The sequence below is a fragment of the Rousettus aegyptiacus genome, unplaced genomic scaffold (genome assembly GCF_014176215.1).
Source record: "Rousettus aegyptiacus isolate mRouAeg1 unplaced genomic scaffold, mRouAeg1.p scaffold_m13_p_16, whole genome shotgun sequence".
Lineage (NCBI taxonomy): Eukaryota > Metazoa > Chordata > Mammalia > Chiroptera > Pteropodidae > Rousettus > Rousettus aegyptiacus.
Genome location: NW_023416291.1, coordinates 30,633,498 through 30,777,676, shown reverse-complemented (window position 1 = coordinate 30,777,676; position 144,179 = coordinate 30,633,498). Strand labels below are relative to the sequence as shown.

The 144,179-nt window shown below is 35.9% G+C and overlaps 2 protein-coding genes and 1 pseudogene across 6 annotated transcripts; all 3 read right to left on the bottom strand.

The window, feature by feature from the left end:
* Window positions 1-18,595: 18,595 nt before the first annotated feature.
* GUCY1B1 (guanylate cyclase 1 soluble subunit beta 1) lies at window positions 18,596-59,775 on the bottom strand. 2 transcript variants are annotated; one of them, XM_016138664.2, is made up of 15 exons: window positions 59,626-59,733; window positions 59,236-59,329; window positions 58,900-58,973; window positions 44,076-44,176; window positions 42,449-42,567; window positions 34,367-34,564; window positions 31,142-31,372; window positions 29,793-29,909; window positions 28,703-28,836; window positions 26,001-26,198; window positions 23,376-23,613; window positions 22,226-22,366; window positions 21,570-21,724; window positions 20,917-21,043; window positions 18,596-19,789 (listed from the first exon to the last, which is right to left on the bottom strand). In XM_016138664.2, exons 5-15 carry the CDS (start codon window positions 42,539-42,541, stop codon window positions 19,766-19,768), a joined length of 1,656 nt encoding a protein of 551 aa, XP_015994150.1. In that variant the 5' UTR covers window positions 42,542-42,567; window positions 44,076-44,176; window positions 58,900-58,973; window positions 59,236-59,329; window positions 59,626-59,733; the 3' UTR covers window positions 18,596-19,765. The 2 variants fall into 2 exon arrangements, with proteins under 2 accessions (XP_015994150.1, XP_015994149.1); XM_016138663.2 differs by lacking the exon at window positions 59,236-59,329 and having other exon boundaries at window positions 59,626-59,775.
* Window positions 59,776-68,574: 8,799 nt separating this feature from the next.
* GUCY1A1 (guanylate cyclase 1 soluble subunit alpha 1) lies at window positions 68,575-120,284 on the bottom strand. 4 transcript variants are annotated; one of them, XM_016138657.2, is made up of 9 exons: window positions 120,055-120,284; window positions 95,649-96,016; window positions 89,463-89,524; window positions 86,059-86,117; window positions 84,133-84,842; window positions 82,166-82,651; window positions 79,196-79,339; window positions 74,763-74,917; window positions 68,575-71,495 (listed from the first exon to the last, which is right to left on the bottom strand). In XM_016138657.2, exons 2-9 carry the CDS (start codon window positions 95,901-95,903, stop codon window positions 71,294-71,296), a joined length of 2,073 nt encoding a protein of 690 aa, XP_015994143.2. In that variant the 5' UTR covers window positions 95,904-96,016; window positions 120,055-120,284; the 3' UTR covers window positions 68,575-71,293. The 4 variants fall into 4 exon arrangements, with proteins under 4 accessions (XP_015994143.2, XP_015994146.2, XP_015994145.2 ...); XM_016138660.2 differs by lacking the exon at window positions 120,055-120,284 and adding an exon at window positions 119,824-120,037; XM_016138659.2 differs by lacking the exon at window positions 120,055-120,284 and adding an exon at window positions 119,618-119,817.
* Window positions 120,285-121,544: 1,260 nt separating this feature from the next.
* On the bottom strand, window positions 121,545-121,662 carry LOC118612589 (annotated as a pseudogene).
* Between the last annotated feature and the right edge of the window lie 22,517 nt (window positions 121,663-144,179).

Genomic DNA, 144,179 nt, shown 5'->3' with positions numbered 1-144,179 from the left:
TAATAAAAAACCATGTACCTACCACTTATATATTTAACTAATATTATATTTTGCCATATTTTCCTCAGATTTTACATGCTGTGTCTTGTATCATATAATCCAAAACCTGCTTTTTCATTTTATATGTATATTATGTATTCATACTAACATATGAAGATCTAGTTCATTTGAATGTTACACAAAACAATGAATATACCATGAGTTCTTTATTTGTTTTCCCCCAATAATTCGTATTTACATAGTTTCGATACTTTATAACAAAGTTAAACTCTGTGCATATTTCCTTTTGGTTATGCTCCTAGAAGTGAAACTATTGGAATTTTTTGGTATATGCATCTTTACTTTGACTACATGTTGCTAAATATATAACTGTATTGATTTATACAGTCAACAGTAGCACATGAGATTTCATATTTCCCCATTATGTTATATTTCCCATTGATTATAATGTGAGACTTTTAAGTTTTGTTGCCCCCCCCCCCCAATCTGATGTGCATGAATAGGTATCTTGTTTTTGCTCTAAGGATTTAGTGGACATTAAAGGGCAGGACTGAAGGTGAAATGCTCTAGAGAACACAAAATTATAGAAAAGTAGGGAGAAGCTACAGCAGAATTCTGACCAGGTATCTGTATGGCTGTGATTGGACTCAGAAAATAGTAAAGCTGCTAGAGAGAAAGTGATATCAAAAGAGTCAATGGGTGGGTGAGGGGAAGGGGAGAGTGGGGAAAGGGGGAAGGAGGGCAGAGGTGGGCAGGGATTTCTTAAACTATCCCTTTTAACATAATAAAGTTTTTGTTTATGTGGCTCTTAGGTAGATGAGAGTAAATATAGGTATCGGCGAATTTCTTGGGTTGTTTCACAGTGGTGTGAGAGGAGTTATTAAAGTGAGTGTGATATTGGGGGAAAAAGTGTTCTAAGAGAATTTACTTCAGAAAATTTGTCTGTCAATGTACTATGTTCTGAGCATTCTTCTATGAGTAGTCATCCTCCAAGACTTATTACAATTTTTCTTGTCATGATGAAAGAAGAATGAGAAACTGTTCAGAAAATGAAACAGCTATTTAAAATCATCCAGAAAACTATAAATTTACTTAGTCAGTGAGAAATGAAGAGTTGGCTTTGGAAAAGATATCTAATGTGGGGACTGTTCCACCTTCTTTGTTACTAAGTCATCTCATTACTAAGATTTTGAAAGCTTGCCGGAGTTTCACTTTTCATCTGAAGACATGGTGAATGTTGACATCTGAGTACTTATTTTTAGATTTAAGGTGATAGAATTTTTTTTTCTAAAACTTAACAAGAATAGAAATGATCTCATTGGAATGCCTGCCTATATGCAAAATCAAAATAAAGGTTGAGGAATGGCAGAAACACAAGTCAGACGAAAAGGGATTTAAATCTCCAAGTGTGATTAAATCAGTTGAGACAGATTTTCCCAGAGTTAGGGGTCATGAGCAAAAAGAAAGATTAAGTGCTGAAAAAGTTGTTCAACAATTTCCACAACACCATCAGTTATTATTCCCACAATAGTATCTGGCAGCTTTTGTGTAAATCCATTATTCCATCAGGTCTTAACACATCTGCATTAAGTAAATACCTGCAGAAAGAAGACTGTCAGTAAGCAAAGCATTAGCTCAAATGATTCAAAAGTCGAAGTTAAATGACGTTCAAAATTTCCATATGCTCATAAAGCACAGTACACTATTCAACTAAATATTACTTCTATTAGTGACCATTCAAATGTCCTGAATATATTTATATATCATTTTACTGCACTAGTAAATTTCTGTACTACTAAGAGAAAATAAAAAATCACCTTTAGGCTATTATCATTATCTTCTGGAGCCCAAATAGAGATTTCATAAAACAATGCACTAATTATTTCTGTGTGTGTGTGTGTGTGTGTGTGTGTGCGCGCGTGTGTGTGTGTGAGAGAGAGAGAGAGACAGAGACAGAGACAGAGACAGACGGATTAGAAAGCCAACATGTAACTAAGATTCAGAATGCTTATTAAAAAAAAAAATGCAAGTTCAGAGAAGGTGAAGAGAAATAACTCCTCATGCTTTTTGGGACAAAGTTGAATTTTGCAGACCAGATTGAGAGAATTTGAATAAACAGAAGAAGGCTAGGCCTTCAGCGCAGAAGAAGCTTGGAACAGTCTTACAGGCGCTGATTTGTGAAGCATGTTTGCAAAACAGCAAGCAGATTATTGGAATGGAAGGAAGATCAGTTTGAGTTGGAAATCCTTTAGGATTAAAAGTGGCTGCTCAAATTATAGAAATCTTTGAATTCTTATCAAAGTTAATTGATCTTCACTCTACAGAAAATTGAGAAAGAGCTAACTAATATAGTGCCCTGAATGGGCTGGCTAGATTATGGTTGGAGACAGAAAAAATAAGCTGAATGGTGCCAACTGTTGGCACAGAATATGGGAATAATCATGAACTGGCAATAATGTTGACAGGTACAACTATTCTAGAGATCACTATGCAAGTAGTTAAGCAAATTAAATAATTAGGAACTAGTGATTTTACCCCTGAAGACATAAATATGTATGATGTATATAATTTATATTTACTATTATGTAGTATCTTATATATTTATATTATATAGTGTATATGATGTAATATACATAAAATCTTCAGAAGTAAAGATATATGTGTATATATATTGATTTTAATTTAAAAGCAGTTGTTTGGATTTTATAAGTTCAATTCTTATCATAACCAACATAAACTCAATATTAATTAAGATGAATGCAAGAGCAATAACCATAAAATATAAAAGACAATGTAAATAAATATGTAAACAGCCTTCAAATGGTTAAAAGTTTCCTACATATAAAGGCAAAGAAAAATTGCAGATGTAAAAATGGTATATTTAGAAAAATAGAAATTCTATATGTCAAAAATATGATAAAAAGAATCAGAACAACCAAGAAGTTGGGAAAATATTTGCCACAAATATGACAGGCTAATAATTGGTAAGCAAAAATGCAATTGTAGCATTATTTATAATTATAGAAAATTAAAGTTAATCCAACTGTCCAATAAGAGAATTATGACAAAATTATAAATCAGCTATATAATGAAATAATAATTACTCATTAAAAACCATGTCCAAGAGATAGGGAACAGGCAGTTGCAAAAAGCAAAGTTTCCATGCTCGAAGGTAGCAATGCATGCTGGGTATTTTAAATATCTGTCTATTACATTAGGTTAAGGGATAATTATGAACTGTCTCAGTTTTCCTGGGGCATACTATTTTTTCTCATAGCTAAAGAAACTAGACAGTGCTAGAAGTACTGGTTGTTCCTAGTACACCACACTTTAGGTTTCTGAAACACATGTCACTTGAACCTGCAATATGTCCACGTACTGTCAGTGATCTCTAGGGACGGCTCTTCCTTCAAATACTTGCACAATTTCCTCACATCATTCAAGTACCATTTTCTCATTCATCTCTCTTTGAAGTCAATCTCAACTCTTCATTTTCAAATTGCAAGCAGCCCCATCCCCAATCTTGCACTCCTGATCGCCCTAATTCTGTTCTTTATCTTTTTCCCATAGAATGCATTACCCGCTATCATTTAATTTACTTCTATATTAAATTTATGGTTTATTTTCTCTCCCTCTGCTACTAAAATGTAGGCTCCCAGGGGGCAAGGAACTTTGCCTGCTTTTTATTGCTTGAACCTATGCTCTCAGACCAGAGTCTGGCACATTGTAGGAGCTCAATTAATATGTGCTGAATGAACAGTTAGGTCCCACTTCATTGTAGTAGAGGCTTTTTCGGGTAGGTAACTGACATACACCAAAAAAATGAACTGGACCTTACTATTTAATGCATCCAGCTTCTAACTGAGCTCTGATGCCTGGCTATGTTAATCTGGTTGAGAAAATCATGGTCTGTCCACAAGATGAAATTTTATGCAAACAGTATATAGCCACTCTATGAAAAAAATTAAAGATATGGAAAAATGTTTACGTATGTATTTTTAATAAAAATATATAAACAGAAAATACTATAAATACATGTATATTGTTCCCTGAATATATTTGTAAAATGAGAAAATTTTCTATTACACTAAGTATAGAGTAACACAGTGAGTTATTTTTAAGCATTCAAACTATATTGTATACTGAAGAGAATCTCTTAGCTAAACATACAGGACAGTTTAATTCCAAGTACGTGTTAGTAATTTGACTTAACTTTAGATCCATTGCTCAGACTCTTCATATTGTTTCCTTCTCTCCCCAAGGAGTTGATCCATTCATAATTATTTCTATTTAAATTATTCTAAAAAGAAAAATTGTTCCTATGATTTCATTTATTTAATTTTTTCAGTCATTTATATCAATAGTCAGGAAGTTTTTTTTATACTTCCAGTTACAATACAATATTATCATTATTTTGCTGCTTATATCAGATTCATGATATGAATCACTGAAGAAATCAGGTCCCATCTTCTCTTGGAACCTGATAAAATACTGGAGGAGTGAATAAAGATTTTATATTTCAGTGTCATGGAGATACTCTTTTCAGTCAAGTTTGGCAACATAAATAACTTAAAATCCTTGGGAAAATGATACTTTTTTGTTATAAAAATAATATTCAACATAATGTTAAACTTTGATCATTTTATTTTTGTTGTTATCTAACTTAACCTGTGCTTTACTTTAAAAAGAAGCAAAACTTTTAAAATGATTTTTAATGATAATACAGTATAATAATTTAAAAATCAATTTAAATTCAGTCGTTAAGATGCAAATAAAGATATATAATCCCAGGAAAATTATGTGTAATTTCTAAATTACCGAGTGAGAACCAGAGGACAATGTGCTTTATCTTTTTACTTCTAGTGGTGGTTGCTTATGGTAAATGTCTGGAAAAATCATTAAGAAAAGAAAAAGTAAATTGATAAACTCAGTTCATCATGTTTCTATTCAATTACCATTGAAAAAGACAATGGTAATTAAAATTTTGAGATAGTTTAATATATATTTCAGTTTTAGAATGATGGTCGGCATAATATTTCTTTCTTTTGGACAAAAAGAAAAGGATTAATAAAAATAAAATATTTTTATATACAAAATACTAATTAAAGTGCTAATCAGTTAGCAAACTATTGGGATTTTATATTTTTTAAGGTAGTGAAGTGTTAGAAAGTAGTTAAACCTTTGCCTTTTTTGTCCCATACTTTCTATGTTAAGTATAGATTTATGCTATAATACAAAATTTATGTAATTTTGTTAAGGGTGGAAAATTTTCAAATGAGCCAACTTCTGCTTCTGTAATTGTTGTGGTGCTATCAAATTTAAGCCCCATGGAACCAATTGAGATTAATTATGAGCCTTTATTGGCTGGCTGGCGACTAAATCTCCCCACTAGAGAATCAGCCCCAAGCTTTCAGAGGAGGTAGCTTATACAGCCTATAATTACATTAAACAAGCAAGCAGGTTTACAGTAGCAGAAGTTAACATTAGCATATCTTTGCACAGGATAACTACACCCTTAACATTAAACAATGGAAGCAGAAGTTAGCCATTAGAAAATTTTCCACCCTTAACATAATATGCTTGCTTGTTCCAGGGTGTAGTTCTAGGCTTTATAAACTGCCTCTTTTGGGAGCTCCGGACTGATCTCCTCTAACCCTGTGTGGTAGACAGTCAGTCGCCAGCCAGCTAATAAAGGCTCACAATTCATCTCAATTGGCTCCGTGGGTCTTAGATTTGATCGCACCACAACAATTTAAAATATCTTTAAAACAAAGGGGGGAAAATATAAGCCTTTTAATCAGCATAATCTCAGATGCTCAGCAGCTAGGGTTTTGTATTCATTTCCCTGAGGCATTCTATAGAGTATCACTGATTAATTCTATTACTGAAAGCAAAAGCACCTGGGCTGCTGGGCGTGCCAGAGCTGCCTGATTGTTTTTCTCTTATTTAAATGCCAGAGAGCGTGAAATTTTGACATCTCTTTTCCACCTGTCCTCTTATAATTGTTATGGGTGGATGATTTTTCAGTAAGCCAGTATTAAGTATTTACTTCTGATTCTGTTAACCAGGGTGTGATAATCTGATCAAGGAGATGCTGCTAACCAGGGTAATCTGATCAAGGGGATGCTGTTAGCAAGGGTAATCTGATCAAGGATATGCTAACCGCCAACTGTTAACCAGGGTGTGGTGATCTGCTCAGGGATGTGCTGGTGGCTATATAAACTGCCTCTTCTGGGAGCTCGGGGCTGATCTCTCCTAACCCTGCATGGTGGACAATCAGTCGCCGGCCAGCTAATAAAGGCTCACAATTCATCTCAATTGGCTCTGTGGGTCTTGGATTTGATCGCATCACAACATAATCACATGAAAAAGCAAAGTAAGTCTATATTATTTTGGAGTTCAGAAACAAGTAAACAAATAGAATGTTAATTTTAGCTCTGTTTAAGGAAAAATAAAAAGTAAAGAAAAATCCAGTTTTTGAACCTCCTTTAATTTTCAAGACTTTAAAATTCAGATCTAAATCTAAGTATGATCCAAGTTTCTTTAGGTACATACAAGTACCATTTTAAATCTTGTTAATATCTCAAATTCTCTAAAATTCATACTCATGCACACACATGTGCTATTGGTGAAAGCAGAAGCTATGGGGAAATCTAGGTAGATTTAAATGAATAACAGTAAAAGCATTATGTTCTAAAAATAGCACTTTATCTCAGAAGTCAAATTAAGTACCTATATTGAAATTATATTTTAAAAACCCACAACGTATATATTGTTGCTAATTATGTCCTCTTTGGATGGTACCACTTAGAAGAAAGTATACACACACACACACACATACGTACATACATATGTGTATGTGTATATACACCATTAAATACTGAGATCCATTCATATATATTAACAATATTTTATCTGATAGTAATAATTGCTAACAATTTGAAAACTCTTCCCTTAAATTAATGATACATTGTCATTTTTTCTAGAGATCATTAATAAAAAGAAATAGATCATTCCTCTAGGTGAGCCAAGAGAGATTTGGGGACACTGGGTCTTGGTGAAGAGAAAAGATAGAAGAGACCGAGCTGAGGAGTACTTTGGCTGGTACTGGACTTGTTGTAATTCAGTATAGCCAGTGAAATGCAGAAATTTGAAAATAATAATCTTAAATGTTTCATATTTTGTGTAGCTATTCCTCTCTAATATTCTTCAAAGCTTTAGTGAGGCTTTATTAAAAATACAATTTGGTATTAGCCATGCAGGTGCATGTGTACGTGAAGGGAAGGCTCTTACAGTAAATAAATCTACAGTCAGAACAAAGAAGAAGTTGCTAAGTAGAAAGCACAGATGCTTTACAAGCTGGGCGACTATCATATTCCCTCCCCACCAGATTCTCCAGTATTTGAAAATCCTGTATGACAAAGCTCTGGCCTGACTGTGGGGACTAATGAGTCAACACGTGGTCTCTGGCATGAGTTCTTCTGCAGTCAACTTGACAAAAAGTCAAGTCATCAAAATGATAGCAGAAGAGTGGTAACTAGTTGTAAACAGGTACAGTGGAAGCACGGACCTAACGTAGGTTGAGAAATCAGAGACATTTCTTCCATATTTCTGGGAGACCTTGTTAAAAGTCTTAGAAAAAAAATTAAGTTCCCTTGGTCAGCAACTCTTATAAATAAAATGATAATGCTAGTCAATGGAGGCGGGGTGCAGGAGAGTGAGGCTGAGCATCTTTATAGAGGATTCTCTCCATATCCAGTGAGCCAGCCCTTTTAGCTGATGCCTTAACAGAAGGTACAGTCAATGATGTTCTATCCACATTTATGGTCTATCAGAGCTCACTACTGGAATAAATCAATTTCACAACCTGCAAACTCTAGGGCCAATCTGTTTGTCAGGCAGTATATAAGGTTTATATACTTAGAGGGGCCAATTATGATGTTTCTCCTATGAAAATCATATAGGTTCTCTTGATCTCCCCTCACAATTGTAGCTGTGATCCACGTGAAGTTTTATAATGTTCCTCTAGACACCTTTTGGCCCCTTCCTGTGCTCTAGGCCTTTAAATCCTGTTTTTCAGTATTTGTCATAAGACTCATATCTGTCATATCCCCTTTACACTTCTTGACCATCTGTTTAACTTGAATTTTATTACGTAGCACACAATTATCTAACAAAACACTCACCAAAAGCTCACCACTCATCAGCTGCTTTGTTTACCTATAATTTGAGAGATCAGAATATGCTGATTGGAAACATAGGGTCTGGATCTAGTTATGTCGTTACTGGCTCTTCCACTCAATTTCTGACTTTCGGCCAGTCACCAAACTTTGTGTGTTGCAGTTTACCTTTTATGTAAAATGGAGGTGAGAGCAAGAGTATTTACCCAATAGGTTGCTACAAGGATTAAATACATGTAAAATGTATTTAATGAAGGCCCTAGGTGACTTTAGCATTGTTCCCCAATTGCCAGCTGGTGGCACAGGTTTTGCTGGGGGTCTAAGGGGCAGCAGGGGTTCCGATCACCCTTTATCTTAAAATTTTCAGGCTTATTAAGTTCGATTAGCAATTACAATACAGTACAAATGTACAGTTTAGAAAGTTTTGTAATTTATAGTGTTAATTGTTGTGGTTCACTCAAATCTAAGACCCACGGAGCCAATTGAGATGAATTGCAAGCCTTTATTAGCTGGCTGGCTACTGACTCTCTACCACGCAGGGTTAGAGGAGATCAGTCCGGAGCTCCCAAAAGAGGCAGTTTATAAAGCCTAGAACTACACCCTGGTTAACAAGTAAGCAGATTACCACACCCTGGTTAACATCAAAACAAGTAAGCAGAGTACAGAATCAGAAGTTGGCCCTTGGCATATCTTTGAGCAGATTACCACACCCTGGTTAACAGAATCAAAAGTAAATCCTTAATGCTGGCTTACTGGAAAATTTTCCACCCTAAACATTAATAAATTTTTAAAAGTCTTTTAAAAGTATTTTTAATATTTTATTTTATTAGTAGTTTCAAGTATACATTACATCGGTTAGACAATGATCAGCCCAATTACTCTATCACCCCTCTGGTTTTTTAAAATGGCCTTCACATATTAACATGCAAAGAGCTATATTAAACAGTTTCAAATATCAAATGTTCATAAGTTAGAAACAATGTTTGGTAAACTCACAGAAAAGGCAGGAACATTTCCTACACTAAAATCTGAAGAATTTGTACAATTCTGGGACATTCTGTTAAGTGTGAATAGAGTAAAATTGTTCATATGCACACAAGTGTGCAAAACTTCTATTAGTCATCTTGCATAATTCTTTTTTAGTTAATACTTTGATAATATTCCTGTCAAGTGCAAAAATAGTAGGTTGGGTCGACAGGAAGAACAGCCTTTAACAGGAATACAAATGAAAAGGAGAAATGGAATGTGGGTGGTGACTGAATGATGAATTAGATCTTTATAAAGAGATTTAGCTTTTTCGAAGATAATAGATCTTGTTTAAAGCATTATAATTGCTTCTTATGCAAAAATTGCAAAAGAATTGTCAGATGAAAATTTAAGATCCTTTATCCTCTCAAAACATTAAGTTGCTAATGCTAGTAACTTATAAAATGAGGTCAATTTTTTTCTTAAATATTTTTCTAAAAATTTATGAGTAAGTCATTTTCCTTTATTTTTCTTCTTATTACCATCTATGTTGTTTTATTACATGGTATTTAAGTTCAAAAGAAATACTCTTTAAAATTATACATTGTAAATTAAATGTATAAGCACACATACTTTTCATTTCTTTATCCAATGCCTGCTTTCACTTTCAAATATTTTGATACTATTTTCATTTTGTTTTTAGACATAACAAGGTGTGGTTCCATGTACTAACAATAAGGAAACAAAACAATCAAAAATCTGAGATGACAATTCATATTTTATGCAAGATGCAAAATCAAATTGGTTTCCTGTATATCTAGACCTGGACTAGCTTCATGTGATCATTGAACACTAGAAGAATGAATGTCGATTAAACAAGGAAGCCGTTAGACCGATGTGGGTCTAATGCTGTGGTGATCTACATAAACAACCCAAAATCTAAAAGTGTAAATGCCTCAAGGTTATGATAGTGAAACTTAAGGATAAACAATCACAAACAGCCGACTGAGCTTTAAATCATAGCCAATTAATAATTTCTTTACTCTCTAAAGGTCTCTGTCCCAGCTCCTGTTAGTGGAACCACTTCTAGCATGGTGCTGCTGGATTGGGATGGATTTGCACTCAAATAGACTCAAAAAATGTTAATATACCTCAGTTTATCTTTTAACAGTAGTCTGAATTGAGATGTCCTGCAAGTGTAAAATACACACTGGATTTCAAAGTCTTAGAATGAAATAGAGAATATAAAATGATTCATTAATAACTTTTTGTAGATTACATGTTGAAATTATACTATTTCAGATATATTGGGTTAAATGAAATATATTATTCAAATAAATTTCACCTGTTTCTTTCTATTTTTTGAAGTGTGGCTATTAGAAATTTTAAATTTTTCCTCTTATATGACTCATATTTTTGTCTGACATATTTATATTCAACCATGCTCGTAGTCTACCCTTACAATTTTCTAGACTTAAAAATATTGTGCTTTAGAGGATAAAATAGTTACCCTAATACATCAAGGAATTATAACCACCCCGTTATTTAATATCTTGTTCTAAGCTTAAAATTGAGGATATAAAATCACTGAGCAGGTATTCTCCAAACATATCAGGGCACACACGAACTGGCACCCTGCAAAAGGCTTTAGACTCCGACATGCTAACCTCACAAATCTTTTCTGCCTCCAACTTTCTAAGTCACTTGCTTCTCTTGACAGAGCACTAGACTTTCTTGTCAGATCCAAATTTTAGTTCTACCTACTTCCTGAGGTTGATACTGTCTTCAGACCCTGCCTTTACCTTGTGTGATCCCAGGATATAAACTCCCGTGGACCACCCTGCCCAGTGGCTCGGCCTGTGCCTTACAATGTAATGATTTTTTTCTCTCTCTCTTTTTACCCATTTATTCAATATCGTGAAGAATCCTATTTATCCAGGCACAATCTTAATTTCTGATTTATTGGTATCATTATTGTGTCTGCAAATAGAAGCATTCTTCCCTTTAGAACTAAGACATCTAGACCAGCAGAGCCTAAAGTCATAAAGACAAGAAACAAATACTTTGCTACTGTTTCTTCAGTGTATGAGGGAGAGAAGCAGTTTCTATTTCCAGAGCCATAATTTCAGGCTACAAGAAAAATAACACTGTGCATTGGATGCTAATTTAGAGCATATATCGCACTTAGCAGAAATGCCTCAGCCTAGCAAGATTCTGCCACCTGGCTGGTACTGTAACTGGATATTCAAAAGACGATTCCTCCATTCCATTAAGCTAACCACTTAAAGATGATGGGGTGCAGGGCAATCCCTGTGATCTCCAAGAGTGTGGGCCCATTGCCACACTTCATTTGCTGTCAAATGAGTTCTATACTGTAATGACGTTTACACAAAAACATCCAAAATCCCTTTGGAGATATTAGTTGTACTAACACATTAAAAACTGTGTGCAATCACAATGTCAAGTTTTGGTGCTGCAATTACCCAGAACTTTATGATTGTATTATATTGTTGTAGCCGCCAGCCCCCGAAAGACACACAGACTACCAGAACTCAGTGAGTGAGTTATAGGAAACACTCTTTATTCAGCCAGCTGAGTCTGCCAGGGGTATGCAGACCCCAAATTAAGCAGCCCCAAAATGTAGAGGAACACAGTTTTTAAGCCCCAAATCTCATTCTTCATTCTGTCTAAACACAAAGGTCTATTTTTCTTCTATTCACTACCTGTCAACTTTATAGGTCAGGTGCATAAGTGGGATTACAGAAGCAGAAAGCTTGTTTAGAATGTTATGTTCCTATAATCAAAGGCCTATGTGCCCATAGCAATAGTCAAACAGTAATTTCCAGAAAGAGTCAATTTTTCAGCCACCATATTCCCCACTGGCCTTAGCAGACAATCAAATCTTTGATTCTTCATACAGAATTTGCTTATAGCCTCTATTCTGTAATACTAAAAGACTTATAGAATTAACTCTTTTTTAAATATATGTAAACGAGAAATTAAGGAAACATGGGCCAAAAGTTAACAAGAGGAGGAGGATGATTAAGGGTCCAGCTACAGCAGATAAAAAGGGTTGCTAGCCATGGTGACCAATTGAACATCTTATGAAACCAGTTATTTGATTCCTGTCTCTGTCTTTCTCTGGCATCTAAATTTCTCTGTACTAGTCGTAAGCTTTCTCTAATTACTCTAGAGTTATTGGCATAGAAGCAACAGGTTCTACCTAGAGCCATACATAATCCATCTTGTTCTAAGAATAAATCTCTTATTTTGAAGGACTACTTCTGCTAGTGAATCGACCCAAAATTCTGGCGTGGTGAGGTCAGTTAAGTTTAGGGGAGTTGCTACCCCAACATAGTAAGGGGGTTTTGGGTTTAGACACAACCAGCAATCTTGTCCTATGTCTGGGGTGGTCTTATTTAAGACCTTGTGTATTATTGTTAGCAAAGTTATTAATATTCTTTGTGGTTCTTGTTGTGGCTGGTCGAATGCCTGGGCTAAAGAGGAAAAAAAGGAAGAAACAGAGGGTTATACTTATGTACGCTTGAGTCTTAGTCTTAAGGGCCCGTCTTCTTGAGCTGTCCTCTCTCGTGCTGCCTTCACATAGGAGTGATAAATCCATGATGGGATGTCATCTACTTTAACTGCAGTGGGTGTCGTCAAGTAGACAGTGAAGGGTCCTTTCTACTTGGGTTCAAGTCCCTTGGAAGTGAACTTCCGGATCCACATGGACTCCCCAGGCTGAAACTGGTGGGGAAGTCCGTCCTCTGGAGCAGAGTGGGCAGCACGAACCTGGGACCAAATCTCCTTCTGACACTTTGAAGGGCCTGTAAGGACTTAAGAAAAACAAGGTTATGCATTTCTGCCTTTTTCTCATCTTCCATTCTAGGTATTAAAGGTGGGAGTTTTCCAAAGAAAATTTCAAATGGGATGAACCCATTAAATATGGAGTACACCTGGCTTGGAGAAGAGCAAAGGGGTCCCACCAGTTTCTAATCCTAATTTGACTAGTCTCTTTTAGGATCCGATTCATTTGCTCTGCTTGGCCTGAACTTTGGGGCCGGTAGGCGCAGTGGAGTTTCCATCACAAATTTAAATAGCTAGCCAATTGCTGTGATACCTTTGCTACGAAGGCTGGCCCATTATCTGACCCTAAAGTTCCAGGGAGGCCACGAGGGAGGATTTCTTGTAGTAGTTTCTTAGTGACTACTAAGGCAGTTTCTTTCCTGGTGGGGAAGGCCTCTACCCATCCTGAAAAGGTGTCTATAAAAACAAGTAAATATCTGTAGCTCCCCATAGTCGGGGTTACCTCAGTGAAATTGACTTCCCAGTAGTCCCCTGGATAAGTTCCTCTTTCCCTATGTCTAGGTTCTTCTATCTGCCCTTATAGAGGACAGGTAATTAAGATAGTTGATGGGGCAGATATGGACATCTGAGGTGTACTATCTCTAAATGTGATAGTAGCCTTTAACTTTTGGAGTAAATCTCTACCAAGGAGTGGGGCCGGACATTCTGGAATAAATAGGAAAGAGTGGGTCACAACTCCTCGCCCCAGATCTACAGTCCTTTCAGTGGTCCATGGATATTCTCGTATTTTGCCAGTGGCCCTTCGAACGGCTATCTTTCATTCAGAGATTGGTCCCCCGGGATTGAGTAACACTGAGTGGGTAGCCCCTGTGTCCACCAGGAAGTTAACAGTTTTGCTCCCCGAATTTTAAGGATACCCTGAGTTCCCGGGGCCTTAGTGTGTAGGAGCCCCAGCCCCGTCAATCCTCTTCTTCAGTAACAAGGATTTTAGTCTTGCGGTTTCCCTGGTCTTTCACGTTTCTCTCAGGAGATTCATTCTTCCAATGGCCTTCCTTTTTGCAGTAGGCACATTGATTTTTTTCTAAGGGTGCCTAACCCTTACGTGGGCCTCTTTCTGATCTCCCTTGTCGTTTCCTAGTCTTCCCTGATCTCTCCTCCTGGATAGCAGCTACCATTATTTTAGCCATGTGTTTGGGGTCATCTGGTGCCTCCCTATTGTTAAACACTTTCTGGGCTATCTCAACAAGTTGGGACAGATTCATCCCTGCAAAACCTTCTAACTTCTGCAACTTAACACCGGATGTCAGGGGCTGCCTGTGTAGCAAAGGCTACATTAAGTGCCCATTGGTTCTCAGGGGCCTCAGGATCAATGGGGGTGTATACGAGTATGGCTCCTGTAGTCGATCAAGAAATGCCCCGGGGGATTCCTGAGGTCCCTGTATAAGTTCAGTTACCTGAGAAAGGTTAGTTGGCTGGCAAGCAGCCATCTGAATTCCCCCAATTAGAATCTGGTGGTACCAATCTGACGCCATTCTCCCTGCCTGAGAATTGTGTCTCCAGTCTGGGTGGGTGGAGGAAAATTCCTCCTCAATCTGTTCCCCTGCTTCCTTAACTCTCCTCCCTCCCACAGCTATCTTTTGTATTTCAGTCCAAATGCGTGGAGTTCTTCTGAGGTCAAGGGGTAATTAAAAACTGTTGGCAATCATCCTAGGTGGGGCAGTGAGTCCGAAAGACACTTTCTAAGAGTCCTATTAATTAAATGCCTGGGGTTTCTCAGAGAAAGGTGGATTTTGTGCCTTCCAGTTGTACAGGTCACTAGTCGAGAAAGGCATGTAAACCATAAAGGGCTTGTCAGTGTGCTGCCCCTGCGCTGGTCCTTCTCCCAAGGGGAGGATGGCCAGGGTGGTAGTATTGGCTGGTGCCCCACCCGGAGTGGGAGCAGGAGGCCCATAGGGGTTATCTGCCCGCATCTGAGGAGGTGAGGCAGTGCTATTTGGCCTCTGTTGTCCTGAATTATAGGGTGGGGGAAGGTCACTGTCCAGTGGAGATTGGAGGACTGAGGGATTGGGCTGTTTTGGAGATTCAGTTGCTACCTGTCTTGGGGTGCCCACAACTAAAACCTGTGCCCCTAGAGAGAGAGCACACTGGCGGAGCCAAGGAGGGGATTCTGAACAAGGTTTAACCATTGATCGATGTAGGGAAACTGATCAGGATGTCTCGGGTCTCCCATGTCAACCTTCTAAACATTCCTCACCAAACCCTTGTCAAAAGAGCCCTCTGGAGGAAAGCCAGTTTACATTAAAAGACAGCTACTCAACTTCACACAATATTTTTAGTCTGCCTGGAGAAAACTTTATGCCATAGTCAGCCCCCTCTACAAACCCTTCTTTGAAATGTCGCGGGAGACATCCCAAGGGTTCTTCTGTGAACTCGGGCTTCCCACCATTGCTTGTGCAGAAAACACAAAATAGAAAACACAAAACACACACTCAGACAAGAACAATCACTGAGGTGTAGGTGGACCCAGAGAAGTCCGCCACCTACAACCTAGACAGGACCAGAGACAATTAAAAGAACCCGACAACAGGGCACAGGAGGCGGCGTCCCGCGGCCTGGCCACAGTCCGGGAGATATGACTGCATCCAGTCTCTCCACGGACCCACAATGATAGGTCAACAGAACCAGGAAGGTACCTTTTATCCAGATGCCGAGGCCTCGGAGATTCCAGATTCCCGGAGATTCCAGATTCCTGTTGGAACCAGGAATAAAGAGTGTGTCCTGAAAGTTGTGTCCTTAATGATTGCATTTAACCCTGTCACAGCATTCAAGAGCCCTAGAATGTCTCAGGTTGGCCACCCCTTTGATTCTGTAACAGGGACAGCAATTGCTTTGGAGGCCAGTCCGGTCTTAGATCTCAGGGCCACTCCCTGAGATCTTGCTGGGACCTCCAAATGTTATAGCTGCCAGCCCCCAAAAGACACATGGACCACCAGAACTCAGTGAGTGAGTTATAGGAAACACTCTTTATTCAGCCAGCTGAGTCTGCCAGGGGTACGCAGACCCCAAATTAAGCAGCCCCAAAACATGGAGGTACAGGGTTTTTAAGCCCTAAATCTCATTCTTCATTCTGTTTAAATACAAAAGTCTATTTTTCTTCTATTCACTACCTGTCCACTTTACAGGTCAGGTGTGTAAGCGAGGTTACAGAAGCAGAAAGCTTGTTTATTATGTTATGTTCCTATAATCATAGGCCTACGTTCCCATAGCAATAGTCAAACAGTAATTTCCAGAAAGAGTTAATTTTTCAGCCACCACAATATTTGTGGGTATGTATAAATTATATTGAAGTTTTTAAAATTTTTTATCAAAATTATTTTCCCCAGCTTTATTGAAGTATAATGACAAATAAAAGTTGCATATATTTAAGGTGTGTAATGTGATGTTTTGACATAGATGTATATTGTTGCCACAATCAAGCTAATCAGCATATGTATCACTTCACATATTTACTTTTATTTTGTGTGTGATAGGAACACTTGGGTCTACCTTTTTAAGAAATCTCAAGTATATACTATATCACTATTATTAGCTACAGTCATTTGGCTATACATTAGGTCTCAGAACTCACTCATCTTATAATTTAAAGTTTGAACCTTTCAACTAACCTCTCCCCATTTCCTCCAACCCCTGTCCCTCAGGAACCACCTTTCTACTCTATTTCTACATGTTCAACTGTCTTAGATTCTGCACATAAACGAGATCATCTAGTATTTGTCTTTCTGTGTCTGACTTATTTCACTTAATGCAACGCTCACAAAGTCTATTCATGTTGTAACTAGCACAATTTCTTTTTAAAGGTTGACCAATATTCCATTTTTGTGTGTATGTATGTACCACATTTTCTTTATCCATTTATCTATTGATGGACACTTAGATTGTGCCCATGTCTTGGCTATGGATTTCTCTTTTTAAAGGGCAATGATTTGTAAGTTATTACAAAATGGGCAATAAATTTCATTAGTAATTTAAATATTCCCTATGTAAGTCACTGACACTTCTTGTCTTTAAGAGAGTATTTTTTATGCAAAAGGATGACCACTCGAACTAGTGGCACATTTTATCCTGTTACTTTAAGGAATCATAAACACAATCCTTTATTAAGGAATTTGAACTTACAAAACATAATTAGGTAAATATAATAGAACCAATTTTTAATAGGAACACATATTTTAATACTTTTATACAATAATTCGGATTAGTCATCCTGGTTTTAGCATGAAGTTAGGTTTAAAATTCCTCAGTTGATCTACTCAATGTTCCTGGACTATTAAAGAGATTACATACACATGGCCTCTATTGCAAGTTGCCTGATTTGAAAAATTTACACAGCTTCCTAGAGAATTTGCAGGAAATTTTTGGGTGAAATTCTGAATGTGGTATATGTGAATAAATGTAATGTTACACAAATGATTATAACACTGCACAAATAATTATTTTTATGAGATTTCCTTGAACCTAAGGGCTGGTGGAAGAGATAAATTCAAGGTTGCACACAGGGAAGTGATAGTCAGTTGGGAACCAAGATGGTGAAATGCACTTCTGTGAGAGACACTGTGTCCTTCCCTGTCCTTTTTCAGACTTGGATCCTCAAGAGCATCTTCTGGCACCCTTCAGAGGTTCCAAGAGCCATTAGTGAGGGCAGCAAAGAGAAACATACTTAGGGGTAAGCAAATAAGTAATTATTTTTCCCCTTTAAAAATTCTGCACCTATTTATAATATGTTCCCTCCCCCTGCCCCGGCCCCCACACCACCACACAATTCTCAGGACACAAGCCGAGTGTCCTACAATTCAACTCAATTCTGACACTATCCACCAGAAGATAGTATCAGATCCCACAGGTTTAGGGCTCGGTCCTACAAAACTGTGCCCACATCAGAGGCCAATCACAAAGCCCAAGTTGTCACCTGTGCTTCTGACCAACTATCTATAGATTCGAGGTTGCCACAACCCCCTCTTTAGATTCCCTTAATTTGCTAGAGTGGTACACAAAGAGAAACATTTTACTTACTAGATTACTGGTTTATTATGAAAGGATATAACTCAGAAACAGCTATATGGAAGAGCTGTATGGCACAGGGTTTGGGGAAAGGGTGCAGAGCGCCCGTGCCCCCTCCACGAGCCCTACTCTCTCTGCATCCGCACGCTCACCAACCTGGATGCTCTCTAGCCGGTCCTTTCAGGTTCTGATAACCTGTCCTATCCTCTCTCATTCTTTAAGTATTCTTTCTGTATCTTGAATATATTTTATCACTATGAATATCACTTATTTTTTATTATTTGTATATGTGTCTTTCACCCTTAAAAAATTGTGAGCACTTCAAAAGCTGATGTCATTGTATATTTATCTGTCTATTCCCCTGCAGGTCTAGTCTTGTTTTGGTCATTTTGTTTGTACTAACGAAAAATAGCATTTGAGAATATCCTTGTGTAAGAGGAGCCATTAAACTTTGTAACAAGGGAATTGAAATTAACTCAAAGTTTATAACAGGTAAAATCATAAAATATATTTACAAAAATAGCATTAGTAAAATGGAGTATAATAACATGAGTATCATTTCATTTAAATAAAAATTGTCTAGAGACAAGTGGAAAAAATAATTTATTGCAGATTCTTTTGCACATTAACATGGAACATTTATACATATATTGATATGTTGATATGAAATACTAAATTTAAAGACAAATGTTTTCACACAAAAGTAGTTGTACTATATTTTATAAAGAGAGATGTTAATAAATTATCAGAGACATTAAAGAACAACAGGCCAATTATTCCAATAAGAATGTATTTTGTGTCAAAATTAAACTAAGTTTTCTGAACATGATGTCTCGGATATAAGTATATTCTTCTAAGCTAAGAAAAAAAAGCTCATTTCTGGGAAAAAAAGGCCAGGAAGGGCATTGGTGCACAGAGTGTCTCCACGGTGATTCCAGCTTTATTCCTGGATGTGGTTAGAGTCCAAAACCTGGATCCCAAGCCAATGTAACAGCTCAGGGGGAAACTGTAGCTCTCTACAGCAGCTACATGTAGTTAATGAGTTTTAATACAAGAGATAAACTACAAATGAAAGCATTTTAGAGGCATTATAATTACCACTTGATTTGAATGAGCGACTAAATATTTTTAATAACAAAAATGCACATTTTCTATTTCTGAAGGAAAATTAGCATAATTCAAAATAGTCACTATTTTCTTAACATGGTATATTAATTCTTACTTTGGGAGTCTGAAAATAAATTGTACTTTCCCCCTAAAACTTAGAATTCACTCCTTTAGAAAATGATTTCTATAATGATATACACCAACACAATATAAAGTTCGTTATGTTATAGTCATTAAAATATACATATACATATATATGGAGCATGGAACTGATTTGGTAAACCACGGTCTGCACACACATGGCCAAATACTATTCAGTTTCATTTAATTAAATTTAACAAATATTTATTGGGTGCCTACTACCTGCAAATTACCAAGTTAGGCAAAACTCATAGTAGATTTTAAGACACCTGAAACACATGTCACCCACATGTAAAGCCAAACTTTAGATAACATATTAACCCTTGAAAAGAATCAAAAGCAGAGCTAAAGTTGAATAGTGAAAGATATACCTAGGAGAAAGGCTTGGGATAATTGAAAAGGACAAAGCAAAAATCTGTATCCATAGTTGATCATCGCTCCTAAGCATCCCACATATTAGGGGATAAGTGGAATCTAATCACAGTCTTCTTCCTACAGCCCGAGATTCAGTTATCATCCTGCTCTGATTCCTTAAAAAAGTAGAAGAAACAAGATATTAATTTTCAGTGATAATAAAGCTTATAATATCCCTCAAATTTTTATGTTCTATAAGATTGTGATCTGCATTCATATCTACAGTTTTTCTGTCATCCCCATCATAACTCTGGGTGGAACAGAGCCACTCAACTGAAATACCCAATGCTTGATGTACAGTTTAATTTATCAGAACAACATCAGTAAGCATGCCAACCTAGTAAGTAAATTATTGAAAGTAAAAACAGCTGAAAGAGGATAAAGATAAATATTTTAAAACTTGGCATTCCATTCCTTTTAGGATTTGTTATAGTCTGAAAGCATTTTTAGGGAATGGTATGCACACAGGAAAAGAAACATAATCAAGTAGTCAAGCCCCTGCTAAAGAACCAATACATCAACAGGGGAACAAAGTGTCAAATCGTTTCGGATGTGACACCCTCAATGGGGAAAGGCTGGGCATGACCTCCCTGTGTACAGGTCTACCGGCAGTGACAGGGTTCTGATCTGGTTGCTAATGTTCTGAGATCCACTTCAGCACACAGCTTCTGTCTGGAGTACAACCATGGTACCAGCACGAACCTAAAGCTTCCGACGGAATCGCTTAGATTCTGAAAAATTACCAATCACTCTCCTCTCTAGGAAGAACACACAGGGACTAGGATTTCCAAAGATCCCCAAATACTCCACAGGAAGACAGCTTGGTCCTTACAAGGACCAAGGGCCAAGAAATGCTGATGGGGATCTTGGAACAGCTCAGGGAGTTGAAGGAAGAAGGCCAGGAGGATCCCCTCGCAGCCCACTGACCTCAGTCGTGTTTCAGCCATATTAGGAAGGAAGAACAACAACGACAACAAAAACAGATTTTCTCTATTCAGTATGTTTGGTTTTAATTTCATTAGAGGACAAAAACTGGCAACCATAAAGTATCCCCTAAGAAGTATTTATTGTTCTAACTGGACTGTTAACTGTGCAGCATTTCTCCTGCTTTACTGAAGAATTCATTTCTGTGAGTAAGAATTCTTTTAAATTGAAACATTTTCAGTGGTTATGATTTAGCTCCCCATATTTATAGATTGTCTTGAAAAAAAGAAAAAAAGAATTAGTCTCTGATTAGTCATACCTCTGTTCCTGTATTTTTTCTGGATAGAAACCAAACTTGCATTGGTTCTTTTTTGCCCTTCATGGACACTGGGCCTCTGTGCTCCAAATGGAACTGTGGATCTGAATTTTCTGGTGTCATAAGACATCTGAAAGTCAGGTGACAGGGAGTAGGGAGAGAGGTAAGGAAAACGGTTGCATAGAGAAAGTGACATGTACCAAAGTTATATATCAAGACACTAAGGAGAGACGCTAAAGTTGTATTTAAAGGTAACTCAAGGTATTAGGAACAATGGTCAAATCAGGAACTCCTAAGATGATATAAAATCTTTTAAACTGGAAATAATGACACAATCTTTTCCAATAAAAAATAAACAAAACTGGAGATGGGAAGCACGGCACAGAGGACGCAGTTAGCATTAATGTAATAGTTAGGTGGAGACCCAGAGGAGAGAAAGAGCAATCAGGGGGAACGTTTTATAAACTGTATACATGTCTAACCAATGTACTGTATACTTGAAACTAATACAATAAAATTTAAAAAGTAAATAAATAAACAATCTTAAGAGCGAAGATGATGATAGCTTCAAGGTAACAAAAATCACTCAGAGAGTTAAACCACATACAAAGGCATTTTCCTTGCAAATCAATAAATACTAAGATGTATTCTCTTACCTGTATGTATATTCAGACACATTTATTTTTCCTTTTTCTCCAGTGGTTTCTGTTCTGCTTGTGAGGTTGACCGTATTTCCAAAAAGACAATACCGAGGCATCCTCTGTCCTATGACACCTGTAACCACCTCTCCAGTGTGTATCCCTATCGTTATCTGTAGAAATCAAAGCTTTGCTTCAATAACTTCAATCACTAATACACTAATATCTGCTTATTTTATATTACAGAATAATGTCGATTCAACACATAAAAATCATAAGAATTCTCTAGAAGAACTTTTAAGTGTATTACAGACAAAATGAAAACTCTCAAAAAATCTTCCAAGAGAATTCTTTTTCTAAAGTCTGAGAGATTCAAATGTGAATCAGGCAACTTATATGAGACTCAAAAAAAGAAACCTCAAAATAAGGGATAGGAGATTTCATCTCATCCTAATGGCATTCAGCACATGGGACAGACCAGGTAATTCCAGACAGGTGGAGACATTTGCCATCTCCATGAAAGAATGTGATACAATGGGCTCAATAAAGTATTTCAGTCTTTGTTGTGAAGATGCTTTACCTTATACATAATTAATGATTACCCAGCTAGGAATATGATCAGTTGTCCACAGAGGTCTACTACCACTATTACAATATCTATTTTATTTACTAACCTGTACAGATTCACCATCAACTTGAACCTGGCCAGCAATCTCCATCATGTCCAGGGCCAGGTGGCAAATGGATCGTGCATGGTGGATACATGGCTCTGGTAAACCACTCACTGTCATATACTTGTCACCGACAGTCTCCACCTAACATAGCACACATATTTAGAAGTTTATTGGTTAGCATAAACAAGATTATTTCATTTGCTAACCTTATTCAAAAAACATTTGTCCAAGACTATCAGTAACTTTATACTCTTCTCCCACTTTGTTTTATAAACATTCTAATGCATTCAATACCAAGATGAAACCTTGTAATTATTTGAAATTTATACACATGGCACTTTGATTACAGGCAAGTACAGACACGGCATTATTTTTCCTCTTGTAAATTCTGGGTTCTTACCTCAGATGCCCTTATAATTCAGCAGAACAATGTTATTGCCTTATTTCACCATAAAACAGTGATATTCTGATGTCACAAAAGCCACTGCCTGAAGTTCAATGATTTTTCATGGTCATCGACCATTCATTTTTATGACGTGCTCATGAATTGTTACATTATACCCCAGAAAATGACTGTAAAATAAATAGTTCTTGTGGCACTTACATTACTCCAGATGCCTGGGGATGGTTTAGTTAACATTCTTTCCCTTAACAAACAAATGACTTCATTTTTCCAATATTAAATTTGTTTCTCATTGAAACCACAGGTAGAAATGCCTTATAAATGTTTATCTTCAAGTTACATTATCTAAAATTTCAGCACCTTTTTCATGCTCCATGATTTATTTACCATGCAAAACATTTTATGTATTTCAGTAAGAATTTCTCATGTAGAGCACAAAAACGAATGCTATGCTTATATTATGTATGATAAAACAACCTGCTCAGATTTATTAATGTAAGTACAAAAAAAGCCATTTTATTTTATTACATTTCATTTTAACTAAGGAATCATCTGCTCCATTCATTCTGGTTACAAGGAAGAGAACTTTTTAAAGCAAGAGGTGATTATTTAGGATAATGACAAATATTGACTGTGTAGAGGATTAGTTAATATATCAAAGCTACCATCAGAGAACTATGCAGTGCCTTTGGAGCTTTGGAGGGAAGGGTCTGAACAGCACTGCTTTACGAAATGGTCAGGACTTGCCTTATAAACAAAAGGATTTTTCCGGGAATCAGTCAATGTGTCAAATCTGGTGTAAAGGTCGTTGAGAAGGTTTACAATCTTCATGGCCCCTTCTCCAGATGCATGCTTACTGCAGAAAGCATTGAAGCCCACAATGCCACTGAAGAGGATGGTCACATTGTCATATCTTTTAGCAGGCACTGGACGCTTGTGTCTCAGCTCATTAGCAACAGACGGAGGAAGGACAGAGTATAGCAACCTATTCAGTGGGATTAGAAAAAGGCCATGGTAAGAAATGCTGGGAATAGTTTTAGTGCTTCTACTGGCCATTTCATTGAACATCAATGTCATTTGCACTATAAAGGCCATTTAGGACACCTCTAATATTAGTATAAAATATTAGCCATATTAATAAGTATAAACAGGACATATACACAATATATCAATTCAAACCAAATCAAAACAAGCCAAACTCATAGACAAAGAACTGGCAATAAGAAGTCAAAGTATTCATTGCTGGTCTTGTATTCTGACCTTGGTATTATGATATTCACAGTATAAAAGTTGTCACCAGCAGCACTTAAAACACTGTGTAAGTATCACAATACCGGGAACATGTTTATCTCCTAGGAATAAAAAATTCATCTCAATTGTTGTAAAGTAATATTGAAAGAAGCAGATTTCTCTTCAGACTCATTCACACCTCACTCTTCTGCAGAAGAAACTGGTAAGATGGGTGGAAATTGGTCAGGGCAAGAAAAGATTTGTTTCTATTGGCAACACTGACACTACTACAGTGACATCAGGGATCATGCCGAGGGGACAAGTGCGGTAAACACAACAGGGGAAGGATGACTATGATGGATTTATAGCGAGATCTAAGGGCTCTTGGCATGAGAGCTCAAGAGAACAAATGATGCCTCCTCCCTTTCTCATCTCTGTTGCCAGAGAAGTTTAATGTGCAAATGGAGCCGAGCTCTTATTATTCTTTCTAGCTTTAGTGAAATTTCCCCATACTTTAATATTTAACTTTTAAACATTTATAAAATATCTAAAAACTGTATTTGAATATTAAATGTGAACAGAACTCCTGAGCTTTAAAGAAAAGTAAAACTAAATAGTTAATTAAATCACCTTGATAAACAAATATCTACAAACAAAGCATAACCTAGGTGGTTTCCTAAGATAAAAAGCCAGAGCAAGACACTGAGTAACTCGAATTTACAAACCCATATGACTTTGAACTTTAGTCTCTAAGCACTGTTTTACAAGGTCCGCAAAATGTGATATTTTTCATGGATGAAGTTGTACCAGATAATAATAAAACATACGGTTTGAGTTGTTTTTAAGCAGTGGGAAAAATTTGGGCTGCCTCCCCGTGTATTTTCTGAAATTTGCAAAATACCTGGATAGATTAAGGGAGTCAGTTTCAGACCATGAGGAAAGTGAAGTTGTCTCAGAAAAACTAAACACAGCTTCCAGCTTCATTATACAAAGGCCAAGACAAGTGAACTAAGATGCTATGGATTCTTTCGGCAGCTGTGAAGCTAGAGCTATCTTGGCGGCCCAGCAGAGGACATCAGATCTCCTCTTCCCAGCACTTCCACCCTCCCCTGAAGGCCCTCAGTAAAACGGTTTAATTTGAAAAAAAAATTTAAAAGCTATGGATAAAGACAGGTATTTAAATGGCATTCTCTATTTCATATATGCTATTAATTAATAGTTAACTTATGTTTTTCTGTTTGGGCACAACATCCCTCCATGGGCAACTAAGCATGTATCATGCAAGAACAGTATAGAAAGTGGTACTATTACCAATATTCTGACCATTTAGTAGAGTGAAATAGTTCTTATGGAAGTAAGGCAGATCAGTTCAATTCTCTAACAAGACTGCTTTCTATTACGTAAATGTTAAGAATTAAAACAGAGACCCTGGGAAAAATATCTTGTAAATCTCGGTGGCTTAGTTTTTAATTATACATGAAAGAGTTCAAGTAGTATGCACAATATGCACTTGTTCAAATGAATTACTTGAAAAATGAAGTATTACCTTAAGGGTACATGCTCAATATTTCATAATTTAATCTTCCATTAACAGAAAAATAGTAGTTCTGTATTTTTATTTTTTTGCTAATCTTTGTATTTATAGATATAATTGTTGTCATTAGAGATGACATTATAATCTGTCAGATTCATATCAGCCAAATCTTAAAATAATGCAGAGTCCAAGAAAAAAAAAAACTTTTAAAATATAATGGCCAACTCTAAGTTCAGTGTAACCCTCAGCACTTGGCCAGCTGCTGGCACATAGAGGATGCTCAGTACATATTCCTTCCATTAGAGAATGAATGAAGAGAATAGTCAGACCTTACAAATTTTGACTTATTCTAATGATTTTCAGAGAGATGTTTTATTCCATATTTTTTCAGCTTGGTTCATAAAAATAGAAAACATCTCCACTACCATTAGGACTGATTTATTTCTGTACTCATACTTCTGTTTTAAGTGATCGGAAGAGTTTATTTGCTACTCTGGAGCTTCAATGGCTTCCATGCCTTTTTAGTCTGATTACTAATCTTTGCTATAGTAGTCAAAATATACGATGCCAAACCACCATGTCCTTCAAGCACAAGGTGACATACTTACGTGTCTGTCTTTTTCTTTTCATCTTCCAGGGCTCTTAAAGTGAGCTGCAGCCTGTCTGTCAGGATTTCCAGTTCTTGAGTCAGTTTGTATTCCTCTCTGAATTGTTCTCCCAAAAGAACGAGATCACGCGTGGCATCGTGCAAAGGGATGTCACTTAGATACAGACCTCTCCTTGTCAAATCGTCCAGATTCATCACACTGTTATACAGAGAAATGAGGCGAAATCAGTGCAACCTATTCACATGACAATCCCAACCTTGATTACTGTCAGGAAGTATAATCCTGACATCTCCTACCATTCTAAAGCTTCTCAGACTAAAGGAAAAAAATTTGGACAATTGGTCAAAGAATGTTACTCCATTCTTTTAGAGACTTAAAAATCTATCAAAGAGCAGTGAACCTAAAATGCATTTTTGCCAAACTGTACTTTTTGATGCCATCAGCCTAAATTGAAAGATAATATAGAAAGCTGCCCTATGGAAACTGCTCAGGCATTTAACACAAGGCTGTGATTTATTACCATATTTTTTCCTCATTATCAAGAGAAATTAAAATTTACCTTTACTCACTTTAACAAGAACAATTGTGTGTCTTTTGAGACACTAGTTCATTTCTTTCTTATGGATTCTGTGACTACCATAACTGGCTGTTTTTCCTTCTAAGCGTGATGATTGAAAGTTTACAACTGGACTTATGACCCATCTTCAACAAGTATTTTACATATTTACGACTTTCTGACATGTAGTTTTATATACTACTCTTACTTCTTGTTCTAATTTCTTCTATTACTCTGTTCTTTGACTAATCTTTCTCATATTTGAAACAGTATTTAAACATGCTAAATTTTATGTATCTGTGCAACTTAAGTCATTTTTAGAACAACATAATAATGTTTATTGATTCAGTGAAGATCTGGTATGTAAAAGGTTGCTTGTTAAAAATTTATTCTTTGGTTAAAATGTCTTACAGTTATATTATTGGCTTGAATTTTTTAAATGCAAAGTAATTACTTCTGGGCATTCATAATAAGAATTTTTCTAAAATGGCATAATTAAGTTGAAATTTTACTGAGCAATTTTGGTTTAATAAAATGACTCCCTATAATATATTCTCAGCAGAAATGTCCATAAATCAAAGCAAAAGCTAGTGTGCCAAGATAGAAAAATAAAATAATCAAAGAGTTTACTAATGAAGCATATTGTCCCTTTAGATTTTGTTAAAATGGATGTGTAAGTTATAGCTCACTTGCAGAGATAGATCCCTCTGGAAAGAGGCCAGATCATCTGGCAAATGAGTAGAGAAAAAAAGATTATAAGCTTATAATAAAATTAATCATTAAAAATGCTCATATTGAGTTAGAAAACAATCAAATTGTTTCATTTTTCTAAAATGTTTTTATTTGATAAACTATTAACACGTTCCTAAATTTAAACTGATCACCTTGAAATTATTTATTTTGCAAGTAAAATTGTTTTTAGTTAATCTTTTTATTTGATTTGAGTACAAATCTTTCTATACGCATAGACTGGTACCATATGACAATTGGCAAATGTGTCACTATGTGACCAATTTCTTCATATTGTAATTAATAGGTAGACTCCAAATTTTCTCCTTCCATTTTCAAAGGAAACTTTATCTCCAGGACTAGAAATTATCCCTATCGAGAAACTGTCATTCTACTGAAGCCCTACTTGGAAAGAGGCTAAGAAAAAACACTTATTGATAGCAAATGAAGAAGTAATTAGATCAATGGGGGTTATTAATAAAAATATGTATATTTCTTAATTTTTTATCTTTTGTTTTCATATATATGCTCAGGGAAAATCATCATTAGCTTTAGATAGTCTTTAAAGCTATATTAACAATATCAAAGGAGGTTGTTACAAAGATTTCACAGAAATTTTGACAATATCTTTAAATGTAAAGTGATCATGGTAGATTATATATTAAATTTCAAGCCAATAGACTACTAAAACATGCTTTCTAGAGTATGTTACTAAATACTGTGCACATATTTTGGATATATAAAGTTATAAACACACAAAATATCACCTAATGGCAAATTCCACAGTTATCTTTTTCTATTGTTCTAAAGTAAATTTTGGTATATTTATTTGTATTTTGAATTCCCATACAACTTTACGTAAAATACTTTATCAGATTGAGGCAACATCAACCTACACTTATACTTCCTTCTAATGTTTATTACAAATAACATAAACTTCAACTTCATACTGTATTTTAAATAGTGTATACTAATTAAAGTAGCTAAACATTTTTAATATAAAATAGTTCAAACCCACAAATAATTTGAAAAGTCATTTCATGGTGCCAACTCTATTCATGCATTTATGCCACCAAATTAGATGCTTTCAGAATCGCTTTTCTACGTGATGTCTGTTGGGAAGGTACAAAGCTATAGAATTAGCTAACTGAAGATGAGGTACTGTGTGATCTAATGGCACAAAACACTTAACAGATTGTTTAGGACATGGCAAGTAAAATAGAATATATGATTTCTCCTGAGTTTATTACAAATGTTAAATGACATTAACCTTGTTATAGAGAGGTGTACAACAAAAGTTGTAAAATCTAATTACACTTCAGAATATGTAAACATGATTGAACAAAATGTTATTGAGTTCCTATGTTAGCTAAAGGTGGATACTTTTATCTATTACAACGAATCTAAAAATGATTACCTTGGTGAACACAGAAAAAGTATGCTATCTGCTTCCGGTAAGTAGATCATTTGACCCTTGAGACGTAAGCAGCTGATCTCAGTCCCAGTCAGTTCATCCTCGCATTCTAATTTCTCTACATCCAACAATCCTTCCTTGAAAAAGCAAGACATAACCATTAACCAGTGCCTTTCTCTCTAACAATTTAGAAAAAAGAAGGGCACATCTAATTCATTTCCCACCAAACCATGTGGAAGAATAAGTGTACCAGTTAGAACAGAGGAGGGCATTTCACCAGAGTTCTGCCAGGGCACAAGCTTAGAGGCTCTCTTACAAACACTGTAGAAAAGTGACTTGACTACCTCCTTTGAACCTAGAAAGACAGTAGCTGTACTGTTGTTCACATATTTATGTAAACCTTCTATGAATCTTTTTTCTGATTTTTCAATTTGGCTGGTAAATTACAATGTAAATTACCAGGCTTCATCAAAAAATAAAACGAGCCTCTCCACTATCCACCCCTGCATTCACAGAGCAGCTGGATGTACTTAGTACCAAATATATAAAGTACGTGTATGAAAGACCTTTGGGAGGGCTGCAGGAAGGAGGAAGTGTGTCCTCTAGGACACCTTTGCTGCATCAGTCCCAGAGATAGAAACTGTGAGATCGGCATACTACGAACATTATCAACTCAATGACTATTTTATCGCTTTTGTTTTCCAGAAAAAATGGCACCAAGAATAATAGACACTTTAGGAAAATGGGTAAAGTTTTTTTTAAAAGACCTTTTTATCAGTTCTTCTGATTTCTAAAATAGGACACTGTAGCTGTAAAAGGTGTTGGTTTAATATGTGAAACTGGGCCGTCTTGGCAAAGTGTTCTCAACAATTAAATTTTGTTAATCCTGATAAGGGAACAGAGTTCCATTGTCCTTCAAGCAAACCAAAAAAAGTAACAGTGCCTTTGAAATAGAAGTGCCTTTGAGGTTTGGTTCTGATTTCGCTACACCTTCAGTCATAGGATGTCAGAATCGCTGCTTTTCCCTTCAGAACACTTCTAATATGTAACATACCTTATGTAGTCACATTTAGTAAAATAGTGTCTTAATTACCTTGCTTCTCAATACAAAAACTGTATTGATGTGCGAAAGGATCCCATGGAAACTAATATCAATATGAGGACGGACCAGAGAGAAGACAGACAAAAGGCTGCAATTGCCAGGCTGGAGCTTAAATGTAGATAAAAAGAACAGAACATTTAATTATTCAAAACAATTTTTATAATTTGATGTTATTTTATTAAATCATCTCAATTATATGTAAATACAGAAATACATTATTTCATAGGAAAAATACCTCAACTATGGGCTCATACCTTGACCTGTAGCAACTCAGTGATTAAATGGACATCAGATAGTTTCATGAACATAAACCCTAATATTGATTCAGATGACTAATATTCAAATATAAGCTAAGAAATAAGAAAAGCATTTTCAAAGAAGAAAGAATGGAAATTTATCTTTTTAAAATGTAGCAGGAGGTGTAAAATACCTATAGCTTAAAATGAAATCTAAATATCAAAACTACCAGCAAACACTCACAGTTTATCAAAAGACAGTTAATAATCATAGGTAACAGTTATTTATTGCTTATAATGAACAAGGGGCTAGATTAAATGTTCTTCTGGTGCTTTCTATCCTCATGCTATAACAAAGGGAAAATAAGCAGAGAGAGGAGAAGTAACATGCTTCAGGTCAAACAATGGTAGAGAGGCAGAGCCAGCATAAGATCCCACACAGCACCCCATTTTGCTTCCAGACTTATATAGGTTTATGCCTGATATCATTGGGGGTAATCCTGAATAATCAAGTCTCTTTCATTACAAGCAAAAAGTATCTCTAGACACATGTCATGTACAACTCCAAAACTTAGTAGATAAGTGGAAAGAAAGGATTTTACAAATGGGTCTGAATAATGCAAATCAAACATAGACCCTCATCATCACCCCAACTGTTGTCCTTTGATGCGTTTGTTACTAAATCTCATGATAATTTCTATCATTTTCCTTTTTAGTGTTTTTTAAATTCTTTTCTCTAAAAATATCAAAGATTGATTTTAAAAGCTATTTTCTGACAGTAGATATCCAATGACTATTTATTCAATGAATGAATAAATAAGAGAAAGTTGATTGTTGGTAGAAAGTTACCCACTGTCTCATTCCCACTATCCTTGTGTTTAAAACAGAAAAAAAAAAAAAAAAAAAAAAAAAGTAGTTGTCCTAGGGAAAGTCACAGTATGCTCAAATAGCACTTGGCTCACATTTTAAAAATATGTAATATACAGTGTGCTGCACACCAAATAATACACAGTCAAAGGGTTAAATGAATGAATGGCCACACCTAACAATAGCCTGTTTATGGCCTTTTGTCTCAGACCCCAAGAAAGTGTGATGTTGACTTACCTGGGGAAGCACTCTGTATATGGCGTTACCACATTGAGTGACCACTAGGTCTCGGTCAAATATTATGTGGAAAGGAAAAGCTTTGCAGAAGGTATATGGGCTGATGCGTGATTCCTGGGTGCCATTTTCTTCAAACCTGTCAAGATCTTCATAAAAATCCTCTTCTTTAGATTCTTTTTCTTCAATTAAAAATTGAGTATGATCACATTCTTCATTTCTTTGCTGAATAACCTGGACGTCAAAGAGGAAAATGGTGTTGTCTGCATTTCAATTTACTTAAAATATCTAAATACCTAGGAAACTAGTTATGGGAATTGCATTTAGAGGGCTAAATTTAAATTTTTAAAAGATGCAAATACTATATATGCCTAAAATAGAAAACTATGCCTGGACATTTATTTACGAAATTTGAAGACTGAATAATTATTCACAGTAAAATTGCAAATCCGGTATCGGTCTCCTAGCAGCCCATACAGGTTCTGGTAGAATTGGAAGAAAAGCACCCTCCTTTCTTGGTAGGCTTAGCCCTTAGTCAGACGTACTTCTACAGTGAATGATCTATAAGCCATATAAAGCAGCACTATTTAACGTGCTAAAAATAATATTTACAAATGGAGGGTCATGAAACGATAAACATTTAAAAATACATGCAATGTAATTTCTTTTTTTATCCATCGCTTGCGATGTATATAAAATTACAATACTAAATTAGGTAGGATACAGAAAAACTCATCTCAAATACCACTAGTGGGAGGGTATTTTGATTAATCTTTCTGAAAAATAGACTAATAATATGCATAAAAATTCCTTAAAAATGTATATTCTTTGATTTAATTCTAAATCTAGGAATTCATTCTAAGGAAGTAATCATAACTGTGAGCAAAGCTCTATAATTTAAAGAAATAGCACTGTTTCTAAGTTTCTGCTAAGTAACTACATTTCTAAATGACCACGTCTATAGTTTAAAGATAACTACATTTATAAAATATTATTCACAAGCCAATGCATTATTAAGGTATAGAAAAGGATTTTTTCTTTTGAGTGTAAGATATTGTAAGCAACACATCTTCCTACAAAGGGAAAAACTATTTTAACTGAAACCAGATCCAAATGGAAAACATTTGCGGTGATATTTTTTTAGTTACAGATAAATGAAGGTAAAATGTTGCCCATTTTCACTTTTTTATTCAGAAGTTCACTGCAGCATAATCTGAGACCTAAGAGTAAATCACGATTAACATGGACATATTTGTATATATGCTTTCAGATATACTTTCCTGGCGAAATCAGAATATTACTACTATAACTGTCACACTAACTTACTATACTGTTTAAACATTAGTAGTCTTATTTAAGATTTAAAAATTTGCCCCATTAAGGTTGATTTCCCTAATGTCTCATAAACCAAACATAACAAAGTTAATCTTAAAATTCAGGTTTAATCTTGATGTTCTGCTCTATTTCCATTTTAGCTACAGGAACTGAATTATATGCAACCTAAATTTACTAATTAATTCTTCAATTCTACTTTTTTGCTTTGTTTAAATGGGCATAAAAAAGTGCTTTTCTAATCATATTTTTAATCTACTCTTATTATAACCCTTCATGACACAGTATACTATTTCAAAAGTAGTTAAATTGTCTGGTAGCTCTAGACCTGTTAAACATAAGAATACTTGAGGAAATTAAAAGAATGCCTTTGAAAAAATTAAATATACAAAATATAATTATCAAATGCCAATATTTCAAAAGCCTATTTGGGGTACTTGAAAAAATGAAGGCCACAAGACAACCCAAATATTGTCTAAAGTAAACCCCATAATTAAGTAAAAACTTGAATTTTGGAAGGTTCCTATACCAAAGGCTCTAAAAATTATAGTAACTGATATTTCCAAGTATACCCAAACTTATGTTTCTTTCCTGTAGTTTCAATGTACCTGCTCCTTGCTCAGCTTGGTTAAGTAAAAAACAAAACTTAGAGTAGACACAGTATGCAAAAAGCCCTTCATACGGGCTCACTTGGTATAGATGTAGTGTTTGTTGACAGGATCAAAGACTGTAAATAAAAAACATGTAAGATTTTGATTGAATTCCAGCAAGGTTCCCAATTTTGAAGGAATTTTGATCTTTTACCTAAAGTTTTAATTTGTAAATGTCTCTGCATTTGATAATGTCATTTTACGCATAGTCCCACTTTCTAGTTGTAGGAAAACCAAGGATACACTTGAGAATCACCAGCCAGTGTCATGTAAGAACTGACACCAACTCTTGAAAGAAAGCAAACCATGACACCTAATGTGACATTACTAAATTAAATGTATGGGATACTTTTTCAGTATAACCAATTTAAATGTTATAATTTTTATTTGTATAGTACTGTACTTCAAGTTTAGCCTTCCCATATGTTAGAATATAAGTGTGAGTTCTAAGAAAGGACTGCTATAAAGAAAGAACGCCGAAAGAGGGTATCTCTTTTCCCCATTTTCTCAAACTTGGGGCCGCTGAAAATGGATTTTGGAGCTAAATATGCTGAACACACAAAAAGCAGCTGACTAGGAGACACTATCTGGGTCAGAAATGTAAAAAAATGATGGTTCTCTTTATTGAGCAATTGTATCAGTACCTTGAACTTATCACTCAAAACAGACTATGTATCATCAATAGCAATACATTTTTAAAGTATGAGACCTGGTTTCTTTCACCAAGTAATCTAATTTATTCTTTTAAAAAAAAAAAAAAGCAAAACTTTTGTTCATGAAATGAAATATTCCAACTACATTTCAGGGACAGACAAAAAAGTCATGAAAAACAATGAACGAACGGTAAGATAATATCTAATTATATGTTGTCTTAGAATTTGACTATTCACATTATTATTATGATGATTTTGTTTTTTGAAAGCCTCACCTCAGCCTGTCATATATTCTGCCTCCCAGCTAATGTGTGCTCACAGGGACTGCAAACCACATTTCATGTGGTTTTAAGCAATATATAATTAGAAAGGAAAATCTGCCGCCACAAGAAAAAAAAAAATCTTGTATTCTTGCATATCTTCGCATTCCAAGGCCAAATATAGAAGACTACTGGTGTTGCTACTGTTACGGTTTATATATCGCTCTGGTGAGGTCCACTAACAGCAATAACTAAAGATAAATCCACAGAGTATCATTTTTAATGTTCTACATATCATTTGTGTTCAGAAGCACGTGAGTTACTAATCATTACCTTCATGTCTATCTCAGTGCCATGGATTTGTTGAGCTACTGTTTTGATGATTCCAATGACAATATCCTGAAGTCCTTCTCTCTCTGAGTAGTAGTGCAGAATAAGTCCTTTGCCCTTATCTGCATCAGTGCATCTGAAGGAAGGTGCACGCATACCTGGGTAGATAGTAGCAAGGTGGTCATGCAGAGCATCAAGGTTCTGCAATAAAGAGGAAATAATGATGAATAAATACTGCTTCCACAATGGCAGTTGCCTTCTGGAAGCAAAGTAAAGAAAGAAGACGGATTGGCCAGCGAACATTCACATAGCGCACCCTTCCCTTGCCGAACTGACACATCTGTAAGGCAAGAACCATAGAGAGCTTGGAACTAAAGTTAAGAAAAACATCTGTGGCTATTAATAGCTAATATATTTTAAAGAAAAATAAATAAGTGAGATATAAAAAGAATCTCTGAAGCAGAAGAAAGAAACATAGTTATTGGCTAAAACAAAGAAATGCATATTAACAGATATTTAGGGCGATTGTATATGCATGGCACTGTCATTTCATGGTAATGTAACTTTTCTAAGATTTGATTTCTTCTGATAAAATGGACATAACTCAAATAGCACATTTAGGATAAATAGCACATCTACCTTGGGTAGAGTAGGCAAAGTAAATAGCACCCCCAAAATTTCCACATCCTAATTCCTTTGAATACTTCTTTATACATGGCAAGAGATTTTGCAGATGGGATTAAGGTTATGCATCTTTAATTGGGAAGATTATCCCGGATAAACCTGGTGGACCCAGCCTAACCACATGAGTGACTGAGTCCTTAAAGAGCCAAGAACAATTCCTGGTTATAGAGGGGAAGAGGTGCAATGAAAGAAGGTCAGAGAGATAGCAGCATGAAAAGGAAACAGCCCCTTGTTGCAGGTTTTGAGATGTAGGAGACTATACACAAGGAAGGAGAGGGCCTCTGGGACCCTAGAGAAGCCTCTAGCTGATGGCCAGCAAGGAAACTGGGTCCTCAGCCCGAAAGACAACACTTGGAGCTGAACTGTCAACACACCAGAATAAGCAGGGAAACGACAGTCCCCCAGCGCCTATATAAAGGAACAGAGCCCTGCTGGCATCTTGACCATAATCCAGTGAGACCTGCTGCGACTTCCAACCTAAAAAAACTGTAAGCTATTAAATTTGCATTGCTTTAAGCACTTACGTTTGTGATAATTTGTTATGGTAACAATAATTTTTAAAAAATCTAATACATCAAGCAAATAGTAATCTATCGATAACTGGTGCTTATTACTAAAGAGAATGGGAGAGGTAAAACAATCTGAGAATACCATGAGCCTAAAAGACTGCATCTGAAAAGAAGGTGCTGGAGATGAGTCAAAATTAAACTACAGTTCTTGTTCCAAATGTCTCTAAGAAGTTAATTTAGGGAAATAGAAGTATCCAATAAGATATCAGGAAGAAACTAGAATGAGTATGAAGCAATTTCATGGGAGCCCAAATCTGAGAAATTCTCCATCAGGACACCTATGGAACTGTGGTTTAATTTTCTATCCCCTCCATTCCTTCACTTATTCTGCAAAGTTACCGCATGTGCATTACATATCATGCACTTAGGTGGTGGTGGCTGGAGGCAGGGAAAGGGTTGGACACAAATCTGCACGGCATGGACCCTGACTTTAAACAGTTCATGGTTTGTACCGCAAACAAATGTGCGGAGTGGCTTTTGATGCTTAAATAAAGGACTCAACAATTCGACCTGAAAGAATGGGGTCCAAAGATTTCAAAGTGAAGATGAGATCTGAGTAGGTCATAAAGGTTGCCATTCTGATTTGAATAAACGTTTTGATAGTGTCCTCAATTGGGTGAATCTAGTTTCTTTTTAAAATGCTTTTATGCATAGTGCTTCCCCCCCACCCCCCCAAAAAATTACGTTATAATCACGTCAGGCCATTTCTTAACAAAAGCATCAATTCACCGTGATTGCCTCTAGAGGCTGCTATTGCCATGTAAAAGGAACCCAATATGGCAGACTGAGTATTGAGAGTTTATATAAACTGCAAGGAGCTGATGCTGACACTATTTTACTTGGTTGAGTAGTACAGGGAATCTTTCTGTGACAATTTCTTCTCATAGGAACATTTTCCTGAGAAGGGAAGACATCAACTTATCTTCACAATCCTTGCAGATCCCTTACACTTTGTCTGATGCTACAAAAAATGTGAGGAAAAATCTGGTGAGAAATCACCAAAAGAGTTCTCTATTTATCTCCATTTCCCACAAAGTCAAAATTGAGCTCGTTGTTGCATTTAATAAACGTCCTAGTGTACTTAGGCCCAGGTACCGTGTTGTGGCTCATTTTAAAGGGAAAAAACATGAGTCAACCAATAACTTGAAACATGTATTTTAATATTTTTTCAATTTTTCCATAAATCGACATGCCTATACCACTTTCATACTCACCTATTTTCATCTTGTGTCATTATATTATTAGGACATTTGTACATGCAGCTACATCATGAGTCACGGAAAGATAAGCATTTCATCCTAAATGCTGAGCTATTTTAATTTAAATAAAGATATTAATATAGATAATAAAATGTCACTTAAATTTATCACTTCGGAGCAAGTGGGAAAGCAAAACATGCGAAGTCAGAATGTTCATCTTTTATGTCTTTGCGGTAACCAACTCTCTAGAGATGTATTGTTTTACTGAATTTACTATTAATTAAATGGACAAGTAAAGTGCTTCCTCACAGCATGACAGCTTTGACACCACTTAATGTAATATTGATTTTCTTCAGATAGCATCTAACATAAAAATACTCTTGGGATTTCTTTAGTTACAGCTTTCCTTACTTGGTTTTACTCTCTTAAAATTAAAGTGATTACCACAGCCTGTTTATTATGAGAAATGGAATTTGTGTTTAGAAATTAAATTATTTTTATTTGAGTGCATTTATATTGCTAAAAAAATGTGCCTTCTTTGTTGTTAGACTATAATCATTTGCAGTAATATCAAAGGCCATAAAAAGATTCTCAAAATAGCCAAGAGAAAATCTCGGCTGCATTTTATAATACTATCTATAGAAAGTTAACTATTCACCCATAAGGCTGCAATGTATTCTGGAGGACAAGAGTTCTATATTAAAACTGATATTCTGTTTTATTTCTGAATATACCCAGTGAAAGAAGATATATAAAGAAAAGCACTGAATGGCCAATTACAAAGAAACATATACATTAAAGCAAACAGAAAAAATGTAAATATACCAGAGGGTAGGGGGTGGGGGAGGAGGTGGGAGGTAGACAGGGAAAAGGGAGTCAAATATAGGGGGGTAGTGGGAGAGTGAAGTGGATAAACGGGATCAAATATGTGGTAGTTGAAAGAAACTGGACTTTGGGTGGTATCACACAATAGAATATACAGATGTCAAATTATAATGTACAACTGAAATTAACCAATGTTGCCCCTATAAACATAATGAAAGAAGAAAGAAAGAAAGAAAGAAAGAAAGAAAGAAAGAAAGAAAGAAAGAAAGAAAGAAAGAAAGAAAAAATGTAAACACATATATTCCATCACACAGCACAAGTAGGTTCCCAGGAAACAATAAAGCAAATCTCATATATGCTTTTTCTTCTTCCTTCTTAGATTTATGAATTTACAAAACATGAAAGGGAGAGAGAGCAAGTACACTCAACTATTTTGCCTCAAGATGCCAAAGGGTTACTCTGAGGTTTTCATTTCATTTCTTAATGTTCTCATACCATTTTACTGGTTTTACTACAAACAAAAGGAATGTACTTTTTCTCAGGAGTTCTGCTATTCGTAGTCCAGGTAATCTTTTTACCTATCATATATCATTTACAGAAGAAAAACTAGCACCGGCATCCTGGGGAACTGTATTGGAATTCTAGATTTAGGACATGCTACAGATTTAGGAAACAAAAGAGAATTTATAATTCCTTTGAGAAATACTTTGAAGTTCAATATTTTTAAGGATCTTGGAATGTTTCAAAATAAATGCAAATTTTCTCTTTGTAATATGCATGGCAAAAGTAAGCTCATAGGTAATTACAGAAGCAAAATATCCAGAAGTTAACTATTCGTTTTTCTGCTTTTAAGGTATCTAATTAAAAATCCCTAAATGACCCACATAATGGGGCGAGTGAACCTTTGCCTTGAAAGTTTTGAGAGAGATGTTGCAGTTTCTGAGAATCCTTATCCTAGTGGATGGGGAGAAGGGAATTGTCTATGTTATTTGAGAACATTATTGAAGTTTAGATCTGGAAAAAATCTTAAAAATCGGTCATTGCAAACCTCTTTCTTTTTAAGGAAAGAGGATGAGGCACAGCATTTCCTTTCTTTTTATTCCTCACGCTTCTGGAAAACATGATCTACACCAGCACTGATTTATGAGAGTCATGTAATTTGAAAAATAGTTTGAGTTTTATGAGAAAGAAGTCATTTTAGAATTTAAACATGAAAAATTTAAATAAGCAAGCCCTAAATAAAGTGGAAAACCCAACCCCATATAATGGGAAGCACCATGGTCAGGGTGCGGGCAGCATGTCAGAGCAAGGAAGAAATTCATGCTTTAATGGTGTGTCTGCCTTTTCTCCTTGGAGCTGCTCTTTGAGAAATAGCCCTCCAAAAGAAAAAACATAGAAAACTTTTTCTATATTTAAATATATCCTATATTTAAAAAGAAAAATGTAAGGCCTTATTAAAAATAAATTGGATCAGTCACTAAAATTATTTAAATGCTAAAACTTTTAAAATTATATACAGTTATCATTACCACCCTGTCAAGAGAAACATTTAATTAAAGAAAAAAGGCATAGAATTAGTTGCGTAAAATATTTCACTTATTCCATAATTTTTAAATTCATGTTTAAAAATCCAACTTTTATAATACTATATTTGGCAATCAACATTTTGTAAAAATATACCAATTATTCAAAGAGAAAACAGTCTTACAATTCTAAAATACTTATCTTCCTTTAAAAGTCCTCACTTGTCAATTTTAAAACTACAGTTTACAGAAATTGTCATGTTGGATATTGAGAAAGCCATTCCTTTTGAAATTCAAAAGTTAAAAATAAAATGAATGGTGCATTTTTTTCTCAGAAATATTATAAACAATTTAGGGAAGTATTAGACTTTTACAGCTGTTCAGGAAAATCCTCATATTTCTCAAAATAACACTTTGCACAAACATTTAAGGATTTTAGATGGGTCATCAATCCCAGTTTGCTCCTGGCAGACTGTCTAAATCACAATGTTGTGTTTTTGAAGCCAAAACCTGGAGCCATCGTGAATTTAAGGAAACCCCATTGAAGACTGAAAAAACACACAGTCAGAGGACTCTCATGTATACAAATTGAGGGAGTGGGTGAAACGGTCACCACTCTGAAATTAGTCAAAGGAGCCAGTGTTTCCAGCAAACTATGACAGAATATTTGTTTGATTATTCAACTGAGATTCCTATGCATTTTTAAACTCGCCCATAATTTAAATCCTGACTGGTCTCTAAGATCACATATTGCACATTTATTTTTCAATAGTCAACATAGCAGCCTTGAGTGCTCATTTTCATTTCCTTTAATATCTGTAAAATTATTGGGGAGGTAAAGAATATATAATGTCATGATAAGGTAATACCATTGAAAATGAATTGGTGGCCCTTCTGTGGATTGATTTGGGTTTCGATTCTCAGAGGCCATATACTAGCTCAACAAATATGGCATACTTAAAGCTTCTGACTCAAGGAAATTGGTCTAGTTTGTGGTTATCTATTCTTCCACATTTCAATCTCCTAAATAAAGTTATATAATCTCACCTGAAATTGGTTTTCGTTATTCTTAATAAATCAATTATTCTTGAGCTAGCTTCCTATTTTCATACAGACCACAAACCTTCATTTAAAAAAAAAAAAAAAAAAGACATGCATTCAGCTCCAGATAAAGAGATTATATCTGTGGAGGCACCAACATTGAGAGATGATACTGGTCTCCAGCTTCATGAAGTTTACATTCTAGCCCAACAAACAGGAAATGATAATACAGTGTGAGAATGACTATGGCTGGGGAGATTGATGTACTTTGAAAACATGAGAAACATCAATTACCCCTAGTCAAAGAGGGTAGCGATTGGAGACAGGAATAAACTCTTCCTGGAAGGAGTAATTTGACCAGCAGGATAAACAGGACTTGTCTAGGTGAAAAGGAACATGAACAGTGCTCCAGACAAAGGGAAGAGCAGGTGCAGAATCTCAGAGGATAGAAAGAGCAAATTTAAAAAAAAAAGAAAGAAAGAAAGAAAAGAAAGAGAAGTTCTATTGACTGGGCTAAGGGAGAGGAAGAGGGAGAATGAACAGGGGATGTAAGCAGTTTCAATCATTTAAATTATTTTTGCCATTTTCCAATGAGCGGTGGAGAATCACTGATGGGCTTAAGCGAGAAAATATGATGGGATATGCTGCATTTTGGAAAGATTATTAGTTATAGAACAAACAAGAAATAGGAGGAGTCATGAAGAGAGGAAAGGAAACCACTCAATCTCTAGATAATGGTAGACTTTCCTACGGAAGTGTAGGGGAAATGAAGAAAAGAGGTAGAATTCTCAAAATTCAGCCACATTTGGCTAGTGAGTTATCCTGCTGGATAGCACAGCTCTAGAATATGGAGAAACACGCCAAGTGGTTGCTTGTTTTCTTATTGTGCCATTACAAATTTAGCAGATGGTCATAATAAGTCAACGTAAAACAAAAACAATTTGTAAAAGTATTTGAATTATTTGTTTTATTATGTAAAGGCGGTCATTGAAAAAGTTTAACACAGAGGAACTACTAGTTGAAACTTTGTTGATAAAGTGACAGGCATTTATAAAAGTATTAAAAAATGGAATATGTATTCAAAAATCCAAAATCTCAAAATACTTTTAAATATCAAACTTTAATCCATTTAAAATAATTAATTTAAATACAGCCCGTTAACGTTTAATTTATATATTTCCTGGCAGCTGCTTCATTTGGAAGTGGCAGCTTTTTTTGACATCAGTAGTTTGGTAAATCCATGGCAGGGAATTGCAAACCAGTTTCCTTCTTAATTTAATGCTGTTTTAAGTTTATAAGAAAAATGTCACTGTGTAAACAACAGACATTTTGATTAAACACTAAAGTTCTTATTTTGGCTGTTAAATCAATAATGCAGCTGGATTGAAAGTCGTTTACATTCCCTCAAAACTGGGCTTCGGTTCAGCTAGTATTGCACTGACATCATTTTCCAGCAAGATCTGGCTGCTCTCAGCAGCCAGTTTAGAAATATCCTTTACAAACTACTGCATCATTTTCAAAGTTAACATGTTTCAAGGAGAGGGTCTTGCAAATGCCTTCGCTTAAAATAGGACAGATAATCCAAAAATAGTTTCTCATCTAATGTATACTTTACTACTACGAAGCTTTTAAGGTGATTTTAACAAGAATAAAAAACGAAGGCCTCTGGCGACATTATCTTTTACTCCACCTGAAACTGACTTTGGGAGTCTCTTATTTTCCCCTCTGTAGTAGATTAATTAATGTGTAATGTGGAGTAATGGTCCTCAAATTTGTTTTGATGTCAGAGCACTTGAAAGCCAAGGTGCTTTCTCCTAAACAAGCTCTGTCAACATCATAGATGATGACACACTATTTAATTACTCAAACGAGGTACACCTAAAATAAGACCTTGTTATGGATCCAAAATATAAAATCACAACTAGTAGCATAAACAATCATTTTTTAAAAGGCAGATAAACAGATCACAATAGGCCATGATGAGTCTTTTGGAGAATATTAATTTACAACTTGCATATTTATTGTCGGCAACCAGAAGTTAAAGAAAAAATATGAAGCAAAAATGCTAAGATGTATTCAAGTCCATCTAATAACTATTAGTGTATGTGACTTAAGAAAGATGTCACTATGATTCCATTTTGGTAGCAGGACACTCCTCTAGGTGGCTGAACACAAATACTCTAGGGCCTATGTTTAAGAATCACAAATTCAGAACTTTTAACTACAAAACCTCAATTTGCTTACCTGTAGAAATTCTCTGACATTAGATCCCAGGACACGCAAGATTGTATCATAACCAGATTCTTGACAAAAGACAAAAAACATCTTCCCGAACATTTGGAGGATTTCTCCAGCATTGAGATCTATTCCATAGGTTAGAAAGGACAACAAAAGGAAAACAATATAAAAGTGGAATACTGTTGATTGGGAGAAGGAAGATAAAGTGCATAATAAAGACGTTTTAAATATTCTCAAATTTTGTGCATAGTAAACACGGATCATATAAAAATTTTCTGGCTAGGACACTACAATAAAATCTGAGAAGACAGCATACAAACATGTTAACAGTGTAAATTTGTATTTATAGCAAAGCAACCAGTTTTTCAGCTTCCGTGAAAAACTACTTAATTAATTTTGAGCTTTTAAAAACATATATTTAATGTATGTTCTTAAATATATTATTTCAGGACAAAATAATGTATTTATTTGTCCTGAAAAAATACAAGAAAATCTTGAAAGTCATCAAGAATGCACATGATAATATTTTGGTGCGAAATGTTTTTCTTTATCTAAATATACATATTTAATAAGTTGCTTGAAAATGGTATGTGCTCTAGTAGACTGCATTTTGTTAATATCCAATTACTAATATTTTCTTAAACTTCAAGATTTTTTTTTTCTGAAACATCAATTTTAATCAAAGTCCTATTCAACATAAGGATGCAATAATTTATTTAATAAATCCCCTCTTATTCAAAATGTAGCTTTTCCAACTTTTTATAATATAAGTAACTCTGAAATGAAAGCATATATAAATCTTAATGCAAATTGAATAATTTCCTTAGGAAAAGTTCCTAAAGGTTTTGAGCATTTTTTAAAAGGCTTTGACTGATGATGCAAAATTATTTTCCAAAAAAGCTGTCTTAAACCCATCAGATTTAAAATGTGTATAATTTCAACTCTATCTTTGATTATATTAGATATTTTTAAAATTCCATATCTATATGAAAAATTATTTCATATTTGTGTCAATTTTGATTTCTAATGAAGCTGGATATTTTTCTTCTTATTAACAATTTGCCATCTGTTTTTGTAATTCTTGTATTCTGTAATAGATAGTATTTGATCTTTTAGTTATAGTTAGAAAGCTAAAAAACTTCTTTGTATTCTATCCCAACTTAGCCTAGTTTAAAATTAACAACTATTAGAATAAAAGACACCACTTTGAGAACAACTTTTTTTATATGAAACATTTTTTTGAACTTTGCCTGTTTCTTTTACCATTAGCTAACAAGACTTGTGATTGCAAAAGAGATCTGGTAATAATATTTTCTGCATACTACACTGTGTAATTGCTGTGCTGTTGACACTATAACACTATTACTATTACATTATTAACTTATTACATTAAGTATCAATATTTTTTTCCTTCTCCAACACATAGCTTTTTGTGGGAAAAGGCAGAGAGCTCTATTCCCTAAAGAGCTTGTAAAAGGAAAAGTAGGACTCAGCATGGCTTGAGCCTAACATTGTATGTAAATATCCTCCCCACCAGGGCTTTGCATAACTATTCCATGTGATCTTGGACCATGAATTTCTTTGGATTTCAATGTGTAACTTAACCAAAGAAGGAAAGTCACATTCAACTTACTGAGGACTTTGCTTGCAGCAGCAACCAAATCATAAGTTTTAGAATCATCATATATTATTCTGACAAGAAACTGTCCTTCTTCATCTAATTGTGCTTCTTTTCTGGAAAACAAAAACGATAGAGAGAAGAAGAAAAGCTGAAAAAAAGAATACATACTATAGCTACAATGAATGAATGTATAAACAATGGTTTTATACCTGAAACAGGATTTATTTTGGGCAAATTTGTTTAAATTGATGTCATGTACCTAAAGGTCAGTGATTAAGAAGAAATTATTTTACATCTCCTCCAAATTAAAATAATATAGTAAAGCATAGTTTAGCAAGACCAACGTTTATATGGTATTCTAACACTGAATACAATACTCAATATTAAATATAATCAAGAAACAACTTTAGATTTAATAGTTAGCAAATATTTGCTGAGTCCCTATATATGCCAGGTATTGTTCTAGGTACTGGGAACACAATGTTTAGTAAAATAAACAAAACACCTGACCTCTTGGGACATCAGTATTCTAGGAGGGGAGACAGGTGGAGCATAAAACTAATAAGTAACATATATGATGACTAGTAGTTTGGAGAAAATCGAGGCCAGGTAGGGAGGTCAGGAGCTCAAGTGGCCAGCAATTGAGTAAAGCCTGGGAGTCATGAGCAATCTGAGGAAGTGTGTTCTGGGCAGAGGGAAGAGCACATGCAAAGGGCTGGGCAGGAGCAGCCTGGGGTGTTGCAGGAACCGCAGAGGCTATTGTGCCTGGAACAGAGGCAGGGCAGAGTAGCTATAAGGGGCTGGATCAGAGAGATAACATGGGATTGGACATTGGGATGACCCTGACTTTTACTTGAATGAGATGGAGGGTCCTGGCACTTGTGACAGGAGCCCTGAGATGAACTGACCTGGTGAAAGGGATCAATACTGCTACTGCATTGAGAATGGACCTAAGGGGTCTAGGACATAGCAAGGAGACAGTGAGGAGACTACCGCCAACATTCAGGGGAGAAAGGTTGATAACTTGATTCAGAAGTGGTCTAAATTCAGATATATTCAGAAGGCAAATCCAACATGACTTGCTGATGGATTGGACACAGGGTGTGAGAGAAGGAAAGGACACAAGGACGACACTGAGGTTTTGGCCTGAGCAACTGGCTCGATGTCACCAGTAGCTGAATTGAGAAAGAGTGTTGGAGGTATACTGGGGATATGATCAAGATTTATGTTTTAAACATATTAAAGTTTGAGGTGCCAAGTAGACTGATGAAATCTTCTAACATATCCTTAGTTTATAAAATACAGTAGCTCAAAACAGACACAGTATTAATGAAAGAACATAATAGTTATCTCTAATAGTTGTCACGATTACATAAATATATTTATTTAATAAGATTTAGATTATTTTTTTCTCAAAGAAGTGTCCAAAGATATGGGAAAAGCCACCGTTCAAAACATTGCCAGCTGTAGAAGAGAAGCAACAAGTTCCCAGATATCTTTTCTAAAGTTAAATTCAGAAAAATACATGGAGCTTGGATATCACACTCTGACTCAGTCTAATTCATATAAATCCTTGTACGCTGCCAGGAGAATACAAGCCACTATCAATAGGTAAACTTTCAACACAATAGCTCAAATAGCTCCTTAAATGCTGCCACGCCAGGCACAATCACTTTTTCTCCCTCAGATGCTACGCTATCACAGCTGCTCCCCATGGCTATGAAACCAGTGTCCTCTCAAGGAACGAATCCAAATAGTGGCCTGTCTTAGGTCCAGGCGAGATGGAGAGAGCCTTTAGAAACCTTATGTCCTTCACAGCATACAGTTATTTGCCTTCAGTGATGCGTAACAGTGCATGTAAAAAAAAAAAAAGAGTATGATTTGATAGACACAGAAATCTGAATTTCAGATCTCATAATTTACTAGCCGAATAAACTGGGACAAATCACATTAAGCACACGAGCGTTAAAATTCCTTCCTTCTAAAATAGGAACAAAAATATAACCCTTTTTCCACAACCGTAAAGAGGTTAAGTGTGCAAAAGTATGTTCTAAGCTGTTAAAGCATATATATATATATACTACTAATGACTATGGTACTTCACATGTTTACATATTCAAAAATTTAAAGAGCTATATATAAGATGTAAAATTCTTCTCTCTTCTGCCAAACATACACTGCTATTAAATGAAAGGAACGCATAATCAAAACCTCATCTTTTGAATACCAAAAGTCAGCGAAATATCCCCAAATTAGGACAACATAACGTACAAATGCTGACTTATCTTTCAATAAATGCTATTATATATCTTATACATTCTAACTTCTAATTGTATAAAAATTAAAGTACGGATGCTCCTTCACTTATGATGGGGTTATGTCCCAATAACCCCATCATAAGTTGAAAATATTGTAAGTTGAAAATGTGTTTAATACACCTAACCTAGCCTACCTTAAATGTGGTCAGAATACTTACATTAGCTTACATTACATTTAGTGGACAAAATCTTCTACCACAAAGCTGATTTTATAATAAAGTGTTGAATATCTCATAGAATTTATTGAGTACAGTATCCAAAAAGTGCTGTGACATAGTACACTGCGGAATACTGGTTGTTTACCCTCATGTTGCGTGGCACTTTGGGGCCGTGCTCGCTGCCATTGCCCAGCATCACGAGAGATACTGTCACTAGCCACATGTCATTAGCCCGGGAAAAGATCAAAATCCAAAATCGAAAATTCAAAAAGTATGGTTCCTACTGAATGTATATCGCTTTCAAACCATCCTAAAGTTGAAAAATCTTGAGTTAAACCATCATAAATTAGGGATCATTTGTATAGGAATGAAAAAAAAAACTTTTAAACATCCTCTACTATCTGGAGATCACTACTGCTCATATTATATTCAAGTTATTCATGCTTGAATATATTCGTATAAGTAACACACACCAGATCACACTGCTTTAAAACCTCCTTTTTTGACTTCTATTTGATGGACATCTTTTCATGTTAATAATATATTTCTATATCTTGACAGCATAAAGTTGCATTGTATAGACCTTAAAGTTGTAGTAGATATTTAGATTGCTTTTATTTTTTCACAAGTATAAACAACGTTCTTATGAATATCTTTGTTACTCATATAATTGAATATTTCACATAATTACATATTTCTGTGTAAAAACAGAATAAATTCCTGGAGATGAAATTGCTGATTCAAAGGGTATAGATAGCGTAATTTTTCTCATTTTGTCGCTAACAGTTTGTGATGAAATAGCATTGGTCTACAGATTGTACTTTTAAAGTTTCTGATTTAAGGCATTTTAATAAAATACAAATGAATTTTAATTAAGTATATAATAAAGTATAAATTAATGTACGCTCTCACTGTGCTCTATTTTATTTTTTCCAATTAGGATAAATCAAATGACACAAATTTTGGTAATAAACTCAGTTTCTCAGAAACACTCACCAGTCCACAACAACTGTTAAATGAATGAGATACAAATAGAACACGAAGTCCCTCTAAATTAAATAGAGGAATAACCATTTCCCTAGAATTCCATAACCATGAATCAACAACACATTCCTTCTTTTCTGTCTCGTTTTATTGAAATAAGCTTCTTATCTTTTAAGCTTCACTTCCTAAACTGATCAGCCCAATATGCAGCCCGAAGGGAATATAAATTTAACAGCCAGTACATGGAAGGAAATAATCACCTTCCCTTCAAAATTTCACCCCGACTTCCAATGAATTATTCAAAATACTTAACATTCCTTATTTACATTTATCTTAGAACTCTCTGGGAACTTCGGGTCACCCTTTATTTATTTTTTCCCACTGCCCCTCTCCCCTACCCTGTGGGCAAGAGTTTTGCCACAAATATTTGAGCACCTATTATGCCCCAGGCACTTCTCTAAACACCAATAAACAAAACAGGTAAATTTCCCTGCCCTCATAGAGCATATATTTTAGCAGGCAGAAACAAGAAATAAGAAATAAACATAATATATGCTCGAATTTTTAAATCTATTATCAAGTGATAAATGCTACAAAAGAAAGTAGGTCAGAATAAAAGGATGAATATAGCGATGAGTGTAAGAGGCAGGATGCAATATTAAATATAATCATCAGGAAGCCTTTCCTGAAAAAGTTCACATCTGTGCAGACTTCAGAAGGCAAAATTTATCTCTTTGACCGAATCTTTCTGGACCTGTTACCCTTCTTTCTGTAGCCTGTTCTTAATCTTCTTCCTTTATCAGGAGAAAAGCTAATTGGCGATATTATGAAAACTTTAGTGAGAATTGGTTTAATATATTAAACTGAGCAGAAGAATTTACTGTGCAAAAGAAGTAATATTCAAAAGACTATTGAAGGTAGTAAAAATTTTAAGTTAATAAAGCTTCTCATTATCTTTCAATCCTCAATACTACTTTTTTTCTAAATGCCAGGTAAACACATATTTGTTCAGCCTTTATGTTGTCAAATGTTTTTGCCTCCAGAGAGCACGGAGATGTGGTAATAACAATCTCTGACATATCTCCATGATGTACCTGCCACTGCTCTTTGCGGAAAGTTTTAATGGCCTCCCTTCTGACATTACACTCTAACTTTGGAGATGTTTTTTCACCTGAAATCACAGAATGTGATCAGCAAATGTAATAAAATTTGAGAAGTAAACTAATACTCAGATTACATAAACAATTTACATAATTCAGGTAATATTATTTCTCTACCCCTACTCTGTCATCCCATAACTTTAAATTTTTTCCTAAAAGCAAAGTAAAAGATGAATCAAATATAGAGATATAACTTTTCTAATAATAATTATCCAAATTCAAGTACATTTACCTAACCAAATTTTCAGAAAAAATATGTATTGTTTCAGAGAAAAATATGTATCAAAGTTTGTTTAAATTGTTGCATTACACAAAGCAATTATGTAATTTTCAATTATTAAAAATCTATCTAGTTTATGTGCAAGGGAAATCACAGGTTTCTCTGAGAAACTAGCTTAAAGCTTTCCCTTAAATGAAAGATTTGGACATATGTTTTTTTCAATAATTTTAGGTGACAATAAGTATCATATGAAGCTATAGGAAAAATGGATTAAAATGAATTCAATAGTTCTCATCTATCATTTGACAACCATTAGGACTTCTGTCATCATATGACCTAGTTTGTGTCATTACATCCTGTTGCTTACTACTATTTTAAAAATCCCTTGAATAACTCCAAAGAATATAATCTCCCACTATTTCCATAGAGTATGGCTTGCAATCCTTCCTGTTATCTTTATCTACATACTCAATAACTCTCCTTGGATTAAGCATTTAATTTTTTCTATTTGGTGAATTATGCAATAAAAGAAATCAGCAGACAATAATAAACATTTAGAGAGAGTTTATTTTTTAATTGGCCGAAGTGAAGCTGGTTGAGGTACTTTCTTTGACTAACAAGTAAACCTAGGTAGAGAGAAACTCATGTGGTTTCACCATGTCATAAGACAGTGTACAAAAGAAGCAGCTACACTAATCCCAAACGTAGTGGCACCAAGCTTGGAAATTCACCTCTCCATGTTTGAGTTCCCTCATCTTTAAAAGAGAGGAACAGCAGTTCTCACCTGGAGCCATGCTGGTGAGCAGAACTGATCTATGTAAGAGTTTAGAATAGAGCTTACACACCCTTAATGCCCAGTACATTTAACTGGCAACAACCTCGTGACTGAAGAAGATGAAGGAACAGGGAAAAGAGGAGAAAGAGGAAATGGCAAGTGGGGAGAGAAATGGCAATGCAATCGTGGGAATTTTTATTCAGCATCAAAGTAAGTGAACTAAAGGTGGACTTAGTTTGTTGATTAGCTGGTAGAATCCATTAATTCAAATAGCCAAAAACAAACAAGTTCGATCTCCCTTAAGAGAATTAAAAATAAAGACAAACTCTCATATGGGGACAAAATGAGAAATAATCATATTCAATGTATTTGTAGCCAAAATATGTTGTTAAAAATTAAATATGTATAAATAAAAAATTTCCCCAGTAACAATTAATTTCATACTTTTTTTAGAGACAGTTATTTATTGGAATTTAAATTTGTTATTTACACTAATTACTCTTTCTACAAAAGGTAGTAGGTATTTTTTATTATGGTGATGTTTTGTAGTTTTGTGGTTTTGGTTTTGGATTTCTGGCTTTTTAATCACTTGTGTCTAACCTAAGTGCCTGGAGCAGAGCATGAGCTCAATAAATGTGTGCACATTTTAATGGAAGTGAAGGAATTATTAAGTATATTTCCACCATGTATTTCCAAGGTCTCTACTAAAAATCAAACAATCAAATATTACTTGCAAAAGTCCATAGTTTGTTTTCAAACTTGGGAATTGTTTTATTTCAAAAACAAAACAAAACAAAACAAAAACTAGGTATACTATTTGTCAGAAATATCCAGGCAGCATTTCCTATAACTATTCATGAGGAGATAATCCTTACCTGCAAAATGTGAAGGTGTGAAATTCTGACTCTGAGCTCTTGCTATTATATACTGTTCAAGTCAGTTTAGTATACTACAAGGACCGTTGGTTTTTAGACAATGAAGAAGTTTTCCACAGAGGTATGAAAAGGGTGTTCCGAAACGGGAGAGAATCCAAAGACAACTCTCTTGAAAATAAAGTCTCAAAAAGAGGTCTGGCCTCAGGCCGAGAAGCTCAGCACACATCAATCAGCCTGACCGAGAACAGCTCAGAAGGAGGGTGCTGATCCTTTAAAAACCATCATCACAGCATATACTGTACAAGAGACAGTACGTAGCTGTCATCTTGATAGTAAATCTTAGGATGATCCATTTAAGTGACGCTGGGTTGTGTCTCACCATTATTAAAATTAAAATTAAAATCACCTACTATAAAACACAAATGAGAACTATATATATAACATCTAAAAAACTGAAACTGGGTATGACTTTTTTTCTGAGTGAGTGTGAAGCATTAATAGCCTCTCAATTTTCAACAGTCCAATTCAATGATGCCTACTAAGTCTGAATCCCCCGAGGGCTCTAATTTGAGGGAGCTGCCAAAGATGGTCCTTTAAATGCAGCAGCAGACAGCTTCCTGCTTGGACCTTCTTTAGGTTGGTAAAGGTCAGTCCTTTCAAATTAAAGCATTCACTCATCCATAGACTGCAAACAGCAACAGTAAATGCTCTCATGACACAGATTTAGGTAAAGTAACATTACTCTTGATATATAATTGTTTTTCTTTTCCTGACTGTGCCTGGCTTGCCACGTGAGAGGTTCATTCGTAATGGCCCATATTTTAAAAACACATCCACAAACATTTCAAATGAGACCTTTTTAATAGCTGCATCAGAAAAATGAATTTGCTTAGACCCTTGCGTGTGTGCTTAATCATTAACTCACCTCGTGAGCACGATGAGTCACAGCTCTTCTAAAAATAAACGAATTGCTCAAAATCTCTGAGGCTCTGATTTTCTATAATAGATGTGCTGGTTGGTGAATAGAAACACCTTTAAAAATGTGAGAGGGCCAAAATCACCTATACAAGTACTTGAAAGTCCAGGGGAAAAAATGGGTAATACCAACAATATATGTTATCCATCACCTGCTAAATTGGTTGTCTTTGGAAAGGAGAAGGTCACAGGTCCTTCTCTTTTGGGAGAAAGCACATTGGGAGAAAGCGCATTAATATGACCATTACAAGTCTATTTGTGTCCAAATCCCTGGTCTGATGTGTAACAGCTGAGTGGTTTGAAAGTACTGAAGCCTCAGTTCCCTTGTTTATAAAATGAGAATAATGAATAAATCTGTTTTTTATGGTGATTGTGAGAATGAGTTGAGACAAGTATAAAGCTTTTAGGACTATGACTGGGGAACCATATAGTACGTGTCCAATATTTATGAGCTGTAACATTCGAAACTGAACGACATGGTGAGCATCCTCATCTGGTTTTTAATTGTAATCTCAGTACTGCAAACATTTATCTACAATCTATGACACTATCTTAGATGGCACCACATATACCTGTCTTTTAGATATTTGTTCGATCAGGACGAGATTCAGTCTTGTCCTGAATTCAATCCAATAACTGTCTTTATATATAAATATTACATATGTTACACACACACACACACACACACACACACACACACACAAAGGAGGAAAGGGGGAGGGAGAGAAAGAGAGGCAGCCTTTCCCCTAGGCAATATAGAGGCTAGGGTCTAGTAGACAAGACAGACATTAATCAAATAGTAGAAATACACAATTATAAACTGTTGCAAGTCCTACGAAGCAAATGTATAGTTTTGGAGGCGAGAGAAGCATTCCCTTAAGAAGCAATATTTGTTTTGCCATCTCAAAGCTGAGATGTATTTACATTTATGGAAGAAGTGAGAACAGTGAAGAAAAGAAGACCTGTCCGAGCACATGTAAATGTTCAGTGTCCTTCGGGAATTGACAACTGACCCATGAGGCTAGCGTGCTGAAAGCAACTGGGACATTAGGATTGAAAGGTCCCATGTTTGGGTAATTTGAAGATTGACCACAAAGAACTTCAAAAAAACACCAGTTTAATATTTTGTGATCCAAAAATGAAGGGCAAATAGATCGAATATACAGTAGAAGCAAAGCTACAGTAAGAAAAAGGTACAATAAATACTTCTGAATGTTCACCTGGAGTGTTTACCCCTTTAATTTCAATATCTTTTGATATAGAAAAAGGTATTTCATTTTGCTAGACATAAACACAGACACCATTGTCCTCACTGTTTCCTCTTTAATGAACAAAGAGGCAAAGCAGCAAATGGGAAAGCTGTTAGTACTCACGTCTCCTGAGTTATTATCCTCTGAACTGGTCCAGTTACACAGATTTCATTAAGTGTGTTTTCCTGTTGATGTCTGCACAGTACCCACCCATAACTATTACTTTCCAACACACTGAAAAGTAACAGTTGCTATCAGGAATGCTGAAAGGACTTTGTTACTTGTGAACAGCACCAATGTCTAGTTAATGTTGGCCATAACTAGGTCAGGGTATGTTAAGAGGGAGAACATAGATTTTCTTATTTATCTTCTGGTGCTCATTTTAACATACAAAACTCCTCTTGATCCACTGAATAAAATAATGTGCTTTTATAATTTTTTAAAATTTTCAAAAATAGCAAATGCAAGGGAAACAAAAACTCAGCTTGATTCGAGGGATACCTCAGATCATCTCAAACCCTGAGATATAAATATTACCTGATTTATCACCTAGGTGTTACTAGACATGGCCCAGGTTCTGGGAGAGCTCTATGCAAAGAGCTCCCTGGCAGGCATGTGAAGGGGTTTATGCTCAGACATCTCCTTCTACCTGGAAGAATAGCTTCAAATGCTAGTGAGCTTATCAACTAACATCCTGTGTCTTCCTCCATCTTTCCTGCTGCCGATCTTTCTACAGAAAAAGGTACTGATCCTAACAATTATCCAGTTGATCTATTTTTTAATGTGTGTATTAATTTGTTTTTGTATTTAGGAAGTTTCTGGGTATAAAAATTATTATGGTTTTATTTTTGTATACATTATCTCCTATTTCTATCTTAAAAGAAGCAGTAAACCTGGCACCAGAAGAGCTGGGTTGGAGTCGGAGTTCTGACCGTTCACCTTCCTGTGAATAATTCCCCAGGGCAGTCATTTACCCACTTGGAAACTTAGCTTTATTATTTTAAAAAAGTTAAATAGAATAAAATAAAAGAGCATTGAGTTTACTTGTATATGGAATCTAATAAGGACAGAGAAACAGAGAGTGGGGTATTGGTGACCAATGGCTGGGGGTGGGGGAGACAGGGAGCTATTGCTCAAAGGGTACAAATAACCAGTTATAAGATTAACAGGTTGATTGTAGCTAATAATACTGTATCATATACTTGAATGTTGCTAAGAGGGTAGATCTTAAATGTTCTCGTCACACACACACACACACACACACACAAATCTGTAACCATGTGACAGGATGTAGGTGGTAGCTAATGTTGGTAATCACTTCACAGCTTATAAATGTATAAAAGCTGAGGGGAAAATTGAGCTAGAAAGGGCCTTCCTGTTTCAAATGGGTGTCATAGCACTCAACGGAAATGACAGAGAAGAGGACTTTGGAAATATTAAACAGCATTTATAATATAAAGTACCATTCATATATTAAAATCTACTTGAGCAAGGGCAAAGAAAGATAAAAATTTAATTATATTAAATTTAATAAGCAGAAGGTGAGGTAGAGAAGAGGAACCAGAATTTCCTCATGAATACGAAAATCTGATTAAAACATGGTAAAACATGGTACACTATTTTATTCTCATTTGTTTTGATAAAAATGAATGTTAAGAACATATGCTGCATTTTCAAACAATGAATAAAGATTTAAGAAAGGAGACTTGAAGAATATGAGATTGATTCCAAAGTAGAACTTGAGCATCAAAACAGTATAATGAAAGTAACATTCTTCCTCCAATCAGTCTAGACTAGTGACGTATGAAGACTTCAATGAGCTACTATTATTTGAAGGAGAGCTTCATATTACTCAAGTGAGCTAGGGAAGGGAAAAGCTGAAACACTGTGGTTCTAGAGTAAAATAAAAAACAGCTACCATTTATTAAAGTTAGTTTTCAAGAATGGTATTAAGCACTATATAGACATTATTCAACATCTGACAACTCTATAAAATAGATATTATTTACTCCTTGTGCAGCTAGGCTTAGAAAACTTAGGCAACTTGGAAAGACACATAACTAGCTATAGCAAAACATTTGCTTATATACGTCATATGATTACTTTGTGATTAGCAAATTAAACTAGATACATTGATATCAAAACTGGAAGATTAGCATATGTTATCCAATAGTTCAATGTTTCAATACTTGAGTTATAGGCAGGAAAATTAAGAAATAAAAAGATTAAAAATGTTCCAATGTCTCTATACCTCATTTGAAGGCAAGAATTATATAAATCAATTTCTGTCCTCAGTGCCTAAAATACTAGACTATGCTCATTTAAAATAAGCTTAACTTGAGAATGAAAGAAAGAACAAATAAATGAATGAATCAATGACTAAATTGATAAATACCTGCCTTGCTATAGGTAAACTAGATAAAACTATACTAAACATATATGTAGTCTTTACATAGGTAAGGAGATTGACAACCTTCTAGAGGAAATTACTCCAATATTTATCTACTAACAGTGTCATGGTATTATTTTCAAATCTCATACTAAAATTTTGATCCCAGTTTTTATCTCAGATCTTTTAGTTAAATAGAGAAAGGCTGATCAATACACTGTGTACCACTTAGGCATTTCAAATCTATTTTCAATTTACTCCTTGTGCTGCTCAACTCTAGGCAAAGTAAATGGTTTTCTAGAAGGTGTTTTTTGCTTGTTTGTTTGTTTGAATAGATTTTTAATCATCTTAGATATTTTCAGTTTTTTTAATCCACCTTTATGTTCCAGTGAAGTTAAAAAATTCAAAATCAAACCCAGTAATTTGATGCAATGATTACTTTGTCCAGAACTGATGGAAGGGCAACAGAGATAATTAAATCAAGCATTTAGGTACTTTTCTAATATGTTTATGACTTCATGTTTTTTTTTTCTGAAATGATAATTGGTTTTTCACATCTTTTGGGAACCATGGGTTCTAGAAAAGACTATCTAAAAATCGAAAGGAAAGGAAAGCAACGAAAGATTTCAAGTAGATTTAAAGATCTCTTTTGTTTTTTAACATGTATTTATGGTCTTGATCAGAGGTCAACAAAATATGGCCTGTGGGTCAAATCCAGCCCACTGCTTGTTTTTGTCTGGTCGATGAGAAATAATGTTTTTTAATACTTTTTTTTTTCATTTTAATAATTATATAGGCACATACATAACCCTTAATATAGGCTCTTGGCTTGCAGTACCCAAAATATTTACTAGCTGACTTTTTAGGAGAAAGTTTATCTACCCTGGGTCTAGACAATATTTCTTTTTCTTAAAAAGAGAAATTTAAAGCTCTTCTGAAATGGTTATATTGTTGCTGGTAAGGGTGTAAGTAGATGCCGATTTAACAATGAAGCATTTTTGGCTCTCATCCACTTAGAACTTTCTGTCCAGAATCTGTTATTTAGGGTTTTATTTGTCATTTAATGTTCGACATCTTTTCTCATGAAGGATGGTTGGCTACTTCCTACTAAATCATAAAAGCATCGTAAATATTTTTATAAACATCAATTTAGATAGTTTCTCACTGACAAAAAAAAAATGAAGATACCAGAGTTTAGTACTTACTGAGACAAAATAATTTTTTTCATATATTGAGTTTTTCGTAAAAACTTAAAATGGTATCTTGGACTTTTGACTGCAGTGATCCTCCCTGGAGCAGAAAGTGAGGTTGGGAGGAAGGATCAAAATTTCCCAAGGAATGTTTTAAATTAAACTATTTCTAGTCCTCATTTGTCCCTCAGGGAGTGAGAATCTTCCTGTTGTAATAAGCAAATGCTCTTCCAGGGAGCTCTTAGTAATAATCCTTCAGGGGTACTAACTGGATTGGAAATCACTGACCTACTTAATCCCCTCAATACAGAAAGCTCAACGATGTTCTCTAGTCCAATTACTAACCTAAGACAAGATGGGCTCCACCAAAAGGGATGCAAAAAAAGAATCAAGATGAACACCTGGATTGTAAATGCTAGTTTAACAGTATTTCCTTTGCAATATAATCTTTGAAATAATTTTATTTAAAAAAAAAAACCCAACATATGATTTTTCATTTTACCACAGAAATACATTGAATGATTTAAAGTATTAGCATTTGAACAGATTAAGAACACTATTTAAAGCTATTTAAAGGTAAATTAATGAGTCAAAAAACAGTGATGTTTAATTAAAAATTAATTTTTTAAAAAGTAGAATGTAACAATATTCTTAGCATGATTGAGCAGAGTTGAGTTCTCACATCAGTGGAACTGGTATATTTTTAGATATTTTGACCTTTAGGAAAATATAGCCAATACAAACAAATAATGATAATTTAATTTTTAAATTTCTGATATATTTCTCTTTGACATATAATTTTCATCTTTGTATTGAACAGTGATCTAAATTGATAATGGGTAGAATATACATTCAAAATCTGGTTAAAATATGTAATGACAGTTTAACCATAATAGCCATCTTTTCTTGTGTTCTTAAAGTTCTAAACATATTCATTGTGATAGTTTATCCACCAGAAAATTGGGAATTGCTATCTCACAGATGAGAAAACATCATGTAGGGTATGCAAATGATGCTTTCATAAATTCACAAAGAAGGCGGCGTAAAAATAATCCTATACTTAAGGTACACTGTTTAAAATCTTGCTCTTGATCTTCGCCTTTTATATAACTGTCTATCAAGCAAAACAAACATTATAAAGATATTAGTAAGGTCCACAGAAAATACAAATCTCACAGTAAGCTTTAGTGCCTAGGTAACTCATCTGATTCAACCACAAAATCACCAGATCTCCACCTCCCTTTACAATATGTAGATGTGCCCTGTGGGAAACAAAAATGGGCTTATGGATCATGATGCTATGTTTACTGTTACAGACCCAGAGAGGAAAGTTGCATTCTAGTGCTTAATATTTAACCCGGTCATTTTCATGGTGACAGATAGTTATAAGAAATCACTATCCTGTAACTGCATAATAAGGCCTGCTAGAATTGATTGCTAATAATTGTAATGTATTTAGAAAAATAACATGGAAACATCATCTATTTGACATAATAAAATAAAATCAGTGAACACAGGAAATAGGGATATGTAATAACAATGTGTTCTCCATCTACCCAGGTAACCACGCCCTCTGCCTCCCTTTGAATGTGGCACTGTCATTCTAATATGAGAATCCATAAATATGATTTTGGCGTAGCTAGTTGGTTATGGTTATCTATACATTAAGTTAAATGTGAATTTCACAGAATGAGAGAGAGGAAAAGAGAAAGACCTCTGTTGAATTGAAACGCTCAATGTGGCCGCAGAGATGACCTATCATTCCAACAGGTTTACACTCTTGAGTGCCTGTGGTATTTCTGTCACATGGGAGTAATAGGCTCACAGCTCTTGACTGAAATTAGAAGACTGAAACTAGGATGCCCTCTTGCAACTGACAGCCTTCACCATAGTAGAAACCAAAAAAAGGGGGTGGTAGGAAAATGAAAGAGAAAACATTACAATTTTAATTTATTTCAAAATGAATAAATGCACGTGATTCTCAGTTCTTCAACAAATAGTCTCACGAGAAGAGTGTTTTAGCATACCGAAAGGCTTAACTAGTTCGTGTGTCTGCAGGGTGCGTACATTTTATACGAGGCAAGGTCTTCCGTTTGTATCTAAGGCTTCTGGGAGCTTGAACGTCGCGGAGACCTTTGTGGTCCCCTGGGCCCTTCTCCGCGTGGGAGCCACCCGGCCTGAAAAGCCTGGGAGCCGCCAGGCGCTGGCAGTACTTTCCCACGCTCAGGCCGAGTCGGGAGGCCGTGGTGACCCCAGGGGTTCCTTCCCCTGGTTCTCGCCTTCCCAGCCCCGCCCCACCCAGACCGCCCCTCCTCTCCGGGTCCCTGCTCGGGAGCGTGGGAGCGCAGCTGCAGCCGGGAGCGGCGGGCGGAGGCATGTCCTAGATGTGCGCCCGAGACCCGAGCAGGAAGCTCAGGATGAAGCGAGGAGCTGGCGACAACGCCGGGAGGGGGTGGGGGCTGCCTGGGGACCCAACCCCCGCCCCCTGCGGTACACACGCAGAGCCAGCGCCCGGCCCAAGCTTCAGGAGCCAGTCACTTACTTGATGTCTTCCCACACCTCCAGGCCATAATTGCGGATCACCAGGAGCTCTAGCGCATGATTCACAAATCCGTACTACGGAGAAAGGGAGAAACCTGAGCGTCAGGGTCAGCCGCAGATGGGAAGGAGCATGAGGACGAGACTGCTGCATATGCCGCCACTGCGCTGCTCTAATATTGTACTCCGCCCTCTAGGTCCCACCTATTTGGGGGTACTCGGTGCTAAACAGGGGCATTACAAGAGCGCAACCCTCCCCCCACCCCACCAGACACACACCATAAGGGGTACTCTTCATCACTCCTCCCCACCCGCATGCCACCTTCCTACCTCCGCTCACCTGTCACGGGTCATACGCAGGCGGGGCATCGATAAAGCGTGGGAGAGGGGACGCGAACCCGGCGCCTCCCGCGACTCTGGCGATCAGCCTCCTCCTACAGCCACAAGGCCGGCCTGAGCTGGGAAGCCCCCGAGCCTCGGCTGTAGCTCCCCTTTCCGAGCTCGGAAGCCGGAGGAACCCCATAGGAAGCAAAAGCACCCAACTCCCCCGCCGCTAGCCGTTTCCACTTCCCCTGCCCCGGACGCTGGCAAACAGCGAGGCTACTTCTCTACCAGCGGCGCTCTCCCCGGACCCCAGCCAAGCTCAGGTGGCGCGGCCGGTTTCGTTAGGCAGACAGACCCGGGTCATCCGCGGCATGAGGATCCAGCCTCACGGGCTTAGAGTACTCACCATAGTGTCCGCGCCGGGAGCCGGCGAGGCAACCCCCACGCAGAGACACGGAGGATGGGACCCAGGCGGCGGCCGCAGCAGCGACAGCGCAACAGGACCGCGGCGGCAGCATAGAGCTGGAAGAAGCGCAGCAGTCTCGGCCTCCTGATTGCCACCTCTTGGCAGCCAATGGCGAGTCGAGCCGCAGCGGCAGGCCTCTGCCTCCTAGCTTTCAACCACTCAGCTACAGAGGGGGGAATTCGGATGCTGCGCTCCAGGGCCTTCCCGCCCCCGCCCTGGTGACAAGGCTTTCATTTGAGGCCATACCAGTGACGACGGAAAAGCCCCAGCTTTGCTCCTTGCATGAATTTGGGGGCAGGGAAAAAGCAGCTGTATTAGTTCCGCCAAATATATTCATATCCAAAGGTCTACCCTCAGAGGTAGCAAAAACTGAGTAGGGGTGTGTGCGTGCGCGCGCGCGCATGTGTGCGTGTGTGTGTGTATGTGTGTGTGTGTGTGTGTGTGTGTGTGTGTGTATTTTGCAATGCACAAGCCTTAAAAGGAATCCGCCCTTGTCAGCATCTTGTTTATTGTCGTTTTGCAGATAAACATTTCCTTTGTGGCTTGGTCCCTCAACACTTTAGGACAAACTGAAGGCTAATAATAATACTGAGCTCCACACATTTCATTTTCAGTCAATGAGACTACTTAAGTGGGCCAGCTAAAATTTTGAGTAATCCGTTTGGTGACCGTCTTGTCAAAACCAGCTCGACCCATTACTAAACGTCCCCACAAGATCCAGTGATGTTTTATGCTTTACCCTGGTAGGATGCCTGATCCGACACCACCGCCAGGAACTATGACTCCGAAGTTTTTAACTGTCCAGAATCTGGCTTCTGTTGTTGTTTCTCATAGGTAACAGATGAACCTAGTACAAAATGAGCAGAGTTTTAACCTACCCCCCCCACCCCAGTCTATATAATCTACCAGACATTTAGATTAGTTAATGCTCTGAGTCCCGCCACAGAGGCTTATTGAATATATATTCAAATTACACACACACACACACACACACGTAATGTTTGAACTCTGTAAGTAAATGGAAATAAAGAGAAATAAGGACAATGCTTAATACCATTACGTTGAAGATTAGATAGGGCTTCAACTGTTTTAATAATTGGAAGCATTAAAATAAATCAATTTATCAAATATTTATACCAGAACATTTATAATTAAATAAAAATGTTTTATTTCTGAACAAAAGCTTATGAAAATTAGATTTAGCTGTAATGTTATTCTTTTGGGATCAAGTTGATTAAAATAAAAACAAACTAGTCCTACCTGGGCTACAGTCCACACGTACACGTGATTGGGAGAGACTGTCAGACTTTTTATAAAGATAGATCTACCATGAAATATATCAAAGGTTCATCTACTTTGAGCACTGAAAGGTATTTCAAAGGTCATATAGTAAAACTTTATTTTTCTATATCAGGAAACCTCTTGCACATTTTGCGTTGTTGCGGAATAATGAAAAATTAACACCTTAGCGCAGAAGTAATAATTAGTAAAGGAATGAATTGTGTTCTCGGAAGCCTTGGAATATTTTAAGATTCTCATGAAACCAGAACTAAAAATATTTTCTTATAGTCTCACCCAGGGGTAGTTAAAACCTATCATTTTGGTCAAAATGCCCACCAAGTGTGAACTTTATGATCCATTTAAGAAATGTGTTTATAATAACATAAAGAGTCCATTTCATAGGTGCTGTGTTTGAGTTAAGTTAATCCTTAAATCCAAAAGTGGCATTGTAGAGAATATAAGCCATGGTTTCCTGACACCTTCTTTATTATCTGTCCAACCCTCAGATCAGAGACAAAGTCAGCAGAATAAAACAGCTCTATATTTGTTCCATTCTATTATCCTAAGATAATGAAAATCAAGTAGCCCTGAGGTATGTTTTTCTGTTCTAGTTACCAAAATAGTGTGCATTCACTTGACTGAACTGCTCTTAATTCTTTCTTCTTTGTACTCTGTTGCTTCCATCTGTTGCTTGCATTTTCATCTCTGCCAAGAAATCAGTAAAAAAGACCACAAATAATTGGCCATAATTTCCAAGGCTACGCAGACTTACTTTTGGGGCTTGCTATGGAAATCTGTTGTTTTTCCAGTCTAACCTGGGTAAAGGTGATTTTGGTGAAACCAAGAGTTTTCTCACTTCAACAACAACAACAACAACAAAGTACTGCAGAGTGAACTGAGTTGGAAAGTCTTGAGCTGTGACGTAGCTCTTCTCACCTATGTCACATAAGGTATGTTGTGGTAGACAGAATAATGTCTACCCCTCCCCCGCCCAAACATGTCCTTGTCTTAATTCCCAAAGTCTGTGAATATGTTACCTCATCTAACAAAAAAAGACTTTGTACATGTAGTTAAGGCAAGGATATTGATATGGGCAGGGTATCCTGGATTTTCTGAGTGGGCCCAATATAATCACAAAGGTCTTTATAAGAGAGAAGCAAGAGTGTCAAAGAGAAGATGTAATGAATAAAGCAAAGGCTCTGGAGTGATGTAAGGAAGGAGCCATGAACCAAATAATGAAGGAGGCTTGTAGATGATGAAATAGGCAAGAAAAAGGATTCTTCTCTGGAGCCTCCAGAAGGAATGCCACCCTTCTGATCTTGATTTTAGGACTACTGATTTCCAGAACTATAAAATAATAAATTTGTGCTGTTTAAAGCCACCATGTTTCTGGTAATTTGTTACAGCAGCAATAAGATACTAATAGTGTATGCTGAATATCTTTCCTGAACCAAATTTTGAGATTTCTTGAAGAAAGACCTTCTAAGGACAAAATATTTGCATTCCTTAAAATTCAGCAGTTGAAGCCTTACCTAATGTTCAATGTGATGGTATTAGGAGGTATTTGGGCTTTTGGGAGCTAAATAGGTTAGGTGAGGTCATGAGGGTGAGGATAGGGCCCCTATGATGGGATTAGTGTCCTTATAAAAAGAGAGTCTGCCATGTGAGGACACAGCGGGCCAGAAAGAGGGGCCTCCTCAAGAACCAAATTTTCCAACACCTTCATCTTGGATTTCCCAGCCCCCAGAACTATGAGAAAGGAATATATGTTGTCTAAGCCACCCAGTCGACAGTATTTTGTTATAACAGCCCAAGCTGACCGAGACAGATTTATAAGTTACATTTCTATGTTAATTTTCCAGAGTTGTCAACAGTAGAAAGTCTTCCACTTTATTTCCGCATATATCCTGTTACTTTATGTACTTATCTCTTGTTCTTCTGCTGACCATTTTGTGTTTCACACATGCATCATACTGATGTAGTTTATATATAATGTAAGACACTGCCACACTTCCCACAATGTATGGCCACAATATTTTTTGAAAGAAGGATGTGTCTCCAGGATCCCAGGATTAACTGTCATGGAAATTCTTGGTCTCTCTATCAGTCATAATTCTGCATTGAAAGCAACAGAAACTTAAGCAGAAAAAAAATTTATGAATATTTAGTACTTATCACAATAAAAAATAGTGGGAAAACATAAATTATGTATAATTCTATTCAGTGATCTAAAAGTTATTGAGTCAGTTGTATTGTATGTATTATATAAGTGTCTGGATTTTTACAAAGAAATAGCATTATTTACTAGTTTTTGACTTGAGGAGTTGAAAAAGTATCTTTGTTCTTTTTGAAGGTAGATGCATTTCAGGTCCTAAAGTTGTTTTTTTTCCTGCCTGTACTCTCGTGGCTAGAAACCCTCCTTCCATTATCATCAAAATCCTTGGCCTATTTCCCAACACTAATTCATTTTTCCATTTTTTTTTCATTACATTTGAACATCAAGAATACGTTGTAGGAGGTAGTTTATCCTGTGAGTTGAGAATGAGGTTTGAGAAAAAGCCAGCAGTGAAGCTAGAAGGCCGGGAAAGAAGGGGATCAGCATACAAAACTATTTTCTTGGGAGTAGGAAAAAAATATCCAGAGGAGAAGATGAGTCACATTTCAGTGATGAGTCTGTGAATAAATATCATGACATTATTTATCATGGATTGTGCTAACGATAATGATTATACAATTAAAAGTAAATCCAGTAAAACCTCTGTAGGCTAATTCATTGACTTTTCTAGATTCCAATTCTACCATTTCATCTTCTCGTCTATGCTTAGCTATCACTCTTTGGCACAGGTTCTTAGTAACTGTCATTTATTTTTATCCCAGATGTAATTAGCCTGATAGTGTACGATCTGGCCTGGGTGGTGTCTTTGACTCCAGCTAATCAGGGGAAATTTTATGGCACCATTCTAACTATGATTCCAATCATGGGGACAATGGCTTACAGCATTTTCATAAATAATCAGTCAGTTATCCATCCAGGAAGCTTCCCTGAGTAATCAAGAATGGCCTTATTTTGGAGAGATCTCTGTAGTTAACTGTAGGCCTCATGATCGCGGTACTGCATTTAACACTTGAAGAGCTCTTATCTCTTTTTTATTCTTTCCTATCCCTATTGTACACAGTGGTGTTTTCAGAATAAAGAAAAATTAATGCTGGGCTTCCACACAAGAAGTACAGCCCCAGGTTGCACATGGTGCCTTGGAAAGAAAGTGGTGTTGTTTACCATTTTCAGAATCCCCCAAGCAGAACCTACTTCAGTTAGGGTGCACAAGTTGATGATGCCCCCTCTGCTGCTTCCTGGCAAGCTGGTAGACATTAGCGTTCCCAGTTCAGTAGGAATAAATGAGTCTAGTTTTTGCTTGTGGAGGCACTTTCTAAGAGTAATTGTCCCAACCTGTCCTATGGATCCATGCCACCAGGCTATGGCATACGTTAGGCCCATAAAATGAGTGAGCAATAGCTAAAGAAATGTGGTGGAAAAGACAGATAGTTTGTGTAGGATACGCATGAGCTATTAACAATAGCCTTTTGAAAATGGATTTTGGATGCGTTGATCTATACATAACAAAAGCCCGAAACACGGTTATGGGTCCTGTGTTTCCACACAGTTTTCTTGGAGGTTTCCTCTCTCTGTATCAGAACAAATACATTTGTATGACTTGGAACAATATTATTTTTTTTTCGATTCAATGGTTCACTTTTCTTTTTAAACAGAACTCGTTTTAAATTTTAAGAAGAATTTTATTTAAAAACCTTTATTACAATATTTATGTGGCAGCTAACCAGCTTCTGAGACACAGGATAATATTTGATAGACTTTGCAACTCTGCCAGAAGCAGAACTCAAAATAAACATGTTATTTAAAGCAACTGTGAAAGTTATAATAAAAGGAGTGTTGTTAGTGTCAAGGTTTTCAATGCGAGATCCAATAGCCATCCTCTTTTGCACAGAGAGAAAATGCAATACTTAAATTAGGAAAAAAAATGGAGTATCAATAGCAATGCACATTTACCAAAAGCCAAAGAAAAATATGTTGAGAGATATGTTATTTGCTGAAAACTTTAGTTGCCTATATATGAAGACCCATGAATCGATCCACAGAAAAGAGCAAACACACACACATACACACACATATATTTGCACACATGCGTGTGCACACACACTCACACACAAATTTTCTATATCCTCAAAAACCGAAAATGATTTCATCCAAACCAAAAGTCACAGACTTTTTCCCATTCATTCTCATTTCAACCTTATTATTTTTCTCCCTCCAAATAACATGTTCTTAGTCTGAGGGTCTCTGCTACCTCATTGGCAGGGCTGAGGAACAGGCTACAGAGAGTTCCTAAACTTCCAGAAAGATATGCCTTAGGTTATATGGTTATATGCACATTTTTGAAGCGGCGATGGTCTGTATCCTTTATCCAGTTCTCAAAGCGATAGGTGACTCAATGAAACTGAAGACCCATTGGCCGATTGTAGCAGTTTCCAAAGTAAACTCTAAAGATGATACACTGGGGTGAAAGAAGAAAATACTAGCATCCCTATCTATAGTCACACTCACTTTAAAAAATAAAATAAGCTTTACTACTATATCAGTGTATATCAGCTTGAGAGCAGCATGTTATATTTATTAATCATAAATGTTAATGTTTGTATTATAAACATGTTATATTTATAAGATATTGTCGATGTTCTATTCTACTCATAGTGTGCAGGAATCTAAAAGGCTAACAACATTGCTCAAGATTAGTGGATATCATTTCTGTGTTAAGATTTTGCAGGATATCTTTAATTTATATGCAGGAAGAGGTGAAGAAGCAGTAAATTCTCAAGTACCAGTGTATTTTTATTCACTTCAGTTTTGCAAGATGCAAGTCATTTGGGGAAGAAGGCAGCTCATTGTGATAAAACAGGGTCTGGGTGCTGCACATCCTTGAGCCAAGGGGTATCATCTTTTCTAAAGGCACCAAATTCCATGACCACTGTCACTATAATTTTCCAAAAGGCTTCAGTTTGTCTCTTTTGTTCCAGGTGTGTGTGTTTGAATGTCCAATTTATGCAACGGCATTTTTGTTTCTGTTTCTAGTTTTCTCTGAGACCACCTCATAATTCTTTCCTAAACACAGATGGGTTTGGCAACATTTCAGACTAAACAAACATCTTACTTTAAGATTTGGGCATTATGCAAAGTACTTTTCTGCCAAGCAGATTTCTTCACAATCTGTAAGGTTTGTTGGCAATTTAATATTGTGACATTAAATACTTAAGAAATTTAAAGGCAGCACAAACTTATCCAAAATCTTCCACTGGAATGTTTGAGATTAAGTCTTGGATCTTCTATTTAACTTTTGTCCTGTTCCTATCCCAATGTTTAAATCTAAAACATTAACATTTTCCTGAGACTAAGTTTATTATGATGGAAAAAATCTGCACTGATGATAAAAAAAAAAAAAGCCTGGTTTTCAGAATATGACTTCTTCCTCCTTTTTGCTTAGTTTTTTTTTATTTAAACTAGAATCTATGCATATAAAGCCTTTGCTATTTTTTTATCATGCACTTAAAATGGGAAGAAATGAGTATTAAAGAAGAAAGAAAACAGTTTTGGATGAAAAAGTGTATAGATCCTGTGAGCTATCCAAAACAGATGCAAACATGCCAGGTTAAGAGCACAGCTGCTTAAAGAGAAAGCTAGATGCCAATAAAATGTAAAATGTTTTAAGTGGCTTAAAGTAAGAATACCGAATGAGTATACATACATCAAAAATATAATAAAAGGAGGATTTAAAAGGGAGCCACAGTGTATGTAAAATCTGGAAGCAAACAAGCAAAGAGAAGGAAACTCAGCAAGGAACTAAGTACTTCCCAAGCTCATGGCTCTCAGAACAGGAGTGATTCTTCCCTTCTCAGATGATACCAAGATTTCTCAGGACTTGAGGAAAATCCCAACAAAGACATACATTATAAAACTGTAGGCTTAGGTTCAAATTTGTATTTTGGTGTTCTCTGCTTAATAAAGCAAGTTGTCCCTGCTTTTAGCCCGTGATTAGACAAAGAAATTGCACATCCCTATCATCCCGGCAGCATTGACTTTTTGTTTTGCAGGAGATGGTTAAGTCCTTCTGTACAGGAATTGCAAGGCCTCTGGTCCAGGCACTGTCCTCCCACCTCTCAGATCACGGGGTCATATCCTCTCATGCTTCCACCCTTCAAGTCTGCCTTCATTTAACTTTCTAAGTACAGATATCAAAAGAGTGAAAAAGCACCAAAGTGTACAATCAGGCAAAACAAACTCTTTATGCTTTATTGTTCAGTGAATGGTAGTGATCTATCAAGCCACCCCAACAACTATGTATCAAAGAGATTCCTCTTCACTTATAAATAGTGATTTATCCAGGCAAAATCCATGCACTTAAACTACAATAGTTTATTAACCCATTTTCTTTGGGAATATTAACTGTTGCTTTAACAGGGTTTAATGTGGCTTTCAAGCATTTGATAGCCTCAGACTTCATTTTGGATTTGCATGTAAAGCTCCATTTGGGCTCTTTCTCAGCTGGGGAATCCCAGGGGGCCATGTCTATGCCCCTAGCACTACGTGGAGGAAATACTCCCCTTCATCCTTTCATTTGCTGTGTCCTCCATGGAACACCTTTTTCCAATCCTATGGCTGCTTCTAACCTAACCACAGGACAGGCCTGGCAGGGTCTGCCTTGGCATGACAGGCAATATCAGGAAGAAGAATTTGGAGGAAAGTTTAGTAAAATGCAGAAGAACTCTTCTTTCCTTCCTACCAAAGGATCTAAAGGACTAATGGCTGGGAGAGCAATATGAAATTCCCATGCCAGACATCCAGTTTCATGTTCTTACTTATAGTAAAATACCCAAGATATAGCATGAATTATGTTCTTATGAGATATAGAAGAATGCTTATTTGGTCATCTGTGCAAGTCAGTATGCACCATTATCCATGCTGCTTCTGACCCTGCCTTTCATACCATTTCTTCCTTTAACATTTGACATCTCCCTTGCCTATTAGTTTTAAAACTGTTGGGAGGAAGGTAGAAGCCAATGATTTGCTTTTTTCTTTAGCTTTTTTTTTCTCTTGTAAGATTTATTATGAACAAAGGGCTCTATGGTAATTAATAATAATGATAATTAATAATAATAATCACTCACCTTACCATCACAAACAGCCCCCTTTATGATTTGTGTCCAAATAGTCATTCTGTCCTTGTTCTCCTCACTGCGAACTCATCCCAGGCCACTTGCCATCAAGATACTCTACACATCTCCAAGATTCCATTTTTTTGTGCATACTTGTTTACTTGCTTGGAACAAGTCCTTCTTCCTCTGCTTACTGAACTCCTCTAAGCCCAAGATGGTTCTTCAAGCACTGAGTCTCTGCACAGAATTTTGTAATTGCTTATCTTACGTTCATCTTTCATTTTCCTTTCTTGATAAAAAGGGCCATACTTTATCTTTGAATTCCAAAAACAGCATTATTCTCAGCACATAGTAGTCATTCAAGAAATGAATAAATAAATGAAAATGAATAAGTGAATCTATTTGTATTTAGGTTCAAACTTTGCATTTTCTTACAAAGTCCAGATGGAAACAAAAACATGAGGAAAAATGGGAAGAGATATTTTAACTCTATACTTCTCTTTGTTTCTTGATATAAAAGTCTTTAGAAAATTGCAGTGGAACTTAACGCTTGCTTGAAAAATATATATAAAAAGAGAATTTATTTTGTATACTGGATACAAAACAATGAGTCCAGAAACCATGAATGGAAACAATAAAACCAGAACAGAAGGAACAGCTCCTGGAATTCTCAGGAATTCCTAGAATAGGGAAGCAGTCTTGGGACCCCACATTATATTTTTTAGAATAATCTGGCAACAAGAATCAGAACCCTAGTCCCTATATCAGTCATAGACCTTCTCTGTCCATTCTCTGTTCCATCCTCAATTCTACTCCTAAATCAGAGTTCCTCTTTTAGTCCCTTACTTTCTTAAAGATTCCCTCTAGTTTCTCTGCCCCTGGCTACCATCAGTGGTCTGGTCAGAAAATGTCTTCATAACCTTTATCCTCCAAATTGGATAAGACAGAGGGAAAAGGAATTGCTTAAATATTTTAAAATCCAATTGTGGATTTTGAATGCATTCTATCATGAAAATACTGTGTGTTCATCTTGCTTAAGGTCCATTAATGAGCCTTTGTAGGCTGGACTGGGGAGCCTATCACAGATTATTTATCTGGACAAATACTTTTTTGGTGACACTTTTAGAAGGGTTGCAGATATAGTATCAGGAATTCTCATATAGCTTTTATTCAGATTGTTTGCATTTTTCTCTAAGCACACACAGAGAAAATTTTTTTAATTCTAATTGGCTTACTAACTTTTAGAACACAAATTATTGCCAAGTTATGGTCTGCTTAAATATTTGATAAAGAAGACATTTTATGCTTTTTAATTTCCTATAGTTCCTATTAATATCCCTATAATAAGGATTCTGTTCTGGGAGTGAGGGATGAGGGAGGGAATGTATGTATTTATTTTCCTTTTAAATATTTTTATTCTTTCATATAATTCTGAAACTATATTTTCCAAAGGCCTATGGTATTTTCCTGCAATAGGATTGGAATTTAATGAGACAAATTCATCTTTTAAGACACTGGGGTATCACTTAATAAAAATCGTTGTAATGTCTAAAGAAGTACCACAGGTATATTAGAGGCCAATCAGTAATTACTTTTTATTCCTGAGGTTGCCATGGGGTAGCTTGGGGACTAGTGGAGATAATTTAAAAACTTTTAATTAGGTTACTTCTTAGAACCCCACGAAAAGTGTTCAGCCTATCTATGGTTCTGCTAACGTTGATTTAAAAACTATAATGTTCACCTCTCTCTTGCTTTAAAGTTGAGCTTTTTAAAAATCAAATCCTTATCCTAAACAAAACTCTGCAAGGTATTTAGTACACCAGAGATCTTAGATTAACATTATTAAAAATTAAAGTTCAAGCTCCAGAAAAATGTTTTAAATTTTCCATAATGAAATCACAGCATTGTTTTCTTCAACACTAACATTCCCTTCAAACAATATCATTGAGACATTTCAATTAGAAGAGAAAATTCACAGACAAAAAAATCTGTGATGATTCTTAGGGCATAAACACACAATAAAGTGTTCAACACAAACACTTAAAAATACACTGTCAGAAAAAAAGAACAAATCTTATTTCCCAATTCTGAACTTCAATTTTCTCATTGGAACTTTATATGATTCATCATGGCAATGGAGAATGTCGGCTGAAATAAACCCAAATTACTCTGTGTGTATGTGTGTGTGTGTGTATGTATGTGTAAATATTTTATTTCTGTACTTTATGGTATGGTCCCTGAAGGCTTACTTTACTCTCTTGTTGCTTCTGGTTAAATTAAATAAGAATGATATAATTGCATTTTAATATACACTGTAATCCTCTTTTATCCTGAATACAATAACACAAAAATAAATAAGACTTAAATTGCTAATATGAATTAAAATAGCCTTTACCATGTGTGGGGAAAAAAATGTCAAAACAAATGGAAATATTTATTGTTAATGACACAATATGTTATGAAGAATATTCTTATAAAATAATCTTTGATATTTACATAAGATCTATTTTATATTCAGATTGCACCTAACCCATAATGGCTTACTTGCTTAAAAAAGCAAAAGAAAAGAATAGTACAACAAAAAATTTCAATCTATTTTGTTACATATGCTAAAAATTATATGAGGAAATATAATAAAATGCAGAATTGAAAGGTTCAAAGAGCTTATGCTATCGAAGACTATAATTTCTATTTAAATGCTTTTTTAAAGCAACACTATCACAAATACACTTTCATAACCATGGCATTCCACCAGGACACAAGATTGCAAGTGACTCCATCACATTGTACAGGTCACTACAACTATCTGATATATATACAATGTGCTAAGTTTTGAGTATAAGTAACAAGTAATTATTATAGAACAAGAATGGCTCCCAAAAGTCACTTTTTGAGGTTTCTTCTTCTTATTTTCACTGAAGGGTTGAAGTATTTAAGTGAATACATTTTTGTCATGTTAAGTGAAAAAAAAAGTAGATCGTGACTTAGCTCCTGAAATTTTAATACTGCTCTTTAGCCATGTGCATCCTAAAGTGCTTTCAGAGATTCCACATATGCTTCAAGGAGTCTAGCCTCAAAGAATAATAATCAGGAATATATTTTGCTAATCTATTCCTGATGCTTTGCCTAAAAAATTGGCATTGCCGTATTCAACATCTTTCTTTTGGAACCATTGTTTTGAATTTGTTCCTTGTTGATAAGCTTCCAGAAAATAACAGAGTCCAGGAATATCACTAGGGAAGTTTGGTGGAAGTTCCTCCCTTGATCGAGGGGTAAACACAAAACCGGGACAATCTTTGAGTAATCTGAAAAATTAAAATATAAATGTTACCATTAATATTCAAAACTGACATAACCGTCTACTCAAGAAAAGACAATGTAGCTAAATGACTACTCCTGAGAATATTAATAAAACACCCATTTCACTGTGATCGACAAAAAAATCCTAATGATGGTAACAAACATCTTCATAGAAGTACAATAAAGAATCAATTCACAGTAACAAAAAAATTCTACCAAATAATGTATTTCACTCATCTTATGAAAAATGAATTATAAAATATTTTTTGCAAAGATGTAATCTGTATAACAGTGCAACTTACAGTAGTGGGGGAAAATAATCTAAAGGTCTAATAATAGCAAACAAAATACATAAACATAATGTTATAGAATAAGGCTTCCTAAGTTGAAAGAGTTAAAACACTGTCCATTTATTGATTCATTCATTTTGTAAACATTACTGAGAAGCAATTATGGGAAAGAAGTTGGGAAGGAAAAGTTTTACATAAGATATATGCATATGTGTGTTCATATATATAATAATGTAAGAATAACTTTTGATCTCTCAATGAAATTTTTACGATTCTAGATCAGTAGGATTAAAATGAGATTTAATTGTGCATACTGACACTCCACTTCCTATCTGGTATTTGCAATATTTTTCCTTCTTAAATCCATCTGTTCTAAAATTTTATTATTTGCTACTACTTGTCCATTATACTGATCTATCTCATTTTAAATCCTGATCCCACTGATTAAGTTACCAGCTCCTCTTCTCATTTGCTTTCCTAGCTTTCTGTCAAACACAAATTTAATAAGCATATCTCTAATTCATTATTCAGTACATGGATGAAAAATGTTGAATAGTTCTAGGCTCTAAACCAATTTCTACAGAAAATCATTCATCACATCTACCCAACTAGATCATGGCCTTCTACTCACCAGTCTGTGATGCTATGTCTAAATGAAATAAAATGATGGTGCTGCATTAGATTTTGGTACTGTGACACTATGTACTGAAAAAAATAACTGAATAGAAATCTAGGTCTCAAGAATAACAGACCTTGAGTAGAATACAACATGTGAGTATTCTATTAATGGATTTTTATCAGTATATCAATGAAAATAATCTGGAAAATAAAAACTAATGTAATGATGCTTTAGTGATGAAGTCATAAATATTTTTAATTGTCTATTTTTTCAAAGGTATAGTATTTGGTAATATATACTGAAAAGACACAGATCCCACAGTAAAAATATACACTTAAAACTGGTAGATTTAGGTATGAATAGTGGCAAAGATGTTAGTTTTCTAACCCTTAAAATGGGAATAATAGTACATGTCTCTGAAGACAGTTGTGAAAATTAAATAAATAAATTACACAAGATTGATTAAGTATCAATAAGATATCCCATAACGCCCATCTTATTGGTAACAATTATTAAGTCTGATAATATCAAGCTATGGGGGAAAGATACCTTCATATACCATTGGTAGAATACAGATTGGTGAAACCAATTTGAACAGCTAATTGATTCTTAGTAAAGTTGAAAATGAGTGTAGCCTATGATCTGGGAATACCATGTATAGGTATATTATCTCTCTCTCTCTCTCTCTCTCTCTCTCTCTCTCTCTCTATATATATATATATATATATATATATATATATATATATATATATATATAAAATATTTATCAAGTCACTTTTATAATAATTTTTATTATTATTCTGTTTTTTAACAGAATATACTCTAATTAACTGTGGGTAGAAGACAGATTCTGGCTTATTTATACTCTAGAATACATACTATATCACATGCATATATAGTGACATGTTTGATCTGGCTCATACTGGATTGTGAGAGCCAGCTATAAAATATTGAGGAATTTGCAAGCTATCAGTGGCTCAAAACATACCATGGTATGAGTATTTACACTACAGAAATTGCTAAATGTTAGACATCAAGGATTCTCCACTTCACTCCCCAAAGCTGGTTTATCAGCACACCACTGCATTAAAAACAATTTAAATAAATAAACTAGATTTGTAAAAACTAGATTTATATTTCATCGAGAAAAAAAATCTCAAAAATATAATGTTGAGTGGATTAAAGGCAAGTCATAAAAGGAAATGAACAGATTTGGTAGAAATCTATTTTTCTTTGGCTTTATTTTTCTATCAGGAGAAAGCTAAATGATGGTTACATTTCTGGCCTCTTTCTGTCCTTGGTCCTTCCTGGTAAACAGAAGCGACATATTTTATTGCTCTACTCAATGCCTTATTGCCTCTCTCTTTGGGAGCCTGCCTACCTGTCTGCAGGATGTACATGTTCTCAGATGTTCCTACAAACCCTAAGGCAGGGGTCCCCAACCCCCAGGCCACAGACCAGTAACAGTCTGTGGCCTGTTAGGAAGTGATAAATTCAGGAAGTGAGTAGTGGGGGAGAAAGAGAGAAGCTTCATCTGTATTTGCAGCCACTCCCCAGCGCTAGCATCACCGCCTCAGCTCCACCTCAGATCATCAGGCATTAGATTCTCACCGGAGCACTGGTCCCTGGTGTCAAAAAGACTGGAGACCTCTGCCCTAAGGGGTATAGGAGTCCAGCATGTCAGATAGTAAACAAATGGGGGCAATATTTTATTTCTTTCATAAAACAGGGATGTGAAACAAATGTGGCAAAATGTTGATGTCTGTTAAATATTAGTATTGGCCTCATGGATGTGGTATTTTCTTAGATTTCTTTCTGTATGTATGAAATGTTTAAAAATTAATCGTAAAAGTGTATAAAACTATAAAGGTTAAAAAAATAAAAATGTACGAAATTATAGGTGATTGACAAATTTAAAAAGTTTTCTGTCCACACCAGCCCAACATTTCCTATTAAATATGGTAATTAAATCATAACCTTTACATTATTTGAATTAATTAACTGCCTTGTTCAAGATCATGCATCTGGTAAGCCTTGTATTTGGAACTTGCAAGACATGTCTTCTGAATACAAATCCCATGCTTTTTAAAGAAACTTCCCGATAAATACAGAGTGTTGCCGAGTTAGAAATGTTCAATAAATCATTTTCAAATAAAGATAAAAATTTATAAAGAAAACAGTTTGGAAAAATATAATCATTTGGATGAAAGCTTGATGGCAGTAAAATCCAAAAATAGCAGCAACAGTCCCAGGGCAGATGTCCACATACGGTGGAACTTTTTCTTTACTCTCTCTTGGCCAGATACCATTTCTCCCAATAAAATAATAAAATAATAGATTTCAGGTGGTCAATGCAGCAGTACCTGTAAGTTGTTGGACTGACATTGATTTTCCGTGGTACACTGCAGGACTCAAATTTGTTAGCCAAAGTGACGTTGTTTCCAAAAAGACAGTAACGGGGCATTTTAACTCCAACAACTCCAGCAAAAACTGACCCAGAATGCAGTCCGATTCGCATCTGAAAACAAAAGGTACCACAGTGTTCCTGGTCATTTGTAGAATACTTCTCACCTGTTGCTATTGTTTGACTGCTCTAAGTTTTTCTAGCTGCTCTCATTACACTAATCCCTCCTTCCTCGAAACCTCCAGCCAACTTGCCTCTACTCCTCACAGCCAATTAAAAATTACCAGTGCAGAATCAGTCAGACCTCTTAACTCTTCTCCATTTATGCACTTAGATTAATTACACAAGCACTATTATTTCACCTGCCTTCAACATCTGAGACAAATTTTCAGGCATACCTATCACAGTCACCACAATGACAAGAAAATCTATGGGCTGTTTATGTGAACTTGCTCTGTTCATCAAGTGAGATAGATGTAACTTCTGGACAACAGGAGTTATTTCCCAAAACTCTGTCAGCGAGAGGCAGAAGCAACTAGCTCTCACTATATAAAGTGTGGGTTTTTAGGCATTTAGCTTTCAAAGAATGTTTTAAATGATTAACAACTAGAGAAAGGGAATTGTAATATTTAAGCAAAAAATAAAAGAAAGCAAGAAGTTGTTGTTGAGGCCCAGGTTATAGTAACTATGTACCCTTTCGTTTAAAACATCTGGACCCATGGAAAACCAGCATTGTGCCATATCTAGGTATAAGATGCAGTCTGGGATATGGGGGTGGAGTATAAGTTTAGGATTTCTGAAAGTTATCAATGTTTTGTAGAGCCATTGGGACTAAATATTTTAAATCGGGATCTTCTAGAAAATCTGAATATGTCTTGATTATCCTAGAGGATGCACAAAGTCTTAAAGTACTGCTAGAACAAAGCAAGTTAAAATGAAGATATTTTAAATGACAACCAGATACCATGTGTATTATTTTCAAGTTCTATGTCAGTTGTCCATTTAAAAATAAGTTTCATTAGATATATGCATTTTAAACAAAGGTTAAGTGCTCAATAACTTAGATGTAATTTAGAACTCAGAAGTTTCTAATTCTGCTTTATTTTACAGCTAATTTCTGAAATCTGCTTGAAACTTTCCCAAATTATTTGCTTATAAGATGTCAAATCATGAATTCTGCAAAATTTTCAAATAAAAGCACTATATTATGAATCAAGTCATTTACATTCTAAACCAAACTTTGCTAAAATGGGTAGTCTACTATAAGTCTCTTTATTTCCCTCTATTTCTTCATCTATAAAATATATTTTTATATATATTTATATCATATAAAAACATAAAGGATGGACAAAGTCCCTTCTTTGTCATGGTTTTACTTGGAGAAGCAAAACTTAAATGTCTGTCGCATCTGGCTTTTTCTTCTTTAGGAGAACATGGTTTTACATGTATAACCACTAAACAATATAAACAAGCAAACAAGAAAGATGAGAAAAAGCTATCTTTTGTCTATTAATACCAGCCACAAGTTAAGCACGTTTTGATGGAGAATTTTTTGCTCTATTTTGACAGTCTTCTGGTTAAACTAGGTTTTCTTTCTGTACTTAAGTTACTCAGCATTTTATATAATAAATTTATCATAATATTTTACTTGTGTATTTCATAATTAACATATACATGCTCCTTATGAAAATCTAAATAATGCAGATAAAATCAAGTGTCCCTTCGGCTACTCCCATGTCACTCTCCCTCCCCCTTTCCCTTCTCCACTTCCGAATCTCACTCTCAACTCCATAGCTATTTTGTTAGGGAATATTCCAAATGTAGGAACAAGAAAATGTTCCAAAGAAGTTTAAGATACACATCCTGTCCTTTTCACTAGGTGTATATATATATATACTTCTATGTGAAATAATAAAAGACAAAGACAGAATATTATCTCTTGGTAAAAGCTTGGATGGAAACGGGCCAAGAGAGTCTCCCATTTGGGGAGCATTTTAACATAGCTCTTTTCTCATCACAGGATTCTAGGAATAGGGAAGGAGGGGCTCCAGGAGTTCATGTCCAAGTTCACTTTCCACTCACTGACTTGTATTGCAACTTCAGCTCTGTGCTCTCTGCCATCAGTCCACCTTCAGCTTCCTAAGCCTAGGGGTAAAAACCTGGGCTTTGAAGCCAGATAGACATGACTCCAAATCCAGATGCATGAGAAACCTGACTCTGCTTGTCCATCAGTGAATTTGGGGTTCCTATTCATAATGTTGTTATAAAGATTAAATGAAACAATATTTAAGTCACAATACCCTCCCTCATATACACATTATCTATTTCTACTAAAATTGCTTTTCACTTCTGCCTTTGTAATATTTCATGGGTAGCTCCTAAGACCATCAGATATTTCCTAGATTAGTACAAATATAAAGGTATGTTTAACATCTCACTTTACAGGTCATTAAAGGTAAACTATTATTGCCCTATTATTCCTCCTACTATAAAACTCTAAAAATATTTTTCTACAAATAACAAAAATCCTGGCACTAATTCCCCCACAAACATAACATACCTTAATTACAAAATTCATTTAAGTGCAAATCGTTGGTTTAAAAAATGTACTTTGATGCCATAAGTTCTCTCACAAAAAGGGGGTGGGGGGGAGGTTGCATAATTATCTTCTTTTAAAAAGTGCAATTACAGACATTAAGTCTGGAAAAGTCAGATGCTGTGATGCTTTTAAAACATAGCTGCAAATTATCCCACACTCTTTCTACTAAGACATGGGGTCTAAGTCTCCTCCACTCTGTGCAGGTATAAGATTGTTTTGACCAGAATATAATGGAAGCGTCGCTGTATATCTCCTAAGGTTAGGTCACAAAACGCCATGCAGCTTTCTCCAATTTTGTTCACTGGGACAGAAGCCACCATATAAGAAGTGAGAGCACTCTGAGGTTATATAGCATGTAAGCACATAGGTGAACGGTCCTAGCTGAGCCCAACCTTTCAGCCAACCTCAACAAGCAGCCAGGCAGGTAAGTGAAGGAGCCATCTTGGAATGGGTCCTTCAGTCCAAGTGGTGCATCCAACTACTACATACACTCTCAATCATTTGACTTTCCCAGCAGGAATACCAGATACTGTAAGTAGAGGTGAGGTACTCCTGCAGTGCCTTATCCAAATTTCTGATGCACAGAATCCATACACAATAAAAGGTTTGTGTTTTCATAGCACTAAACATATGGCAGTATGTCAATCACAATATATACCCAGGTAGACAGTCAACCTAGAAAGCATTTATGAAGGCTAACATGTATGGTTTGCATTAACATTAAAGCGAGCCAAGAGTAGCAGTACCATTTTTTATTGTATTGTTATTATCGCCTAGTGCTTTTTTTCTAAAAAAAAAAAAAAAAAAAAAAAAGACAAAACAGAATAATCTAGAACTATCTTTTAAAAAAGAGAGCCAAAACTAAACTTCTAAATATTATAGTTTTGTTTAATTTTTTCTTTCTTCTCTACATATCTTATAGCATACCAGGTAGGTAGGATTCTATATCATTTCAAAGGTACATTTCTGAAGGTCATCAATTGATAAAAATTAAGTGGCAGATTCACCACTAGTGCACAAATAAAAATAACCTGATCATGTTCTATCTATTAAACCAGTCCCTAGCATGTTAATTTTATTTTCTCATCTGCAATACAATATTATTCAGGGATCTGACTCACCTAAAAATTTTTGAATTTTATATGGCCTGAACAATTCTACTGTAATGTCCTCCCCTACAGAGACTGGAAAACTAAAAATTAGATTTTGCAAACTTAGTTGTAATTTCTAGATGTATTTAGGTTTGGTGGATCGGATACATTTGCTTGAGATTTGGAAGCCAGGATTTCTGCTGTGACTGAACTTTTGTCACTTCCAAGTGCAGGCACAATTGTGGAAGTCTTTGGGTTTTCCATGACATGTTTAGCAGAAAGCCTAGTTCCTAGCCACTCATTTTGTACATGTCATGATACTGGATTTCCATGTTGCTAATTCAAATTATTGTAGGTGCAGTTTGTTCTGTAGCCAGCAGTAGAGGCAGCAGCTTTCTAAAAACAGCCATTTCCTGACTGTGGCTGTGGCAGAATAGTTCTGAAGCCAGCTTCCTGATCATGAAAATATCAGTGGTTCTGAAGTGTGGCTTTGGGAGCCATTTTTTGAAAGCGCAGCTTGTAGCCGGCTTCTTGGTCCTCCCAATGACTCTGTAAACCATTCAGTACCATGTAATACATTTTTCCTTTCTAAAATAAGAGAGTTTGTTCCCAGCAAATAACCCTGACTGGTATACTATTCTTTCGATAACAAGCGAATTAGCATTTACTCTCATTTCCTGGACAATATATGATCTGCCTTACCTTGATCGGTTCTCCATGGGGAGACATGACTTCATCAGAGAGCTCCATCATCTTCAGGGCCATCAGTGCTATCTGAATGGCATGGGTATCACTTTCTTTGTGTAATCCCCCAGCCACACAATATGCATCACCGATGGTCTCCACCTACACATAACAGATTTTCCATGTTACAAATTAAAGCTCAGAAAGAATCATCCCATATAACATAAAGCAGAAATTAAGAATCGTATAGCAGAAATCTCAACATTATCTGTCTTTGATACTGGTTACAAAAAGCTAATAGTTAATTTAATTCCACAAATAATCCACCAAATTATAATAGCTGCATTCTTCTTGTCCTCTAAATATTTATTGTAACATCATATCATCTTACTCTTCTTATCCAAAACTTCCAGTATGGAGAAATGCAGGTGAGAAAGGAAAAAAAGAGACACAGACATACAGTAATTTCTTGATCTGCCTTTCTGCTAATCCCTGGCTTTACCTGTTAATTCTCACTCTTGTTCACTTTGTTCCAATGCCGCTGGCCTTCTGCTTTCCCTCAAATGGACCAGACATGCTAGCAATCGCTATTCCACTGACTAGAATAATCTTCCCACAGATAATCACTTGGCTCATCCCTCATTTCCTTCAGCCCTTGTTGAAACAGCGCCTTATGAGAAAGGCCTATCCCTACCATCCTCTGTGAAACAGCAGTCACCCCCTACCTTTGCCCTTCTCCCCCTTAACCTGCTTTATTTTTCCTTCAGAATATTACACCACTGGCATACTATAAATTTACTCATTTGTTTATTGTCCTTCTTTCTCCCAGTAAAACATGAGCTCTCTCAGTTTGTCTATTTTATTAACTCCTATATCACCAGGGCCCAGCATATTCACCAATAAATGAACCAGACAGCAATGCCTAACATAAGCTTGTCCTCGGAAATGAAAACATAAGAAGTGCTTAAAAAAAAAAAGGCTAACATATCACAAGTGATCAATAAGTGTTACTAATTAGAAGAAGCAGTACCCTCAGCCCTACTTGGAGTTAGATGCCTATCCTCCATGCTACTGCAGCAGACTTGAGTGAAACGGGACCTTTGTCGTGTCATACGGGAATCTAACATCTGTCAGTGCCATGCTGTCACTCCTTGCCCCACATGAGAACTCTTCTTACAGAGATCATACCCCAACCACGCTGGCAGAAGCTAGATGGCCAGCAGGTATCTGCTCAATAAATACTAACACAAAAAGATGATCAAAAGATTGAAAGAAAATGAAATTAAATAAAGTCTCGGTAAAATCAGGTCCTGGAATAAACAAACTTAATTATTCCCTGGAAATTATGACACTCATAGATCAGCCCGTGATTCCACATGATGTATATCTTAAATTTATTTTATGATTGAGACCATTCTTTATTTACAGCTGTCACCAGGTATTTTCCTGCAAAATGAGAAGTGAAAATAAGAACTGGTAAAGAAGATTCACTAGCTTGAGATGCAGTTGCAGTAAGGAGGCTGGATTCTGAATACTTGATAGAAATAATCAATTGGAAACTTGTAGAATAGAACTACTGCTATCAATCACAGAAGTTTGCAAAGGACAGCAAGACTTCTTTCTCAATTCTGAGAGAAGAGATATTCTCAAAATAGAACCTGTCTACATATAAATACAGTAAATTCCACAAAAGGCCATCAAGCTTAACCTAACTGAAGCCAATTATTTTATCTTTAATTATACACAAGCCTATTTTTGTACCAAGGGTTCAGGCTCTGTCTGGAATTTCCTGTTAGAAATTATTAAAAGATAGGTTTTTTACTTCTAGCATCTAGATTAGAAAAAAGTAGGGGCTTATGTATTCCCATAAAAATTTTTGTTTCCTCCTCAATCATGTATTTTATGTTGGGTTAAGCTCTGAAATGTAAGATTGTCGTGTGGCAAATTAAGAGATGATTCAAGTCATGCAAATGAAAAGTATGTTTAATTCTTAATGCCAATATCTAAAACAATGCAGAATACTTTAAATTGGTAAAAATTATGGTTTACTTCTAAGACACAGATAGAACATGAAATCTCTTCATTAGTTCTCTTATTGATAATAGTCACATTTTTAAAAAAACAAGTTATTACATATTGGGGATAATCACTATGCATCCCCAGCACCTAGAATGATGCCCAGTACATCATAGTCACTCAAATCCTGCTGCATGATGAGTAAGAGATATTATTTACCATAATATTTTCAATAGTCCTATTCATAAAGATATGAGAAATAATGTATGAGAAATTATGCATGCATATAAACTCTGTGGGTGGATAATATTTTCTCTGTTTCAGAAATGAGAAATGCTAACTCAGCTTGCAAAGCAAGTCAGATAGACAAGGTTTGAAGACAAGCCTCTCTTATTCATACACCTCCGCCCTTGACCGCTTTACAATAATAATGACTTAAGTAGGTAATGTGGATTGCTGTCAACTGGCCATGAAAAGTATCATGTCAACTCTATATTGAATTAATCAAATTAAATATGATTTAAATAATCCTCTTTACTTTTATAGATACAGAACAAGGGATAAGCTTTCCTTGTACGAGACATACTTTGAATTATCTCTTGCTCAATAGCTCAACTTAGTTTCCACAGTCAAGAGTCAGGTTCACTGACTTTTATATTTTAACTTTTCCTGGGTCTTACACGCCATCCTCCATTCAGTCTATCATCCTGTCATTCTATGCTTATTCTTTGAGAAGACAATGTGACAGTCCTTTCACAGAATAATTATCTCTGTGTCTGAGCAGACGGAGAGCTATTTCTGGCTGGGGAACACCCACATGACTAATGTAGAATACCTGCTCCCAAGAAGTGGCTCCCAGGATGGCCCTGCAGAGAAGGCCCTTCATTTGCATTAGAACTCAAGTCCTAGTTGCAGGGCTTGTTCTCTGGGACTTTTGCCTGGAAAACAGGCTTCTCCCTGCTCCACCCTTACCTTGTAGACATCCAGCTCTCCACACTGCTGGTCAAAGCGCGTGTAGAGTGCATTGAGCATGGTGATGACCTGCAGTGGTGAACATTGGGAGCAGATGGCAGTGAACCCAACAATGTCTGAGAAAAGCATGGTGACATTACTGAACTTCTTGGCTTGCACAACTTGTCCTTGCCACAGCTGCTGCGCCACCTCGCAGGGAAATATAGAGCAAAGAAGATCAACTGTCTTCTTCTTCTCCTCCTCCAGGGCTTGGTGAGCTTGCTCAAGGGTGGACTTCAGTTTTCCCAGCCTCTTCTTCAGCCCGTCTTGAGCTCTGGCCTGTTCTCCTATCAAGACCACATCCCTCAAAGCATTATGAATCGGGATATCTGAGAGATAGAGCCCCCGTCCTGTAAAATCTTCCAATCTGTCCACACAGGGTGACCCCAAGAACAAGATCGCACTGGATTCAATGATGTAGATCATTTGGCCTTTGAGATCCATAACCTGTGAAGCAAAAGAGAACCAACTGTTTTTTTTATTATTAATTAATTTTTTTGTGGCGATATTGATTCGTGAAATCTGGTAAGTTTCAGCTGTATGTTTTAACAGTAAAGTGTATATATGTAATTACATTGTGTGTTCAATTGCTATGGCTTATTCAAGTTTCCAACATCTCTTTGAGACAAAAGGAGAGGAAGCAGATACAGTGATATTCCTTTTGTACTAAACTTGTTTTTTTCCCTACCTGCTGACAAAGAAAAATATGCCCTCTTATAATTCCAATTTGCATGTCTAAAATGCATGCAGACATTTGAAGAATATATTGGAGGATGCTCTACACAGAAATCATAATTTCAATGGGCAGTACAAAAAATTCTTCTTTTTAGGCTTTTTTCACTAAGTGGCATGCTGATACTTTTGTTACTCCATTCTTTTGATAATAGCGCCAGCAGAAATGGTGTACCAATGGTGCCTTGAAAGAAGTGGGGCTTCAAGTGATCATCCCAGAATACAAGATTTACTTGGATGAGTGTGGATAAATATTCATATTTATGTTCACTGCATCACAGAGTCAAAAACGACCCAAACGTCCTTCAATAACAGATGGTTAAATAAGGTAGACAAAAACCTTACGATGGGTTACTACACAGACCTTGAAAAGTGAGAGAGATCTATACGTAATAACAAGGAAGGATGCACCAAATATATTGTTTAGTAATAAAAAGGAAGTTATAAACAGAATTTTTTATTTTTAAACAAAAATATACATAACTAATGTTTTTGATTTTTTACTGAAATAGACATCTTTAAGTATTACCAATTATTTAAACATTTAGCTATAGAATTTTTATGATTAAAAAATTAATAAAGCTGCTATTCTGGGGAACAAACGGTGAAGCTGCTGGGTTATGCATGTCTAAAACTTTGCTTGTACTGTCAGCTATGATTTAGCAAACCTTCTCTCCTAAGACTAAGTAATAATCAAAGTTCTCTACCATGACAGAACATTTTCCCCCACATTCTCTAATAATGAGTCAAATGAGTTATTGGTTTTCTCCATGTGTGTTAAACATTGACTTAAAAATCCATTTAGTTCTGTCCTATAAGAACCAAGTAGTTTTTGTTTGTTGTAGGACAATACCTCTTATTACTTCAAATTAAGTCAGTTATTTGATGATGATTGAAAACATGTTTTTATATACATACTTTTCTAATTCAGTTGCAATTACTTCATAGATATTTTAAAAGAGAGATTGTATTTAGTGAATATTTGTGAAGTAATAGGCCAAGTAAGCAAGAAAATGAATTCAGAAAAGATCTTGTTTGAAATTTATTACAGTTGTGAAAGTATTCTAGAATTGTTTTAAACCCAAATGTTTTATCAAAACGTTTGAAGTGATACATATATTTGTACCTTTTTGTTTCTGGTCTTTAAATAGGAAACAATTTATTTCATATTCAAAATGCTATTATCTTTCTCTTACCCTTGAAGATTTCTTCACAGAGTTATCCCATCTTCTCACTCGGACTACAAACTGCATATTCAACATAGTCATGATCCCACTAAACGTTGGGTTGATTTTGGGAGTCAGAATTTCAAAATACTCTTCAAAATTCAGCTTTCCTTGAAAGTCTCTCCTGTTCATCAGCCTCCTGATGCCATTGCCAACTTGCAGAATTGTCATATCTTTGTCAAACATGAAATGGAATGGAAATGTCTTGCAGAAGAGAGATGCGGGAATGACCAGCGAGGACTGCGGTTTGCCAGGGGACAGGGATGGTTTGGTGCTTTTGACATGAACGGAGTATAACAAATAGGGCTGATTAACAAACTCGCCGCCATCGTTGCGGAAACAGGAAGGCATTAGTGACACTTCTACTTCGGTTTCGTACAAGATGTGAGCAGCTGCCTTAATCACACCGGGAAGAATCAGGGACGTGACCCTCTTAGGGAAGAAATAGTAAACATTTAGGAAATCGTTATCTTTATCCAGGCAGAGAATGGACGCATCCTCAAGCTTGCCCTTCTTTTCTGCTTCTTGGCAGTGGCTGCTCTGTTTCAGAAGGGTGCTGAAGCTATTTAAAAAATCTTTGAGGGTTCCTCCAACCACACCCAGGATGTGTTCGTCTTCCTCATAACATATTTTAAAAAGCTCTTCACCGAGAGATTCTTTGATGATCTCCACTGGGACCCCTGAAAGCATACAATACATTTTCTGCCACATCAAATGTGTAATCTTGGCAGAGCTGCGCTGTTACTACTATATTTAACATGGTTTTATTTGATGTTTTGGTTCTCTTCATCTATGGTAGTAAGAGTTCCAACTCAAATTAACCATCTATAGTCAAATAATCTACATAGATTAGGTACTAAAATTCTAGTAATTCTGAATAAAAATCTCAGTTAATTAAAAAAGAATGATCGATTTGGTACAATACACAACTTTTTAACTCCTTTAAACTTAACTATAAATGAGCTATTGAGATTATAGAATCAGGTCCATTTCCGAAACAGTTCTCCCACCTCATTAACAATAAAACCAGTGCATCTCATCCCCGATCTCAGGGCCACAAGAATTAATTTGAAATCACTACTCAGGAAACTCAATTATGTTATTTTTCTTTAAAGAAGATATAAAGTAATTTTTTTTGACTAAAATAGCATTCTTGTTGTTTAATGTTACTCAAATGGATGTGTTTGAAATATATTATTTACTCTCTACAACTTCTTCCCTAACCTCCTTTATTCTTTCAATTCTGTGTACTACATTTTTCTCATCTGTAATTTAGGAAAAACGATAGTCCCCTTTTCACAGCACTATTGTGATATGTGGGGATGATGTTTAGAATAGTGTCTGACTCCTAGGAAGAGTTCAATATAAGTTAGCCATCATCAACAACATCATCATTAATAATTAATCTGTTATTATTCCATGTACTAAAACTTTGAAAAGGAAAGTATGACAAAGTTACTCATCTCCTTGTTTTTCTAAACTAATTATTAATATAAAAGCACTGTTAAGCCTTTTTCTCATGATTGTTTACCAACTTAAAAAAAATTATTTCACTTTGTTGAGTACGATTTTTCACACAGAAACAAAGAATGTAAATGTCTGAGTCAGCTTCCCATGCAGCCTTATCTACTTTTCAGCAAATAAACATTATAAAAAGAAGAAATGTTTTAGGTCAAACAAAAATAGATAGTATAAAAAAGAGTTCGTCTTTAGGTCAACACAATATGCAATATTGAACACTTCATATTAAAAGTTGCCAAAAAATAAATATGAATATTTTAGGAGAAAATATTAGTTCTGGAGTTAAGTATTTTCTAATAAAAAATGTTAGTTTACAGGCAAAATATTAGTCATATAAGTATTTTCTAATTACATACACTTAAACAATTTTATTACCTGCTGCAAGTGAGTGGTCTGTAATTAAATTTTCAAAGTCTTCTCTTTCCACAAATTTCCTGAAATTATTTCAACATTTTAAATTATAAACTGATGAATGCTAAAACTTAAGATTATAACGTGCAGAAGTCATGACAGAAAATTTAAACTACATTTTTTTCTGTAAAGGTGAATCATGACTATTAAGTTTACAGGAAAAGAGCAGTTACACTTACAATCCAAAACAATGTTAGAAACCCCTCCAAATATACCTGACATAAGAGTGTTTCATCATTTTTTATGACCTGCACTTACCTTGCAGGAGAACTTTATATAGGATAATATTACGAAGGCCTGCACTGGCAGGAAACCTGGAGTATAAAATGGGCCAGAAGGAGATGGTAATAAAGCAAACTAGGGTTTTTTTGATAATCCAACCGAGAAGAAACATCTACATATTGATGGATTTCACTTTTAAGCATCAATCATTTTTTTCCTAAAAAATACATAGTATATCCTGCTTTCAAGTTTTAGGTTCTATATATTTGACTCTCAGACATCACTACATTAAACTGTTATCCTTGATCTTGTGTAAAAATTAGTAACTAAAGAATTTTAATTTTTATTCAATTACTGCATTGGTATCTATTGCACAGAAATTTATAATTTAGTGGCAAACATTTTGATTGATAGATGGCTCTGACAATTTCAACTGGACAACTTGTCGATTCATGTTTGTCTCATTATTTTTTGATGATTTCTGATAGTGATGATTGATTATAAACAAATTTGCCAAATTACCAAATCATATTTAATAGACACCCAAGTTGTATTTGTGGTTCAGTTTACCATTAGACAAGCCAAGTTTATAAACAGGCATTAATCTAAAATTCTAAACAGATTTCAATAAAACATGATATAAGTAGAGAAGCTTCAAAAGGAAATATTTTCAAGAAGGAAAAGTGTTCAAGTTACTAATTAATAACATAAAAGTATACTGCTTGTAATTATTTAAAATACTAAGTGGAAATATTTTCTTATCTAAATTGGTTGCAGATCACTACATGTATTATCTAGAATAACTCCAGACATCCCCAAAGCCCTTGATATATATAGTAATTTATTGGGTTGACATTAGTTAATAATTACACTATATAAGTTTCAGGTATATGTCCTTACAATACAGCATCTGTATAATCTATTGTGTGCTCACCACCAATATCTAGTCTCCTTCCGTCGCTGAAACCCTTGATATATATTATTTTATACTAATCAGTCTTCAGATTTGCTTCTTTTTGTCATTTAAGTAATTTCTGTTTTATTCTAAGCAATAAGAAAAAATCTGCTCAGAGAACTACAATTCTGCCAACTCCTAGCACTCATGATATGAGATGTGAGTAAAGCTTATACATAGTGAGTCCAGATGGCACATAGTGCAATTCAAAATAAGTTCTGTATTTGAACCTTCACAATAAAACAGGGAGGCGTGATCTAATATGTGCACCAGCAAATGTGTATGTACAACACACAGATACACACACACACACACCAGCCATGAGTTTATACATAAGATGTGAACAAAAGGTCCTAGAAAAAGAAACAACTACCCCAGAGAGCTATCAGAATGGCTGTACTAAAACTCATTCACTTAAATAAGAGGTGGGGGGGAGGGAGCTCCTGTCTTTCTTTAATTCAGGGACAGTTTATAATTTAATACACTGGTTTTTGTTACACATAAGATACTAAGCAGTCCATACAAAAGGAGTTAAGGTGTGTTCAGCAGTTGGCAACATAAGAGCACTAGAAATGACAGGTTCCTTGCCAAAATGAAGATGGGGAGAAGAAGAAAAAAAAGCAGACACAAAGAGCATACCCAAGAACTGAAAAAGCAAAGCAGAGAGAAGCCATTTGGCATATCAGCAGGCACTCTTCTGAGAAAAAAAAGTCCCTCGTTTTATTTCAAGAACTTAATGATCGTCATTAGGACAATTTAAAAGTACGGTCAACTCTAAGAAATCAGGGAAGTAGTAAAAAATTTATCAAGATGTCCAAATAAAATGATTTTTTGCTTGTTTAGTTTTGAGATTTTTAAAGAGATACACTGCTGGGAACACATCTTAATGGAATTCCTGCATCTATCTTAGGAACATTTCAGAAAACAAAGTCCTGAGAATAAATTTTGAGTAGACCAGCTGCCAAGGACTTTAGCAGACAGACACAGTAGCTCAGCTACAATGACTTGTGGGTATCTTATCAGTCTGACTGAGAATTAAGGTCAGAGGCATTCTGGAATGCTTTTCATATCGCTCCTGTAAACAAAGCTTCTGGCAAACACATGGATTCACACTCTCTTCTTCTGGACCTGTCTGTGACCCCTTCTTGGCAGCCTGCTGCCAGCAGTCTGGGACCAGCTAGTCAGCAAGGAAAATTAAGCATAGATAATCCACAGAATAGATTATTCGCTCATCAGTTGTAGAGAGATGAATGAATTTATAAAATATTCCTGACAATGGTATTGATTTGCAAAACTTCAATGTTCAAGTTTGTAAATCTGAACTCAAGTATTTATTCTATTATTTGCAGATGAAATAATCCTTAAGATTTCAGGGAATCAAAAACAAGGCCAAATCAAGTTATCCACAGCAGTAACTGTGCCAAGATATACTTGAAAAAATTGACTCTATAAATCAGATTTTTAAAATGATATATTCAGCCTCTACAGAAAGCTTTCTTAAAGAAAATATCTAAGACAGAATACAATAAAAAGTATAAACAAAACTGATATTCAGCCAGTGCACACCAGTGAAACCAAACCAGTTACGAAAACACTGAAACACATGCTTAAGGATAAACAGCTGCAGCCCCAGATCCCCGAGTTACCTGCCTTAATCCTTCTTCCATCTCCTCCTGATGCAGCAACTAAAAGTTTAACTGGGGAGCAGGGTAGAGGTGGGGGGCAAAGTTGGAGAAAGAAGGCACTGGGACCCTGCTCCAATCTTCTAGCATGCCCTTCAAGCCAAGAGTCTGTACTGAGTGTTTGAGGTCCATGTCTTACCTGTTAAGTATTTTAGAAATCACCTCTTATTAGAAAAGAAGAGGCCTACGGAAGCTTTTGAAAAGCAACAGTAAATGGCAACACGGTTAAAATCATGGGCTCCGAAAAACCCAGGTTGGAAACTCAATCCTGCCTTTTCCTAAACCCCTTTAAAAACTTTAACATTTTATGTAAACCTGAGTTCCGTGGTGCATAAAATGTGAAAAATGAATGCACTCACTTCCAGATTAGCGGCAGCTAAAACACAGTCCAGTTGCTGACACACCGCGAGGATGCGAAACATGCTGCCTCTTTCAGTGAGTGTTGGTTAGTAGCAGCAGCACCAGTGACAGTAACAGGAAGTTCACACAACTAAAGTGATTCAATTTACCTGTTGTCTTTTATTTTGTGTTTTGCCAGTGTTCTCTGAAGTGCAAGGTTCAGCCGCTCAAACTGAAAATTGAAAAGAAAGGTTGTAAACATTCCATTAAACAATAATAAATAATTTGAAAATATGTATTTTAAAAATTCATCCTGCAAGTTTCTTGTGAAGAGGCAGATATGTTATTACTTTAATATGTGTCATGAATTTACACTTTGGAAAGCAGAACTGGTTTTCCATGGGTTTCTTCAAACCTGGGAAGAAACAACAAGGTCAGATTAATTTCCAATTGGACGTGGATTGTGGCCCACAGGTTCTGCCCTCGGTGAGTGGTCTCACTGACGGTCACAGAACAAGGTCAAGCTGAGCTGGAGTCCAAACAGAAGACTCCGGTTTGGTAATGTCAAGTCTCCCATGAAGAAATCCTGGGTATCACTTTCTCTGGGTCAGGAAATCCTCTTGGATGCACTGCCAGTACTTCAATCTCAGAATGGCTAAAGCCGAGTGAACCCGCTCCTTTCACAAATTCTATGCCCAGCCATGCCAGTGACTCTCTGCCGTTACCTACATATTACTGTTTTATGTGTCATGTAGACCTCCTGGTCTGGAAAACTCTGGAGCTACCCTCTCTTCCCGCTTCCTTTAATCCCTTAAATCCAATCTGTCACCAAGATTATTGATTTGAAATCGACCTTGGATTTATCCTTACTTGTACTAATTTCCTTTCTTTGAACTAGTAGTCTTCACCAAATACTTATGATTTTATTCTCTTTTATTGATGTTTGAATATTTCATGAATTTTCCTACACTGCAAGATATTCGTATATGTCTCCATACTTGTAAACATTTGTTGACTATCTATTAATCTTTTAACAGCTTGTTGTGTCTAACTAGTTAATAAGAGGAAGCAGAGCATTGTTAAGCAGTGCTGCTGATTTTTTTTTTTTGCACTTCATTTAGAAATCATATGTATTTAAACGTATATATATATATATAACTTGAGTCTTTCTGTAGTTTACCCAGGGGAGACTGAAAAATTTTCTGGCTATGTTCCAAGATGGGAAATTCCTTTCTCCTTAAGAACTATTTATATCTCTCTTAGAGTTTCCACTGGTCAAGTGAGACAGTAGAGTTCAGCAAAATAGACCAAGCTTCTGTTTTAATAAGTTATGAAAAGGACTTTCTGTTTTAATGTGCATTATAGAGCTTAGAAAAGAAATTTGAAATTTATTTAAAAATAATGCAAGTAGAAAATTAAAATTTAAAATGTAAAACAACTTCTCTGACTGGTCCAATAAGGAGATGGAGGATACATCTGCCTCAGAATGAAAAACAAGCTAGTGGGAGACTGACCCAGTGGGAAAATTCTGAGCCAGGTTCTGGGGACCTACAAGATAGCAAGGGAAAGGATGCCTGGCTGGGGAGAAACACGTTTGGGAAGGAAAGTGTGGGCACGTTTCTCAGCAGTGTTTTATGTGAAAGTAAACGGTACGTTAAACTGAAAATTGTAAATGAGGTGGATCAGCCAGGGTGCTTGAAAATCCTGACTTTCTCAAGGTCCTTTTACTTTGTAGACAGTTACTCTGGCAGTACTAACTAACGCCAGCCTATTCGGGTGGTTTAGAACCCATGAACCCACAGGTAGCTGTGAGTTCTTTCTTCCTGCAAAGCATATTCACATTGGCAAAGGGGTCACTGCCTTTGTGCATGAGCTTTCAATTTTCCTTCATGCATTTGCCACCTGCCACTATTATTATTATTGTTATTATTATTATTATTAGCATCAGCATTATTATTATCATTATCTACATCCTCCACTAGAGTAGAAACTCCAAAAGGGAAGGGAATACCTGTTTTGTCCACCACTTTCTGTCCAGTATCTAGAACAGTCAATACATATTGAAATGAATGAATGAATGAATGACACTTCTGTCAGCAATTCCATTTTGAAGGCTTAATCTATAAAATTATGAAACAACAGAGCGAAGTACAGAGGTGTTACTCTTTTAGCTTGTCTACATATAAAAATTTAGATAATTTGAATTAGATTTGTTTATATAGCAATTGCTGCTCTGACTAGGAGCTTCCTTCCAATGGGCAATGAGAAAAGAAAATCCAGCCGATTTTGCCATGAAGAATTGTTCCTTCCTTTTCCCGAGTTCTAGTGGAGACATCGTTCTCTCCCTCTTTACCTCAGATTAAACCCTCAGGTACGCTTTTACCTTTTTCAGTCAGGATTCTTCTTGGCCTTTCATTTCCTTCTCACTCTCACCAGAAACTTATTTTTCTAGTGTTTTCCACCTATCATAAATACTGTCATTGTCAGAGGGGAGGAGAAATGGTCCCTCTGCCCATTGCTGAGGTTAGTGGTACATCTGTATTCCTGACTGCATTTTAAATCAGAATTTGTTTTTCTGAAGAAAAACGTGTTGAAGTCCTAGCAAAGCTTTAATAGCATAGTCTAGTGATATTATGGGTTAACAGATTTATATCTACTTTCATCATATACCACTGATCCTCTGGAAAACTGTTATTATTCCAAAACAAAACAAAACAAAACCCGCAAGCTTTCCAGGCAAAAAGTTTATTGATAAAGGCCACTGGTGTATAGAGTTTCCTGCCTTGAATCTGTAGCTCCTCTAATATATCCTCAGCCCAAATCCTGGGATGATGCGAATATACAATATGCCATTAGCCATAGACAGGACTCAACATTAAGTAAGACCCATCACGTACAGCCAAACTCGGAGCTTCATGACACAATCAACCATCGTGTGATTGCTCTAGGAAAGTCAGATACTCCGCATCCCAACAATTCTATACATTGATTTTTTAGTTTAGTATGTGGTATTTTAGGACTAAGTTCAATATTTTCTTCAAAATTAGTTCCCTACAATCCAAGACATATAAATATTGTGTAGAGCCTCCTGTAGATTTTAAGTGCCCAGCACTCAAACTCTCTTTTATTTGGGAAAGTCTCCAATGTTGAGTTTTGGAAAAATGGGTTCTGCTTATATCCATGATACTCAGACTTTGAAGTATTGTGGATCATGGAATGTCTGATTCATAGAGGTGTGCCTGTCCCTAAAAGTAAGTAAAGTGTTGCTCTAAAGTTTATTTCTCTTGACAATTATTTTTTGATTTGATAAAGGATAGATAGTATTCATTGTTAAAACAAGTACTTTTCTCACAAATACACCATATATTAATAATACTTCAGGTATAATTGCTATTTGGCTTCATATTGCTGTGAACACTGAATGGAATTTCATTGGTGTAGTTTAACTATTTCAGTTGATTTTCAACTTTTCCACAGTTTTTAATTATTTTCTACACCAAAGATAGTTCAATTCATAAGGATAAATTGTAATTCTGTTTCTTTTTTTCTTCTTGCAACTCAATATGATGGAATCCACTTAGAGACTTCAAGATTCTCCTCAGATCTTCTTAGTCTCACAAGTTCTTTGATTTGGGGTAATATCATCTATCTATGCTTATTTGATTCAATTGATTCAATTTAGTTAATGGCTTCTGACATACTACAACTGTGGCTAACACCACAGTGCAAGATCCTAAAGACACTATGCCTGAAGAGCCTACAGGATTACTGGGGAGGAATAACCATGAAAAATGTGCAAACGATATTATAACAGATGGAACAATGGATTATGAATGAGATTCAGAGAACTTTCCATCTCTCCAGTTATCTCTTTTACTTAAAGCAAGTGGCTTAACTTTATGTGCCTCAATTTCTTCAAAGTGAAAAGTTTTCTTTAGAAGACAAATTAGACCCTTCTAAGTAAGATCTGCTATTTCACAACTTTGGAATGACATCTCCTACTTTAAATTTGCTAAGAATAATGAATTTTAACACTTGCCCCCCAATTAAAAACACAAATTGGGGAGTTAAATCTGATTCTCTAACACAAGAACTATAATGCTGTCAAATGGTGTTTTGAGTGTTTTCCTTTGGATTACTGATAGAACTGAAACTAAACAGTATGCTAGAATTAAATTCGTCTACTTAAAAAACAATTGGAAAAAAAAGTTCTGTTTAATTAAAGACATGCAGACATTTGGACAGTTGATGAAGTAATCTAGATTATTATTACCCAATTCAAATGCATCCAACATTAGGACATTCACTATTATAAGGCAAATGGCCTCAGTCATCAGAGAAGAGTTCTAGTCATTAATGTCAATTGTACCCCTTCTACCTCTTAGAATTCTTATAGCTTTGCCTTCTCTGTATGCTATATGATGGTATAGTCAAATCTTAATGAACACTCTTATGAGTTTGCAAACAAACAACACAGATTATTCTAAATAAAGACAAAGAAAAAAGTAAAATATTTATAGTGGTAATCAGAATGTTTTTAAAAGAGCTTCTAATATGTGTATGACTTCTACTTTAGGAATTCAAAATTAATCAAACAAACTAATGAAGCCAACATGGTAATGACAAGACTCAGAGGAAGCATGGAGGCTTTCCAGCTTCCCTATGATCACCATCTGTTCGACTCCAAGCATCTCACTCAGTCCTTGGAAATGAGAGTGCCAACCACTTCCCAAACTGTGATGCCAACCGACTCCTTGACAAGGGCTGCATCCCTCATCCCAGCCAAAACCTGCTGCCTAGTGTCTAAAGTAGGCTGAGAATAATTAAATATTTCTATTTCAGAGGCCATTAACCAAAGTACTTTTGAGTTAATATTATATTTGAAATAAGTTCCTTCAACATTCTGCTCAATCTAATTTATCCATCCTTCAAGCTTCATTTCAAGTCTCTTTCTTCTCAGTCACTTGAGCCCATATTGTTTGAAAGCAGTAATTGCTTGCTCTGCCCTTCAAAAACTGTGTGACTCTGCTCAAGTTTCTTAACCCCCCTAGTCCTTACTGGAAGTGAGACAAGAATTACCTTTGAAGTTCCTTTCATTCCTAAAAGTCAGCACGTCTGTGTGTGGCTCTTCAGTGCTTTTGTGCTGAATTCATTAAAAACCATCAGTGCATTATGATAGCTGGAGTCTGATTATATCAATGTCCAATCTCATGGGTTAAGTGAGTTTCTATAAAACTGAACACTGATAGAGTGAGGAAGACATCTTGAAGACTTTCAGTTGCTGTTCTCTTTAGCCCTGCAAGCGGAGAAGGGCTCTCTACATGCCCCTTCTCTTCCTCAGTCATTTGACCTAAGGTATATGCCCTATCCCCAGAGTTTTCTTAAAGGTAGATTAACAAAAGGTGTGCCATACTTCAAAACAACATTAGACTAAGCCAGTCACAGATGTATATCTAACAATACATTGTATTGGCAACAACAGCACCATGACCCTACCCAAAGGAGCAGGTCAAATCTGGTTTGAATAGAGACCTCAGACCCACGACCAGCAAGAAAAGGGAGATTTCCCACCTCAACGTATTGTCAGGGAATCCATTATGCTCTTTGGAATGAAAAGAAGAAACCATTGCATAAGATGTTTTCAAGGAATTTAATTTAATAGCTAACTACTACTGGGTATTTATGGTATGGTAAGAGCTATGGATTACTTACTTCACACTCATTAAAACTCCAGAGGGTAGAAATCATTATTTCCATTTTATAGATAAGAAAGCTGAGGCTAAGGGGGTTAAGCAGTTGCTCAAAGCTTGTGAGAGTGCAGGAAACCTCTGAAAAGAATTCAAGATCTTAAACATTCTTAATTAGGTGTATTGAACTGACATTGGTTAATAAAAGTATATAGGTTTCAAGTGTACAACTCAATAATACATTGTCTATACATTGTATTGTGTGTTCACCATCCAAAGTCAAATTTTCTGTCATTATATATTTGACACCTTTTACCCTTATCTACCTCCCCCACTCTATCCCATTCCCTCTGGTAACCACTAAACTGTTTTCTGTGTCTATGAGTTTTTGTTTGTTTGTCTTGTTCAATTTTAAATCCCATATGTGAATAAAATCATATGGTTCTCAACTTTATCTGATTTATTTCACTTAACACGATAATCTTAAGATCTTAAATGTTTTAAGATACACAACTTAAGAATATGATTGTTTCAAAGGCATTTCTAGGAAATATTCTGCATCTATTACAGCCTTGAAAGTGAGAAAGCAAGTGCTTACATCTTCCTTCAAAATGCATTCTTTTACAGTGTTCAAAATATCAGTAAAATCTCTAAAGGACAAGTACTTACCTCTGGGAAAATCAGTTTGCAAATGCTCTCTGCCAAAGTGTGGAGATAGACACGGCTCCGACTGGTCTTTCTTTGAGGAATACTTCCTTGTACATTCTTTTCAGGGACGTCCTGACAGATGGTCAGAGTGGCTTTGCAGCTCTCGGAGCTTCCAGCTACCTCTTCTGCTGGCTCACTAGGGACCTGCCCTGGTGCCAGTAAGGAAAAAGGACACTCTCCTGTGATCTTGAGATCTTTCAGCTTCGTACAGAACATGGTGTTGGTGGCCTCACCCTGTGTGGATCTTGTCCTGGTGAGCTGTTCTTCTTATGTGGGGCTGACAAATAGAAGCCACTGCCAGATCAAGGACACTGGTGACTGGAGTGTCTCTGGGCAGCAGAAAGAATAGAAAGAGGAATGACTTTATACGCTTAAGAAAATAGAAAAAGATAGATGTGAAAAAGCAAAGACATACAGTCATATTGCATTTTCAAATAAAAAATAATTCTGGCAGAAATATCAATTATAATATGGATGGAACATTTAGTGACGAGCTTTAATATGTGTGCATTTAGTATACTAGTAAAATATTTGCTTTTAATATTTCAATATTTTTCAAATGGGATATAATTTTCTCCAAAGTGTCCTTATTAGCACGAATTACTGATGTCCATTTTTATAACCCATTTGGTCTAGTTTGATTCCACATGAATGGAATTATGGTTTTGAGACAGAAGCAAAGTCTAAATCTATGTTTTATTAGGGCTAATACTACTATAACCTCATTATGCTATTCCTGATAAATGAGAATAGCATAAACCAATGTTTCCCAGACATAACTAAATATATATATATATACACATATATATTTGATGTTGAAGTATGTTTTCAGATCTGAAACACTGGCTTTTATATAAAAAAATTAATTGAAATGATTACTACAAAAGACACTTGTCTCTAAAGTCGAATAATTTTAAAATATCGTCATATTGAAAAACAGTATTTTTTCTAAGAACTCCTGATCCCTAAAAACATGCCACTGGATTTTTAAGGGCCTCTGGATCCAAATCTAGATAACACTGGAGTAAACCAGGAAGGCCTCTCTTCCCAGAGGTCCACTGAAATCATACATGGGGCCATTTTTCTGCAAACTTTCCCTTTACTTTTGCTTTTGTCGATGTCGAGATTGTGAATCCCCACATAATTCACAACTCATTTAACATTAATTGTTCATTAGTGGAACTATCTGGTTGTGAGTTTAACTTATCCACAATGCTAATGATCTTGATTAGCTGGATTCACCAACTATTTCCGTTCTTGGAAAATCAAAAACACAAAAGAGTGGAAAAGAACCCACATGTACTAACCCCTACTATGTGCCTGGCAAAGTGTAGAGAACTCTGTATTCACATTTAAGCCTCATAGGAATTGTTTAATCTTCATAGCAATCATATGACCCACCCAGGTATTATTATCCCCAAAGGGCCAGTAGCTCAAACGTTTGTTGTTTTCTTTCATCTGAAGTGAGTGATGGCACTAAAGTTCAAATATAGGTCCCTCTGACTCAAGTCTATGCATCTCTATTAACTCACACTCATATTACCAAATTATACTAGTTTTTAAATATTCAGACTTAATTTATAAACTAGGATTAATTTATCTTTAAGATATGGCTTAGGAGTTTATATTAAAAAGAAAACAACATAATTCTTCTGTTCATTGACTAGCGGCATTTCAATCATCCAGGATAAAGCCTCATACTTCAGTTTTTAGGACTAGAGTTCAATTATTTTTTTTCTTTTCTATGCACCTCAATACTTTTAATATGTTCTTAACATGTATAAGAAATAGCTTGTAAGTCATCACAGATAAGTTATCTGATAAATTTAGGACAATGGACAATGCATTTTCTGAAATGAGACAAATAAGAAAGCTAAATTTCACATCTGACAACCCTTGAGGTGTCACTGGATATTAAGTATGAGTGAAGATTAGGGATGCTGACAGGCCAGAAGAAGCTGTCAGTACTTTCTGTTTCTTAAAGCTATACCCCAAATCTATGATCACGTGTAATTCATAAATCTTCCAGAAGGTACACGGAAGATACTATATATTCATGAGCAGAAAACATATTCTGCTAGAATAGAATAGGAAGCTCTCTATCTCAGCAGACTACTGAGTGACACAAAGGTGATTTGGTGATAGGTAGAATGGTTACTTGGATTCTGGAAGACTTAAAAATTTAATGCTCTCCACTACATTTCTTTTAAGACTCTATTCCACAAACATTTGTTTCTCAGGCTTTGATGTATCTCAGCATAAGTCTGTTAGTATTTACTGATTATAGGTTGAATCTAATCAAAGTATAGACCTGCTTCCTAAAATAAATTATTCTGGTGCATATTAGAGTGTTAGTACTATATTTAGAAATGTGATATAATATAGTTTATGATAAAGTCTTCCATTAGCTTAATCTTCTCATAAACTTATATTGAATTTAGGGAAACTCAATATTTTTATTCCTATCTTTCTATTCGATCTCATTGCAGCAAGATACAACCGACCAGTCAACCTTCCTTGAAATTCTCCTGTATTGAACAGTTTTATAATTTCCAGAAAATGTGCCTAATGCTGTTTGTTATTAAACTAAGAACAGCAACAGGAAACAAGTTGTGCTTACTTCAAGATCAGTTAAGTGTTTAGTCTCATTAAATCACAAATGTACAAACAAACTAATGAACATTCTTCATCTGTTCAACTGATGAAATTACACTAAGAAACAGATGCATACAGTGCCAATACCTTGGAAACCTATGTTTGTCTGGTGTTTGCCTGCCAGGAATACAGAACAGTTCCTCAACTCAACCAGGGATGTGTTTTCATGTGTAACATTAGCAGTAGCTTCACAAATGACTTGGTCATTTGCTGAATCCAGTACATAAGTGGTTGTAGAAATGACAGAAACATGGTGAAGGAAAAACAAATTAATTCGAGTAATAAATTTGGTGACAAAGCCTTGGCAAGCTGTGGGATGTATGTTCCCAGAAACTCGGAGAAATATTTGCCATTTCCAAAGTTGATGATTAAACAGCCTCCAAATATACTGAATGCTCTCTCCCTCTTGCTAGTAAGTGATTAACTGTTTCGGTGAGAATAATGGCCCAGGTACTGACTTCATATTAATAACCAGGGTGCCTTGCTGTTTGGGTAAAAGGGTGCTCCATCGTTTAAACTCTAGGAGGTAATTAAGCAAAAAAACAAAAACAAAAACAAAACAAAACAAAACAAAAAAAACCTTGTTTTCCACATGTAAAAAGACCTGAGGTACTCTCTGACACAGAAAGCCTCTTCTACAACAGCAGGTAATAAAGAGCAAATTTTAAATTAGATTTGAGAGGAGTGAGGGTGCTAAGAACTAAGTCTCTACGGTCAAAACAAATACCTATATCCAATGTCCAATATTAGACTTAGCCCAAGTCTGTGGTTAAGAAGACATTAGTGTTTTAAGATGAAATTCCAAAGCCCAGATTTTTAAGAGTAGCTGAGAGAACTTCAAAACAAACTGCCTTAGTAAGGATAGTTTGCATACTCCAGCACAGATTGTAACAGCCATTTTTATAAATAAATGTCAAGAAAACAGCTTAATTTTCAGGTAGACTGAAAATCTAAAAAGTTTCCATTCCTCCCAAATTGGAAAGAAGTTAAATAAATCACATAAACCAGACTTAAAATGTGTTTCTTTTCACTTAACAGTAGGAAATATTTATAAACATTCCCATTGTGATACATCAGGAAAGCAGGACAAAGCAGCAGAAAAACTGGTGAGGATGTCCAAGTCTCTGCAGCAGTAAGTTCAGAAAAAGGCAGGCAAATAAATGTCAGACTCCTTAGGCTATCGCTTCTCCCTAGCTTTACCACTATTTCTGATTCTCCATATAGTCACGCTTTTGGTAAGATCAGGCCTTATGCGCTGTGTTCACTTCCTTAAACAATATTCATTCCTAAGACTTCAACTCTCTGGCTTTTGCTTCCATTCTGTTACTGAAACCCTCCTTGCTAAATTCAGCAATGAGCTCCTAAAAGTTAAACGTCAAGAATCTTTTGACTCTTAACATGCATTTTGCACTTTCTTTATCATAATCTCCACTCCCACAGATGCTCTGATATACTCGACTGCCTTCTACTTCATTCATTCATTCTTTCGTTCACTTTCATTTATGGATGGCTCTGTGTGTCTGTCAGGCATTCTTCTAGATGCAGAGACAGACTGAGCAAAGAACATCACCTACCTTCCGGAAGTTTACAATCTGTCAAGGAAACATTCTGACACATCAGTCCAAGTGTGACATGTGCTACAAAAACAGGAGGCACATATGCCCTAGGAGTATAAATCAAGGATCCAAATACAGTCCCAGGAGGAAGAGACATTTGACTAAACTGTGACCCCGAGCCAAGTAAAAAGAGCTGCAGAGAGAATGGCAGGCTTAGAAGCCAAGACAGAACTAATCATGTTGTGGGAACTGAAATGACCTCAGCCTGACAAGGGTCAGGGAGAGCAAGGTGGTGGTGGTGACGTATGACACAGGCGGAGGTCAGGATGTGGAGGTTCGGTAAACCTTAGTAAACAAATTAAATCTCTATTCTAATGTCAGTCAACCGAATGACTAAAGAGTAAGAAAATGAACAAATTAGACTGAATTTTTAAAAGTTTATTTGGAGTGCAGAATGAGAAATGGATCAGGTGGCTAATCTGGGTTGGATTAAGAGAGACTCTGAGAATGAAAATGTAGATCAAGTCCAGAAATATTTCAGAGAGAGAACCCTCAGGCTTTGGCAACTGACTAGACATGAGGACTGAGGAAAAGAGAGGACACACTCCACTGGCTTTGCTTCTCAACACCGCAGCCAAAGAAAGAGTCTAGAGCCTATGCAAAACAATCAAAATGGTCCATAATACATTTCCTATGACTTTGGCTATTTAATCATGACTAAGCTCCAACTCTCCTATTCAAAACTTCTTTTGGAAAGCAATCCCTCCTTCTTCAAGAGCCCAGACATGGGAAAGCTGACTCTCAATTTATATTGCAGAGTAGGGTATTCACTTTCCCAAAAGACTGCATTTGCATATAAGTATAAGGTATATAGATCCATCTTCAAGAAGAGTAGAGGGTGTTTATGTTAAATTTTTGTGACTACAGTGCCCATACTGGCAACCTTCCCAAAACGAAGAGATCAGCTCTAGAGGTGACAGCAACCTCACTTTTAAGGAACGAAAATAATAGGAATTACACTTCTCCTGATGGCAACCACCTCACTAAAGCTAAAGTACCCAACACAAATTATGTTTAATAAACTACATTGATTCTTTATTAAAAATACAGTGAGTCTGATACATAATATTTTCCATCGGATTTAGGGGGTGATTCCATGACACCTTTGAAGTAGCAGCCATGTTTATTATACTCCATAGCAGGGAGTCTTTAAAGAAGTAGAATTTTTGTGATTCTTGGTTTTTATATCAACATTTTTACAGAATGTTTTAAAACTAATTAAAAGACAAAACCTTTGAGACTATAAATCCTACATATCTATGTTTTTAAAACTATAATGTGATAATCACTGAAATATGAATATATGCAGTTAGCATGTATTTAAATTAAATACAATTACTACTTTTGATAGGTCATTCAGGTCACGAGAAAATCAGATCAGTGTTTCAATATTTTGTTCCCGAATTATAATAAATAATTTCCTGTAGCCATTTCTATAATTCCCATCATAGTATATTGCTAAAATACTTCCTCAGAGAGACTTAATTATTTAAAAATATATTTACTGAAAAAATAATTATTACGAAAGGAGTTAAGGGAGAAAGGTAATTCCTTTTTACGTTATAAAAAGCCATTGTGTTTTTATCCCTTTTCAGATAAATACTGTGTATTTCTGAGATGTGAACTGGCTCATACACGACTATAAATGGGGGGTTAATGTACTGTAAAGTAGCAGTCCTGTTAGATCCCCATCTACACCATGTTCTTCCTCTTAGCTCAATTTGACTGCATGTCCTATTTTAGAAGTATTTATTACAGTTTTCCTTTATTTTTCCTCGTCTCCACAACTCAGCAGGCTTCTGACCTTCTGACAGTTCCTTCTCAAGGTACTTTCGCCTTTTTTTCCTTAAATTAAGCCTATAATTACTGTCGTACAGTACACATACTCAATCTTTCTTTTAATGAGCTTGTATGTTTTTAAGGATTGTTAATGCTTATAAGTGTTGATTGGTTTCACCCTAACACATTTTCTTCCCAAAAGTTCTTTTATTTTTAGTGCACAGTCTTGCAGCATACAAGGATTTTCGGGAACATATCCTGATTTATATCAGAAATGCCTGCACTCTCAAAAATGTTTGATTCAAATCTGCAAGTAAGGTGAAAGTTAAGCCTACTTAACTTTCTGGGACAATCACCCAGTCGGTCACGTTCTCTAAGACGCTACGGATTTAGTCATGACTTAGGAAATATAACCAGATGAAACTTTTAAAATGAAAACAAATCCATGATGATGAAGTAATTGGACTGGTCAATAAATTTCACTTAAGTGGCATAAATGAAACTGGTGACTAGTGACATGATAAATTTCCATTTTCTCTTCTTTTTAACTCCGGCCAGTCAGGAGGTCCTGGAGGCACATCTTTGACTTCATATACATGCATACTCAGATATACACTTACATTCCCTCTTCAGCAGTAATGATTTTTTAAGCATCGTTCATTCACGTACATATATATACGCGTTGAGATGAGCTCACCATCTTGCGCCACCACACGCAGTTATGCCCCGAGGCAGCGGGGTGAGTAGGACGGTACAGGGCTCAGGCCCTGGGACCAGATGGTCTGTGTTGGCTTCTTGCCTCTACCATTTACCAGCTCCATGACTTTGGTCAGGTCCTTAACCTAATTTCAGCTTGACTTTCTCTATCTGGAAAATAGGGATACTAACAGCAAGTGTCTCATACATGTGGTGTGAGAGTAAATATCAATAAATGTAAAGCACCCAGTATTTTGGTTTTATCACATGTAAATCCATTAGCTATTAAGTTGCATGCCAAATTTCTTTAATAAAATATCAGAATAAAAATTGGAGAACTACGCGAGATTTTAAATTTCTTTTTCTATTAATTATACCAAACCTATTATATAAATCAAAAGAGCTTGTTGACATTAGAGTACATACTGTATTTCATAAATCCACATTATTCCAAAAGTGGAAATTTTTTAAAGAAAATAAACTCATAACAATCAAGCTGAAATAAAAATTCTGTGGTATCTGATTTTATTTTCCCAGAATGCTAGATTGACAAATGATTAATATTTGTTATACAAAGAATCTTGTCTCCAATCATTGCTTTTATAAGCTAACTATTCTCAATAGTGATCCTGTGTTAATTTTTTTACCTATTTACCTTCTCAATGTTTATTTATTTCATAGAAAAGTTTAAGTGATGGGCAGAGAAAGGTGAGACACTAACTGGCATGTTAATTTTAGTACGTTTGTGAAATTAAGATAAGTCACCCAGAGTCTGATTAAAATAGGAGAGTCTGACAAGAGTGAAGTGGATCCTGGGATTGACTGTCACACCTGTGGAGCATTTGAATTAACATTTGAACAATAAGCAAATATCAAGATGGCCTCTCCCTTGATGGGAAGGAAGGAGTAATCTTGCAAGCAATGATTCACTCCACTTTAGAAGAAAGTCAAATTATGTGAGCTGTCATATTTGGAAAGAAGATTCTGGAAGAAGATACAATAGCAACTCTCATGATTCTTTTATTCCAGTCTTCAAAACTTTCCCCAAGGTCCTTGAGAAACATGACAACAGACTAAAAAAGCCATGAAAACTTAAGACTGTAACCACTGCTGAGAATAGAACCTTATTTAACATAATCAATAACAAATTAATCAAGAAGTATAGGCCTGACCACACAGAAAACAATAGAGAGACAACCGAGGGGAATAGAAACAATCGTATCAGTGTTGGGGGCACAGGCAGTGGAGGCGATACCTATACTGGCCCAGGACTGGGAGTCAGACAAAGTGAAACCATCACTGAGAACACTAGACACTCAGGACCCTTGAAAGTAGGGAATGGCAAACGATAGCTTATGGTCCAAATCCAGCCTGCTGCCTGTTTTTGCCAAGCTCGTGAGCTAAGAATAGTTTCGACATTATGAAATGGCTGGATGAAAATCAAAAGAATATTTCAAGATATATGAACACTATATGGGATTCAAATTTCAGTGTCCATAACTAAAGTTTCATTGGAACAGAGCCACACTGACATTGTAAGAAATATATTTTTGGTCTCTGCCCACCTTCCTTCTTTGTTTCTTGGCATACAGCTCTTTAAACCCTTGGATCGCCAAAGTGATAAGTGTCCTGCCATGCGATAATGAGGTAATAGGAGGCTGGGGGCTCTTGCATACCCTCAGGATGGGGCCTGGTTACCAGGGAAATCATCCAGGTAATTAGAGAGTTGTATCTTTCCATTCCACCCAGGTCTCCAGGGAAGAGAGACAGGCTGGATGCTGAATGAATCACTAATGGCCAGTGATTTAATCAATGGTGTCTATGTAATAAAACCTCTATTAAAAAATACCCAACCAAAGCAGTTTTGGAAAGCTTCTGGGTTGATGAACACATGGAGGTACTGAGAGGGTAGTGTGCTCAGAGAGGGGGTGTGAAAGCCCCAAGTTATTTTCCCCATACCTTGCTTTATGCATCTTTCCCATCTGGCCATTCCCAATTTATGCCCTTTTATACTAAACCAGTAATCTAATAAGTAGTTTTTCTCAATTCTGTGAGCTGTCCTAACATATTATGAAAACTCAAGGAGGATGTCCTGGAATCTTCGATTAATAGCTGGTTGATCAGAAGTATCAAATGTTTTAGGCTTGTGATTGGCATGTGAAGTGAGAGCAGTCTTGTGGGAAAGAGTCCTTAATCAATGGGATCTGACACTAAATCCCAGTAGACAGTGTCAGAATTGAATTAAATTGTAGGACACTGGTGTTAGAAAGTTGCTTGGTGAGGAAAACACACACATTTGGTCTCAGAAGAGTAATATGACAGCAAAGGAAAAACAAGACTTTGACTTTTACAAGCTCATTTACTTTCCTATGGCCCATAGCTGCTGCTTTTGAACTACGACAGCAGAGCTGAGTAATCGCGATGGCGACCACATGGCCAGAAAAGCCTAAAATATTTACAATATTGTTTTTATAGAATCAGTTAGCTGAGCTCTGCTTGAAGAGGCCACATAAGGCATCATATACATTATCTCATTTAATCTGCACAACAGTCCTATGGGGAAAGCAGTGAGAGAGAGAGAGAGAGAGAGAGAGAGAGAGAAAGAGAGAGAGAGAGAGAGCGAGCTTTAGTATGCACAAGAAGAATCTGAAACATAGAGCAAGTAACTTACCCTTGGTCATTGCTAGTGAATGACAGAAGGGGGAAATGAACCTGGGCCTATCTGATTACAGAGCCAAGGATGTGGGGTGGTTTTAAGAAATAAGGGGCTTTTTATACATCATAGCAGTTATTACTAAAATTCTTCTGCCCACAAATAAAATCTGGGAAAATAAAGATTAAATTGACCTGCTAAAATAGAAGACAGAAGAAAATGGAAAGTCAGACCACTGGACATGTCAGTTGAGGGTGTGAAGCCTCGACGTTCCAGAAACGCAGTCATGAGAGACCCTTTCAGAGCCCCAGTGAACTCTAAGGAGACTCCCTTTTCCAAACTATTTCTTTGAGCCTCTCTGGCTCTAGGAAACAGAGTTTATCTGAATTTTTACATAATGACTAGAAGAAATCATTACCAAAAATGAATTCTGGCTTCTGAACATGTACTTTTCAGATATATATCTGGATACTCACAAAGTACGTGCTGAGGAAGGCTGAGTTCTTTCCCATTACATCCAAACGCATAACCATATTCTTTTAATGCCTTCTCACTTCTATTGATTCAAAATAGGGAAAGTGAAAAGAAACTTTCCTATTTATAGAAAACCCCAAATATTTTTTCTTCTTCACTTCAGTACCTCTTACATAAAAGTCTACATAAAGACACAAGCATTTTCAGAATAGAAGTTTAGAACTAGAAGCAATGTTAGAGATTATGTATTGCAGTCTTTCCCACTTGCAGACGATTGAACAGAAGTCCAGATTCCAGTAACCTGGCCCAAACCCCACAGCTCTTGAAGTATAGAACATACAGAAACTCAGGCAGTATGATCATGAGCCCAGAGCTCATTCCAGTATCGTCTCATCACGCTCTCAGTTGAAATGCAGAGAAGCCTCCTCTTTTTGTGGATCCCCCAACTACCACATCAACTGCTTTGAGAAAAATCTCTCATTCAAATTCCACACTTAATCATCTTAGTCCCCATCAAAGTCTTACGTCTCATCTACATATCACACACACTAATATCAATATACACTATACAATTATTTTGCCTGTCTATAATTTGTAAAATATTTCCCCAGGCTCTTTTTCATGATTTTCTCAACACCTTTTGTACTTTCTCCAGAAGTTATCTTTAGTTCTTTTTTTAATTTCCTAGACATGTTTTCTAAATAATCTTACTCATTATGCTGTCTCTGTCATTTAATTGAAAGTTAAGCATGCTTCCAGCCTTAATCTAACTAGCCAATGCAGATCTCAATTTATCGAACTTTGGACTGCCAGTAAGTTATTTTATGCTGAAATTAAAAAACAACTGCTGACTTGACATCATCTGGTACAATCATGGAAGGGATATGGATAGCTTAAATTCTTATTATCACATTCACTGAATCTTTTCCTTTTATTTTCTCTGGATCTTTAATATGCACAGATACAGATACCCCTGTGTAAATGATACACGACTCGCGAAGAGTAATTTTTCAAAAAGTTTTCCTATGATTTCTATTTTTTATTTTATTATTTTATGAGCTATTTCATTTACTTTTAAATTATTTTTACTATTCATTTTCTTTTCTATTTTATTATTTATCTTTTACCTTTTTGGAAGCAAGAAATCTCACAATACATTGAAATTTATGAAGTTCAGTAAGATCTGACAAAGGAGCCAACTACACTCATGTTCTTCCCTCTTCACCTTTTCCACCATTTCACTGTGAAATTCACTAAATGGAGAGCCACACATACCTCCTACAGTTGATATAGCTACTGCTTTATCAGAAGCATTGAGCATAGTATCACATATTATTAGGCATTCAATAGATAGTAACTAATATTAAGCTATTAACTATAACCAATATATAGGGCAAAACACAGGAGAAAATGATAAAATGCGAGTAAAATGAGGCTGCTTTGGAGCCCAGAAAATGTCTTTGCCTCCTGAAAAGAATTTTATAATGAGTTATTAATAAATTCATTTATAATTCAATCAGTATTTGCTGAGTTTCTTAAGACAATAACATTACTCTTTAATTTTCTTCAGTGTCTAGTATGGAGATATTTTATATATAAATGGCTATAACAAAAAGTAGAGAATAGGTAGAGAAAGAGGATTAATGATATTTATAAGAAATATCACTTTTAGACAGTAGCAACAAAAGAATAGTCAGAGAAACCTTCTTGGAATGTATGAAATTCAAGCTTCTTTTTGAAAATGACTACGGTTTAGACATAAAGATGTTAGCAAAGGGCATGCCATAGAGGCAGAATCAGGCAAACACATTTGCAGAATGAAGGAAGTTGTGGGAAAGGGCAGGAAGGGATGGGTGTTAGAGATGTAAAATTCAAGTTGTCATCGCGTGGCAACTGACTAGCTCTGAGGCACAAGATGATTCTGGAGTTTGTCTGGTAGGATTATGCTGTCATTGACAGAAAGAAGTAATAGAAGTAGGCTTAAGAGAAGGGATGTCGACTTTTATTTCACATAAATGGATCTTGAACTATTAGTGGGGCATCTAGTAGAGACATGTTTGAAAATTGGAGTCTTTAATTAAGGAGCATATAACAGATTAGCAATATGAATTTGTGGTCCTCCCCCTAAAGGAAGTCATTAAAGTCAGGAGTTTAATTTGGACTGTTCCATGTTAAAAGGGTACACACAGAGAGAGAAGATGGCCAAATTTAGTACTCTGGGGAAAATTCATATTTAAGAACTGGAAAACGATGTTATGACTGACATGGAGAAGCAGCTATCAGAAAAACACGATGAGAAGATAAACAGATGAGGATACACTTGTAAGAGAAGTGTATGTTGTGAGTCTGAAGAGAGTAACAGGCTGCATTGGTCAGCTCATGCTGCTGTGACTGAATACTGGAGGCTGGGTGACTTTAACAGCAGAAATTCATTTTGTTATAGCTCTGGAGGCTGGATATCCAAGATCAGGGAGCCAGCACAGTCCAGTTCTGGTGATTTCTAGCTTCCTGGCTTACAGATGGCCACCTTCTTGCTGTATTCTCACAAAGCACAGGGACAGAAAGAGAGCAAGCTCTCTGGTATCTCTTGTTATAAGGGCACTAATCCCATTGTGAGGGCCCTGCACTGATGACCTCACCTGGACTTAATTATCTCCCAAAGACCCCCCACCTCTAAATACCATCATACTGGGGGTTAGTGCTTAAACATATGAATGGGGGGCATGATTCAGTCTATAGCAAGAGGATTAGACTTTTAGGTTAGAAAGATATGTATGACATTTTTGAAACAAATTTCAATAATAATAGTGGAGTAAAAATGAAAATAAAGATATGGTGAGAAAACACTTATAATGTAAATAAGTAAAGGATACATTAAGGCCAATGGATTGAGAAGTAGCAAGTTTGAAAGGAGGATTTTGAGGATTAGAAATCTCTTGATTTATGTATATTGGTAGTATTTGGTAAATAGGAATATTCGCCACATAGTACACAACCGTAACTCAAAGTCAAAGTACAGAGTCTTCTACTACTGATCAAGTTGTAGAAAATCATAAGAGACTCCCACTCCCAATAATGAGAACTTTATAAGCTGTACGATCAGTTTTTTAAAAAATCTATTTGATGGTATCTATAGAACTACAGTTAATGTCATACTTTAAGGCGAAAGACTGAACGCTTTATCACTATAATGAGGAACAAGGCAAGGATGCCTCCTCTCACCACATCTAATCAACATCTTATTGAAGTTAGGTCCTAGCCATCGCAATAAGTTAAAAAAAAAAAAAAGAAAAAGAAAAAGAAAAGAAAAGATTAGAGAGAAGTAAAACTATCTCTGTTTGTTATATGTAGATATAATTGTTTATGTAGGAATTTCCAAGGGGTCTACAAAATAATAACTGGAACTAAAAAGTAATGTTAGCAAGATTTCAGGTTACAAGGCTAATACACAGAAGTCCATTGCAACTGCTGTGCTGATAGTAAACCATTGAGACATAATATTTTTAAAAATCCATTTATAATAATGTCAACAAGTATAAAACACTTAGGAATAAATCTAACCAAAGGCTTGCAAGATCTTTATACTGAAAACTACAAACATGGGTAAAATAAATTAGGAAGGCCAAATAAATGGAAAGGTACACCATGCTCAATATTCTTAAGGTCTCAATTTTCCCTAAATGGTCTATACATTCAATACAATCCCAATCGAAATCTCAGCTGGCTTTTTAGCAGACATTGACAAAATGATGCTAAGGTTTAATGGAAAATAGAATAGTTCAATCATTACTAAAGAAGAAAAGAACACTGAAAGACTAACACACCTGATTAAAAACTTACTATAAAGCAACAATAATCAAAAAGTTTGGTATCGGTTTGAAAGGAATAATACCGAGATAATAGAATAGAGTCCAAAAACAGATTCATATTTGTTTGTTCAATTATTTAACAAATGTGTCAAGGCAATTCAATGGGGGAAGAAAGCTTTACAATCAATGATTTTGGAGCACTGAATATCCATATGGGAAAAATGAACTTTGATCCATATTTCATATCATACATAAAAATTGATTCTAAATGGATCATAGACCTAAATCCAGAAGTTAATACTATAAGATGTCTAGAAGAAAATAAGATAAAAATCTTGGTGACCTTGTAAGAGGCAAAAATTTTTAAATAGGAACACTGAAGCATGAAACAAAAGAAGATGATAAACTGGACTTCAACAAAATTTAAAAATCCTTTGTTTTTCAAAAGATACCATCGAGTAAAGAAAAATACAATTCACACATTGAGGGTAAATATTTGCCATCTTATATCGGCATAAGAATTAAATCCAGAATACATAAGGTTTTACAACTAAAGAAAATAATTCAATTAAAAATGGGCAAAAGATCTGAACAGACACTTCACTAAGGCAGATATATGAATAGCCATGAGGCAAAAACCTAATAGAATGCATAAAATTTAAAGGTTTGACAATGACAGGAATTGGTGATGATGTGGGATAACTGGAATTCTCATATATCGTTCGACGGAATGTAAGAACATGCGATCACTTTGAAAAACAGTTTAGTGACTTCTTAAAATTTTAAACATATCTTATTATACCACTCAGCTATTCTATTTCTAGATATTTACCCAAGAAAAGGGTAAACAATATATTCCAACTAAGATTTATAAGCAAATGTTCATGGCAGCTTTATGTGTAAGAGCCAAAGACCAGAAATGATTCAAATATCTTTTATCATGTGAATAAGTAAAAATGATGTTGCAGAGCCATATATGTAAATAACTATTACTCAGTAAATACATGCAACATAGTAGATAATTATGCTGAGTGAATGAGACTATGCATATAAGAGTACACATTGTAATATTACTTTTACATAATATTTGGATACTGCAAACAAATCTATAAATACAGAAGACGGATCAACCATTGACAGGGGACAGAAGGAGAAGGGGAAAATAATAAGAAAGTGACACAAGAAAACTTTTGGAGGTAGAAATGTTTTTTATCTTGATTGTGGTGGTGGTTTCACAGGTACGTATAACTGTCAGATCTTATCTAATTGTATATTTTATATGTGTTAGGTTTATATACATAAATTATTTCTTAACCAAGTCATTTAAAAAAAAAAACTCAGTCAAGGACTCAAAGATACGTAAATGTGAACAATGGTTATTTTTGTCCAGATGAAGTGGTGGAAAGTGACAGAATCTCCCATAGCTCAAGAGAAGCTCAAGAGAAGCTGGTTAAAATTGAACTGATGTATGACAGATTAGAATCCCAAGGAGCCCACAACTTAGACCGACTCAGTCTTCCGCACTCGCAGCCTAATATGTATGTGTGATAGGATACACGCACTCTTACAACACATATATGATATGTGAAGAAGAAAAAAAGTGACTCACACACAAGAGAAAACAATTAATAGAAGCAGACCAAACACTGGCCCAGATGTTGCTATCGGACAGGAACTTAAAAATAACCATGATAAATATGTCTCAGAATACAGTGGCAGAGCTGAATAACACACATAAAGTTTCCATTGAGAAATAGAAAGAAAAAAAAAACTGAAAGCGCTAAAAATAAAAAATATCAGAAATAAATGACAAAACTGGTTAAACATTGGAAATAAAAAGGAACATGGTGACAAATTACAGTGCAGACATGGCCATAACACTGGATTCAATTAAGAAAATGATCAAGACTTGGGTAGCAAAATTAGGTAGAAAAGTATGGCCATCAGATAGGACTGTGTGAAGTGGTGAAAACTGCATATTCCTACACCACTAAAAATGGTCTTTAACACATGGTATGTAGCAAATATTCTTGATATTAAACTCTGACTTATGATTATGTATCAAGGACAGCTAATCATATCCAAGAACCGTTACATTGTATGAAAAAAAACAGACTGTGACAACCTACAGCTACCAACTTCCACCAGGCACTGAAAACAGTTGTAAGATTAAAGTAAAAATACCTAAACCAATATTGCTGTGGTTTAATTTAAGTGGGTAATGAAGGCTACAACATGCTGGTGAGGGAGAATGTTCTAACCACCCCTGTGAGGACATTTCTTCATTAGCAATGAAGAAAACTAACATGTCGGTAACAAAAGTGTAAAGGACCTTTCCTAATTTCTTTTGATCTTCTTTGTCCTGTTTGAGCACCATACTGTTGCCAATTGTCCTCTACTTGTATCTGCCTTTCTTATCTATGCCCCACACGTTGGGGTTCTCACAGTTTCTTTTTTCTCTTAACTTTAAAAGTCTGTGTCCGAGACACCATGTTCTTCAGTTGAAGTCAGACGGTAACATAAAATTGGGCAAGCAAAGCTGTGGTGTTCTTTTAGGTAAAAGTTATCTCTTGGCCTCTAGAGATAACAATCTAAGACTGCAGCAATCCAAACGAATTTTAGGCCATGGGGCAAGACCAATGCCATAAACTTTTGTGGGGGGTAGGTTTGTGATGCCCCTCATTTCTGACCTTCTTCATTATCTCCAAGCCAGCAGGCAAGTTCTTATAAACTCTTATAGCTTCAAAGGAAAGGGAAAAAGAGAAGAGGGGAAAGACAGCAACTTGAGCTGGAATAACTTCCTATCCAACCAAGGTACAAACTCTACCGAGAAATATCATAGCTCTCCTACATACCACCGCTGAATTTTTTTAGCATTAGACTATGTAACTAGAGTTTAAGAATATTATTCTGAGTAATCACCACAGAAAAGAACCAGATATAAATGTTGTGGCATATTAAATGTTATTTGGGGTAGAGTTGGACAAAGAGGAATGTCACTTATAATTGATGACTGCAAATATTTTAAAACATTTACAGAAATGGAATTTTACCTATAGGGTTTTCACTGAGAGGACTGCCTTTTGATAATCACATTTATAAATGCATAGCGCTAATCCAGTGTAAGAATATCTTGTTTTAAATATTGACATATCAAGTATTGATAGTGTTATTGTGTTTGTCCAAATCTCTTCTATGTTATCTTTGTAGCCTTCTAAATATTTCCCCATGTTACTGTATTGATTAAACTTCATGCTCACAAATATGTAACTTAAAAGTTTCTATTATTCTAATGACACACTGAAATTCCTTTTGCTATGTTTTACGAACTTACTATATTAACCACATATCTTTTAACACTTATCATAGAGCATTTCTGAAGCTTCAAAATGATTGACAATTGAGAACAAGAAGCTAACAATTTTAGTGCATACACATAAAATCAGACTAGTAAAATAACAAAACCTCTCCAATGAAAACACAATATTAAGGTTACAGGGTTGCTAATCTCATGAATAGAAACACCTAATGCAAGGTGAGGAGAAAATAATTTCCCAGTCAAATCTAGGAAGTACATATCAAACTCAATAATCTGAATTGATTTATGAAGTTCTAATTAAAAGTAATGCATACGCCATATCCTTTCCCCAAGCTGAAAAAAACAAAATGGTTCCTCATTACCTAATAAAGGAAAGAGTCAGCTTGACATTCTAGTCCTGTTGTAATCTAACCCCTCTTTACCTTCAAACTTTTTATAAATAGTCCCCAACATAACCTCTTCGCTCCAAGCAGGCCCATGTCATCTCACACATTTTTACTGAGTGTTTATGATCCATGGAGCACTTCTATTAGATGTCTGTGAATAGAATGAGAACTGAACCGACTTGGTACCACCTCCCACAGAGTATCAGTCTAATGGGGAAAACAGACAACACAGAGCATAGTAGGGAAGTACAGGGAATTGAAGGAAAGCATAACGAGGCACTCAGTGCAGACTTGGAAGATCAAGGGAAGTTTCTGAGACAGAGAGCCTAGCTTGGAGCGTAAAGAATGGGTAGGTCTCAGCCTCTCAAAGACTTAGCAAAGGGAAAGGAACTCTAGAACAAGAAGGAAAGGTGATAGTATCTTTCACAGAGGAAGACTTCAAAGCTGTTGCCCTTTCTCCCTCCATACCTTGGACACACACACACACACACACACACACACACACACACACACACACCCCTACCTGCTTCCTGCAGTGCTCCTTTCCTTTCCCTTCTCCAGAACACTCTTCCCACTATTCGTTATATTTATAACCTGTAGGTCCTGCAAAGTCAGACACCTTGGTCTTGTTTTAAAATCTCAGCTAAATACTTGCTCTTCTGTAGAAAGCTTTCTTCAATGTCTCCATCTCGCAGAACTCTTTCCCTTCTTTTAAATTGTTTGGAAGTTACTGAAACTGTACCACAAATATTAAGCTCAATGTCAAGTGTTGAAATGTATAATTCTGAAACTATTTCTGGGTTCTGTTATCACCACATGCAGACTTTAAATTCTTTCATGTTGAGGACTGTGTCATAAAATCCGCCTGTTTCTCTTTCAATGACAAGCAGGATCCATTAAAAACTGTTTTTGCAAAAAGTATAAAAAGGTGGCTGATCCTTGAAGAAGAGTGTCATAAAATATAAGATAAGCTGAAGTTTTCAAAAAATAATAATTCAAAAAATGTTCTTTCTGTTCTTGTTGTGATTGCCAGGTAAAGTGCCAATAATGGCATTTTTATCAGATATAGGAAGAGTATACTGACTGATGGGGGATAAAACATTTCAAATGATAGTACATGACCAGGCAGGCAGAACTACTCTATTCTCCTTTCATTTTATCTCCATTCCTCAAGGAAAAAGAAACATTAATATTGGCAAAAAAAAAACAACAATCGAAATAACAAATTTAAAGGTCAAAGATATAGTATGTATTAAATATTAAATGTTTTAAACAAGTTTAAGCGCACTAATTTGGATAAATTACATTTCAAAGTACTAAAAGCATATGTGGATGAGATAAGGAAAGCACTAAAATCATCTCTGCAAGGTATTATAATGAGTAGAAGGTTGATAAGGTACAAAGAATCTAGCCATTGCCTTAATTTTCAAAATAGAGAAAGTGGATTCCAGCAAGTCTAGCCTAAAGAGCTTGACATTAATTCCAGGCACAGTTCCCAAGAGAATCTTAAAACTATGGTATGTGAGCACTCAAAATGTGAAGGGTCTTTCCTTATAAGCTAGCGAGAGGTTGCAAGGGACATATCATTTATAAACGAACTGGGTATTATTTCCTCTTGGTTTTAATAGGGTTACTCGATATCTATTCTAAAGAAAGCAGAAACGCATTTTAGCAAGGAATTTGACCAATTCTGTCGTAGTATACTCCTGGGCCACACAAACAAATGCAAACTCTGAGAAAGAGAGTTACTTGATTATATAACTGGTAGAACAGCCTTATGAGGAGGACTAATTCCTGGACTTATGTAAAAACAAAAGGAAGGTGGCTAGGATCATGCCAAATGTCCTTCCAGTTCAGCCTTTTACACAGTTACTTGCATGAATTATATTATATCCTAATCAAATCTGTACATGCCTCTACACTGGGAAGAATTGCTAATCTGTATTATGGAATCAGATTCCAAAACTATCTTGACCTTCCGGAACAACAGGCCAACTAAAGGTAAAGATTAAATTTAATTGCAGTGAGTGTTCACGTACTCTGTGAACTAAGAAATAAGGTCATCAGCTTATTTGATGAAAAGAGTACGGATAATTTGAGTGGACTGGAAAGCCTAAGAAAATCTGAAACATGTACTATGGAGATTTTGACATAAAATTAGCCAAGAAAGATAAAACAAATTCTTAGCACTGTTAGCCATTCCTTAAACTGAAATTAGAGAATTGGGTTCTAGTGGCAAAAGATCTGAAGGCTGGAGCAGAGCTGACATTGCTGTCCAAGACGAGTGTGATAAGTAAAGATGAAAATATGAGAAAATTGGGTGTGGCCAAGGAAAAATAATGGAAGAAGAGGATGTCGATTAGTGGAGAATGAAGTTATTAGAAAGACAGGATGCCGAAGTCAGAAATGTGAGAGTCTTAACATTTTCAGCGGGAGCAATCCTGAGAGATATGAAGGCTCAAGTGGGTGGACGCCAGTGGATTCCCAAAGGGAAATCGGGCAGGTTAAGGTCCTGTGAAAGCCAAACGTGCAGACGCTGAATGAAGTCCTGAGCAATTACAGCTGATTAATGTATAGAAAGAAAAACCTCTGTTGTTTTAGATTCCCAAAGAAAGTAGAATATTTAGGGAGGTCAATAAGCACTGGTAATAAGGAGAGAATAACACTAATGAAGGTTGTAAACTTGGAAATACAAAAGGTAGTTGGACTATGGTGAAAGAAATAACAGTTTACAAGCAGTTCTGAGCAGACTGCAAGCTGTATGAGAGGAGACTGTAATATTCCATGGAGGGTCATTGCAAAACAAATATTCTTTAAATCTTATTCTTCAATAGAACAACCTGTAGCATCAAGGTATAAAACAAACAAACAAACACCTTAATTCAATAATTACAAAGATATAATAGGCTTATGAGATGCCTATTATGTGCCAGGCACTGAGCCTAATGATGAATATCCTTAGGGAGATTTGAGTTTGAGAAGAGATATGGACATCTAAACAGTTATTTTTAATATAATACAGAGTAGCAATTGGGGATATGTAGATAGGTAAAATCTGGAAAATATTTTAGGATTAAGAAATTTCCCTTGGTCTGCCCAACTTCCTTTCCTCAGGGTATTCATTGTCTTCTGTTGGCTTCTTGCTAATTCCTACTACGGTGAGAAGGAGGAAGTGGTATGGGAGTTAATTATTGAGTTGCCTTTGATTTTCAGAAAGGGAAAGTTCATTTTAATAAAAGATTATTAATGGCCAGATGGCAGTCCAGGTAAGCAAAGTTAGTGAGAATCACATTTGTGGCAAGGGAGAATCATACCCCAGAGCCCCTCAAGTTTTATAAGGCAGTTGTTCTCTCCTACTATAGTATAGGATGAGGAGGGAGCTGGCCTAAAGCTACTGAATCCTTGCAACTAATTCTATTCATACTCTATAAGCCTCAAGGCTATAGGAAGATAAAGGTTTTTGACCTGAACCCAGTGGAGAGAAAAATATATGAAATAGGTCAGATACTTCCAAACTCTTTGAGAAAAAAAGAAGCAATTGTGATTCAGGGTAGCCAAAAATTTACTCTAACCCCAAACCACTAGTCAATGAGCAACTAAATTTGTTCATCTAAAGGCCTAAGAATTGCCAAAAAGCCTTTCTCGCTTCTTGTATCAGATCTAGATAGAGATACCCAAAACAAAACTATTGCACAGGCACCTAATAGATACTTTATAAACCTGCGTGGCCTTGAGACTAAACACCATTGAAATTATTGATATTTTTAGAAAGAAAAATACCTGTTTCAAATATACAGAAAAGTAATAAATAGTAATATTAAAGTTGTTTGGTTAAATATTTATAATTTAAGTGATATAAAAAATCAGTGCCATAAAAGTTATATATTCTAGCAAATAAAAGTTAAGCAACTTCCTAGCAAATCTGACACAGAAAATATTCTGAATAACATTTCCTCCAAAATTTTTTCCCATCAATATATATTTTTTATCTTGGTTTATTCAAATACTGATTTATCTTTCCATTTCTCTTGGAGAGATTTTATTCTCGAGGCTAATTTGATTTTTATCTATTTCTGGGTAAAGGTTAATTAGAAACTTTGAGGGTACATATGTTTTAAACTAACTTTTAAAAATGTAAGTTCTGTCTCCCCTACACACTCATATTAATTTTTGTCAAATGCAACCTACACATGTAAATACAGAATTTAATTTCCCTTGAATGGTTTCTGACAAGATTCAAGGTTATGCAATATTTTTATTCATCAAATCAGTAATGTGAGCTCAAGATTTTTTGTTTGAAAAATATCACAAAACTCTTGACATGTAATCACGAAAATATTTTATCGATGTATTCTTAATAGAAATAATTTAATTTTGGTTATTACTTACTTCTTTAGTCTTAGTACAATATAATATTAAAGTTTTCAAAATAATGCCTTCAAGCAAGATTGTTTAATAAACCATAGTTATAAGAGATATCAGTACTAAGCATTGTGAAGTTCCCCACATTTCTTATTCTTTTGGTGTCCAGATAGAAATAAAATATCTTTATATTTTCTTCTAATTTCTCTAAATAACATAAAACTGTCTTAGATATGTTATTTTCTACCCGGACACCTAGAAATGGGCTATTTATATTCAATGAAAGAAAAAATAATAATTTTATTTATTTATTTATTCTGAAATATACTAAAAAGAGTGCTTACAGTACAGGAAGAAACAGAAAATACCCATCTATCTATTAATTACAAATTTCTACCAAATAAACTTTATCTGCCTAAGTTTCCTAACTGGTAGATTTGAAAACATACAAGTGGGTCCATTTTATATGAAATGTTTAATTATTGTAACACTAATTATTCTAGAATTTTTCCTGCCATTTTATGTCTTCAGACTTTATGGAGAGATCCTACTGTTTTGACAAGAAAAAGTGTAGCTTATATATTTTAACTTCATCATTCTTATTTTCCTATTGGGTCACAGATCTCTTTGAAGACTCCACACTGTCTTTCTAGATATGCAGCAACTCAAATGTTTAATACAACTCCAGGGACTTCATGACCCCCTGAAGCAGATCTTTAGATGCAGGGAGTGGTTTAGTAACCAAACACAGCACAGACCATACAGACAATCTCCACTGAAAAAGTTTAAAAGTTTATATGGCTTTTTGAGAAATTAGGGTTTGCTTTGCAATTTTAGACATCTATATGGCTGTTATGTTGTTAATGATTTTCACCACTCTTCATAATATACTACCTGAAATGATCACAGCAGAAGAAAAAAAAAAGCGATATAGCTATTTTAGGAAAAGCAACAGATTACTTCTACATTATAAACCAATTCATAACATTTGTATATATCATTAAGTGCTTCGACATTAATCTACATGGAACCAGAGGGTTAATTAACGATGTTCCTACCAAGCCTAGCTCTATTAGGTAGATAGACATTTAATGAAATCACCATTAGAGGACTAATCCTGAAAAATCACTACTGGTATGTTATAAATGAAGCTCTAATTTAAAAATATATGTATATACATGGCTTGTTCTATTTCAGCGGGGTTTTCAGTATGTTGGTCCAGTCACCATTAAGTGAGCTGGTTTACTTAAGAATCTGTAAACGGTTTATCAAGTGCAAAATGAAGGGACAAACATTGAAAACAAGTGAGAGTAAAAAAAGACGCAAGAAATCCATAGCATGACCACATTGGCACGAAGCCCCTCACATTAATGTCACAGTGAGGATGCCCAGCCCACCGAGTACAGACGCATAGAGATGGTGGTGACCCCTTGCTCATCGTTTCCTCAGGTGCAGCAGTCATAATGAAAACAGAAATTAGACTGCTAAGCAGTAACACACACACACACACACACACACACACACACACACACACACACACACACACACACACACACACACTTACTCTTCGGTCGAGCCCCGAGCAGCCCCACTAGAAGTTTGCTGTCTGCTTTCTCTGAGCAATACAGCGATCGTAGTTGTTGCTCTCGAAGAGGGCGAATCGCTCGCCCACGGCGAAGCGGGCGAAATGAAGTTCCGCAAAAGCCCAGGCGCGGCCTCCAGCCCGGCTGGCTCTAAGGTCCCAGCGTCCCTTTGCTGTTCCAGCTCGCCTTCGCGCGGGCGGGAGGCCGCAGCGCAGCGCTGGGCTGGCTGGCCGCGCGGCCCCCGCGCCCCAGCCGTGGGAGAGCAGCGGCCCCCGCGCGCCCCGCGCGTTCTCACGCCAGCGATCCGCGAGCGCAGCCGCGGGAGCGGTGGTTCGGCGCGCACCCCCCGTCAGTCCTCCTCCCTCGGGCGTCGAAGGTCCCCGGGGCCCTACGCCCGGCCCCCGGGAGCCGTCTGCTTTGCTCCTTTGCTCCTCCTCTGCGTGGGAACAGGGCCCCGGCCCCCCCAGGGCTGGGCAGCAGAGACAGCAGGGAAGGCTTCCCAGGGCGGGATGGAGGACCAGCCCAGGACAGGGGCCCAGAGACAGGGACTGTCCCTCTGGGGTGCCCTGACCCGCGTGGGTGCGCAGCGACCACTTACGCGGGGACCTCGCAGAGCATGGGCCTGCGTTTCTGGATTTCCAGCAGCTCCAGGGCGTGCCTCGCAAATCCGCACTGCGAACGCAGAGAGTGGGCGTCAAGGGCGGGAGGCGGTGAGCGGGAAAGGGGACCCCGCGGTGGCACCTGTCGGTTCCCGAACGAGTGCACCCACCGTACACGCGGTCGCTTGCGATCACTCCTGTCTACCTGCTCAACAGGCTGGGCGGGGCGCGACGTGCCTAGCGAACCCGATTCCCGCGCAGCTTCAAACGCTCGGACCTTTCTGATCACGGTCTCTCCCTGTGTCTCCGTATCTTTCTTTCTGATGACCCCAAAGGATCTAGTCGGTTTCTTTCCTACTGCACTCGACTTCTTTTCAGAACCCCTCCCCTTCCCTGCACCGAAAGACTGAAAAAGAAAGTAGCGGCTAAAACGCACCATAGTGAGGTCACTCAGGGCCGGGGCTCCAAGCTGCTGGCTGAGCTCCTTCCCCGGCAGGTGTAGGTCGCTCGCGGCAGCTCCACAGCTGCTGTTTGCTTTTTGCTTCGGGTCTGATGCAGCAAAAGTGAAGGAGAACTGCAGAGAAACGTGTTTCTGGACAACTAGCTGTGTGCTGAGTCCCACCCACTAAGTCCAGACTGGTGCTGAGGAACTGAGTCCAGGGCCCTCCAACTACCCAATCGCCCGCCCAGCAGAGGGGACAGGGACAAAGGAAGAGAAAGGAAAAAAGAGGGAGGGAGCGTATGGAAAATTTGGCTTACTTAAAAATAAATAAATAAATTACAACATTTCTGCTGGGAAACTGATATCTGCATGGATGGTTTTCTTGTCCTGGTTTTCAGATCTAAAGCCCGTCTACTCCTTTGCAAATGCAATTCTATGCTTGTAGAGTATTTACTTCTTTCCAGTAAGGTCTCGATTCTGCTTGGTTCAGTACATTTAGTTGTATTCGAAGGCGGAAGGGAGAGTGTAATTGTGTGTATCCCAGCACAAAAAAAATAAGTCCTGATACTGTTTTTGAGTCACCTTTCTGACTTTTAAAAAGATCTCATTATGCTTTTTTCCTTCTGAATTCACAATTAATCATGATTATTATGTGATCCTTCTTCAAACCTGAGAATTTTGAGACAAATTGTTCATGGTTATCTCCAATTATATTTCTCCCCAAACCCATCACATATACTCTGATCCCATTTTAGACATTTGCAAAGTTTTCTCCTACTCTGTCTGCTGTGCTCTTCTCATGGTCAGAATAGCTGGGGGAAAAAAGAGGACATTTAGGATAAAAAGATATTTAAATAAGCTTTGTTTGAATATCGGGCAAAAGTTTATACCTATAAGATTGCAATTTTTGGTTCTGCCACCTCTGAAACTTTTCTTCCTCTACTCTCAACCATGGCATTCTTTTAGGTCAGTAGGGATTCTCTCCTCAGAGTAACTAGAATTTAAGACTTAGAAGAAAAAAATATAAAGAAATACCCACTAACATAATTAAAAGAGAATCTCATACTATTTTTAAAAAAATAAATTTAATGATGTGAATGCACAGAAGAAATATTTTTTTGATCAGACGAAATACTTCATGATAGAAGAGAATTAGAGTTAGGGCTTCAAAGATTGGTCATATTTGAGAAAAGAAAAAAAAGAAGTTTGTTTTTGTTTCGTTCTGTTTTTAGTCCAAGGAAAACTTGTGATCAAAAGCATGGAGATGTGAAGCTGTTACATGGATATTCAAGAAACAGGAAGTAGTACCTTTTGATAGAGATTTAAAGTACATTAAATAGATAATAGATGATTGATGGATAGCTAGACAGATGATAAAGTGGAAAGATCCTTTGAGTCCAAATGGCCTCATTTGCCTGACCTCTAGTTGTCATACACTGCAGGCTTGTATAAAACCTGTTTTGTTTTGTTTTGTTTTGTTTTCATGCCTACAGCACCTGGTCTTCCTAGGTGGTCTCCCATCCAAGTACTAACCAGGTCTGGCCCTGCTTAGCTTCTGAGATCAGACAGATCCAGCACATTCAGGGTAGCATGGCCATAGACTTAAAACCTGTTTTTTTTTTTCCTCTTCCAGCATTACTTTTGCCAATATTCTTTTCATCCTGGAATGTGACTTGCTAAAACTATTAATTTCTGATTTTACCATCTTCAAATTCTACACCACACCATAATCCTTGATAAGTATTTCATTTAACCTCAGTAATTTCTGCCAGGGGTTAGAGAGTGTCTTATATTCTCCCATCCTTTGCGAGTATCAGGCAAAGAGCTATGTGGGAAAAACAACCGATCTAGGGTTAAGGGCGACCAGAACCTTCAAAAGGTCATTATGAAAAACAATCTGGCTATTTGATATACCCTAAAAGAGTATTGAGAGTACTTTTGAATTGGGGAGGTAATCTTTTGCACATAGGGAAGTAATCTTTGCAGCTTAGGTGCCTGGCAATGAACATGGTTCTTAACGGGGATTCAGTAGAATGATTGTTGGGTAGATAAATAAAGACCTGAATATTTCATCTTTGTCCAGTTCCATTCTTCTGTCTTACAGGTGATGTGTAGATTAAAATCTGCTTGCCTCAACTATATTCAGAATAGAAAAGTTGTCATGCTGGTTTAATAAAAATCTTAACAAGGACAAGTATTCAGTTTAAAGTAATCCTAGGTAACTGGTAGGCTTAGACAGAACAGCTCAAGTTTTTTCTCTCCAGATGTTTTGTTATTCCTGTACTCGCAATTGACAACAGCACTAAATCATTCAAATGTGTATTCTTTACACATTTGCAAATGACAATGTCAACCAGGGATATGATTCTTCTGCATATTAAAGTTTGAGAAATATTGATCTACAATTAACTCACTAAATATGCTACATCTGGAAACTGGTTATAGGAATCTCTCTAAACCTAAGGATTTTTAGAACTAGCACCTTTCTTTCTTCTAGGATATTATTACCATATCAGTTCAAATATAGTGACGGGACTAATAGATCAATCACAATTGGCTTCTTGGTCCAGTTCATAAACCAAAACCACAAGTTCATAAACCAAAAGGAATTGAGAGATAGGTGGAGAGAGCAATGTAGCAGAAGGGAGGAAGTAAGGGAACCATTATACACTATTAAATATTTTTTTCTTATGGGTCGGGAGCAGAATTTTATTTTTTAGCAAACAAATCACTGATTTTATTATTTGTCAAATTGGATAACTTGTCAAACACAAAAAGAAAAAATAAACTTCGCTATCATTTTTCCTCTTTATAACTTTTATTCCCCTCTTCTTAAGATTATTTGCTTTCGATTTATTTCAAATATATCTTGTTAGATAAATTTTACACTGGTAACTTATACCTACTGGGACCATGTTAGCATTCCAAAATGTCTCTTTTGGAATGCCAAGTTTTAATTAGGAAAAGTAGACTATGTGAGGTTGGACTCCCTAAATTTCTACTCCCAGTAGGACATTCATGAAACAGCTTGGACTTTAAGAGGTTCTAATGGTGACAGAAATGTTTTTCATTATATTTTCTCAGAACGGATGGTATTTATTAGCAGTAAATGGAGTGGCCCAAAGATATCCATAACCCTATCTCAGAAACCAGTGAACACATCATGTTACATGGCATGTGGCAAGAGGGAATTAAAGTTGCACATAGAATTAGGATTGCTAATCAACTGACCCTGAGACGGGGAAATTATCCTAGATTATCTATGTGGGCCCATTGTAATCACAGGGTTCTTATAGATGAAAGATCAACGCAAGGGGGTCAGGGTCAGAGTCAGAGAGAGAGAGTGAGTGATGCGATGTGAGAAAGACTCAACCAGTAATTGCTGGCTTTGAAGATGGAAGGGGGTAATTACCAAGGGATGTGTGCAGCCTCTAGAAGCTCGATCAGGCTGGAAAACCGATTCTCCCTTAGAGCCTCTACAAAGGAACACAGCCCTGCCGACACTTTGATTTTACTCCAGTGAGGCTTGTTTCAAACTCCTGACCTCCAGAAATGCAGGATCCCACATTCATGTTGTTTTAAGTAACTAGTTTTATGGGTTTTGTTACAACAGCAATAGGCAAGTAATACAGATTTTGTTACTGGGAGGCGGGGTGCTGGTGTAACAAATACCTAATGATGTGAAAGTAGCTTTGGGATGGAGAAATGGCAAAGGCTGGAAGAATTCTGTGGAGCGTGATTTTTAAAAAGCCTAGGTTGCTTCAAATGCACTGTAGGAAAGAATATGGATGTTGACTCTGCTAAGGACGCAGAAGCATAGTAGAGAATTGGAAGCCATGGTAGAGAAAATCTATGTCCTCTGAGATAATTATTAATATGTCACAAAAGGAATGCTGGTAGAAATAGGAATGTTAAAAGAGCTCCCAGTAAGGACACAGATGGAAATGAGGAACCACCATTATTGGAAATAGAGGAAAGGATATCCTTATGATACAGTGGCAGATCTAAGCTGAATGGTAGTCTGCTGTGACAAAAATAATGAATTTGGATATTTAAGGAGAAAAATGCTAAGCAAAGTGCTGAAGGCATTTCCTGGGTTCTTCTTGATGCTTATTGTACAATGTGAGAGGAAACAGAGATTGAAGGAAAAACTATTAAGCAAAAGGAACCAGAGGTTGGAGATTTAGAAAATCCTCAGCTTATCTAGATTGCAAAAGATGCCATGTCATCCTTTCCTGGGTAAATATAATGTCCTCATACTTTGGGGATACTGAGAGACTTTATGGATTCTCATATTTAAAAAATCTTCTAAACTTATAATATAAATTTTTATTTTGTGTCCTAAATTAATAGTTATATTGACTCTTTTATCCCTAACATCACTATACAGCACTAATATTCCATAAATTGTTTGTTACAAAAGGAGACCAAAATGGTATCCTATAGACTTCAATATATTTAATGAGAATAAAAGAAAGAAGGAAGGAAGTAAGGGTGGAAGGAAGGGAAGGTGGAAGTTTACTGAAGCAGGTAGGCAAAGCATCGTTTTAAGAATTATTCAATAAAGATATTTAAAGAAGAAAATATTAAGAAAACAGTTTAGGGTAATTTTCTCTCAATTCTTCAAAATGACATAAAGGTTGACTTGTTCATGTTTCCTTTCCTGGTAAGACATTAAAAAAAAAAAAGAAATCACTGATGGAATTCTTTTTGCATACCTTAACAGGTTCTATCTCTAGGCATTGGCTAATGAACAACCACAGGGCTCCTATAGGCAAAGTGTCTAAGCATCTTTCTCAACAGAATGACAGTCTACTAGTTGAGGGGATCCTGCCATACTGAATTGAATAGAGTTAAAAAAAAAAAACCCTCATAGATTACCACTTTTAGAGAAAAGCATTTATTTAAAGACACTGAGAAGAATTTTCATATGTGAATCTAGTGAATCTAAATATGTAAACATCTATGAGCCCTTTAATTTTAACAGAAGCTTTCCCAAGCAACACTCCTAACAACTTATAGAAAAGAGAGCTATCTGTGTGGAAAGACATGTTCGCAACTTTTCAAATAATGGTGAAAGAAACAAAAAGTGTTAGTTACTCAGTAAAGTGCCCACTCTCTTTTTAAATATTATAACAGCTAAAAATTTTTTATTATACTTTTATACTTTAAAGCTGATATGAGAAAGATCATATGCTTCTCACTCAGCAACCTGTGGGAGTAAGACTTGGTGATTTTCATTATTCTTACACGGGACAGGCCCCAAGTGGCGATGTGTTGTACTAATGTTCTAACGAGTCTAATGCATGGGTATCAATTTTGCTTTTGATTTTCACTTTACCTCTGAGGCCAAGCAAGATGTTTTCTTCAAGCCTCGCTCTGAAGAGTGTTTCATGTATGCTTCTCCTTCTGGAATAAGTGAAGCACATAGATCTCAAACCTGCAAAAGGCAGCCAAGGAGAATGAGATGCTCTTCCATGACGGTCTCGCCAGATGGGGCCAATTGGCATATCTTATGCCTTGGTTTAAAAAGAGAAACTAATTCAAGTTTTAGAGTAAAGAGAACTCTGTTTTGACATAAAGAAAAGGCAAATTATGTAGAGACAGACTTGCTGGAATCTCATTTTATGAAAATGACAATTATGGCTGCAGTTCTTATATTTATATAATAGTTTATTTAAACAGTTGACAATATTATCAAAGGGAAATAATGTCTTTCCAACATGTGGAAGGGAAAGAGAAGACAAAACCAAATACAAATAGGAAACAACATACATAGTTTACGTAGTACAACTCGGAGGGGGCTATTTTCACACAGGTGCTTTCTCTTTTTAGGTATACAGTCAGAATGGAGCGTGGGAAAAAACAAGTCTCTCTTGAGTATTCTTGATCCCAAACCTACAGTTCCCCAGTTTTGCCCTGAAAATTTATACAAATACAGTGGCTTGAAAATCCTCAGGCAGAATCTTTATTTTAAAGAGGTCATGTATTGGGAATGCTGCAGGAGCCTCACAGAAACAAACACAAATCTTCGCTAGAGAATCCACTTTAGAGAAGGTCTTCAAATAATTTCTACAGATAAAGTCCCAGGAAAAATGAGTTTATAAGGAAGTAACCAAATATATGAGAGAAAATGCCACCATAAGTAATAGAAAGAAATATTTAATAAATTCAAAGACCTGCAAAGACTACAAAAGAAGAAATTATACAAAATAGGTATGCAATAAGTATGTGTAATACATTTTTAAAATAAAATGTATTCAGAGTATGAGAGAAACTGGAATATAAAGTTTGACCAACTTTAAACTAGAACCAAAGAGAACTTCCACAAATGAAAAAAAGTATAATAATTAAAAATAAAATCTTATGGACGAGTTAAATAGCAGATTAAATAAATGTGAAGAGAATGTTAATTAACTAGACAATAGATCTAAAGAAATAATCAGAATTTAGACAGAGTTGATGAAATAGAAATAAGTTATGAGGTACGAAGGGTACTACCAAAAGAATAGAGATTTAGTAGAAAGACAATATTAAAAGGGACAATGGCTTAGGTTTTGCAGAATTTAATTCAATCATCCATCCTCTTGTTTGCTCAACAATTTACAAGAAGAATAAATAAATCCTTTTTTAAATTCGGTCATAAATGTATTTGATAAATGTCTAACCAAAGATAAAGAAATCTTAAAAGCAACCAGAAAAAAAATCTATAATGGAATGACAATTAGATGGATCTCTATATACATTATATATAAAACATAATGTATTACATGCTCATTACATAATTCAGTACATGTAAATACACATAACTTTCTACATAATTTATAAAACTCCATTATATGTCCATTATATATATAACATATGCATACTTACATATTTATATGTCTCTGTGTATCTCTTTAATTAGCAATTTTTGTTATGGAAAAAGGACTGACAAAACTTCACTATGACTCTCACTCTACCACAGCTAAGAAGACATATTTCCTGGACCGTCACCATAAGAACCCGACAGGACACAAGAAGTGTTGGGACACTTCTAAGACTGTGGTCTAAGGAGTTTCTCATTCTCACTTCAGTCTGTTGTCAGCATTCAGAAATTCATCCAAATTGCCATTTAAATGTTCCTATCATTTTATGTCTATTAGTAAGCAAATCTTAGCTATGATACCCTGGATTCTCCTATCTGTTCATATTTCAGGAGTGTAGTTTGCTATGCCACCTCAGTTCTCTGGTAATTCTAAAAAAGTAGTTGATTTAAAGATGGAAGTGACAGCTTCCATGTTCTTTACATGTCAGAGCTGAAACTTCTGCTTATGCTATATTCAAGAGAGTCAATATAAATGGGATTGAAATATCGTTTTCCTATAATTTTTACAGATGTTACCTTTAATTTAAGATAAAAATGTTTTTGCAAATAGATATCTTGAAAAGAAATATCTATCCACAATAAACCAAAACAGTCTTCTTAGAAAAAATTTACACACTTCAAAAATTATATAATTTCAATAACTTTTGTATCCTCTTGCACTCTCAAAACTGTTTGACTTGGACTATAATTTATATGGGAAGACTCGAGCACCTGCAATTATAAAGTCCTGTGCAAGTATTTGACCTTAATGCCTTCTGAACCCTCTACAAAGACTCATTATCTAGTTATCATTACAAGATTCAAATATTTGATAAATATGAAATCATGTCCTTGCATTAGCATCAAATGTATAGACTTACCAATAACTAAAGTATACTTATCTCTATTATGTACAAAGAGAAAATATCCCCCATCAAGTTGATAAGAATATTGTTTACCATCTATTTCTCTAAGTAGAACAAATATATTTCTGTGATGAGGAATTTTCTTGGGTTTGTACTAAATCACTTTTATTCCTAGGTGGGAATAGATATTAGCAGTAATAATTTTCTTAGAAATTATGGAAAAGGAAACATCTGACTTCCTCTGTTTGTAGCAGAAATTTCCTCTGTCTCACATTAGAAGAGCCTACGGCTCACAAGTCTTTTCTTTCTCAGAAAAAAAAATATATAGCTGCCAAGTTAGATATATCAAAAGAACAGCAAAGATGAAAAAGTAGACTTTAAGGATTTTTCCTTTAAGTCTTACTGTTAGAAAAGCAAAAATCATTTTTCTTTGGGTATTTGAGATTATAGAATACATGGAATATGTTCTTTGAATTCTAAAAGAACTAAAACATCCACGTTGAGATTAAAAAATAGAGGGTGTCACTAAAGTAGGAGCAATAACAGAGAATGTCAAACAAAACTTTTTCAACTTGATTTAACCATATGCTATCTTTTTAAATTATTATTAAATAAAGTGGAGACTAAATACACATTAACAAAATACAATGGTGAGCAAAAAAGTTTAATATTTTGCCCACTGCTCCATAGTTAGTGAGATGGGACATAGTAACCAAATATATTATTTAAAACAGCCTAAGTGCTATGAAAGGAAAGTACAGAAAAGTATGAGAACTTATAAAGGGGAATCTGATGTTGGCAGGTGGGAAGCGGTAATGTGGTTAGGGAATCTCCCAGAGGGACTGAAGTTGAAGCTGAGGTGTGACGTGTGCATAGGAAATAAATGGAGTGTTGGGGAAGGAAGAGTGTTTTAACAAAAGGAACAGTATATGCAGGAGCCAGGACAGGACAGGAAACACAGCATGTTGGAAGAGCTAAAAGGAGATATATGTAGCTGGTGTAGAGACCGCAGGAAGAAAGAAATAGTGGATTTGGTAATATATATGATTCTGATCTGTGTTTAAAAGCACCATGGTCCAGGGAGAAGTCGGAGATCTCATTCTTTTATCTCCACATCCTCTTTGGACCCCTGTGGCATTACACTATCTTATATATCTGTACTTCTTCCCAGAAGGCATTGCCACCTCCAGGGTATAGGTAAAGCTGGCACTGTCTTGAGGAAGCCCCAGCCTCAGTCCCTTGCAGAGCCTCTATGAAGATTTCTTCTTGTACTCCAGTGATTAGAGAGGACAAGAGCGGTATTGACATTATTTTGGATCCCACCCACCTCACCTGCGTGAGGTCTTCCCATTCTACACTCAAACCCTGAACAAGTGTTGAGCATGTTATTTGTCTTTTTTGTTCATATATGCATTTAATACTTAGGATACTATATTGAAGTATTTTATTTACATCTGTCCTCACTACTTGTCTCAATGCTCTTTAAAGATAAGTACTATGTCTTATTCATTAGAAATTAATAAATATTTAATGATTAGATAGAAGAATAAAGCATATATAGTCACTTTAGAGTTAGAACTTTGATGTTGAATTCATTCCCTTGAGGGCTGAACTGATATGAGTGGCCCAGTTAGCACCTTTCCTTGTGGTAATCATGGAAAGGTGGCCAAAAGGACCATTGAGTCAGGCCAGAAACAGCTGCCAATATGAATCTCCTGCCCTTGACTCTGGATCTCAAAGTTTTCTTCTTTTTCCCATTCTTAAACAAAAGTCTGAACTTCCCTTGGCTACTTTATATTTGAGAGTCTAATTTATTGTTCAGAGTAAAGCTGCTCTTCCCTTGTCTACCCAACACAGAAAATGACATGCACCATACCCCACGCACACATGAGTCTGCTTCTGTTGAAGACTGTGGTATAAACAAGATAGAGCACAGGTTTGACGGAGTCCTAAGGGTGCTTTCTGTAGTGTCATTTCTCATCTCTTACTTAAGAAAACATTTTGAGATGCAAATGAGGGTAACACTATTGTAGGGATAACCTTGACTCTAATTTCTTTTTCAAGCAAATCTTTCATATACTTGACTGTTTTGATAAAATTAGTAAAATTTTGAACACATTTCACAACCAATCATGACAAATCACAGTAACTGGGCCATTGGTAGTGTAAATACTCTAACTCCTGGTCTCTCATCTCTCATATCTTCACAAGTCCTCTGGAATTAATTTTCTAATAAGTATAAGGATGTTCAAAACTTTTGGTTAACACTGAAAGCTCCACAAGAGAGATCACTGGTAATTTGGTGACATAATTTGAAATTTTACCCCATTTACACCATTCAAGTGTTTCTGCCTAAAAGGAAAAATACTAAAATTAGGGTTAGGGTTAAGGCAACACATTAACTCATGTATAAGTAATAGACACCTCCAAAATGAGCAACATGAAAAAGAACAATCTCATTCTGAAAAGATTTCTTACAAGTTTTATTTTCCTTAAGTTTCTATTTAAAAGGAGCTGACCCTTATCTGATAGTTGGTTTTCAAAGGAAAAATGAGTCATGTCAGAAATGTTGTCAATTTTGCTTTTACGAGTTTTGGCAAAGGACTTTCCATTTTCTCCATATTTTATGAGACCTCAAAATAGATTTAGGAATTTCCCCTCATAGACTGAACATTATAATGTCAACTTGTATTTAAAAGATGTTTTTCATTTTGCAAAGCTCTTTCACCTACATAATTTAGCTTTGCAAAGCCTGACAACCTTGTTCAGTATGGAGCAGAGGTGTTAGCTTTCTTGTTTTACAAAAGAAAAATTTAAGACATAGCTGATTATGAGGTTTTCCAAAGACACATGATTGCTATGAGCAAAGCTGGGAACTGGAACCCAAACTGTCTGACTCACAGCTTGTATTTCTGACCACTTTACATTGAGTGCTTTGGGATATCTTGAGGAAGTACAATCCATGACTATTCTCCAAGAATGAATACGCTTCCTCTATAAACAGAGTCATAGACTGTAGAAAATGTGGCGTCATGCTGCATTATCATTTTGTCCTTTCTCTGTTTTCCTTTCATACCGTCACCCTGGATGATATCAGTCGTTCCTTATCTTTTTCCGATGACTCCCAGATTTATATTTCTTGCTCAGATTTCCTTTCTTCATAAATTTAGAACCAAATGTTTACCTATCTTCTGGTACCGCTCCTGAAAAGCCTTCTAAGAGAACCAGACTCAAAACATCCCAAATGTGATTTAACATCTTGTTCCCGAATCTTATTCTTCTCTATGTTTTCTTTCTGTATAGGAATTAATGTTGCCCTTTATAGAACAAAACAAAAGTTGGGTTTCAGGCTTACTTCTTCCTTGTTAATCCCTCATATCCAAGCATTGTCAAACCACTGTCAATTTAATTTTCCAAACACTTCTTAAATCTTAGTGGCTTTTTTCGTTCCTACTGACTTTATTCAGATGCCATTGTATTTCACCTGAATTAAGGTCCACACTTTCTAACTGACCCAGCTTACTGCAATCTGGACTCTCTCCCAGTCAGTCCCCATACTCCAGTCAGCTATTAAAGGTGACCCAACGCATTTATAATAAAGTTCTCACTCCTTAATGTGGCCAGCAGAGCCTGCCTAATCTGGCTCATGCTCACTGACCCACTTCGTGCCTTATCACTTTCTGCCTCATCATCTAAACTCAGGTTGTATTGAAATCAATTCAAGTCTTATGCTACACAAAGTTCAATGTTGGATCTATCCCTCAATTTATACCATTTGTGGATAGTTTTATTTTTCTGCTATTAAGTCCAATTATCAATGTAGTGACCTTCCTTGTTGATTGGGAAATACTTTTTTGCCCTGTGAACTTAGCCACACGATTTACTTTGCCCAGTGAAATGTAAGTAGAAGTGGCATGTGTCACTTATGGATGCTAGCTCTAAGAGCTAGCATGTGCTTCAGCATAATATCTGTCTTCTGCTACAAGACAGGCAATGTCCAAGATAGAAGATGATTCATCTTGTGTCCTGGAGAAAAGAAAACATGGAGCAGAACTACAGCCAACTCCTGGTGAACACACAGAATGAAAGAAAAATAAGCCTTTGTAGTTATAAACCACTGAGACTTGGAGATCTTTTTGTTATCTCAGCATAACTTAGTCTACTTTTACTGATAAATCTTCCTGGAAGAGTCTTCTTCTCCATCTTTTCCCAGATAAATCTTGTCTAGTGTCTCGGTTGAAATTTTATTCTCTTTACAATTCTTTTCTAACTCTTTGTCTGAGTGAAGCTTTCAGTAGCACTCTGTACTTCCCATAATAATACTCATTGCATGACATTGTGATTTGGTTATATTTGGTTATTTTTGTCCCCTATGAGAGGGTCAATTCTGTGACTATCATTTCTTTCTTCATCATTTTATTTCTATCTCTTAGTACTTAGTGTAAAAATATTATGCAATAGCTGTATTGTATGAGTGAATGATAAATACATAAATGAAGAACAAGTAGTAGAATCAATTCTCACATCCCCAAATATCGTGGAATATTTTCAGCTTCAGAGCTGCGGGACTGACAAGGATATTTGGAAGTTTTCTTTGCTATGGTGACAAATGGAACACCAAAAGAAAAATTTGTTATTATTGACCTCTAACAGGTACCAATCTCATTTCCATTACCACACATTTGCAAACTACAGAGCTCTATGAAAAGTTTTAGTCATAAATTGTAGCCTACACTATGATTTTAGCCTGAGTCCCTTGAATGTGTTCAATTTCACTGTAATAGTCATATATAGTAACAACTCCACAGCCATGAAGGGCACTTTACCCTTGGATCACAAATATGAGACATTTAGGATGTCATTCCATTTCAGATAGAACTATAGAAGTTCTACAAGGAGGCTTGGTGAATCTCCATCTTCCTCAATCTGACTGATCTATATACTCTTTTATTTATTATGGGTGCTTTTATCAAAGATGTTAGGCAGTATAATTTTAGTCTAGAATTTATGATAATTGTAGTTTTACATTAAAATCACATCATAGTTTTAGGTGTTTGTGTTATATGTTATTGACTCTCTAGAAAAATATCATTCATGTAATAGCTTCTAAATGAATATTTATTTCCAATCTACAACCTACTTTTGTTTTTCTCTTCACTCTTAAATGTCTTGAAGGTATTAAAAGAATAATTTCTATATTTTCAGTTTCAAATTCTAAAATCTCATTCTTATTGCTTTTTAGTTCTTCTCTTTTATACTGTACCCGTTCTCTCTCTCTCTCTCTCTCTCTCTCTCTCTCTCTCTCTCTCTCTTTCTCTCTTGCTTATTTCTCAAATAGTTTCCAAACCTCATTAAACTTACTGCTGTTGACATTTTAAAGGAAGCCCATCAGTGGACTTTTACAGATCCTACTCATTTTGCATATGGGGTCACTAACGGATAGTAAATTGAAGAAACTGATATCTCAGATGAATTGGAAGAGAACATAGGAACTAGAGCAGTAGTTTACTAAGAATTAAAAATAACTTAAGGTTTTCAGCCTGGTAGACAGCTGGCAGTATGTATGTGTTTGGGATAATATGGCATTAAGTTTCGTTAGAAGAAAGAAGATTATAAATATTCGTTTAAACATAATGAATTTGAGAAGACAGTAATTCATCCATGGGAAAATATCCAACAGGTAGTGGAGATAAAAGGAAGAAAAGCCAGGACTGATGAAAGATGTGGACTAGGGAGAGGAAGTCTCTAAGTATGGAGTGTAACGCTGAACAGAAAATTTGCAGGCAGAAAAGAAAGAGAAGTCTATGAACTTCAAGCAAAGGAAGCAGAGAAGATTCAGCCAGAGCTGTTCTCCTTCTCTGAATAACAGTGATATAGTTTCATGGAAACCAGAGGGAGAGATTCTGTGGAAACAATCAAGACTGCAGGTGGGAGGAAGCATGGAGGTCTGTTTAGCTTGTCTAATCAGAAGCTCTCTTGAGAACTTTGACTCCTACTTAAGACAACTTTGACTCTCACACAAAGAATCTTGGCAGCTGACAGCCAGGTGTCTGCATTGTGAGAACAAGAAACTGCCCCTGGCCAGGTCTTCAGCCTCCCACTGATGACGAGACCCTTCTCTGTTCTGTCGAAAGCTATTATTTAATAATATCTTTTAAAAATATAGAAACTTGCATTTTTCAAAATATGTTTATCACGATGAAATTGCCACAAAACCACACATCACAATATGGGAGATATTATTCCCTCTAGTCTAGAAATAAAATATCTGAATGTCCAAAGGACTATCTTGATACCAGAACCATACAACAAATAAAGAAATAAATCGGAGACTAACGCTCAGGTTTCCTATGAATTAAATAGTGTCCATTATGTGTATCTTTTCTTCTTTTATACTGTGAAGTTTCCTAGTATCTTCCAGTAGTGGGAACGAGAACTCTCCTGACTTTGGCGTGAGTAAAATTTTAACAGCATCATAAAACTAATGCGATAGTGTTCTTCTGACCTCCCTCAACAACAGTGGATATTTTTGTTACTAGTATGAGGATTGCTCATTTCCCAGCCACACCATGGATCTTCAGAATACAGGAATAACATAGGTAATGAAATGATCACAAACGATAGCTTACAATAATGCTATTTTATAACGTTTTTTGGAACTTACAGGATTGTGCAATAAAATACTTCAATTCCAAGTCAGAAGAGTCCTTCAAAAAATTTCACATGTTTCACAATTTTCTGTATCATAATATCTTCAATATTTTTTCAATTCTGCCCTTCTAAGACATTTATTCCCTCCTATAATATACAGGAGAAGGCAAAGCTTATTAAATAAATCTTCCTAGGGCCTGGTTTTCATTTTTATGTACTGTATTAAAAAGAATTGCTATGTGCATCAATTGCATTTAAGAATATTCATGACTGAAATGGGGTCAGGCTTTGCTCTATGAGCATATCTAAATTGGGAAAATTAATTTTCTGCGTTAAAGTAAAGGAATTACAGTTATAGAAAATACCTAATGCCTTAAAAGAAATCTTGAAGTCAATTACCTAGATGAATAAATTGTAAAAAGGTTTTTAAATACGGTCCCTATGACTACTCAACGTTGAGTAAGAATGTTAGATACCTGCTTTGGAGACAGAAAAAAGATAGAAAAGATTTCATTTTTCTGCTGTGGTCAGCATAGAGCAGTGGTCCCTAACTTTTCTGGCACCAGGGACCGATGATCCTATCAGAATCTAATGCCTGATGGTCTCAGGTGGAGCTGAGGCTGTAATGCTAGCACTGGGGAGCGGCTGCAAATACAGATGAAACTTAGCTAGCTTTCCCTCTGCTCACCTCCTGCTGTGTGGCCCAGTTCCTAAACTTTTCTTTAGTCTTTATCAATACTGTTAGACCACTGAATGTTTCCTTGAGAGCTAAAGTCCTTAGCATTTTTCTCCTTCTTCAACAATACACTAAATCCCTGGTTCAGACAACTGCCAATAATGTTTATCACTTACTAAAATGCATTTTTGCAGGACACTTATGTCTCGTGGATCGTAATAGATTTGGGGGGGGGGGTGTGGTGGTGGGCACTGGGGTGGGGGGAGGTGGCTTGCAGGGAGTATCAGAGAGAAAAGTTCTTTGTGAAGTTGAATTGGGAAGTGTTGGATTAGACAAAGTCGATGCATTTTTTTTAGCATTGTAAAATTTCAAACCATGAATCATATGTAATCACTAACCCATTACCTACAACTTCTCACCTGCACCACTGTAGACACTGCTTATATAATTTATGGGACTTTACTGTCCCACGAACCTATAACTTGAAAAATACTGACACAGAGAATAGCCTGCTGGTCACTTATTGTTATGTCTAGCGGATCTGAAATCCTTGGACTCTCCACGCGCCGTTAAGAAAGACTCTTAACGTTTTTTTTTTCAGTTACTGCTATTCTGTCAAATGAACTAAGCAAACCTGGAGCAAAGCTGAAATAATGCATCCCCCAACCCAACAGGGTCATGTTCAATTCCCTTATGTGGAATTAGACTCTCTTGCTTCTTCGACCCTTAATTATTCTTTAATTTCTACCTAAAATATCACAGATAAGTTTTTTTCTTTGTTCTCTCCTAATTTAAGAATTGTAATTATTTCTCAATTTCTCTGAGGCCTACAAAAAAACAATGAGACATATGACCCTTTCAAATTTACTCTGGAAAAATGACGATTTCACAGCTTTGTTTGTGGTTCATTTTCTAGCATTTTGTTATTTATTGGTTACTTTGAAGGAAAAGGTATATATATTTTCTAGATCATTTGATATTACCTCCCTCATGGTTTTTTGTTAAGAACTCCCCATGACTGAGAATTTTTGCTCAAGTGCAGTGTGTGTGTATGTGGGGGGGGGGGGGATTTATTAGTAAGAATATAAGTCAAACTTGGGTTGAAAATATTAATTACTTTCTCACCTAAAAAGGAAATAGTATCTAATGTTGTCCTTTCATCAGTTTAATTGGCAAAATGACTGAATTCACCACGGTAATAGTATTGTTAACATTACAATTTGTTTGGAATTAGGCTGTGGGAAAGAGGAGTTTCTACAGAAAGTTAAGCCAAGTTAAACAAAGAAGGAAAAAAAAATACTGTTATTCCCTTTACTCCAAGTCTGGGTTAAAGGGCTGATCATGTGGGAAGATGCCAAAGGGTCAGATATTCAAGACCCATGGAATCTGGCTTCTTGACAAATACCTAAATATAACTTATGGTTTCAAGTACTTTTTTTTAATTTTGTTCCATTAATTTTGAAATTCTGATATAGATCATTTGGTAATGATCTACCATAGCAGTTTATTATTCATTACAAATGGTTTAGATGTTTACGAAGTAGATAAAAAGTTTACAATACATTTTGCATACATGTTTATATAGTTCTCTAGACATATTTTTCAAATGAAAAATCATGTTTATTAAGCAGTTATCCCCTAATGCATTTTTATACATTCATAATATCATGGTTTCATTGAACTTTTAGAGAAGACTCTTAGTGGAATAGACCACAATTTCATATAAAATTATGTGGTATTTTCTTTAGTTTAAATATGAAATTACATTAATTTGGCATTCTTGTGTATAATAAAATTAACTTAAATGCAATCAATTATGTAAATTATTGAAACAAAACAGTAGGAATAACTGTTTCATCTTAAATCTAGTATCAGTTTCATGATATGGATCTATATTGTTTTCAATTGAAGCTTACACTATAAAATAACTTTTGCACTTGACCATATGCTGTGTTGCCTAATTTTAGCATTATTGTGATTCAGTACACACGCTGCTGTATGTTGCAACATCAATGTAAATATTATGAGATTGTTGATATAGTAGATCACTCGTCTGTGCTGATTATTTTATTGAAGAAAAAAAAGTCTTGATCCTTTTTCAAGAGTCGTAGTGCTTTTATTTTTGTTTAAACTTTATGAGTTTTTTATTGCGATTTTTAGATTTGAAAGAAATCTCTCAAACTCTCTTGAAACACAAAACAATTTTTGTTTCTCCTTTTTCTCTTCTCAACCCAATGCTTATGACAGCCCTCATTTACATCTGTTTTGAATTAATTGTTTCTTTGACCAAGAGCTAATATATTTTTTCCTGTAGTCCATTCACCCTACTTTTGGAAGTTCAGATGTTTCTGGAAAGGACTGGATATGTTTTTTTTTTTTCCCTTGCTAAGCAAGGATTGTTGTTATTTGTCTCTGACAGTAAGCAAACAGAAATGTCAGTGAATTTAAAGTCAGACCCTAAGTCAACAATTTAATGAGAATGAACAGGCTACACACAATTTCTTACTAAAAATCTTCCTTCAATATGTTTTATTTAGGCTTCTCACATTGTTGCTCTGGAAAAGGTACACAAAGATCTAGTCTTTTATATGTGTTCGCCTCATCGAAGTAATGTAATCTCAGGATTGACTTATTGACTTTGGTATAAAGATGCTTTTTTAGATAAAATTAATCCTTTCAGTTAGAAGAAATAGAAGAAACTTAAAATAGTTGGATGGAGAGAAAAAAAATTAATAAAGAGTGAATTCTATAGTTAAGTATCTGGAATCAGTCTTTGTATAATCAAATAGAAAATTGGAGAAGTTAGAATCGGTACCATTCTAAAAATAGATTGCTGACTCTTATAGCAGGTATGAAACTCACAAAATAATTTGACAGACAAGTTCTTTTTTGTGCTGATTTCGCATAATTCATTTCTTGCAGACTTTATACATAGGACTTAAAGATAATTGACTTCTAATTTTGTTAATTTTGAAATAATATCCAAAAACAATACAAAGAAGTAGATAAAGAAAATCATTCAATTAGTAGCTTTGAGCTTGCAGACTCTGAATCTCATTTGTGACCTTACCTACCAAATCTCTTCTTAATGCTAATGCAAAATGGAATGATCATAGCATTTATCTGACACATTGTCTTTGGAAATATGTCTTCATTGTAAAACCAAGGTATCAATGACTGTGCAATTTAAAGTTAACAAATGTTTCACCTCTTCCTCTGACTGGATAAGTCTTTGGGACTTCTCTATTAGTGGATAGCCTCAAGTCAGTCAGAAAAAAGCATGGCTTGTATTCTTCGGGTTTGCTTCTAAGCTTAAAGTCTCATAGCATTGGATGGAGAGTAATCTAACTGCCTTACCGGTTTAAGAAGAGCTAAGCAAATTCCTGCTAGAACACAACATACCCTTGATACCTTTAATTTTTAGTAACCACCATTGAAGAAATGAAATTAGAAAGGTATTATCCTCTATAAACACAGTTCGTTTAGAATATCTGTGCATGCAAGGCTTTTGAATGACAGGTTGGAATGAAAAAAAGGAACAGGAAAAAAGGAAGTTAGGAGTGAAAAAAGAAATATAAGATAGAGTGTAGAAGGAGTAGAAAAAAATGTAAAGTTAAAATGTGTGGCGAGAAGAGAGGACTAGAATAAGAGAAAGGGAATGTTTGGTTAGCAGAGAGAAAGGAAAACAAAAGAAGGCACTAAATAGACAAGAAGGGGAGAAGGAAAAGAAAAACAAAGACGGGAAAAGGATAAAGAAAAGAGGCAGGACTAGAAGAGAAAGTAGTTGTCTGTCTGTAGACAATTTGTTGCTGAAGCTACCACAGAATGACACTGCACCCTCTCCCACTTGGGATGGCGCCACTCTTTGTGATTTTGACTCTCGTCAAAGCCCATCCATCTCATCAGTCCTCTGGGTGTGTGTGGTCCAGCAGCATCCCGTAATGTCTTCTGTCCTGGGTATTTGAGTCTGGGCACTTACCTAATAGGTATGTTTCCAAACTAAACAGTACCACTAAGAGATTGGGGCTCAGTTGCCAAGAATCTTGTTCTGCAGAGAAGGAAAACTCCCTGCAGCGAGGGAGAAGAGTGAGCTGAAATCTGAAGCCCTTGATTTGTCTCCACACACATATGGTATATTATTCTGGAAAACAGTAGAGAAGGACGGCAAAAGCAACTTATTTTTACTGTGGTTAATATTCATAACTGGAGTAATATTTATAATAATTTTAAAAGGACTTAACAAGAAATAATAAAAACACAGTTATAATATCCACAGTTTCTACACTTCTCTGCTATAGGCATGGCAAATTCCAAATTCAAGAAAACATTCTAATTAGATCCAAAATCATCACCAACAAGTTGCCTTCGTTTTTGCATGAAGAGCTTGTTCTTGATCAATCTTAGCCAAAAAAAATAAATAGACTATTTTCAAAATCTGGCATAAGACCATAACACTTGTCCTGTATATATGATCAAGAACTTTGGTACTGGCAAAAGAGGGACAGTATTGAATAGAGAAAAGTCCAAGAGCCAGATCCAACTAGATTTGAATATCAGTTCTATCACTTTTAAGCTGTAGGATTTAATATATGAGGTGGTGTTTTCCACTCCTCAGAGTTATCGTGAGGACAAATGGGAATTTGTAAAGCATGTACATAACCACAGGCATGCAGTAAGAACTTGAAAATGGTAAGTTCATGACTTTATTGTTCTTCTGCCCCATGCACTGGTGAGTGAGAATGCTGTCACACTCGTCCCCTCTCCAGCCTGGGCCCTTCTGCTCTTCAGGGCCCTGGGAATAGTGTGAGATGGAGTTCAAAGGGTCCAGATTGATGGTGGGCCAGTGCAGATGTGGTTGGGATTGTCTTCTCCAAAAGTTCAAGGAGCTATGAGTTGAGGCAGGGAAGAGATTACTTCTTTAATTCTGGAGGAAAATTACACCAGTAACATCTCCCCAAATGGTGTCTGGTATTTTAATACTGTAATGCACTGCTAGGCTGGCTTTTCCAAAGACTTACGTTCATTGTTTACCCTAGCGCCTTTAAGAGAAGGATAATTTTTTTTCATTTTTTAAAAAATCAAAGTTACATTTAACCAGTCTTTTTTTTTTAACCTGGATGCTTTTTTACTGCATAAAACTTCCCAGTATAAATAAATTACAAACAAACTTCAAGATAAGTTACAAAGTTCAAAATATTATATAATTTTACCATGCCACTGAATATGTCCATTAACTAATAATATGGGTTTTGCACATTGAAGTAAATACAATATTATTAATGTCCTATTTAAAAAATGACAGGCAATATAAACTTCTTTTATTTCAAATCTCTTTGGATATTTCAAACCTAACTTCCATTTGTAGTTTTGTAATCAATGATATGGTAGAATAAGTCATTTTCATAGTGAAGGAAATTAATGAATGAACATCATGAGAGTACAAAGGTAATGACGCTTTCATAATACAGACTGAGGAGACAGTATTAGATATTGATATTGTGACTTGATTAGGAAACAGTATATCTTAAGTGGGAGCTAGTAAATAAGTGCTTTGAAGACAGATTTGTGTTATAATCCCTGCTCTCTCACATAATAGTTATCTGAACTGCTATAAATCCTTTGACATCACTTAGCCTCAGTACCTTTATCAGTAAAATAAGAATGATAAAATCTATCTCTCAGGGTTATATTTCCTTAATAAATGAGATAGTGTTTGGCACGCCTCTACTAAAGTGAATTCATAATAAGTAGTCATTCCACAATTCATCCCTATGAGCCTACCACAATTCCTTCTTCCTACCTGCACTCCCATAAGTTACGATTAAGGCATACCAGGGACTGATAGGGTTCAATAATGTGGTTGGTTTCATTTGAGTTTGGTGAGTTACTTATTGTAGTGATTTATGATAGATATTATTACAGAATAGTTTTGTAGAAATAATGGGTTAAATACCTGCCCAATCCCTTCCTGATAAGATACCATCATAATACTACATTAAGGTTTGTCTTTTACTTGAAAAAATAAGAATTTCTTGAAAACTTAAGCACAATTCAATACTATGTACCCAAATTCTAACATGTACATGCATGGCGTATTTGTGTATGTGGGGAGGTTCCCACACCTCCGATAAGCTATGCTCGATACCAGCTGGGTGCCCTAAAATTCAACTCAACTCAGATCGTGGGGATAGCATCAAGACTCCACAGGTTAAGGGTTTACTCACTCCCCCAACACACACACTTCAGACACCAATATAAGCCCAGGTTATCACTTGTGCTTCTGACCTACTGGCTATACATTATAGGTTCCAAACTCAGATTACCAATTGCAAACCCAGGTTACCTGTATTTCTGACTAACTAGCTATAAATCAGAGGTTTCTACATCCTCTTTTTTGAGAAAGATTAATTTGCTAGAGCAGCTCGCAGAACTCAGGAAACTCAGACAAACATTTTGCTTATTAGATGACTTCTTTATGATAAAAAATATATAACTCTGGAACTGTCTGATAGAAGAGATGTGTAGGACAAGGTATAAGGAAAAGGCCGTGACTTGTCCGGCAGCACAACTCTCCCAAATCTTCACATATTCACTAACCCACAAGCTCTCCAAACCCCATTCCTCTGAGCTTTTGTGGAGGCTTCATTACATAAGCACAACCGATTAAATCATTGTCCACCCTGAAGTTACTTAAGGAGTTTCCCATAGTCATCTCATTAACATAACAAAAGACACCTTGCTATCATCACTTAGAAAATTCCAAGGTTTGGGAGAGCTCTTTGCCAGAAACAGGGATGAAGATCAAATATAGATATTTATTATATTTCCTTAATAAATGAGATAGTGTTTGGCACGCCTCTACTATAGTGAATTCATAATAAGTAGTCCTTCCACAATTCATCCCTTATGAGCCTACCACAATTCCTTCTCCCTACCTGCACTACCATAAGTTATGATTAAGGCACACCAGGGACTAATATCACAAAGAGGAGAGAATGCACTATGCATCAATATACCACCTACCAATGCAATACAGATATAAAATAACTACTGAGGCTATTGATGCTACTATGCTTAAAGCATTAATAAAAGAAAGTAGACAGATCATGAAAACAACTACTTAAGGATAGGGATGAGTGAGGCCATGGAGATAAAGCTTCAACTACTTAAGGCTCCCAAAATCAAGAATAGGACTGATGCTTTATAATTTATGAACTCAGTAATTGTATCATCTATGTGCCAGACTGAAAGAAATGACAAATACTGAATGTGTCTTCCTTGTTCTTTTGCAGTGTTTCAAAGCATTCACTTTATCTCAAGAAAAAGGTATGCAAGTTGATTTTAGCCAATTCACTGATTAAAGGAAGGAAAGCCAAAGATATACATACTCAAAATGTGTGTTTTCAAATTTGGCAACTCATTGTGTATTATACAGACCTTGCTCTGCCCTGCTACCCCACCCATGTTATTATCCATATCACCGTTTCCTTACTGGAGGAAAAAATCAGCTTCACAGGCTATGCTCTTCTCTTTTAGTATTACAAAGTAAAATGCACATTAAAAATAAACAGGGGCAAATTTTAATATGTACTTATATTGCTAATCACTTACTTGTTAAGCATTATTTTACATATTGATTTATGTAACTATTAAGGGGTTAGAATGAAAAACAATCTTATGAAAGAACTGAAATGTAGGAACAGGTAAGGTTATCTGAAAGGGGGGGGGGGGGTTGGAATCTAAAACACCCCAAACAGAAAAAGTAGTGAATTGCAAAAGTAATTGCTGGACTTGCTTGAATTGTTAATAACCGGGAAAAATAGCAACAGACTGGTTAAGATTTATGGCTGCTGGTGCACGCTATTCCCAGGTCACCACTTGGGAACTTAGAAGAAGAGAACTTTCTCAGAAGAGAGAACTTTCCTCCATAGTTTTTATTTTATATATCCACTGTTGTGAGAGCACCTCACTCAGATGACCCACTACAGCAGCTATTTCTATACCTTTCTTTTACACTGATGGCTAAATCTTATTTTAGCGCCCACTATCCACATGCTTTTGGTAAATCTTATTACGATACTCTGTTAAGGAGTCTACTTATTTGATAGAGAAATTGCCTTTTCCCTGAATGAGTTGTGGCTCAAGTTAGCAGAAAAGTAATGAGTTATTTTACAAGAAATGGCATGACTCATTGAAATGGTGAAAAAAAAAATACGTGATTCGCATCATTGCTGCAAATAAATTTATACTGGATAACTTAGAGTTTGATAACTATGCTTTGCTAATTAACATAAGTCGAGTGTGAATGGTATAGAACACCCTGAAATACCCTGAACATCAACTGTACTTGAAATTTCTATTAAAAATCATCTGTTATTTGGACACTGTTTCTCATAACCTACATAATTCCATTATAATTTGGGTTCATTTTTATTGTGGGAAAAAAACACATAACATCAAACGCTCAACAATTTTGTAACGTGTGTTTTTAATGTTGCTCATGGGATCCAGTAAACTTATGAAATGCCTTTTCCATAACAGAGATAAATGTATTCGATATAGTTTTAGGATCATATTATTTGCTGAAGTTTAATACTTTGAGGAAAAATCATTTCCATACAAATTGTTTTTCCCTAAAGTTGCTACATCTTTAGAATTGTCTGGGAAAGGGAATTTGTGGAAAGCAGAACCTAGAGATTTTGATTCAGTGGTTCTGAGGTAGAAAAAGGGATCTGGATTTTTAACAAATGCCTCAGGTGATTTTTTTTTTCAGGCTGATTGGAAAACACAGCAGCAGAAAATACATGTCTCTATTTATTAGAATATCTGATCTCTCACATGCTGGAAAGTATGTCATTAATATTATTGTCTTTATTTTTAGAAGTTTTGAACGCTTATGGATTCTCACAGGCTGTTGCTAACACCTTGATTCCCTCTCTGCTGTTATAACATCTATCACTTGGCCCCTCTGACAATAATAGGCTAGTTATGTTAGGGTCTTGGCACGCCCAACATATTTCTACCGGTCCTTTAGGAAGAATTCAAAAGGGGAAGGAAGTTCCTGAAACAAAGCTCTGGA

What these genes read in the sequence shown, in the direction of transcription:
- GUCY1B1 (XM_016138663.2), bottom strand. An exon ending in AAAATCCTTTTGTTTATAAG is followed by an intron (nt 22,367 to 23,375) that starts GCAAGTCCTGAC and finishes GTGCTATGTTAG; the next exon opens with GTGGAGACTGTCGGTGACAA. An exon ending in GTGTCTGAATATACATACAG is followed by an intron (nt 21,044 to 21,569) that starts GTAAGAGAATAC and finishes CCTGACTTTCAG; the next exon opens with ATGTCTTATGACACCAGAAA.
- GUCY1A1 (XM_016138657.2), bottom strand. Translation starts at nt 95,903, where the DNA reads ATGTTCTGTACGAAGCTGAAAGATCTCAAGATCACAGGAGAGTGTCCT. An exon ending in CTGTGAAGAAATCTTCAAGG is followed by an intron (nt 82,652 to 84,132) that starts GTAAGAGAAAGA and finishes TTTGCTTCACAG; the next exon opens with GTTATGGATCTCAAAGGCCA. An exon ending in GAGAGCTGGATGTCTACAAG is followed by an intron (nt 79,340 to 82,165) that starts GTAAGGGTGGAG and finishes TGTTATGTGTAG; the next exon opens with GTGGAGACCATCGGTGATGC.